The sequence below is a fragment of the Telopea speciosissima genome, chromosome 4, assembly GCF_018873765.1.
Source record: "Telopea speciosissima isolate NSW1024214 ecotype Mountain lineage chromosome 4, Tspe_v1, whole genome shotgun sequence".
Classification (NCBI taxonomy): Eukaryota; Viridiplantae; Streptophyta; class Magnoliopsida; order Proteales; family Proteaceae; genus Telopea; species Telopea speciosissima.
In genome coordinates this window covers 68,213,020-68,319,711 of record NC_057919.1, presented here as the reverse complement: position 1 = coordinate 68,319,711, position 106,692 = coordinate 68,213,020, and the positions used below count along the sequence as shown (strand labels likewise).

Below are 106,692 nucleotides of genomic sequence, written 5' to 3'. Positions count from 1 at the left end.
ATTGGAACCTATGAAACCCTAACTTGTGGTGCCCCTCTTGACCAATAGATCATAAAGAGCCATTGGTATAACCCATTTTGGATTAAGAGATAAAAATCACAAATCTAAGATGGCTTTTGAGACTCAGGTAGACACTGGAAGATGCCATCGGGCACACCGGAAGATGAAGCCCAGGTGACTACCTTCTGGTCTGAAGCCCTCCATCTGCCGGTTCCTCTCGGGAAATTACCGGAAGATGACACCGAAAGATGGGTGCAGGAAGTCCATCTTCCGGTGTCCTATTTTTGGGTTTTTGAAACCTTATCGACCCCCTCCTCTTTTGAACCCCTATGTGCGGGCAATTTATGCATTTTAGTGTAATCTTAGGGCACCCAAGCTCAGAGGCCGTAACACGTTCTAGAATGCCAGACCTCTATACGCATAATCGGCCTGAATCTCAAGGTGAGAAAATCGAATACCCCAACCTACTTGCATTTCATTATATGATTGTCATACACGTACATGTATGTTTACTTATCGAAAAATCTATTGTTTAATGATGGAAACTCTTCCATGTTGAGTGTAGACACTAGGTTGCACTTTACTTTTAATTACTGATATGATGTGATATTTGACTGAGAATATGGTGATGTATATTGTGAATGACAATGTTATACGATTTGACAATTATAGAATCCATATGTTATAGTGTACGTACACCACTAGACAGTAGGTGTTGTGGCTAGGCATTGCGTACCCAGTGTTATGACCCTTGCCAACAGGGGTTTGCGTGTTGGATGATCCCCCACGGAAAAACCAACGATTCTGATTGAGGACTGGGATTAGCGATTCCGATGGAGGACCGGAACCGTGGCAGTGGGGTTAACCTTGGGGGTTTGCTGGGTAAACCAACGATTCTGGTTGAGGTACTGGGACCAGCGAGTCCGATCAAGGACCGGGACCGACAGGCTCCCCACGCAATTCGGGTTTGACATCCCCGGATAGGCCATCCGGGTGAGAATGATGGAGGGCCGGGGATGCTACCTAGGGTGTTGCAGTAGCACTATACTTGGCTTAGAATCAGAGTTAGGTGCACATTGTTTATTGTTTATTTCATCATGAATATTGTCATCTATGCATGTAGTAACCAATTGCATGATTCGATTTGCTCATTAGGCTCAAGGGAGCTCATTCCTCGTGGAAAACCTTTTTTTTAGATTGTGATGCAGGTGTGGAGGAGCCGATTGGCTCAGTGTGCGTGGCCCCTCAGGGTGGCAGTGGCGAGGATTGGTGGCCCCCTGAGGAAGGGGAGCATGGACCTGACTGCTACTGCGAGTCGTGCTACTTGGGAGAGTAATGTTATTTGGTTATTTGGGCTGGTGGCCCCTTTTTGATACATTATAGTTTGCTACATTGATCATGCTACTATATTATTTTGATTCCCGTCATGAGCGATGTATTATCTAACTATTATGTAATACATAAGTCCTGATGGGAATGATCAGTATCAGCCGATGTTTGGATGAATTGAAATATTAAACTTGGATAAACTGCCACAGTTATATATTAAGTTATAACATAGATTCTGCTACTCTGATTTTGGTTAAATATATATATCTCATCTTTATCTTTGAATTATCATGTGTGATTGGGACGAGTTAGCTTAACTACTGCATCTGTGATCTTGACGGAGGTGCGAGAGCGTAGTTGTGCGCTTCAATCACAGATTCCAGTGGTTTAGAAATCAGGGTGTGACAGGTCTAGTTCGATTCAGTTCAAAATATAATACATATAAACCAAGACCAAGTTGAATAGATTTAAAATGCTAACAACGCTATATTTGGAACATAGAACTCCACCCCCAGAGGGTCCTAATTCAATCAAAATTGGTTTACTTGAAATACTTTGTGCTCTGATCATGAAGAAATTTTCCTAAATAAATTCAAACATCTAAAAAGATGATATTGACTCAAAAAATCAAGAACTCCTAATCTTTAAACCTTAATTTTAAAACAAAATACATATTTATTCCTCTAATTGCAAAATAAATTCAAATAAGAGAAGTCTCCTTAACACGCTCTTGGTAGTGGGCCGTGGTTGTCAATGTTGTGTTTGATATATATTTCTTTTAAGGGATTATCTAAATGACACCTCTACAGGTGTATTTAGAAAATTTTCACCTTTTAATTGCTCATAGTCTTATTCTAAAAGTTCTCTAAGTTAGGGTTTAGAAGAGTTTTTTCTTTTATAAATAATTTGAAAGTGACTTACCATTATGCCGCATTAAATATCGAAAATTGTCATTGCCATGCATATCTTTCAAGTGCATATCTGAAATGATAGTGTTTATCCTCATTAGACACTAGGGGGAAAATTAGGGGGAAAAAAATGTGTTACACTAAAATTACAAGAAAGTAAAGGTTACAAATTAATAAGAAAACCTCTTATTCTAAAATCCAAAATGCCTCATATATATTCATCTAGAATGGTGTGCAAGTTCACAATTTGTCACTCCAATTTAAATATTGAGGATATTTTTCTCAGTTCTTAGATGGGAAAAAAAATACAAATCACAAATGTTTAAATCTCTTTCCGCGTTCTTTTATAATCATGAAGGAGAAGATCACAATGAGTGTTACGATCGATACTAAGCTAACATTATTAGGACAAGAAACTTGTGGATAAAGTAGACTCTAAGAGCCTTTGCTAGCATGTGAAGTTCCAATCCAAAGGGAGTTCACTAAGTGTAAAAAAAACAAAACATTGAAAAATCTGAAAGCTGTAATTGCTAAAGTATCAATAGGTGTATATACTAGGGCTGCAACAGGGTTTGGTTGGGCCGGGTCTTTTAAAACCTCAAACCAACCCTGAATCCCCCCAGTTGTGCCCAAGCCAGGCCCGACCCTGACTTAGGGCCAAAAAAATCCAAATGTTGACCCGTCCTTTGGGTTAGGCTGGGTTGACCCTGATTGGCCCTTGCTATGGGGTGGGGGGGGGGGGGGGAAGGGAAATGCATGGTTTGGCCAGGCAAAGAAGGAGAAAAAAAAAAAAAAACAAAAAAGAAAGAAGAAGGAAGAAGTGGAAGAACAAAAAAAAAAAAAAACAGAAGAAGAAGACAGGATTAGGTTGGGCCGGGCCGAGCTCAACCCTAACCCAGCTAGGCCCTGAGTTAGGGCCAGAAATTCCCAACCCTGACTTGCCCTTAGGGTCAAGGTATCTCAACCTAGGCCATGTTCAGGCTCAGGCCGTTAGGGCTAAACATACACACGATTGAATTTGAATATGAAAATTGACAATCGGATCACTCCCTCAATATCTAGTAGTGGAAACTACCAAATCATGTTTCCGCGTGGCAAAAATAGATCGTCTGCTTAAGAAATCTCTCATGGTCGCCAGCCTAGAAAAACTTTTGCCTTTTCTATATTTGAGGAAAACTTTTGTGGGATTAATTATCTTATTTGTTTGTTTGTTTCATTTTGCATGACAGTGAAAAAGTGAAGGAATACAAAACTAATGCAAGCAACATGGAAATGATGAAAATTATGAATCTTATCGGATGATGTTTTGTCACAAAATTTTAAAAGTTTGACAACCATGACAAAAAAAAAAAAAAATTAATGGGAATTCCAAAAAAAATTAAGAATTTTGTTTGATAATATAGCATATAGTTAGACCTATGCTACTTATTCTTCCTCTTCTTTACAAGTACTTAAAAAAAAAAAAAAAAAAATACTTTTTTCTTAAACAACTTTGTTTTGGGCCATCCAACAAAAATGACTATCATATCGCATGATAGAATTCGTTTGTCATGATAGTGTTTGATAAATGATGTTTTCCATAAATATGGTAGATGTCAAATTTGTTGGTATATCTAAATCATATGACTTATGGCCACCCACCATATATGTAGCTTTCCCAATGCCCTTGTTTTTTCAACACTATATGCAAATATAATTTACTCTATTGGGTAAATTACATGTCATCCCCTGGTTTTCAAACGAAACTCAGATCACCCCTTGGTTTAGACCCCAATATGACAAATTAGTCTCTACTGTTAGTTTTATGCTATTAAGTGATGATGTCAATCAGTTAAATAAATTTAAATCCCTAAACTACCCTTGACCAATGTTGAAGATAAAAGAAGGATAGTATTGTAAATTTAATTCTAATGTTTTAGTACAATAGTAAAATAATCCTTTCACACCAATAACGAACTAACAATAGACTAACACCATTACTGTACAGGGGGTGATTTGAGTTTTTTCAAAAACCAGGGGATGATGTGTAATTTACCATACTTTATTTGAACAAATTTCAAAGAAAAATTATGTTTGTAACCAACATCTATTAATCTCTCAATTGCTCTGCCTACACAATTTGTAGTGAAACATCCTCAAATCAGCAGAGAAACACATCTTCACAATTTGTCTAACTTGAACCATAAGTTCCTTCACGAGATTTTGAATGGTAGAATCTTGTATAGAAAACCATAAGTTTCCATAAAATAGGTCGGAAGTCATGAGTTACAAGAACCATGAGTTGTGGAATTGTGAGGTTGAAGAAGATTATTCTTATCGCTGGAATCTAACTTTGCCAAGTCCTTAATGACAAAGGCTTTATATCAAAATTTTCGTAATCATGTTAAGTAATGATTACAAATAATTATTACAACAGTTATTTTTTCAGCTATGAAAATTTTCTCCTCCATTTCTTTTACTTCTCATGCAACCAAATGGAAAGATTTTACTTGTTTAAACTTTCTAATGTTATTATGTGTGAAATTACATCATTTACCCATCTCTTAAAATTGAAATCAATTATATTCAAAGACATTATGTCTTATCATAAATTTTATTTCTTGGTTACAAATAAAAGAGCCTGTTTCTAAATGGGTGCACATTCTCTATCCAGGAGTGAATCTAGGCATAGCAGCCTGCGCCTAAACACATGGGGCGGGACATAGATGGGGCTTGGATCACCAGGGGTCGGATGGTCATTTTGCCCACCCCCATGTGTCCGGGCGCACTCTGTGCCTCCGAAAACTTTATCCCTTTCTAAATTGTCTCCTCGAGATATTTTCATTTTAATATCTTCTTAGAAAGACCATGAAAATCTAAAACTCTGTAAGAATTGCTGCATTGATATACCTCAAAGCATATCAAAAGTTTCCAATTTGATGCAAGCAAATGTAAACGATTAGGATAAAAAATCAAAGTTTTATAACTTCAGATTACCCCCAAACGATTTGATTCTCTTTGTGGCTCCCAATCTCAATTTTGAGATAAATGCTCAAAAAATTCAAATTTGGCCAAAATCCCCCTTTTTTATCTATCTAAACAAAAGCACGATTTAGGAACTCAAAAGTTAAAAACAGAGAATTTGTTTGACTGTCAGGTAGTAGAGATTTCCTTTCCTGGCTATCAATTTGGTCTGTGAGAGACTGGTAGTTGCATTTCCAGACTTCTCAGTTAGAGTGAACTACTACTTAAACTAAAGTGCTAAAGCTAAGAATCCCTGAAAAGACAAAGAAAGAAGGAAAGATCGAGAGAACCCGCTTTGGAGCTCTTATCCTTTTGGACATGGAGGCTTGGAGAAAGAGCACATGGATCAGGACCTTCAAATATTCCAGAGTAACAAGCCATCGAATTCTTGTCTTCATGAAGAATTCACGACCACCTGATCAATCTTTCAATCCTCAGGGTGTGAGGCAGTGAGCAGCAGCAAATCAAGTAAGTAATTTCTCTCTTTGATCCAATCCTGAGCCGCTGAAATCTGAATTAATTTCCCCATTCAAATTCCCATATTAATTGCCTCGATCCCCGGTCCACAACCACAAATTCTAGAACTTTTTTGAAAGATTGCATTTCATTTTTTCGTCAATTCGAGATACGAGTTCTGATTTTGGAATGACGAGCTTTGCAAATATGTTTTTGCCGGTGTTGAGCCTATTTCTGGTATCCATGTTTTCACATTCTTCGATTCATCGATGTGTAGTTGCGCAAAGCAATTCTAGCAGAATCTGGTCCGTTCTGTTCTAAATTCAGAATTTTTATTTTGATTTTATCTACGTATACTAATTCTCTGCCTGACTTCCTGGAGGGAGGGCGGGTGAATTAAATGTATTCAATCATTCTACTTTGATGTGAACTGTATCGTCTTCGTCACCAAAACGAGTTCGTCTGGCGACAGATGTGGATGTTTGTTTGGCCTCCAACCATATCCCATTAAGATAGAGTCAAGGGAATGAATTGTTTATTCCTTCACAGTTTTCATTTACCGGAAATTCGTTGACACTTGGAAATCAACTTTGATTTTGAACAGGTAACAGTGTACTACACTGCACCGCACCTGCAACCCCACCCCCAATTATAGGTGTTCTTGCTCTCTTTCTGTTTCAAACACAACAAGACTCTGTCTTTCCACTTCAAGCTTATTTTTTAATGGCGAGAGAGTGAGAAGCCAGGCTAGCATCGACCACATGATTTATGCGGGCCCCCACCCTATAACCCTGGCAACCACGTGCGTCTCCAAACTCCATTCATACCAGTACACCATCTCGCTATTCCTCATTTCCTCTCCTCTCCTCGCTTTCTTTATTCACTTCAAACTCTCATCTTCTCCTCCTTTATCTCTTTTATTATTCCTTAAACACAATCTTTCCTTTCTCCTCGATTGCAGAGACTGTCACTTCAAATCCAGCCTTGCCTTTCTTTTGTTCCTATTATTTTCAATTGGATCGAAATTAAATTGGAGCCTGTAGATCCGTTTTAACCCACCACCACCACCACCCTCTCTCTCTCTCTCTCTCTGGTCACATTTCACACGAAAGAACAGACAGAGAAGATAGAACAAAGTGTGATTGATCTTGGAGGAGCGATTTACCCGAGTTTACTGTTGGACACGTTTTGGATGACAATTTTATTAACAATTTAATATCTCTGTAGTTAAAACAAATGAAGCAATTAGCGGTAACTATTATTAAAGCAATAATTCTCTTTGTTTTCTTACTAATTTTGATTTTGGCCTAATAGGGTTGTGTCGGGTGTGTGTCTGAATTACAGAGAAACGCTGGCCCGGTTGGCCCCCTTCCTTTTTTTTTCTTCTTTTTTTCTTTCAATCTATCCACCATTATTTTCTTACCTTCATCTTCTTCTTCTTTCCTTCTTTATTTTTAACCTTCTCATTTCACGACAACTTGTCTTATATACCCAAGCTTTTCTCATTCTTTTCTGCTTCTTCTTCTACTTGACTTCTCTTCCCTTCTGAGTTGCTGCTGATTTCATTTGCCTGATGCCCAAGGTGTTTAAGAAGGGCACAAGCTAATGAAGAGGCTAGTAAGTACGTTGTTCTTTTCTTCTTTTTTTTGGGTCTCCCCGAACCTTTTCTTCAATGGGTTTTCGTCGCTGAACTCCTTAAGATTTCATGACTTAGGTATTTGATAATTCTTCATACCGATTTATTTTTTTTCCCTCTTTCGATCTCCTCTCAATTGTTGTGGTTTTGTAGAATTTAATACTGAGAGTGATTCTGAAGATGCTACTCGGTGGCTTAAATAACGAACTTCCATAAATTTATCCTTTTGGTTGTTCAACTGTTTGCGTCTTGATATATTTCTCCACCATTAATATTTGATTTCCAAGGTGGGCAATGGATTTGGATCACTAATGTCGTTTCTCCTTCCGGGGATGGGCTGTTAGTTCCTGAAATCTGGTTTTGTCTTATAATAGTAATTTTGAAGTTCGGTTTTGGATTTTTGTTTTCGTTTTGTAATGGCGTGCTTAGTAGATTCTGTTTACTCACTGTGATCCTTGATTTTGATGCCGTGCTTGTAATCAAGTTTCTGCTTTCTCGTGGGTCAGTTGTGATTTTTGACCTATGACTCGTTTCTCATTCTTCCTGTTGTCATTGTGAGTAAGAATTTTAGACAATCAATTCGTCTTCGTCCTTGCCATTGTCTATATTTTTCTCAGTTTTCAGTCCCTTTTCTTGTTTAAACCGGGGATTACATTCTACTTTATAGAAATAAGCGGATAAATTTTGCAGTTTGGCTTTGATTGCCTGCGAGCTCTGTCAAGCTCTGTCCTGTTCTTGGAGCAAAAAGATGCTTCTGTTACTGAAATTCCTATGGCCACCATTACTTTGCCAATTTTGCTTCAGTTTCCTTAAATTGTGTGTAGCTGTTGTGATGTGAGTCTTTTTTTTTATGGCCTAGCTAATGTTTTTCGTTAGCCAATCTCTGTTTTCTCATCACCAGGAGTTTTACTAAGAATTTTTCATAAATTTTTGCAAATTTTATAGAGTTCACTCTAAACTTTCTATTAGCTCTTTGACAGACCTGAAGGCAGTAAACTTTATTCTGTCTCTGTTGTATCATACTTTTAGAGATAAAAGCTTGTTTACTCTCGTTCTTGATGAACCTAATTTGATGGATAAGCATTGAATATATTTAATCATGACCTTTTTGAATCCCCCTAACCTTTTTTGTTATTGTATTTTTGTCTTGGTGAACTCTTTATTGCACCAATGGACTCTGGTCAGTAGAACAGGAACAGTTATGAGAACTGGAATTGCTTTTGTTTTTCTTCCTTACACCTATTCTTTGCCCTCTTTTCAGGTGGTACTGCTTTTGTTTCTGGCATTGGGAAATGCTGGTGTACTTGATGGAGGATGGAGTGGTGGACAGTGTGATAAAAAGATAACTTTGGACCCTAGACCTCACAGTGTATCCATATTAGAGTTTGGTGCTGTTGGGAACGGGAAAACACTGAACACGATTGCCTTTCAAAATGCGATCTTCTATCTCAAGTCTTTTGCTGACAAGGGAGGTGCTCAGCTCTATGTGCCATCAGGCAGGTGGCTTACTGGAAGCTTCAACCTCACTAGCCACCTCACCCTATTCTTGGAAAGAGGTGCCTTCATTCTTGGATCACAGGTCTTCATTCCATCTAATTCTTCTCTTGTTTTTCCTTTCTTTAAGTGAACCCCCTTCCTCTTTCCTTTTCTCTAGCCAAAAAGAGTAGTATACATGAAGAAGGAGAAGTGGCGAGGAAAGACATGCTTAGCTTACGCCTCGTATCATGTATGACTTCGAATACAGCTGATTGGAGAGCAATTTCGCCAACCTCATTTAGTTGGGATAAGGCTATGTTTCTGATGTTGCTGTTGTTGAAGATGGAATTCCTCGTACTGCACATGAGGAATAGCCTACAAGCTTTTTGACCATTGACTTGGAAATCCCTCTTTAATGAAAGACTGAATTAGCTCCCTGTCTCCTAGGAAGAAAGTAATATTTTGTCTTGCTCTTAGTTGTTTCTTAACCTCCATAGAGGCCTCAACACATCATTGAGTCAAACGATTGACTTTTGGATTTCTTTTTGACGGTTAGACAAGCCAATCATGGTTTGGTGACTCAAAATGCTTCAGTTAGTCTGTTCCTTTCCCTGTACAATTTTTTATGAAATACATTTAATAGCTGTCTTATATCAGCATATGGAGGTGGTACTTGTGTTTCTTGATAGACTCTCAAGTTATTATTATGAAATTCAAGTCTTCAAGGTACTTGGCTTTTTTTTTTAAAAAAATTGTTCTTTGTTTTTCCTCCCTTGCAGGATGCTGCTCACTGGGATATCATTGATCCTTTGCCATCCTATGGTCGAGGAATTGAACACCCAGGTGGAAGATATCACAGCTTGGTAATTGGATATAATTTGACAGATGTGGTGATAACAGGCAAGGCTATTGCTTCATTCCTTGTGCTCCACTGATATATGTGTTTCACTATTAGGCATTTTAATTCTTTCTCCCATATAACATTTTTTTTTTGATTTATTAAATGCACCAGGTGATAATGGAACTTTTGATGGCCAGGGTTCAGTTTGGTGGGAGTTATTCAACTCTCGTTCTTTAAACTATAGCCGTCCTCATCTTGTGGAATGTATTGGCTGCAAGAATGTTGTAATTTCAAATCTCACCTTCTTGAATTCCCCTGCCTGGAACATCCATCCGGTTTATTGCAGGTACACTGGGTAAATTATTCTGATGAGTTCACATTCTCTTCCCATTTTATAAATTTCAATAGTTATTAATGGAGGGAAAGCTGAGTCATATTTATTTTACCTTTATGCAGCAATGTGCAAGTTCAAAATATTACTATATATGCTCCATCAGATTCTCCTTACACTGTTGGTATTGTCCCAGGTTTGTGATGATGAATGCTTCCAGCTTAGTGTATTTTTGTGTATTCCTACTAAAATATTTTCATATGAATGACCCATCTTTCTATGATTGCTACCTACTGTATTAGCTATGTTTTTCTTACACTTTTTCTTCCCCTCCTTGGCCAATAACCCACCGTATATGGAGTTTGCTACTATGAAGGTTGCCTAGTGTTTTAAATTTTTGATTTGGTCCTGAAATTTAAAAAAAAAAAAAAATAGTTAGGCAGATCCTTTTTGCCATGTGAGCGGTTAGAGGTGGTGATTCCATGGAACCTGCTGGTCCTTCCTCATGTAAAGATAGGACAGATGTTCCAACACTTTTGCATTCACCCTGAAATTTATATTTGCATAGTTCCCCTCCAATCTGAATTAATCTATCCATATGGCTATATGTTTTAATTGATATATAAGCAGTTCATAGAAAACAATTCTTAAAGAAGCCACATCTGCTGTGGAATTTTTTGAATTAACGAATAGATAGATAGTCCTTGAAACGAGACAGGAGTATTATATACCTCCTGTATATGCAGATCTCTGCAAAATCTAACCTACTTTTTAGACCCAGGCTTTCTATATTTCCCTAGCATGAGCAAATTTCTCAAATTTGAGTCTTCTTATTTAGTGATACCAGCATACCGTAGTAGTCATAAAGATTTAAGCTTGAGTTTTCAGAAACTTTGATTCCTATCTCTAAACCATCAAATGTCCATTTTATCTATGAAGAGCTAGTTCATTTGTCTCCTTTTAATGTCAGCTATAGATGCATGACACCTGGAACCTAAATATTTTATTTTTGATGAAACTTGTGTAAAATAGGGTCTAATTCCTAACGCATCCATCTGAGTTTTTGTGCTTTCAAGTTATTTGATGTTTACTACTGTTTTGAATAGATAACATGAAAGGTTTATAACATGATATCCTCACTTAAGGTGCTTGAATTTTATATTCAGATTCTTCTGACAATGTATGCATTGAGGACTCCAACATTAGTGTGGGTTATGATGCTATTGCGCTAAAGAGTGGGTGGGATGAGTATGGCATTGCTTTTGGAAGACCGACAAAAAATGTTCATATCAGAGGGGCTCGGCTTCAAGGTTCGATGGGTTCTGCCCTTGCTTTTGGTAGTGAGATGTCTGGTGGCATCTCTGACATCATCGTGGAGGGCATAGACATACAATATTCCTTCACTGGTATCGAAGTCAAGACTACCAAGGGCAGAGGTGGTTTTATGAAAGACATTCTTTTGTCATATTTAGAAATGGAAAATGTCTACATGGCATTAAAAGCCACAGGCCAATTTGGATCCCACCCGGATGATAAGTTTGATCCAAATGCTCTGCCAGTTATTGATCATATCTCCTTGAAAAATATTGTTGGCACAAACATCACTGTTGCTGGAGACCTTGCTGGAATTCAAGAGTCTCCCTTCACCTCAATCTGTCTTTCCAATATCTCCTTATCAATCATTTCTGACCCTGCCACTTCATGGTTCTGTTCAGATGTATTGGGATTTTCTGAGTCTGTTTTCCCAGAACCATGTCCAGATCTCCAGCTCTCGTATTCAAATTTTTCATCAGCTTGCTTTTCCCTTGCTTCTTGTGATGGTTATGCTGCGGTCTTGTGATTTTCACTTTACGCATACTTCCTTCCAGCTCTTCTGTCCATGAGAGAGAAACTACAAGCCCGTTCAGTTCCTTCTTGAATTCGGTCGAATTTTTCCTAATAAAATTCAGGTCCTGAACCCTCAATTCTTCAGTTGTTTCCCTATACTCTCATCATGCACTCAAACTCCATTGCAGCTGGTGTCATGCTCTATCAGCCAGCTTATGTGTACAGCCTCATTTCTTCATTCTTGTGTTAGGGTATTTTTGGTAGGAATGGTATAGCTCAAGTGACAGATTATTAGCACTGCATCTTCTTCTCCCCCCCTCCCCCCTATCTCTCTCTCCCATATCCCTTCAATTTTTAATTTAATCAGTTATTTTTACATTGTAAATGTTACATGATCCCTCATGGGTTTGCCGTGTCTTGAACATTGTGTTTGGAATAAAGCATTGTAGAGAGTTGGTGAGTTATGTCTTCTAGTTTCAAGATACAAGAAATTGAGCTTTTGCTTTCTCTTTTCCTATTTCCCATAACTATTACTGTACATCAGCAACTGAACATCTCAAATACTACCTAATACCTATATATATACTCTTGTTGTTTCTTTTATGGTCTATGTCAGTTTCTTACTGAAATTTCAAGAGATACTCTGTACAAGGATGACTAATCTACACTCTACACTCTAGTGTTCTAGATATCGGATTCATATTGGTATATTGGTATCGATATTGGTAGTGACCGATATGGTATCTGATACCGTATTTATATCCATGATCTACAAGGGAGACAAGGATAGACAAAATAGAGGTTTCAACAAAGACGTTTGAGGTGTTGTCACCATTCACTTTTTGAGACACTGAAAATAATTCAGAAAAGAACAAAAGGTGATAAACGAGTAAAGAATATAACACTCAAATAATATGAAACCAAAGGAATACGTTCTGTTGAATTAAGGACCACTCAGATCTTCTTTGTGGTTTGTGGTCCTCCAATACCGCTGGCTGTCTCACTTGCAGGGTAATGCATGTGTTGATACTCTTTAGCGTTCGTATATCTTCATTTTCTCTTGCAATAATTGACTGAACAACACATGCTAAGGGACCTAAATTTTTTGTATGTTTTTTTTTGTTGTTTTCTCTTTATTTTTTTTCTTTTTCTGGTTCGGTGTTTAACAAGTCTACTCCTAATGATTCATTGATGCTCTGTCTGGTTGCAAATAAAGGGAAAGGGGACATGGTTTAAAAATCGGAATCGGGAATCGGCTGACACTGATCCTGATTCTTGATGCTTTTGAATTGATGGTCACTGGAACAAAATCAGATCGGCCAACTCTTTTTTAGAAAAATTGAGTTAAGACCGATCCTGCGCCGATCTGTCGCTGATTCCAGCTATTCTTTTCCAGGGCCAATCCCTATTCTTGCCCAAAATCACCTGAAATCGGTTGGGTCGGATCGAGTCAGGCCGATTCTTTTGTAATATGATTGTATAACCTAACTAAAACTGTTTTCTTATTTGATAATTATATTTTCTAGATGTAATCTTTATTTTACTTTTTAAACTAAAGAAATTAGTTGTACATTGAAGAAAAATTAAATGAAGATAGACATGGTGCTTGTGTATATTGGCATCTCTTACACGAAGTCAATAAGTGCACTTGAGAGAGTGTTTCACGAGTCATTATACATACACATGAGTCCCACATGGATAGAGAGGAGAGAGAGAGAGTCTCAGAGATTGTGAGAGGGCATGTACAACTAATAGTTATTTCTCTAATTTAATAACTAAATTTGGAATGTTTTTGGATTTAATTGCACAATAATGTAAGGTATTAAATACAAAAATAAAAAAAATAAAAAAAATTCACTTTTGTATTGAATTTTTTTATGAGAATTATTTTTAGCAAACCAAAGATATCTAGTCATTTACATTTATCATGGTCCTCAATTGACTAGCACAGTTAGCAAGATTATAAACTACTGAAATAAGAGTTCTAGATTTTCTACTAATACAATCTCTAGCAACATTTTAATATCCCACAAACTATGGAAAAACTCATGGCAACCTATAAATTGGTTGATCCACTCATTACACCAACTCCTTACAATTAGTACAGATGTCAATGCATACGCCGTCAACATTTTCTATTGCTTGCAACCCTTGAAATAACCCCTTGCTTCGGCCTCTTGTGCATGCGTTGTGTATCCAAAATCCGAAAAAACAAGTAGAAAACTATTTTTACAGATAATAACATGAGCCCAACTTGCTTCTCCAATCACTGGAAAAAAAACTTCCATCATAGATGAGGGTGATATAGTCAAGTTTTGCAAGCTCAAGATAGTCAGACGACAATAAAGGGGGAGAGGGTAAAGAAGGGGGGGACTCAGACTCACACGGAAAGCTAAGAAGATTCTAGTTAGATATCCACCTATTAATATTCCCAAGATGACATTGGTAGAAAGATTTGTCATGCATAATTGATGTTTTGGCAACCAACAACAAAAAGAGAGGATTATAGATAGAGGAGGCTTAGCAGTATTCAAACCATAAACCCAAACACCCTGTGCCCAAATTCATTTTGAAAAAAGACATGATAAAAAATATGCCAATTAGTTTCTTTTTCGGTACCTCAAAACATACAACTATCATCAATGCGGAAAAATCGAAGTAAAGAATCCCTAGTAGCAAGACCCCATGCAAAAGTTTCCACAAGAAAAACTTAAAATTTTGGGTGAATATTTAGCTTCCATAATAAAGTCCATAATGCACTTCTATTTTCAACACCTTGAAGAGAAGACAAATTACACGTCATCTGTGTCTTACTCTATCAAATTACATGGTGGTGCTTATGATTTTTTTGAACTATCATGTGATATTAGGCAAGGGTGTCCCATCAGCCCTTATTTATGTATGTTAGCCATGGAAGGCTTATCTCGATTATTAGCAATTTATCGGGATCTAAATCTCTTTGAAGGAATCAGAATTGTTCGTACAGCCCCTGAAATCACGCATCTCTTGTTTGCAGATGATACCATGATCTTTGTCGTGCTTCCATTGAGGATATTGATGCCATTCAGACTATCTTCCAACTTTTTGAAGACATCTCTAAGCTCTTTATTAATTGGCATAAAAGTGATGTGTTCTTTAGCAAAAACACCCTCTCAGGATTGAGAGCCCAAATCTATAATCATTCACACTTAAAAGAGATGTCCTCCTCCTCTATCTATTAAGGCACCTCAATCATTTCCTCTAGGAAAAGGACCTCTCATCTTAATAACAACATTATTCTCAATGTCCAAAGGAAAATATCCAATTGGAAGTCCTCTCTTTTGTCTCAAGCAGGGCGGTCCATCCTTCTTAAGTCTATTATTAGCTCTATACCAACTTAGATGATATCATGTTTTTTATTTCCTAAATCCATCTGTTCTTTGTTGGATTCTCTAAGTGTTAGATTTTGGCGACAAGACACTTCTCCCAATATGAAGCTTTCTCTTATTTCATAGGCCTCTGTTCTTTGTTGGATTCTCTAAGTGTTAGATTTTGGCGACAAGACACTTCTCCCAATAAGAAGCTTTCTCTTATTTCATAGGCCTCTATATGTCAACATAAGGATGCAGAGGGATTAGGTTTCCAATTGTCCTCTGTTCCTAATGAGGCTCTCCTCCTTTGCCTTCGATGGAGCTTATTAACAAAATTATTCTCTTTGGAGCCACATCCTTAAAGCTCAGTATTTCCCCAATACCTCCCCCTTATGCCTTAACTACAAACCAAAGAAAGGGTCATGTATTTGGGGTAGCATCTCTCATATTTTGGCTTCCTTACAAAAATTCCTTTGTTGGAAAGTAGGTTTAGGGACTTCAATCCCAATTTGGGACTCTTTCTGGATCCCCAATAGTTCTCCCCATACTTTCAACAACATCTGCTACAATAATGCCCACCATACCAATTAGTCTCAGAGCTTATCTGTGGACGAAGATGGAATTTTTCTCTCTCATCCTTTCTATCTTTCCATCCACCCCGACCCTCCAAATTCTTAGAATTCCCTTGGCAATCCATCCTTATGAGGACTTTCTTTTTTGCCCTTTTTACAAAATTAGGAATCCTAACTAATAAAGTGGCAGCTAGATTACTGTCATCCCCCTCCTTCACTTCTCCTTCTACCACACAAACATCGTCTGATAAGACCCTTTGACTGTAATTTGGAAACTCAAATTACATCCAAAATTCAAGATGTTCCTTTGGAAACTTCTTCGTGAAGGCCTTGCCACCCGTAGTGCTTTAAATCGATTCCTAAATATCCTTGATCAGTGTGTCCTACGTGGACTACAGTGTGAAACTCCATGGGGAAAATAAAAAAAATCAAGGATGTATTCCAATACTGTTTATCTACCAATTTAGATACATAACAGAAAGGGGGAATGGGATTCATAGCCTAGAAACTATGGTAACCAACGAGGAATCCATGGTTCTTCCCATATGTTAATAGAAGTACGAGTACCCAATTTCCAACAAACACTCGAACATAATGAAGGAATTATATGAGGGATGGTGTTCTAAATACAAGAACCCCTTTTAGGGATAACATTTTTGTGTAGAATATAAGACCGAGGAAATATTTAGCTCTCAATATCCTACTCCATAAGGAATCTAAACTAGTCACAAGTCTCCACCCAAGTCTCAAAAGAAGAGATTCATTGTGGATGGAACTCATTCTAAACCCTAAGGCCCGAAACTTTTTTGATTTGCACATAGCCTGCCAAGAAATCAAAGAGAGCTTCTTTTTATCCGTATTCACCCCATTCCAAAAACGAGCACTAATAGAATTCAAGGATTGAGAAACCGTTGATTTCATTTATGAGAACTTCATTATTGATTTCATTTCACTTCCGTGACGCACCTACTAGTGGAATGGATCAAGATTTGATTACATCTTAGTTAATTTTAATATGGAGTGTGCAATACAATCAAGGATCAACCAACCCAAAACCCAACTTTATAATTTAAGTGATAAGTCTCTCTCTTTCTCTCTCTCTCTCTCTCTCTCATATAAAAAAAGGCCTATATTCCTGCGTGCGCTATGATTGGTCTCCAAGCTGAGGCAGGGGCCACGCTGCCAACCGGAGAACCCTCTCCCTTATTATTATTTTATACCTATTTTTCAGAATGACAATGTCATAAGTCCATTCAATACACTAGCTGTTATCTAACTAAATGGAATTTTTTTTGTGAGGGAGAGGGAAACAATATTGTTATTAATAATAAAAAAGGGAGAAGGTTCCCTCCAATGCTTGTGTGCAGTTTCGGGCGAAGGAGGAAGGAAGAATAGGAAACTTTGTCAAATAGGGGTATTTAGGACATTTAAAAAGGGGTGCAACAATGTTTTGGGTGGGGGTATGCAGTTTCGGACGAACACTACGGATTTTTTTGCCTAAAAAAATAAAGAACACTACATACTAAAGTATAAAGGTTTAAGGTTTCTATTGCCGTAAAATGGTACCAAAAGGATTCATACTAGTTCAAACAGCTTGTTGATAATCTAATACTAATTGAACAAATAAAATACGGCATGTTGTCCATTCCCATAATCTTCTCATGGTTTCTCCCCTCTCCAGCTCGACTATTCTACCTGTTAATAATATTTTAAGTGAATATTAAAATTCATGTTTGTTGCAAAAAACATAAAACGCGTTTGTTTACTTTCAAATGAGGATGTGGTGTAATATTTTTCCTTTTTTTCATTTATTTTAAACCCTTTATCAAGGTTTGACAAAGTTAAAATGAATTCAAACTTGACACATAAGTCGGGAAGGATGGGCCATGTATAGCTAAAATTAGTTTATCAAGGTTTGACAAAGTTAAAATGAACTCAAACTTGATACATAAGTCGGGAAGGATGGACCATCTATAGCTAAAATTAGATTCTCAACTAGTATATCATGTGACATGTGGCAATGGAGAGATTTGGATACCAAAGATTTTAACTTGACCTATATCCTTTTCCCCCTAATTCTAGGGTTCTAATTTTTAAAATTATTTCAACCAATTAATAGACCTTTATTTCAATGCATTTGGATATTTCAATCCATTGCTGGAGAGATACGGTTGTCCTCCTGAGTGTGGAGACTACATCACGACTTTGCATCTACAAAATCAAAACTCCTATCTACATAAATTCAATATCTTTTAGGGAAAAATAAAAAGATTCCAATTTTATTGGCTATTACTGCTTGAAAAAGCCAAACCCCAGCGGCCCAACCGTTCTTTAATGCTGAGCCATTGGGCCTTAAAAAGCAACCATGAACCATAAAGGATCCTTTTTTTTTTCCGGTATAACATAAAGGAATCTTTTGGAAGGTCGTGCTTGGCACGTTGGTCAAGTGTTCACTTGTTGAACGCTTGGTCACAGGTTCAAGTCCTGGAAACAGGGGTAAGACTGCGTACATTTGACCTTCCCCAGACCCTGCTAAACACATAAGCCTTGTGCACTGGGTACAACCTTTAATATAAAGGATCCTTTGATGCTTTGGTAGCTTTGCTCTTCATTTGATCGTGTTATCGTAATTAGCAAAAACGCGTTTAAAATACCGTCATCGTTTATTAACTTTTTAAACGCAGCCAATGAATATTTTCGTTTTAAACATGTATACATTTTTTAATACGCTCAACGAACGAAATCTCAAATTTTCCCAAATCTAAAACCCCAAAATCCCGTAGAACCCTATCTCTTTCCCTTCGGCCTTCCATGAATTAGTTGATAAATATGTGTATTATACGCTTATCCAAACATTTCAATGAAAAAAGCGTAGTTAAAAGCGTACATATGCACTTATATAGTTAAAAACGTTTTTTCTTTCTTCCGGATATCATATTATATGTGTATAATACCCATATTAAACATATGATACACTCACTTTAAGTTTTTTATATTATTAAAAGGGAAGAAAGAACACTACCTGGGCACGTGCAGTGCACTACCCTTGCGCCTAGAGACAAGGGTGCCCAAAATTACCACCACACCCTCAGGAAATTCCACCTTACAAGCTTTTTATGTTTGATGAAATACTGTTATTGATATTTTGATATGTTAAATAATAATCTTATGAGATGTAATGGGGGATATTATATTGTGTTTGATGAAATACTGTATGCATTTTATTACGATACATTTTTAAAAAATTATTATTGTCGTCTAACCCATTTAATTACGGTACGTATCAGTACCTGTTTTATTGTTGTTCCTTAACTTATTAAGGTTGGGCTGAATTTTTTAAAACCCCAACCCAACCTTGAGTTCCCTTAGCTAGGCCTAGGCCCAACCCTGAAATTCCAACCCTAACCTACCCTCAAGGTTGCACCGAACTGACCCTGATTGGCCCTGATCATGGGGAGGGCAAAAGGTGATACAAGGGCTGGGCTAGGTTGGGGAGAAGAAGAAAAAAGAAGAAAAAATAAGGAAAAAGGAGAAATAAAAATAAAAAGAAATATCAGGAAAAGGTGGAAGAAAAATAAAGAACATAAAGAAGAAGAAGAAAAACATGAAAAATAAATAGGAGAAGACATGGTTGGACTGAGCCGGACTGGACTCAACCTGAGGCCTCAACTCTGATCCGGCTCAACCCTGACATGCCCTCAGGCCTATCTCAGACCAGGTCCTGTTCGGGCTGAGGGCGGGCTTGGGCCGTCAGGGCCAAACTAACACCACTATTATTGGGTAAGCCTTGACCCTGCGCCGTTTCTTGCAAACCCCTCCCCACTTCGTAAGAAGCAAGTCAGAAGGAAAAAAAGATGGAAATCGAAGGGAAAAAATCGTCTGATCATCTGAGGATCGAAGGAAATATCTGAGGATCCCTTCCCCTGAAATTATAGAAATCGTATTTGCAATTCTGCAATTCTGAATAAGGTTGAAGTTCCGTTTAGGGTTACGAGTTCCCAGCAATGGCAAATCGAACGGACCCTGCAGCGAAGAGCATCCGAGGGACAAACCCTCAGAACCTGGTGGAGAAGATACTGAGGTCGAAGATCTACCAGCACACCTACTGGAAGGAACAATGCTTTGGACTCACTGCTGAAACGCTTGTCGATAAGGCCATGGAGCTAGACCACCTTGGCGGTACCTATGGTGGCAACCGCAAGCCAACGCCTTTCATGTGCCTTGTCATGAAGATGCTTCAGATTCAGCCCGAGAAGGACATCGTTGTCGAATTCATCAAGAACGAGGATTACAAGTAAGTTCATCTTGGTGGAAATAAACCATAGGCATTTGGTTTTTCGGTTAAGTCTGGCTTCTCATTTTGTTAGGGTTTCGAGAAGGTTTTGGATTTTAATTTGAACATGCAACTTTTCGATTCAGAGGAACTTCGTTTTTTTCCCTGACTACCAAATGAATATGAAATAATGAATAATTTTCTTTCCGATAATTATCATGTAATCAAAAGTTGTCTATTCACCAGCAATTGCGTCTACTGCTATTTGGAGTAAATTATTTCTGTGTTGAGTATCCTCTCTGAAGTGTGTCACCACTTCATCAAATTGTGTCAGATGATCAGAGGCGCCAATTCACTACCAAGACATAGAGATGGAAACCTACTTCCCCTAAACCTACATGCCCCGGCCAACTAACCCCTCTCTCTAATACTCCAACTGGTTAGCATCTAAGCCACATCTGAAGGAATTTGAGTTCATATAGATAGTGGAAAACTAAAATCTTTCCATCTAAGGTCGGGAAATCTGAAGCTAAAGGTTCACATTTATATTTAGTTCTAATGGATTGTGTTGGACATGGTTTACTGCAAATAATTGTTGCTTTTTTTACATTGTCTATCTCACGCTTTTTCTGTGCCTAATTTTCTTTATTCCTGATGAATTTACTATCTTTTGTGTGGATGTCTGGTTCATTGTTCTTCTTTTTCATTCTTCTCAAAGTTGTCAGAGTGTTTAGGCGATCCTAGGCATTGGAATAGCAAAAATATAAAGGCGTCAAGGTGTTGCCTAGGCACCTGTTGCTGGAAGGGTGCCTTGGTCGCTTAGGCAATACCTAAGCACCTTAACAGCTATGATTCTTTTGTCTCTTAATATTTTATGATTTTTGTCTGATGTACTGTAATTGACTTGCAGATACGTTCGTGTACTTGGTGCATTTTATTTGCGCCTCACTGGAACAGACACTGATGTATACCAGTATCTGGAGCCTCTATACAATGACTATCGCAAACTGAGACAAAAGTTAGTAGATGGACGTAAGTTGAACTGCCAATATAGTTTTTTGGAATTTTTCCATAAATTTTCCTTATTGCAATATTTGCGATCAGATGGTATTTTGTATTCCCCTTTGATTTGTGCATAAACTTTTAGTATTTTATATTGTTGCCATGTATATTTTCTTTTGTTGGCTCAGGTTTTAGTCTGACTCATGTGGATGAGCTTATTGATGAACTCCTGACAAAAGATTATTCCTGTGACATCGCTCTCCCACGAATCAAGAAAAGGTGACCTTTGTTAATCTGATAATTGCTATTTGCTTTAATTATATATTGTTTAACATTCTTCAATATCTGCTTTATCTATTGTTTTCCTTGGAAGTGATTTAAGAATTTGTTTTCTTTCTCAGCCTTAGTTATCTTTTTTGTCATTGAAATTTCACTTCATCATATTTAAAATAATTTTTTGTAGTTGACTCTTCAATTCATGTGTTTGTCTCAAAATGGTCTATCATACTTTTTGTTTTAGCTACAATTGAATTGCTTAATATGGATTGCAATTCTTCCCTAGTCTCGAGTGTAAATGGAACAATGAGAAAGTGGTTGGGTTTTCCAGTAGTTAATGTGCTGTATATCTCCCATCTACTTGGTACCCAAAACTTACATGTAAATTGGGCTCCTGTATCCATGAACGGGCTTGGGTGTTTGAAACGTATTTTTTCAAGCTAAGGTTCTTCTCTCTGTCCAGTGTGCCTAAGCCCCAAGTGGTGTCGTTATTGATGTAAAGTTCATTTCTGGACTGTTGGGAAGAACTTATTGTGATTAACAGATATTTTTCTGGTTTGAAATGAGTGCTCATTTTTAACCGCGTCACCTAGCAGCACGATGCTTGTATTGCTCTCCCCCAACCCCGTTTTCACGGTTTAGGAAGTGCTTCCATTTTGCTCGCTGTTGTGTAATGCTTGGTGTATAGATCTTTTTCGGAAATGGAGTGTATGCAAGTTTATTTCAAGAATAGGCTGGATCCAACCAGCTGCACAATGTTCTTCTTCTTTTTTTTTCCTTCTTTCAAACTAAAAACTAGAACCCGTCACTGCCTGGGCTGTGCTACCGGACGCTCTGGGGAAGTCAGAATAATCACAAGAATTGCAAGACCTTATGGACAACCTAATATTCTTGCAGAATATATAGCTGGACAATTAAAAAATAGAAAAAAGGCTATTGAATTAACTGAACAAGTAGATAGAAAAGGAATTCAAATACAAATTGCAGGGCATATCTGGATTGATCAGAAGATCCTTTCAATTGGCTAGAATCCCTTAATTGAACGAAAATGGATCTTGTGGAATCATATTGAATATTTGAGAATACATTCCATACCTTGCTAAAAATCCGAGCCTTGACACCAACCACACATTGTCTAACCAAATCCAATTCTCTCTGGATACGTTCCTCAAAAAATCCTATTCGTGTGGATTTCCCCCCCTACTAATGAAGAGACGTTGATGGAAATGCCACAAATGAAATTGAGAGTGGCATGGCTAGCTTATTCCTCCAGGGGTCTTACATTGGTGCTTCTTCGTACTTATTCTAAGTAATGTATTGCTTACTAGCAGTTAGCTATAGTATATAGTATATTTATCATTTAAAATGACTGTTTGACAGATGCATTATTGTTGATGAATATCTATTTCATAATTTGGATTATTGACTCCCTTCTATCTATTTTGTTGTTTGATGTTGGAAATTATTTTATATACCTCTTGTTTTGCTTTTATTGAGCTTAGGCCAGCCTCTTGAATTCGTAGTTTAACTGGTGAGTTCTTCTCCAATAGGTGGACTCTGGAATCCAATGGAACATTGGAGCCCAGAAGAAGTGCTTTGGAAGATGATTTTGAAGAAGAGGAGGAAAAAGAAGAGGAAGACCAAATTATGGCTGGATTGGAAAATGGGTCTCATGAAAAGGTTAGAGTTCCTTTGTTTTGTTCCAAAGTCTCAATTCTGTGCAGTTATGGGCCATTTCTTACACTAGGTACTATGTGATAGGACTATTATCGTAGCCGAAGCCCTGGTAGAGAAAGAGACAGGGATAGAAAGCGCGACAGTCACAGACACAGGTAAGCTACCCTCCAAGACCCCCACCTGCACCCCTACTCGCTCTTCCATGTGAAGTCCAGTTTATTTGCACAAGCGAAAGAACACTATTTATAATTTACGATGTGTGCTGTACTTTTTGTCCTTTTTTCATTTTGAACTGCATTTTGTTTACATTTGAAATCTTTTAATAGATATGTCTTACTCACTATTATAAAAATTTAAACTCCAGCATAGTTGTCAAGGCATCCAGGTGCATGACACCCAGGCGCCTTGTTGGTGTCACCTTAGTTTTTTGACTCCCTTGACTGTCTTGGTTTGCCTAGACGCCATGACAACTATGAACCCCATACATTAGCTTATTGCAGTGCTTTGAGTAACGCCGGACCTGGAAGTTTTCTTTCACATTGGGTATTCGGTTATTTGTAAATGGTTGGATATTATGATATTTACTTTCATCAAACCCTAAAATTTGAAATATACTTCCTTGGTTGGGTTAGTCTTTGTCCACATTAGGCTGGAACAGACCTCTACTATCTGAGAGGTTCCTAACAGAACATATTGGAAGCTGATTTTGGTGCTCTTTTTTATTTATATTTTAAAGAGTTCTATATGGCTGCTAGGGCATTTTAAGCCCTTAGTAGATGAAAAGCTTCCTACAATAATTTGCAAAGACTCTGCCAGGTTTCTCTGCACTGGTAGTGTGCAGTGAGAAGTATGATGGGTCACACATCACTGCATTACTGTAGTCATAGTGTTTTGGAATTTGAGGCGATTTTTATGATGCCTTCCATGTACATGAAATTGGGATTTGGGAAAGCCGGGCTTATTGTCGGCATGCTCTGAAACCTAAAATTTGAAATATACTTCCTTGGTTGGGTTAGTCTGTCCACATTAGGCTAGAATGGACCTGTACTCTCTGGGAGGTTCCTAACAGAACGAACATATTGGAAGCTGATTTTGCTGCTCTTTTTTATTTATATTTTAAAGAGTTCTATATGGCTGCTAGGGCATCTTAAGCCCTTAGTAGATGAAAAGCTTCCTACATTAATTTGCAAAGACTCTGCCAGGTTTCTCTGCACTGGTAGTGTGCAGTGAGAAGTATGATGGGTCACATATCACTGCATTACTGTAGTCATAGTGTTTTGGAATTTGAGGCAGTTTTTATGATGCCTTCTCCATGTACATGAAATTGGGATTTGGGAAATTCGGGCTTATTGTCAGCCTGCTCTGAAGCCTATAATTTTAAATACTTCCTTGGTTGAGTTATTCTCTGTCCACATTAGGCTAGAATGGACCTGTACTCTGTGAGAGGTTCCTAACAGAACATATTGGAAGCTGATTTTGCTGCTCTTTTTTATTTATATTTCTATAAAGTTCTATATGGCTGCTGGGGTATTTTAAGCCTTTAGTAGATGAAAAGCTTCCTACAATAATTTGCAATGACTCTGCCAGGTTTCTCTGCACTGGTAGTGTGCAGTGAGAAGTATGATGGGTCACACATTACTGCATTACTGTATTCATATTGTTTTGGAATTTTAGGCAATTGTTATGATGCATTCTCCGTGTACATGAAATTGGGAAAGCCAGGCTTATTGTCAGCATGCTCTGAAGCGTAAATCTTACTGTATTATTATCCTTGGTCATAGATGCCCGTGCCTTGGAACTTATTTTCAGTTTAAACGTTTCTGCACCAAGAATTTTGATTCTGGAACATGATATATTCTCAAAGTCACATTTGATTTGTCAGGGACCGGGACTATGACAGGGATCGTGGAAGGGGACGTGATAGGGATAGAGACAGGGATAGGGAGCGGGACAGGGACCGTTACCGCATCCGAGATGAAAAAGACTATGGACGTGACAGGGAACGAGAAAGGGAAAGGAGGAGGAGGAGGAGTCGCTCAAGGAGTCGGAGCAGGAGTAGGGACCGGAAAGATCGTGGTGACCGTGAAGGTGGAGAGCACCGCAAGAGGCACCGCAGCAGTGTCAGTCCTCGGAGGCGCACAGATGAGGACGGGACTGCCAGAGAGGAGTCAAGGAAGAAAAAGGAGAAGAAGGAAAAGAAGGATGATGGGACTGATCATCCAGATCCGGAGATTGCTGAACAAAACAGGATTCGAGCATCACTTGGGTTGAAGCCATTGAGGCCGTGAGAGCTTTATGCGAAGTTTATGGTTGCCAAAACTGTGGGCCTTTTAACACTACGAAGTTTATGGATTCAAGCATCACTATGGGCCTTTTAACATGCCAGTAGACTACTAGCAGTTGAAGATGGTTAGACCCAAAGCAAATGTGGAAGGCCAATCTTGTCATTCATCTGCTTCCTTCCAAAAGCCACCTGGTCTGCCTCTCTGTTCTCAAATGTAGAATATTTGCTATTTTCCAGGTGTAGAATCATTGACTCTTATCATAGTGTCTAGCTGATGGAGTGTGATTACACTATTGGATGGTAATTGATTTCGGCTCAATGGGGGGAATGAAACGTCGTCTCGGTGTTGCTGTGGATCAAAGATGTATGCTTATTGTTTGGACATTTATAATTGCTTTTCAATTTGTGTTTACAAATTTTTTTCAAGGGAAGTTGTTTTGAGTGTGGCCTACACCAACACTCCCATGTTTCTATCTTTCCTCATATGGAGAGGAGAGAGAAAGACTCAAGGGAGTGTTAGCATAGGTCCATACTCCCGAATTGAGTTCTTTTTCCTAAACAGTTCACCCACCATCCTAGGGTTCACAAATACTTCTTAAAATTTTTGTATGTTCAAAAATACCCTCCTGATGAATAAGAGGGTGCATTATCAAAAAAATGAATTAGAGGGTGGAGGGAAATTTTATCTTTTTTTAAATATTTGAATGGCCTTTCATTTTGGGCAACTAAAATCAAAAGATTCAAACCTTTTTGTAACAAAAAGGGGATGTTTACTTGGGATAAAGAAAGTAGCTGAAATAAATCCCTTGACCTCCTGGCAACCATAAACTAAGGGGAAGGCTAAGATAAACCCACAATCTACAACTTGGGGGGAGAGGGAGAAAGGTGCCTTTTTGTTGGCATAATATGCAATCCAAGAGAATCAATCCCTTGACCTCTAACAGTTGTTTGCGAAACAAAAAGAATTTGGTAGAAGTTGAGCTAACAGTTGTTTGCGAAACAAAAAGAATTTGGGAGAAGTAAAGGCGCTGGTTTCAATCGAACGGCTGTAAATGGTCTAACTGAAAACTTTTAACTCGGGAATTTGTGAGGTTCGCCAGGCCCATGCAGTAGTGCAACGCATTGGCGACGGTCGAGGACCCCGGTAGCAAGCTACCGTTGTGGGCAACTCCCCGTAGAAAAATTAATTTAATATCATGTGGGTCGATGACCCACGTATCAGATATTAAACTGATAAGAACAGATACTACACTTGATCTTAGCCAAAAGGCCGAGAAAGGTATGAATTGTTTGGAGTTTGCATTTCTTTTTTATAGGTTACATCGGGTCACCTTCTCACATCCTCAGGCGATGTGGGACTATTCACCACAGCTGAAGCATATTTAATCAGAACTTCTTTATATTTCTTTGTTTCACTCACTCACATGCTTCCTCACAGAAGGGTTAAACTTATGAAGTTCTTGATATGGAAGATGAACAACTCAAACTCACCTATGGGCTTTGCAATGTGATCCATTTTCTATTGAAGAATGATATCCTTCATGGTCGGATCTCTATCAGTCCAAACTGTGTACTCCAGCTGGGAGATTAGCTAAACAAAAAGACCAGTCAATTATGTACCTTTTGGGTGGCTACAAATGAGAATCTAAGGGAAGAAAAGCAGGATTCGGCTGCTCTCCTTGGTCGGCATCCCAATCAGTCAGTCATCGGGATGTGTTCGGCACAGCCCAATCGTTGGATGTCTCATCGGACACTCATTGGGTGATGCTCTCCAAGGAGAGGAGCCCAATCCAGAAAAGGACCAACTACCTAAGTATAGCACCCATGTGCAGTCTTTGCTTTTCTCCGAGCTCTACATTTACCTTGTATCAGAAACTGGGGTAAAAGGTGAGTTTAGTTTCTTGAGGAAAAGTTGGAGAATCAGTATCAGACTATCAGTACCTTCTACTAACTAGTTGGGAAAGTTTTCATACACGGCTGTGTATGTGAGAGGATGGGAGTTTCAAGGTATTAATTAATGGGTGGGGTTTATGACTTTTGCAACTCTTTGTGAGAGGGGACACAACCGTGCATGCTTACACGGCCGTGGATGAAAACTTCCTCCTTAACTAGTTAAGTATCCTCTTAATTCAATTTCTTGATCAGATAAAAGAGTTTCAGAAAAAAAGTTGATTGTATTCTCCAATAAAAAAAAAAAGAGAGTTTCAAGGAAGGTTTTCATGCAAGCCACATGAGGGAGGGAGTTACGAGGCATAAATAGGAGATTGTCATTTAGATAGCCCCAATTGAGGAGTTCGGTTCCTCTGCACGTCCCAACATGTGAGAGCCAATCACGTTTTAATTTTGTTTTCATAAAACCCCCTCCTCCCCTTGTAATTTTGTAAATGGCAAAAATGGGACAGGTGATTTGCTCTCACATGTACGTTCACTTGTTGGTACATGCAGATGATCCATGTTGCTAAGTGAGAGGGGGACAAGACTGTGCACGGATCCTTTTGCCAAGAATATCCATGGGTTTTTTTTTTGTTGGGGGGGAGGGGCACGCAAACAAAGTCTTTTTAAGAGTTCTTCTCCATTTGAATTTGAACTGAAAATTTACGTCCTCTTAAAAATTCTTCATTTTGGCACACTTGCCAACTTCATTTGAATTGAAAGTTACCAAGTCAATAAAAACCTTGGGTTACATTAAATTAAAAAAAAGGCGAGGGGAGGGGGAGGGGGAGGGGGAGGGGGGGGGGGAAGAACTCTGCCTGGGAGTGTGCGCCCTGTACTGAGACACATAGGGGGCAAAATGACCTCCTCAAACCTCATGAAAAGCGAATGACTGCCCTCCTGCTTCCACATGCTCCGCATTGGTTGTTGCGGGTGGGCAAGCGGCATGCTCCCATGCAAGGAAATTAATAAAATAACAATAAAGACCTTGGACTCTACCAAAGAAAAAAATTGAGAGACGTTGAGGATTACTTGTCCATCAAATTCCAACCCTAGTCAATGTGCCATGTGACATAACTATGTGCACCATCCAGCTAACTACGTGGGTGTCGCATCTAGTGAACCTTTGTCTGAAATAAAACAAGACATTTTTTTCTTCACAGCCAAAAAAAAAAGGGGAGGGGGAGGCGGAGGGGGAGAGGAGGGGAATAATTATTACCTCCAATTCGCGGGCACCTCCAATTCCTCCAATTCCTCTAATAGGGGGGAGTGGATCCCATCTTGGACAATATTTTCGGGCATGGGATAGGGTGGTCATTTCCACCCCCATATGAGGAATTGGAGGGAACAATGAATTGGAGGAATAAACGACTCGGAGGGAGGGTGGGGGAGGGGGCGTAGTGTGAGCTCTATGGAAGGTCATTATGTAACGGGTATGTTATGTAACGGGTATGTTTAGGCAATTTAACCATTTTCTTTATCTATACTTGTACAAAAAATGGGTTGCTCACTACTAAAGCTGCGGCAAAATATTTAGCCAACAGGAATTCTTGTTCCAACAGTGAGAGGGATTCGACTGACTCTAATGCTCAGCGCATATTTTGTAGTCTTTTGTTTGAAAATATAAGTCCCAGCGAAATTCAAAATATTTTTGTGGAAGCTCTTAAACAATGGTTTAGCGATTAAAAGTAAGCTTAATCATTATCTATCCACTGGTGATTTATATATACGTTCCGACATATGTTTCTTTCCTGTCAGTTTTCTAAAAGAATTTTGGGCTGTTGGGATCTTAGGATTGACCGATTGAGAACAGAACTTCGTGGATCCTCACTGGCAGTCCACGAAAACTACCTCTACTAGGTCACCTAATCCCAATTAGATCCTCCCAAATATTAACAATTGGGTAAAAGATCTGAATTACATAGGTAAAGTACCTCAATCTAATTCAGGTGTCTCCTTAATCCATTTTCTCTCATGGGAAGAATAATAAAAAATTTCCAGAAACCTCCAATATCATAATCTACATGACAGTTTCTCCAATTCATCATGAAAAGCAGGTTGGACCAGGTGTACCCAGTGCATAAGGCTCTCGCCACTACAGAGTCTAACGAGGGTCATAATGTGCGCAGCCTTACTCCCGCTTCATGGAAAGGCTGTTTCCAGACCCGAACCAGTGGTCACAATGGGCTCACCCTCCATGAAAAGCAGGTTGAACATCGATAATTAATATTACAGTTTCTCCTAAGTATCTCCAATGCAACACTTAATTTTGAATGAGCAGAAAATACACAGGAATCTGAGACGAGAAGATTGCTCGAAGGCCTTCAAAAAATCAAACAATTAGAACTCACTTGAATTACCATCTGGACTGACTGTGAATCACTTTTAGATATGCTTCATCAAAGAAGGGAGCACTTCTAGTATTGTTTCATATTGTTTTGTATAGGGAAAAAAACCGTAGAAGGTGGTGAAACATTCCTGGGACCTCATAAGCTTTGGAATATCATAGTTTAAAAATCGGACAGGAGGGTAAACCAAAAAGTCGAGCAGTTCTAACTCAAACCGTTTTACACCAGAAGAATCGCAATTAACTAGAGGAAAATAATAAATAAATAAATAATATTCACCGAATCAAACGAAACAGTACGCAAAAAAACTGGACACCAATAAAAAAACCACCCAAATTTTTTTTTTTTGGCTTTTGAAGGGCATTCTTTAGTGGGGACCAGACCAAAGAAGAGGGTGTTCTGGTTTTTCTGAATTGGTCCGGTTTGTTAAGAGACTGCTATTAAGTTTGAAAAGCTTGGTTGGACAAACAGTCGGATCACAAACTCCGCCACATTTGGTAGCAAAGCTACAACTATTACCATAAAGCAGCAAAAACTTTCCACCATGAACCTATTTCAAACAAAGAGAGAACCCATCAGGATATCCCAGCAGAAGGAGAATGTAGCTGAACCCACGCAAATTCCTCTTTGTACCCCATTCTAGCTTCACAAGAGGCTGTACATGTGTAAATAACAATGGTTGCCCAATCAAGAGAGTCTGGATCATTCTTCACTCCAAAGTAGTACAGCAGCTGGGGCAAGATCTGCAAATACCAGCATGGCAGATTGTCATCACCATGACAGAACATGGAAGAGAGATCCAATGGAGCAAGTAAATTTGTGCAGACAGATAAACCAGCTGAACCATTGAGCTCAACTATGAATGCAAAAATAATATAGACATTCATGTAGATTAGATGTGAACCACCAATGCGAGATTGTATCACAAAAATCAAGACAGTGAATGAAGGATCTCTAAACCTGGAATTCAAAATGTCGAGGGCCATCACAGTGGTTGCATTTAGGGATATCTGCCTTTGATGGGCGGCCACTTGACATGGGCCACAATGGTTTAGCATTTGCATCCCTACAATACCTGCAATAATTCGATGATGCAAATCAAAGACCCACTAAGTTTAAATGCTATCAATACATAAGGTGTTATTATTAAGGTTGTACAATTTAATAAAAGAAACAGATCCAGAGTGTAATTGCTGAACAAGGCTGGCAATCAATTATATATGGGAAAATTACGCGTACCATCCCTGTAGTTTGCCTAAAATCGAGAAAAACTTGAAACTTCACACACGACTCATACACCCCTTCCTATTTACTAAAAACTACAAACTTAACAGTCCGTTAGTAGGAGACTATTAAGTGAGTACGTCATAGCTCTATTACATGAGGAAATGACAAATATGTCATTTACTCATAAGAACCACAAGAGGTGTCTTCGTCCTCCCCAAACTCTAATCGTCTTCTCCAAGGACGGCCACCACTGGAACCCTTTTTCTCTGTACGAGCTTCCCCTTGCACTTGTCACCGCTGGTTGAATCAACGGTCATGAGACACCAATGTTGTTGTTATCATTGGTTGCGGTGGTGGTATCTTTGGAGAGGGAAGGAAGGTCCAGGGCAGAAGTTGAGCCACCGTACTTGCTAATCGTAAGCAGTCAATTGCAGGGGGCTTGGCAGTGGGGGTTACAGTTCCTGGTTTGGATGGGGAGGCGGTCACAGGTTCACGTTCGTTGGAGATGTTGCCATCGTTTCAGCAGCACCTTCGCAGCTCAGGACAGGATCCATGCCGTTCGAGAATCAGAGATTGAAACAAGAACTCCCGCCTCATCGAATCCTCCCAACCCACCACCCCACTCTGATATAAACCCCCCCCCCCCCCAACGCATATTATGCTCTACATTTTCAGCAGCTATTCAAATTGTGCATCCAAATTCTGCTGCTCCAATGTTTCAAACGCTTGCTGAGGATTTGAAATACCAAAACTCACCGCTTCAAGGATCTGCTAAATTCTATACTAGAGATTTCTCGGCATTCCAGCTAACAGATTCAGGAACTCTGAGCACAAACGGCAAGAACTAAGAAGAAGAAACCAGTTCCCGAGATTTTTTTTAAATTTTATTCTCCCTTCTTCGTTCTACGCAAGGGTTTCAGATGGGGCTGGGCTCGGGAATTGCAGGGAAGGCGGAAGTGGGAGGAGGGAAGGGGGTGGTGTTGCATGTGTAGGTGGGGGAGATACTGAGGAGGAGGAGGAGGAGGAGGAGGAGATGCGATGGATGAGGGAGTTGTAGTGTTCCTTCGTCAGTAGGTTGAGGGAGTTGCAGAGGATGGAGCTGTGGTATTTTGTGAAGAAGAAGAAGTGGGAGGGTAAGAGTGAAGCTTTTGTATTGAGGGTTGAGGATTTGAATTATTTTGTTTGAAGAGGGTAAAATTGTCTTTTGAATTGCACTTCTAACTGTGTCAGGCTAAAGGGGTACGGAAAAAAACTGAAGGGGTGTACGAGTCATGTGTGCGAAGTTTCGGGTTTTTCTCGAATTTAGGCAAACTTACAGGGATGGTATCCGTAATTTTCCCATTATATATACCACCAAAACTGAGTTGGTTCACCCGAGTATGTTTACCCATAGTTATCAAGACGATGCCATGGCATCCAGGCTCCTTGGGCGCCTAAGCAGGCGCCTTACCACCATGGCGGTGTCGCCTTGATTTTTGACCATCTAAAACGCCGTGGTCGCCTTCCCGCTTGATAACTATTGTTTGCCATACACCATGCGACAAACCCTCGAAACTTATCAAATGAAAGAAGATTTATCAACATCTCATGAAAGTAAAGATCCATTACTTGCACTACAAGAATGATCAAATTCCTGAAAACTAAACCGTTGATGGTGATGAGGATAAAAACAGAAGTGCACAGCAATTTGGAGAAAACCAGAGATGAACATACTCATTTTTCTACAGTTCAGAAGTACTCACCTCATTACTTGCTCGGGAGCTTTCGCGATGCGCTCTTGGAAAGAAGCCCAGCATTTCTGGTCATCATTTCCCTAGCACCCACAAAAAGAAACAACCATGAAGAATCCAACTAGATGGAACCACAAGCAAAGATCAGCTGTGCAATGTAACCCCAAGCATACCTCAAAAGTATCTAACAGTGACTTCATTGATTCATCCGGCCAGTGGAAACCACTGATTTTGAGTAGTCATTGCCTTCAGATGCCTCCGCATTAAATGAGTCTTCATCCTCGCTTATGATTTCGTATTCAGGCCAAAGAGCTTTGTTGGCAACTGTATTGAACAAAATTCACAACTGGTGAACCTATGTACAAATATTGGAAGTACTGGGAATACAGCACAACATATTCAAGGATTCATGATCTATGCATCGTACTTGTGCTGATGAATCGCGTGTTTAAATTTTAGATACCAACTTGATGGGCCACTTAAAACTATTAACTATCATATAGTTGTAAGCACAAAAGGTTGAACCTCATACCTCACCAATCACAACTCTTCTCTCTACAAATCCAAGTACTAAGATCAAGTGCAGATTGAATTATTAGTGTGATACAACCATCATACCTTGGCCCATCCTAACGAAGGTTTGAGGTTTATAAGCATGTGTCACATGCATAGAATGGGGTGCACTAAAATATTTGAGGGCATTTCACCAAATTAACCAGGTTTACTCGTATATTAGCAACCTTTTTCTATCTCTTCCAATTTAGTTCTGCTGCCATAAATGCTAGAGTTAGAGGATTGAGAAGAGATGAATATTCGTTGACAGTCAGCTTTATGACCTGAGCGCCAATGCATCATCTGCAACAAAGGAAGAACATCAAATTTTCATGATGTTGATCCAAGTTACAAGCCAGCATTTGAAAATTATAACTGCTAATTACCTGATGTTTCTCTGAGCAATAACGTGCACTCTTGCAACTGCTACAGACCTTGTCTCCCTTCCATGTACGACACCAACAACAAAGTGCAGCTAAAACAAGACATCACTGAAGAAATGAGATTACTGGCAAAATTTTGAAGGATGCAAACTAGTTTTAGATACGCATATGTATTATGTATTCTTTCATAAACTTCTGCATCTAATATGGCATGAGTCAGACACATGACATGTCACAGTACATCCAACCTAAACCTGCTCCAGGCTATTCAATTATTGCACCCTTAGACATATTAAAGCTAAGTAATCACTAGAAAATTTCAAACTGAATCCATGATTCACAGGCAAGGAAGAAAAAAGGCGAAAACCCATCCAAGATAAACCCCCTTCAGTCTTTCCTTTGAACTTACTTACTTCTTTTTCCCCTTTTTTAATTTTTCTACCAGTAATCATAAAAAAATGTTAAAATGTACCTAAAAATGAAGAATGAGTACCAAATACAAAGGGGCAAGGAGGGTGGAATGCAGAACAGAGCCTATAAGCTATTACTGGTTTCCTTGCCAGCTTGTATAAAACTATTACAGGTGTCATAATCAAGAATCCACCTTAACCTATCGTACTGATTTCTCATGCTCAAGGTACTTTCACTACCAGAAAACAAAACCTCTATGGAGTTTTGGCTGCAAATGGGCGGGATTGCTGGTTCTAGATGACACTGTATAGTTGTGGTATGTGAGTTTGTGATGACCTATGGATGCTCAATGGTGCATACTTAAATACATGCATCTTATTATGTTATTGGCACACAGAAAATGTTTATTATACGCTTGGTCGGTAAAAATAGATATGGAATTAAATGGATAATGATCATTCACTATTGTGAATTTTTAAAATACTTTTGTGTTTTTTTATTAAAAAAAATAGTATACAGAATTAGTTTTATGATTCAATTCAAACAATCACCTTTGAATTTTACAATGTGATTCGATTTTACCAAAGTAAGTTCACCATCAGAAGTTTGAGATTTTGAGCTGCAACGAAAAATTGCAGATCTACATGCAATCGGTAATTCAGGATTAGAAAATTGGCATATGGTTCATGCAGTGGTGTGCTGGATGCTGCAAAGAAAATAATCATTGCATCTCTATGCCAAACAACCAAAGTATAAAGCTACTAAAAGGACCTTTAAACCTTTTTTTCTGTCATTCTACTGCTAGACTCCTAATCATTAGAACTTTGTTATGTTTAGGAAAGATAAAAGAAAAGGATCAAATTATAGATTATACCAGTTCTGGAGGTCCTTCTGAATATTTCTTATAGTTTTAGCTTGCTCTTCATTTGTAATTCTCTTCATATTGGGGTTTCTTGCCACTCTGTGCATTGGGTGATAAATAACTATATAACTATAACTATATATATATATATATATATATTTAATTATCACACACACACACACACACACACACAAGGGTTTTAATTTGAGAGGGGGTGGAGAAGAAGTTTTTTGCAAGAAAATTATACCATTTATCAGAAAGCTAAGGAAAAAGTAAATGCACCCTCCCATCACTATTCCCAAACAACCCACCTATGCCTACTACGCTTACCTTAGTAGCACCTATGAGAGAATAGCTTGTAACTATAAGTCTGTGGCTCTGTGGCTCCATATATGTAGATTCATTTACTTGTCTGCTTCAGGCATACTAACAGCTTGTACAAACTCAAACAGTAGCCAGCAACCAGAATCTATCTAGTACCCACTTTTAAATTATAAACATAATGATTGCCCTTATGGTCTATGGAGAACCCTGAGAATGAAAATGATGATCCTAATTCAATTTTCAGTTCATACTGAGTATTACGAAGTAGTGAAGTACAATTAGAAGTTACGTAAAGGTTCAACAAAAAGCATCAGAGCCTTCTCAAAAAATAAAATAGAAAGAGTACCTCCAACTGTAGATGGTTTGTCAGTCCCATCATGTCTTGGAGGATCACTTGAGTAAATAGGATTTGAGTGATACAACTGGCAACGGAAAACCTTCACACTTTAGAAACCATTTTCAGTGTTAGGAACACCTTGCAATTTAAAGGAAGAATAAACAAATATGCTCCAAAAGAAAACGGTTTTTCAAACAACACCTTCGTGCTGGCTTATCTGGTGCACGTTTCCATTGCTCGTGCTGGTCTTGGAGAAGGCATGCCATTGATGGGCACATGAACACAAATATAGTCCGATGGAATGTCGATTCCTTCTCGACAATTGGAGCATATACCTAGCAGCACAACCATTCAAATTTTGTTGATTCTTTATATTATAATTTTTTTGTAATTCATGGAGAAACATGGACGAATCAAATCCCTAGGAGTTGTAAATCACTCAGCTATGAACATACACAAGAAACTAACCAGAGATAACAATAATTAGCATTCATAAAGTGACAGTTCCTTCAAATATCATAAAGCAGTGGAAGAAAGTATCACTTTTGAAATGATAAAATGATGAAGTGGAAGAAGAAAGCAGATTTTTGCAAGTAGAGAAAATAAATGTCAGATGCAAAACGACACCTGAAGGACAAACTGTAAAGGGTCTCCGCAGATGCCGCAGACATGAGATTTCTCTGATGGCAAATCAAGGGGGTCTAACCAAGCCTGCAGACATGGAAAAGAGGATATTAATCAACACAAAGAGAACCTATCCGTCCATTATCAAAAAGCATTTATAAGTAACAGCAAAAAGAGGAAATCAAGCGTTAAAAACATACGGGCACTCCTCCAGCCTTGCTTGGAAATAGTTGACGGAGAAGGGAATAAGGACCTTTAGGCTTCTCAACGAAACCTAAAGTTACAGGCTCTTGCTCTTCTTCATCTTCATCTTCCTCATCGTCGTCATCTGGTTCCTGTTCTTGATCTTGTTCTTCGATTTGGAGAGAACTGAAGTCATCGAGAGAATCTCCTTCTGCTTCCAAATCCAATATCTGCGGCATTTTCCTTCTACTTCGGTTCCCCTAATCTATCTTTTGAGAAGATAAAGCATCAACAACACTTCAATGTCAAAGATTCAGATTATCGGCCTTCTGACTACCAAGCATTGGCATGCCGCGCGCTTCATACAAAGAGGAACTCAAGACTTTAAATTAAACATTGCCGTGAGAGAGAAAAGGCCTATTCGCCTAGCTGGTGTGTTGTTGAGAACTTGAGTAGGAGAGGCAAGAGTTAGTTTCAGTCGAGTTTTAATGGTTTCTGAACATATGGGTGGGGGAAAGATGAAATGGAAACAACATCATAAACCAAGAAGGTTGGAAATGTAATCGAAAGCTCAAAGCTTCCACTTTTTAGATTCAGAACTACAAACAAATCGTAGAGCTACGACAAATATTAGTAGGCATCAGAGCTAAGTAGATTCCCATGTGACAATCCAATCAATAAGAAAAACCAGAGATGATAGAACACCAACGGTAGAATCTAGTTGAGACCATAGTTAGTTAAAACAGGAACGGCAAAAAAACTTTGTTTGGGACTGCGTGTTTCAAACAGCTTAAAAACAAAACGGAACGGTAAAAAATGGTCAAACATTTTGAGAATGGGAAAGAAAAAAAAAAAAGAAAACGGACGGTACGTGTTTTAGATGTTTAGATATTTCAAGTACGGGACTAAAAAACGGCAATATACACATCAATTGGAGAATTATTTGAGGGTATACTATTCTAATTTTTGGGTGAGGGCATGATGTGGGTGATCATATTGTTTAACCTTATCCTTATTAATCAAATTAAACCAATATGGTTGACGGAGAATTGTAAATCATTGGATTAATAACTGAATGTAGCAAACAAATACGACATGGATAACACTAATTATTCAGATAATGTGGATTACTGTAATATCCAAATCAGAAAAATGACCAACTGAATGCATTTTAGTTTTAAGTTTCATAATCACCATCTAATCCAGTGCCTGAAATCACTACCTTGTTTGTAGTTTAAATTTTATCATAGGTTCACTTTGAAAACTAGACAAAACAAAACTTTGTAAGATCAATAGAAGTTCAACCAAATCAAAGATAAAAGTTTGGTTTTTTGGATTGAAGCAAACAACTACTCCTTACCCTCTTTGTTATTCAACTGTAGTTTAAACAGCATTTCCAAATATTAGGACACCATTTGGATTCACATCCAAAATTCGGATCGTCTTCAATGATCCTAACAATCTAAACAACTTATTTGTTTGGATGGTATTTGATTGATAGATAATGCATGATGGGAGCAACTCTGGTGAGATCATCCCCAAATTCTGTCAATGAGAAGGATGATACTTGTCCTGTGTCTAGTCTGATAGGAAACAATGGGTAATATCTTTCTTACATTGTGAGTTTGTTTGAGCTATTTGGGTTTGCTTCTACCTTGCTTGTCAGAACTCGAAACGAATAGAATGATTCAAGTGTTGATTTCTCATCAATATGCCCAGCCATTTGGGAGGCCCATAACAACTCTTTGTTTAATAAGATTAAATCCATTTGATCCTCCATTCTTGCAAGGGTTGGGGATATGCATTACTCTTCTTGGGGAACCACAATCATGCTGTGCCAATGTTCAGTCTCACACACCACAAAGGATAACTGAACCACAGTAATGCACTAATGCTATGCCAATGTTCAGGGGGATTAGACTTTAGGGCAAAAGTCAAAATGCCAAATACGCAACAATCCATTTAGTGCCCACTCGGCAGCTCCTTGGCACTGTCTTCATTCCAAAAACCAACACATGTACAGACTTCGGAGTTCAGGGTGTCTGGTAGAAATCCTCTACTCCAGAGCTCAAACAAGAGCTGGACAAGGAAGAGTGAAGTGCTAAATGCCGGCCGCTCTTATTCACAAGCAGCAGGGGATGGAAGTTGGAACTTGGACGTGATTAAACCTGTTTCCACAGGCTAGCAGATGGAGATAGAGAGAGTTTACCTCGTAGGTGTTGCTGCTGCAAGGTCTGAGGCCTGGCTGAACATTGTCGAAAGGGAAGAGCGAAGCGGCCCGCGGCTTCGAAGACTCAAACAAACTCTCGCAACTCTGCTCGCTCCAAGCCTCCAACTCGTTCACAGGTTCTCTTCTCAGACTCTAGGGCTATGTTTGGAAGCCAATAGAAAAAAAGAGAAATATACTCTAGGGCTATGTTTGGAAGCCAATAGAAAAAAAGGGAAATATACTCTAGGGCTATGTTTGAAATTCAAAGGTCCGTTTTTGTCCTTTCAAAAAATCGGGAACACTTTTAAAATGATTGAGCCAAACGAATCCGTTTTTTGCCGTTCATTTGAACTCAGTTCGGCAAAACGCATTTTTAAACGTAAAAAAAATGGGATGGCATTTTATACGCTTTTTAACCATCTAGTGTTGAGCTTAGTTAGTAAGTTTGGGAACGGCAATCAAACGGATACGGATACGTACGGGAATTAAACGGATCAGACGGCAATAATACTTTTTAAAAATCCAGCATAATGAAACGCGTACGGCAATGATACGGTAGGTGTTTAATACGGCCGCTCTATAAGCAAAAACACGGGCATATATTTACTATATAACAGACACTCACCACTTAATAAACAAAATAATAGCATATAGACAATGACTTTATAAAAAAGAAACCCTATTATATCTCATAAGATTATCATTTAACATATCCAAATATCATAATATTATCTCATCAAAAAAATAAAAAATAAATAAATTGAAGAAGAAGTTTGCTATACATAGCTGAGAGAATCTGGGGTGAGAAACCATTACAGACAGAGGGAATCTGATTTGAATCGAAGGGTGGTAAACCTGGGATTTTTCTTGCTGTTTATACTCTGTTTTTCTGCGCAAAATAGGTACTGTTACCCCTATCCATCGAGTGTTGTTACTGAATGTTTAATCTCTGGTTTTGAGCTGGTTTGATATCATTGGTTTTGTTCCTGTTATTGATAGATAAACCATGTTTTCTATGATTTAAGACTTGTGGTTCCCTTGTTCCCCTGGTCTGTGTCCTAGTTTCAGCAACAGAGCTTTGCGGGTTTAGGCAAATCTGTTAATCAGATCCTGTCACTATTTTGGGATTCAAAAGGTACCCTATGGACTAACATTCGACCATAACTTGGGCCCTATCCGAGGCCTAAATCCCCCTGCTACTTAAACATCTCTGACTTTTCTCTAATTACAAAATTATAGTTTTTAAAATTAGTTTTTATTCCACCACCTAATTCCAAAATTTAAGTTTTCAAATGGTGACTCCGTGTTTTCTTTCCCTCTCTTCTTACTTCTTTTTTTTCTCTCTGGCTGTGGCAGAATGGCGTTACATCCTCCATTAAGCCCCCAACAAATTACATATATTGTTCTAGGTGTTGAAAATTACGATCACACAGAAATTTCAAATTTTTTTCAGAACGTTCATGATAATTTGGTATGTTCTTTCTTGGATTTGGGGTCGACAAAATGCCCCCTCCCCAGAAAAGCACACTTGGTATATCTGTGAGAGAGAGATGCACATCTGAGAAAAAACTTACAGGAGAGAAGCCCTGATCTTAGTTAGTAAGTTCGGGAACGGATACATACGAAAATTAAATGGACTTGACGGCAATAATACTTTTAAAAAATCCGGCGTAATAAAACGCATACGGCAATAATACGATACGCATTTAATACGACCACTCTATAAGTAAAAATACAGGCATATATTCACTATGTACCAGACATTCACCACTTAATAAACAAAATAATAGCATATACACAATGATTTTAGTGTGTGGTCCTTTTAGAATCTTTAACCAAAATCAGAAACGATCGTCGTATCTCCAAGATAATTGAAGCATTGGGGAACCAGAATTTTTTATCATTCTCTGTTCTCAGCTTGTGTTACTTCCACTAATTACAGCCTTAATCAGAGAGCTACGCTTAAATCTTCAGATTAACATTCAATGTACTTTAAAAAAAAAAAAAAAAAAAGGCAAATCGAACCAATGCAAGTACACCTTTATTCTGGGTTAAAGTGGGTGGTTCTTTTAGAATCTTTGTTCTGTAGCATAGCTTAGCAGGGTTATTTGTTCTATATAAATCTTCAAATCTGCAATTGCCATTTCCAAATCTCTAAAGCAATGGTGCTTGATTTGAGTATAATTGATTAAAAATTAGTCAAAACACTCAGGCCACCACCACCTATTCCCATTACTTAAGCTTCAAATACTTCCAAAACGGAAAGCTGTTTTAAGATTGAAGAACTTATTTGGTTTGAAATGATGATCAGAACTTGGGTTCTTTCATTAATTCACATCTGGGTTTCGAATTGAAAAATACAAAAGATGTTATATTGACTAACACAACAATGGAACCAAGAGAAAAAAGAGGGGGGTTGAGGAGTAAAGAAATAAGAAGCGGCAGAAAGACATGGTCACATGAGACCAAAAAATAAATCACAAAGGGCTTAAAATTCAATAATGCTATTTACATTCACAGCAGATAGTATAACTTACAGGAGCGAGAGGAGGAGAAAGGGGCAAAGAATGGAAGAGGAACAGAGCTTGTCCGCCACTCCACCGCTGCAATTAACCTTGAACGGAGACGGACAATAGGAAGGGAGCAGGGGCTAGGGGGTATTGAACCTTATATGAAGTCTCGCCGGCCTGAATGGAGATGGAGACGAAGCAGGTGATCGAGCAGCACTGCAGCAGACAGCTAGGGTTCGAAGAGTGAAGAGAAGGCTAGAGCTTTCTGCCCTTTTTGCGAACTGAAGGGGTTTTGCGTGTTTTCTCACTTTACCTTTATTATTATTTTTTTTTTTAACATATTATACGCATTTAATACGGGTATAAAACGGCAACACTCAAAAAACGTGTTTTTTTAACAAATATACGGATATATATGGCATAATACATTTTTTTGAAGTAAACGTTCGGATACGTGTTTAATATGTATACAATACGCGAACTTACTAACTAAGCCCCTGATTGACTTGATGGAGACGGAGAAGAAAGCGGGGGCACTGCAGCAAGTGCTCGCCAGAGAAGAGGAGCAGTGAGTCGCCTTCCCGCCATTGCAATCGTCGATGGAGTTCAACAATTTGGAGCGTCAGTCACCGGCCGCCACTGAAATCATCTGGGAATGGAGCCAGAGAAGAAGGGGATAAGGCTAGGGTTCCAAAATCCAACTCCAAGTGATCTGCCTTCAATGCTTGGGTTTGTACTATGAACTAGAAGGGCAAGGTCGATAGGTGGATTAGGGATTTTGGGGGTTAGGGGTTTAGGGCAAAGGGAATCTATCGATTTATATTTTTAGGGTTTTTGACAAATGCCCATTGTCCAAATGCCCTCCATAACTTTTCTAATTGTAAATTCTCCCCTACTTCCAAAACATTGTAGCATTTTGGTCCAATCCATTAGATTGGGACGTTAGACGTTAGTTTCAGAGAATCTAATGATTAAAATATCCTTTTGATAAAAACCCATCAAAATTAAAGACAAAAATGACCAAATTATCCTCATCTTCCCCAAATACTTTAGGGTTTGAAACTGAAACTGAAAATAAAAAAACCCAAAAATCATCTAACAAACCAACTTTTCTTAAGACTGTAATGGGTTGGCCTTTCAAATTACACCCCAAACCCATTAACCATACATAACCAATTCATAACATTTTTTTTTTAAAACGCTCGGACCGTTTCCATGTAAAGTGTAAACTGGTGGAAAATGAATAATTTATTATTATTAAAAACATTGGTAAATTACATGATACCTCCTGATTTTCAATCGAAACTCAGATCACCCCCTGATTTAAAAAAAAACTCAAATCACCTCCTGATTTAGACCCCAAAATGACAAATTAGTCACTAATGTTAGTTTTATGCGGATAAGTGATGATGTCAGCTAGTTAAATAAATTTAAAATTTTAAATTACCTTGACTAGTGTTAATTTACGATTTTACCCTTGCAACTAAAAACCCCAAATGCATACTCTTCCTCACACCTGCAACTCAATCTCAAGCAAAAGTTCACCGGAGACTCAATCTTTGCCAGTCCAGTCGAGCAATGCATTGGAGAACAAGGGAAAGAGGTGCAAGCAATTGCAATTGGAATCCGCTTTGCTTTTGGGCTTCACATCACTCCCGGTGCCGATGCAAGAAAAAACCTGCAACTTAGATTAAACTCTCCTCTCTTCTTCTTCTTCTTCCTCTTCGACTCTTTCAAAACATGTTTTTTTTATGCCTTTCCTCTACAAAACCCCAAAAGCACTCCAGTATGCCTAGACAAATTATTATTATCTATCGATAAATTTGATCTTTATTTTTTATTTATTCCATAATCGAACCATGCCCATCACCGGTGTAATCGAATTGAACTGCAATTTGTGCCAGACTACTACCTGAATTCGAGCTCTCTGTTTCTTTCATGGCAATTCCACCTCAAGCTTTCCCACCAAAAAAAGAGACGACCTTCAACGAGCTCTTTCATCTCCCCTTAATTCACCGACTGAAAACTTCTTCACTCTCTTCTGCTTCTCTCTTGAAAGGTTTCCCTTCTTAAGCCTCTCCAGTCCCTTCTCAAACCCACCTTCTCTTCTATAATCCACAAATTCAAATTCCTCGCTATCGTATTCGAAGAGATTTTTCGCCTACCCATTTCCTTTCGGATTATAGAACATAACTGTGACTCAATCTTCTTTTCTTTTGGTGGTTAGATGTCGAGAGATTCTATAAATTTTTCTTTTTAGCACTTGATCCATTGCATCTGCACTCTGCACTCGAGGAATTGTTCGATAACAGCCGAGATATAGTAGTCACAAGATATTATTCAACTTCCTCACTATAATCCTTTACAAAAATGCCGTTGCAACTCATCTTCCCCAAATCGTTTAGGGTTTGAAAAAAGGGAAGATGAGTTGGGCTTCCCTGTCCGTCTCCTCCAAGTAAGAATGAGCAAATTTTAGGGGTGCCGGAGACGAAGGAGCAACGCAATACAGGGGAAGAGATTCAAGAACAGAGAGCTTACAAAGATGATATTAGGGTGCCTTAGACGAAGGAGCAATGCAACCTCTGAAGTAAATTGCTTCTCTAACAGCACAACCAACTTCTTGTCTTCCTCAGGCTGGCTTATGAGCTTGATGGCCACGTCTCTCTGCCTATATATCCCACGATAGATATGGCTGTGGCGCCCAGAAGCAAATTTACTCCTGATGAACAGCTGAGACAAATCAGCAGTCCACTCTTCTTCACCCTCTCCTTTTATCTCTGCACCAGAGGAGACCAAGTACTTGGACCACGAAACGACTCGTTTGTACTCTCCAAGTGAGAGCCTCCTTTCAGATCTACCATGGTTTGATTCCTGCTTGAACCACTGAAAAATCTTCATCATCTCTATTTCCCAAAATCATCAAAATGGACTATAGGACTAGGGCGAGGCAGAGGTAAGTTCGCATATTATACGCATATTAAATGCGTATCCGAACGTTTACTTTAAAAAAACGTATTATGTCGTGTATATCCGTATATTTGCTAAAAAACACGTTTTTTGAGTATTGCTGTTTTATATCCGTATAAATACGTATTAAACGCGTATAATATGTTTAAAAAAAAAAAAACCTAGAGGTACAGTGAGAAAACACGCAAAACCCCTTCAGTTCGCAAAAAGGGGAAAAAAGCTCTGGTCTTCTCTTCACTCTTTCGAACCCTAGCCGTCTGCTGCAGTGCTGCTCGATCACCTGCTTCGTCTCCGTCTCCACTCAGGCCGGCGAGACTTCATATAAGGTTCAATACCCCCTAGCCCCTGCTCCCTTCCTATTCTCCGTCTCCGTTCAAGGTTAATTGCAGCGGTGGAGTGGCGGACAAGCTCTGTTCCTCTTCCATTCTTTGCCCCTTTCTCCTCCTCTCGCTCCTGTAAGTTATACTATCTGCTGTGAATGTAAATAGCATTATTGAATGTTAAGCCCTGTGTGATTTTTTTTTTGTCTCATGTGACCATGTCTTTCTGCCGCTTCTTATTTCTTTACTCCTCAACCCCCCTCTTTTTTCTCTTGGTTCCATTGTTGTGTTAGTCAATATAACATCTTTTGTATTTTTCAATTCGAAACCCAGATGTGAATTAATGAAAGAACCCAAGTTCTGATCATCATTTCAAACCCAATAAGTTCTTCAATCTTAAAACAGCTTTCCGTTTTGGAAGTATTTGAAGCTTAAGTAATGGGAATAGGTGGTGGTGGCCTGAGTGTTTTGACTAATTTTTAATCAATTATACTCAAATCAAGCACCATTGCTTTAGAGATTTGGAAATGGCAATTGCAGATTTGAAGATTTATATAGAACAAATAACCCTGCTAAGCTATGCTACAGAACAAGGATTCTAAAAGAAGCACCCACTTTAACCCAGAATAAAGGTGTACTTGCATTGGTTCGATTTGTTTTTTTTTTAAAGTACATTGAATGTTAATTTGAAGATTTAAGCTTAGCTCTCTGATTAAGGCTGTAATTAGTGGAAGTAACACAAGTTGAGAACAGAGAATGATAGAAAATTCTGGTTCCCCAATGCTTCAATTATCTTGGAGATACGACGATTGTTTCTGATTTTGGTTAAAGATTCTAAAAGAACCACACACTAAAATTATTGTGTATATGCTATTATTTTGTTTATTAAGTGGTGAATGTCTGTTACATAGTGAATATATGCCCGTATTTTTACTTATAGAGTGGTCGTATTAAACACGTATTAAACGTGTATTGTATTATTGCCGTCTAGTCTGTTTAATTGTCGTATGTATCCGTTCCCGTTCAATTGCCGTTCCCGAACTTACTAACTAAGGGCAGAGGCGGCGGTGGCGGTGTTGCCAGTGGAGTTGCAGGAAAGGGGTGGGGTATTTTAGGTTGAAGATGAAGGAATGGTAGTATTGTAAATTTAATTCTAATGTTTTAGTACAAGGGTAAAATAGTCCCTTCACACCAATAACTAACTGCAGACTAACACCATTACTGTAGAGGGGGTGATTTGAATTTTTTCAAAAACTAGGGGGTGATCTGAGTTTCTATTGAAAACCAAGGGGTGACGTGTAATTTACCCAAAAAAAAATTACAATAAAATAAACATATTCCATTGAATAAAATACAAGGAGATATTAGGGTCTAAATCACCTAACTCTACGCCATTTCATGTGTAGTTAGGTAAATAGGTGAGATGTGTGTCCTTTTGCTTCTATAAATTTCTTTTCAGGGTGTCATTAAGATAATTCTCCTAGGTGAAATAGATAAAAGGAAACTTGTCATCACTTAATTATGAGTGAAACATACACGTATGAATAGATGATCAAGATTCCTATTGGAGATATAGTTGGTTAATGAGGCTGAAACTTTGTGGACATATAGATCTTAAAGTCCCCTACATTCTATGTTCCAGAGTTACTCTGGAGATCATTAAGGGTACCAAACATGGAGTTCATTGGTCCACTTATAGATTGTTTATTGAATGATTTGAAATGGATTTGGGTTCATATTTTAGAAAGCAAGACAACTGGTAAGTGGGCATAAAACCAACCATTGACTTCATGAGTCTCCTACTAGCCATTAACAGTGGATTTTTTGACGGGCTAAAGTAGGTACCAGGTTCCTAGTTCCTAATAGCCCATTGTGGGAACACTTCACATGTAGATTATGATTATCAAGGGGTAATCAAAATAGGGGAGAGGGTTCTCCGAGCAAAGCACAAACCAATGAGGTACAATGAAATGGTATCATATATAAGAAGGTAGTAAGGTCATTTGATACGAAAAAGAGAAAGACACAAAGGGTGTTAGCGTATCCTACCTCATCAGCTCAAAGAACCTTTTTCACTTAAATTAGTGCTCAAATTTAGTGCACATGTCATCATCACCTGGTAATGTGTAGTACGTAAAATCTGAAATTTCTATTATTTGAAATATGATAATTAAAGTTTTCCTCCATCTACAGATTAGGATTTACCCACTCATCTAGGGTCGTTATTATTCTGCCTCTTATTGTACAAAGTCAATAATATCCTTCCACTATTCCTAATACCCATCCCAATACACACGAACCCATAGGTAAGGGTTGAAACTTTGTGGACATATAGATCTTAAAGTCCCCTACATTCCCTGTTCCAGAGTTATCGTGGAGATCATTAAGGGTACCAAACATGGAGTTCATTGGTCCATTTGTAGATTGTTTATTGGATGATTTGAAATGGATTTGGGTTCATATTTGAGAAAGCAAGACAACTGGTAAGTGGTCATAAAACTTACCATTGACTTCATGAGTCTCCTACTAGCCAACAATGGATTTTTTGACGGGCTAAAGTAGGTGTCAGGTTCCTAGTTCCTAATAGCCCATTGTGGCAACACTTCGTATGTAGATTATGATTATCAAGGGATAATCAAAATAGGGGAGAAGGGTTCTCCGAGCAAACGTGTATGGGAGCACAAACCAATGAGGTGCAATGAAATGGTATTATATATAAGAAGTTAGTAAGGTCATTTCATACAAAAAAGAGCAAGACACAAAGGGTGTTAACGTATCCTGCCCCATCGGCTCAAAGAAACTTTTTACCTTAAATTAGTACTAAAATTTAGGGCACATGTCATCATCACATGGTAATGAATAGTATGTAAAATTTGGAATTTTTATTATTTGAGATATGATAAAGTTTTCCTCCACCCACGAAGTAGGATTTACCTACTCATCTAGGGTTGTTATTATTCTGCCCCTTTGTACAAAGTCAATAATGTCCTTTCCACTATTCCTAATACCCATCCCAATACACACGAACCCATAGGTAAGGGATTCTCCATCCACCGTGTGTGTGGGGAAACTGTCCCCTTTGAGATATTCATTTCCTATTGAACACTATTCGAATAATAGGGACAATATGAACAACGTAAAAAAAAATAAAATAACATGCTAGGCCATATGATTGAGATGAACATTGATCAATACAAAAAATTCTGATTCTATTCAATTAGTTAGAAACTTGGAATGCTAGTTTAAGTACCCCTGTTAAACATGTAAAAAAAAATGTTTGCAGACCCTTGGTTTTTTTTTTTGTGGGGGGGGGGGGGGGGAGGGGAGCTTTTTATGGCAGTATGTATGGTGGTTTTTTTAGGACCTAGTTTATCTTCACCTATGGTGATGAGATAATATCTTCAACCATGTGATCTGACCCTTTAATTGAATTCGGGTATACAATAGGTGTGGGAAGTTAATGGTGACATTCACCCTTCAAAGAATGTCCAATAAACCAATCACTGAGTCACGTGAAAGAGAACTCTGTATATTGTTACTTTACATACGCTGTAAATAGATTGTATTTTTTTGGGGACCCAAATTTCTCCTAGGGTTCCATTTGGTTGCACTCCGTATGAGTGATTCTAATGATCTTTTACTCGTTTAGAAGCAGTTTGGGACTAGAGAGGGTACTTTAGACGTTCAACAATAGTGCGCGAGTTGTGAAATTACCATCAACAAAGATAACCATTAAACAATCACTCTCCAAAATAACCCAAGTGAAGCTAAAACCAAGGCTTGATGAACAGCTAGAGCTTTGGCCACATAGACAAACGTGATCCCAAGGAACTTTGAAAACCAATCAGTGAAATTTCCATCAGCATCTTTTACTCTCGAATTTCCACATGGGCTTATAAGGTTGTTCTGTACCACAAGCAATCTATTTTCTTTAGGAAAAAGAAGCATGTGCGGCTCTTGTGCAAATTCCAATATACCCTTATCACATAATAAGTAGTGGTGGCCCACATTGATATTCTCTCTCTTATTTTGACTATGTGAACATCAAGTGAACCTTATATGGATAATACCAATCTCCAAGCCCTCATTGATATAAGAGTTTGATATAGCTTGCAGATCCTTCTTACACTAGCAATGTGGGAAACCTACCCCATTGTTTTTATAGAAAACATCATTTCAGATGGAAAAAAAGGCTTAAAGGTCATGGTATGTACATGAAAATAAGTTTGCAGGTCGTCATGAAATTAATGACCGTTGATTTAAACCCATCGAATCTAAGCTGTTAAACTACTTTATCTCATTTTATATTATACATGCTGTGACGATGATCTCTCTCCTCTTCACTTGGTTTGCACTCCCGCCGCGCCCTCTCTTTCACTTCCACTTCACCCTCTCTCCCTGCATATATCTTGCTCCACCCCCACCTGTCTCTAGTCTCTCCCCATCCCGCCCTCTCCATCCCCTCCCTACTCCACCTCTCTGCAGCTCCCTCCAGCCCTCCCTCGCTCCCACTCTAGTGCTCGCCCCCCCCCCCCCCCCGCCCCTTGCTCCCACTACACTGGTATCAAAACATCCTCCATGTCTATGAGGTCTGCAACTAAAGGCAAACTGACAAACCTTCTTGGAGAAATTGGCATAGAAATTGCATAAGTTGCAGGCTTTAAGGAACCCAGAATTGTTGGTTGTAAGGGAGGAGAGATTTAGATGGGACCTGCCTTCAGATATTGGTGGTGGGTTGTTGAATTTGCTTAATAGCAATCCATGGGGAGATGTTGGTACCTTAATTTTGATTGACGGAAACTTTTAAGTTCAGGAAGAGGGTATTAAAAGATAAAATAAAAGTAGAAGAGGTTCCAAACGTATCTTCTCTAATTCTGCCTTTTTTAAACTTCGTTAAGATTTTTTTGTGAAACTTCTATGTTGCAGAAGACACCACTTTGAAGCTAAAGTTGTTCTTCCCATTTGTTCTCGGCTCCACTCAAAGCAATCAATGTGTAAAAAAACCTTGCTCTCCATGGGCAAACGTAAGAGGGCTAGCACTTGATTAGAATTCCTAACAAACACAACGTAGAACAATGTCATATTGGTTGAATATGACTTGGCTATCTAAAAAACCTATGCACCCCGTAGCACCACATCCTCTGCCCTACCCTCTCCTCTCTCTCTCATCTACCCGCCATCACCCTCCGACACCCAAACAGGGTGAGTTTGCAGGCTTGCGACCAACTTTCTCAACTCAACGAACAGTCCCTCTGCTATCTTTTCGATTTATGGTTTTGATTATCGTAACAGGAAGAAACCGGTTACTAGGTGGGAATTTAATGCACAGTTTAGATTATTTATACCAATTCCACGATTGTAATTGAAAAACGTGAGAATAAGTTGGAGAACATATGTTCCGCTACCACTTACACCCCTCCCCCCCCCAAAAAAAAAAAAAAAAAAAAGAAGTTGTAAGTTGTAGTCTGTAACTTATAAACTAGGGGGATGGAAAGAGAGAAAAAAAGGGAAAATTTCACATACCTCCCCTAAGGTATCACGTAATTACAAAATCATCCCTTAGATTTGGGAAATTTCACAGGCCCCCTACTTTTCTAAAAAGTTAACACATGCCCCCATTCCAGTGTAGGACTAACAACCTTAAAATTAATGGGTAAAGTAACAAAAATGCCCTTGCAAGAAAAAAAAGAAAAAACCTGCAATTCATCTTCCCAAATCGTTTAGGGTTTGAAAAAAGGGAAGATGAGTTGCAGGTATCCCTCCTAAGGAATTGATGACTCAAATTGACCAGAAGAACGGAGCCATACTCTTCCCAGTTCATGGAATCATGGTTCCTTTCCATGTTGCCACCGTCAAAAGTGTGAACAACCAACAATCAGTAATAGATCTTGGTTTATTCGTATAATTTTAATGTTCTAGGAACCCCATTCAGTTCCCATGATGCAAACTCTCTGAAATTCCAAGGGTATATCTATTTGAAGGAGGTCTTGTTCCGCTCCAAGGATTCAAGACATGATGAGATTGTTGACGTCGTATGGTAACATTAAGCATGCATTCTTCCAGCCTGCTGAGAAGGAGATGATCACCTTATTGCACTTCCACCTGCACAACCACATTATAGTAGGGACCAAGAAGACCAAGGATGTCCAGTTCTATGTTGAAGTAATGGATGTGGTCCATACGATGGGCAGTGGGAGGAGATATGCCAATGACCCTGATGAGATTGTGGAGGGGCAACGGGAAAGGGAACGGAAGAATAGGATCAACATTGACTTCCAGAACTTTGTCAACAGGTGAATAAACTATAGGAACAACCCCAGTTCAAGGGATTTGAACTCGAGTTTGACCAGCTTCTCATAGATGTTGGCTTCCATGGTGTTCCCTACAAGGATACCTGCAACTCTTCTTTTTTTTTTCAAACTCTAAACGATTGGGGAAGTTGAGTTGCAGGTTTTTTCTCTTTTTTTCTTGCAAGGGTATTTTTGTAATTTACCCATTGTTTTTAACGTTGTTAATCCTACACTAACGGAATGAGGACATGTGTTAACTTTTTAGAAAAGTAGGGGGTATACGAAATTTCCCAAAACTGACAGATGTTTTTGTAATTATGTGATACCTTCAGAGAGGTACGTGAAAATTTCCCTAAAAAAGAAAAAGTTGTAACTGGGGGTTTAGTGGGGTTTTATACTGGGGCAAGTAGGAATTTGGTGGGACGGGAGCGGGAAGGAGCACGGTAGGAGAGCTTTTGCGACCAGAGTTGATTTGGGAGGAGCGAGCAAGGGGAGAGAGCTTATACCGCCCATCATTTACTTTCGGCTCTTTCTTGGCCGCCACCATCTCATCTTTAAACCTGGCGATTCACTAATTTGCAGGGAGAGCTTCTGGCCACTGTTTCCGTGCTCATAGTTTATTCTTTCTGTTATACACCCTTGTCTCTTGCCGCCCGAAATTTCAAATTTTGTCAGCAGAGTAACAGATAGGAGGCTTAGGTATTGTAAGTAATAAATCCCAGGAAATTTTAACAGATTGCCACCTCGTTTATTTCATTTGTGTAGAACAGTTTATTTACTTTCATACGCAGACACTCATATTAGATCTTTTGTAGCCCTTTCATTGATTGTTCTCGATTGTCATGGCTTGTTTTGAATGACTGATGCTGTTTTTGGTGGTTTTAGTCAGGGTTGATATGAATTTTTTTGGGTGGAGATTTAAATTTAAAGTCTGTGAATGCAGGACTATGAGTTTCCCTAATATCAGAGACCTCTTGACATCATTTAGTCCTTCATTGGATTTTTTCGCTATCAGCTCAGGAGATGGTCGAATTAAGGTATGTTTTTTTTTTCTTGTTTACTTCGACCAAGATTAATCCAAGTCTGGAGCTGTTTGGTATTATGAAAGATCTGGAGGCTGGTAATTTCATAAATTTTGTTGATGTATTTTCATTGTTAAACCCAATAACATTATTGGAAGATTGTTATTATGGTATTTTATGAAGTTGACCCCGAAGTTAATGTATTGATGTGTTAGAGTTTAAGTAATAGGGGTACTTTGGTCAGTGGTTTATTCTATTGTCACCTTAAGTTGTAGTTTTCTCTTTTTTATCTTTTACCTTCCTAGGGAGATGTATGTAATTTTAATCTTTATGTTAGTAAAGAATATAGGGGAGGGAAATCGATTCTCTCTCCCATACGGTTGCACACTTCTTCTTCTTCTCTTCCCAGCTCTTACCTTCTTGCCTCTTCTCTTGAATCGATCCTTGCTTTATTTCTAATGTGGTATCAGAGTTTGGTTTGAGAGTCGACCAAGTTTACACCTCCTTTGTACTTCTATTTGGAACCCTGGAAAAGTAGAGGATCCTAATAGAGGCTGTAAATTAATGAAGAAAAAGAGGAAGAAGAAGGAGAGAAACCGAGAGGGAGAAGAGGAGAAGAGATGTGCAACTTGGGAGTTACACGATATGTGTAACCCTCCCTTTAAACTTCAATATATAGCCACTCAAGGGCAAAATAGGAAAACAGATAAAATAAAAGAAATAAACTGAATTATTAATCTACCCTCCTCACCCCTCTTTTGGTATTAGCTATCGACGCTAATACCAAGCTCATACAATTCACGATAACACTCCCCCTCAAGTTGGAGCATAGATGTTAATCATGCCCAACTTGTTACAAATAGAATCCACTCTTGCACTTCCCAAAGACTTTGTGAACACATCTGCAAGTTGTTCTCCTGTATGGACATGACCAGGAGAAATTAAACCTTGTTGTAACTTTTCTCGAACGAAATGACAGTCAACTTCAATGTTTTTCGTCTTTTCATGAAACACCGGATTTGAAGCAATATGGATAGCAGCTTGATTGTCACACCACAGTTTCATTGGAGAACCATCGACAAAGCCAAGTTCAGCCATTAATTGTTTCACCCACATCAACTCACAGGTAACATGTGCAATAGCCCTGTACTCTGACTCTGCACTGGAACGAGCAACGACTGTCTGTTTCTTACTCTTCTAGGGCACCAAATTTCCACCAACAAACACACAGTAACCTGTAGTAGATCTCCTATCAACCAGAGACCCTGCCCAGTCAGCATCTGAAAAACCTTCTATCCGCCCATGGCCATGATCACTGTAGAGAAGACCACGTTCAAGAGCCTTTTTAAGATAGCGTAAGATATGTATAACAACCTCCCAATGAGATGTCCGAGGAGCAGATAAGAACTGGCTCACCACACTAACATGAAAAGCTATATCAGGCCTAGTCACTGTTAGATAATTCAATTTTCCAACAAGCCTCCGATACTTCTCTGGATCAACTAAGACCTCCCCATCATCTACAACAAGCTTTAAATTAGGATCCATAGGAGTATCTAGAGGTTTAGAACCTAGTATTCCTGTTTCTGATAGAAGATCAAGAACATATTTTCGCTGTGAGAGTGAAATTCCTTTCTTTGACTGAGCAACTTCCACACCCAAAAAATATTTCAACCTTCCTAGGTCCTTGGTCTAAAATTTTTGCTGTAAGTGTGTCTTCAAACCTTCAATATTAAAAACATCATCTCCTGTGATGACTATATCATCAACATAAACCACAAGGAATAATTTTCCAACTTCAGAATGGCGGAAAAATACAGAATGATCACTATCAAATCGTGTCAGCCCAAACTCTAAGTCTTTAACACAACTTCAGTGAATCTGCCGAACCAAGCTCTAGGGGACTGTTTCAGCCCATACAGAGACTTCTTCAGTTTACACTCCAAACCAGACTCCCCCTGAGCAACAAACCCAGGAGGTTGCTCCATATAAACCTCTTCATTCAAATCACCATGCAAGAATGCATTCTTGACATCAAGTTGATATAAGGGCCAATGGTAAGTGGCAGCAAGTGATATCAAAATACGAACAGAAGTAAGCTTTGCCACAGGAGAAAATGTATCTAAGTAATCCACACCATATACTTGGGCATAACCTTTGGCAACCAAGCGGGCTTTCAAGCGAGCCAAGGACCCATCAGGGTTCATTTTCACCACATACACCCATCGACAACCAATAGCTGATTTCCCTGAAGGTAAGGGAACCAGATCCCAAGTCTGATTTTCTTCCAATGCCAACAATTCCTCATTCATAGCAGCCCTCCAACCAGGACTAGACAATGCCTCTGCGATAGACTTAGGAACAGGATGATTTTCAACAGTATGTAAACAAGAATGAAAAGCGGAAGACAAACCATCATAGGAAACAAAGTTAGAAATGGGGTGTTGGGTACAAGCCCTAACCCCCTTACGACGAGCAATAGGAACATCAAGATCAGAATAAGTTCCAAAGGAGGAGGATCATTACCTATTGCAGGATCTGTCGGCAAAGGAGGAGATGGTGTAGAAGTCGATGTAGCGGGGGTCCAAGTACATACTTTCAATTGGTGACGTTGAAACACACTAGGTTGAGGTGCCGGTGATGAGGCAGCCTGTGGAGCATGGTGAACAGCAGATTGAACAATATAAACGGGAAGATCATCATCCAAGTCAGACACATTACTAGAAGAATTATCAAACAGTGTAGACTCAAAGAAAGAGACATCAGCTCTAACAATATATTTTCGCAACTCAAAAGAATAACAACGATAACCCTTTTGAGTACGAGAATAACCAACAAACAGACACTTGAGAGCCTTGGGATCCAACTTAGAAACACCAGGACGATGATCATGAATAAAGTAAACACTACCAAACATACGGGGTGGCAAAACAAACAGTGGCGCAGAAGGAAACAACAAAGAAAAGGGAATACCACCACGTAAAACGGAAGAAGGCATACGATTAATGAGATAACACGAAGTTAAAACAACATTTGCCCAAAAGGATTTAGCTACTTTCATTTCAAACAACAGACAACGAGTAGCCTCCATCAAATGTCTATTTTTCCTCTCAGCTACACCATTTTGCTGGGGGGTGTAAGCACAAGAGGACTGATAAATAATACCATGTTGAGTCATAAATTCAGCAAAAGGAGCAGAAAAATATTCCTTAGCATTATCACTACGAAGAACATGCAAAGGATGCGAAAATTGGTTATTTATTTCATTCACAAATGCACAAAAGATAGAAAATAACTCAGAACGATGTTTCATTAAGAAGATCTAGGTAACCCTGGAATAATCGTCAACAAAAGTTACAAAATAACGAAAACCCAAAGTGGAAACGACAGGACATGGACCCCAGACATCTGAATGAACTAAAGAAAGAGGTTGGTCAGACCGTTTATTGACTCTAGGAGGATAACTCATATGGTGGAGTTTCCCAAACTGACACAATTCACAATTTAAACTAGAAAGTGACCGAAAACGACTATCAAGAAGCTTCAAACTCTCCAACGAAGGATGACCCAAACGATAATGAATCTGGTGGGGTGACGCCACACTGGTACACGCCATAGATGAAGTGTCCTCAAGTATGTAAAGTCCTCCCGATGCACGACCTCTACCAATCATCCTCTTCAACGAAAGATCCTGAAATACACGAATCAGAAGAAAAGGTTACAGAACAATTATGGGTTTTAAAAAACCGGCTAATGATAAAAGGTTAAAAGGAAAATCAGGTACATAAAGAACGGAAGACAAAGAAAGAGAAGGTGTAATATGGGCGTGCATACATCAGCACTTTAGCCAAGGAACCATTAGCTAAAGTGACACTCAAGAAGATTTCTGAAAAGAAGAAAGTATACCTGAAACGCCAGTCATATGTTCGGAGGCCCCTGAATCAGTGATCCAGGGATGGGAGGAGACAGTCGAAAGGCATGCAGTGGCATTACCTGTCTGAACAAAGGTGGCAATTGGAGGCTGGGCTGACTGAGAAATCTGGAACTGTGTATAACGGGCATATTCATCATCAGACATCTTCACAGTCTTACCTTCAGGCTGTGGAGATACAGGGGACTCAGTAGTAGCAGAGTTGGCAAACTGTTGCTGATTTGGTTTGCCATGAAGATTCCAACAGAAACGTTGGATATGTCCCAGACGACCACAATGATGACAAGTTCGCACTGAACCACCAGAACTATCAGAGTTACTTTGAGTACCCGAAGTAGGTGCCTTACTAGAAGAACCAGCCCCACCACCACGACCACGACCACCACCAGAGCTGACATTACCACCACTACCAGCCCCGCTGTTGGGCCCACGGTTGGATGGGAAAGAAGCCAGGGCTGAAGTATCACTATCAGTAGTATGCTCTCGAGAAACACGAAGAACCCTGGAAAAAGTTTCAGACAAAGTGGCTACCTTGTCACCACCAAGAATTTGGGAACGAATAGAGTCAAACTCTTTCCCAAGGCCTCCCAAAAATCCCATTACAGCAAGTTGTTCCCGCTGACTTTGCATCTGTTCCACATTAGCAGTGATAGGAAGTAAGGAATTAAGCTCCTCATACATTCTCTTAAAATCAGCAAAATATTGGGTCAAAGTACGACCCTTTCGATCAACTCGGCAGAACTCTTGGGACAAGTCATAAATGCAGGAAAGGTTGTTTTGTCCAGAATACAAAACATTAAGATACTCCCACAGCTCTTTCACTGTATTAATGTGTGTTACCAAATCCACGATTTGGTTCTCCATGGAATTCAACATCTGTCCCAAGATTCGAGCATCAACTGTGTCCCACGAAGGGTCATTCTCAGGCTTAGTGTTGAAGAGGTGTTGGTGCTGATCACGTCCAGTTAACACTAGCCTAACAATTTTCTTCCACTGTAAAAAATTTGTAATCCCCTCCAACTTCTTCTCGGTAATGCGATTGGAGGAGGAAGAAAAAATTTCTGTAGTTGTTACAGACTTTGAACCTTCACCAGATTTCAATTCATCACCCATTGTGTACTTGATGAAGTGAAGAAAGATAAGATGAAGGATGCTGAAAGCAGGGACAGAAATCGACAAAGGCAGAAACCCTGACAAAAGTTGACAAAGGCAGCAAAGGCAGCAATCGATTCCTACAAAACCCTTTTAAAAATCGATTTTTCTTCCTCTAGCAAAAACGATCTAAGAAACCCTGTGAATATTGTCGATTGATGCTTGAGACTCCAACACAACCTTCACTCCATCAAAACTCCTTCAAATATATCCACAAACCAAAAAGGAGACCTAGTTCTTAATTTATATCATGAACTAGTCTCTAAACAATCCCAAAATACAACATAGGGTGCTGCACCCCTTTTACCAGAAAGTAGGAGAAACCGCAAGGTCTTCAAGTCTTCAAATACTTCTTAAAACTTCAATTGGATGCTGTAGATAAGAGAAGTAGTGATCTACGAAATTTGTAGCAGTCCTTATAGCTCTGATACCATGTAAATTAATAAAGAAAAAAAGGAAGAAGAAGGAGAGAAACTGAGAGGGAGAAGAGGAGAAGAGATGTGCAACTTGGGAGTTACACGATATGTGTAACCCTCCCTCTAAACTTCAATATATAGCCACTTAAGGGCAAAATAGGAAAACATAAAATAAAAGAAATAAAGTGAATTACTAATCTACCCTCCTCACCCCTCTCTCGGTATTAGCTATCGACGCTAATACCAAGCTCATACAATTCACGATGACAGAGGCTATACCATGTAAGATAACACACTTAGAGAAGATCTAATACAGTTTTACCATCAACTGAAACACCTAATGGAGGAAGATTAGAGGTTGTGAAAGTCGACCAAAGAACAAGGGGCTCAACACAGTGTTACTAGCTCTTCCTTCATGTTCTCATTTCTCTCTCTTCGAGCAAGCATTTGGACTGTGTTTGGGCTTGATAGAATCACCTAGGAGGTAGCTTTCAACTCTCTATGGCCTTGGTTGCTGAAGTAATTGCTAGTGCTATGGAAGCACAACTCATTCTCTCAAAGCTTGACAGGTACTGTCATTTTTTCGTTTTCCCTCTCCTTTTCGTCTGAAATGCCTTGTGTTGCGTTGAATAGTTGTTGTTGGTTGGTGAGTTGCATCATGTGAGACGTATTTGTTATGGAATGAAGCTGCATTATGAAAGGTGCATTTGATTTGACTTTCTTCAAGTTTCTATGGTTTGTTTGCTTGCTGATTTTTTTTTGAGTATTGGGAAGAAGAATTTGGATAGAGTCTACTCCCCATTTGATTAAGGTATCAAACTAATGCTCTAAGTGTATTTGCACATTATGTCTGGGTCTGAGGTCAGTGGACCTACGGAAGCTTCGACTAGTGGTTTAGGTGGTACCAACCCTAGTTTGACTATCTTTGAGAACCACAATACCTAGATATCCATTGTGAAGTTGGACAACACCAACTATTTAGACTGGGCTCACTATGTGAAGTTGTCTTTGTGAAGCCGGGGGAAGCTAGGGGTACATTACTGGTACCATTAAGGCTCAAGAGTCAAATGATCCGATGTATCTGGAATAGGAGACCGAGAATTCAATCGTTATGACTTGGTTGATTTTCTCTATGAAACTTGAGATTGGTAGAAGGTTTATGAGAAAGGAGACTACCAAGGATATTTGGGACTGTCTCCAAGACATTTGACTGAGTCAATGACTTGGCAAAAGTCTACCAATTCCTTCAGAAAGTCATCACAACGAAGCAAGGTGACAGGAGTATTTATAAATACTACAACTCTATTATTGGTCTCTAGGAGGAGTATGATCATTATATGGACCTCCAACTGTCCAACCCTGAGGATGAGGCAAAGGTATATAGGACACTTGAGAAGGAACGTGTTCTTATTCTTCTTGGCAGGTCGCACCCAGAATATGAGCCAATTTGGGTGCAAATTTTGGGGCGGTCACCCCTTCCATCTTTAGATGAGGTATGTAGCTACTTACAGAGTGAGGAGACCAGAAGAGTAGCCATGGACACTATACCATTCCTGGAGAGATCTGCACTTGCCTCTAGCTCCCACGGAGACTGGCGAGGTGGGGGAAGAGGTCTAGGGCCACCCCGAGGGGATGACAGAGATAGACTCAGATGTGATCATTGTGGAAAATATGGGCGTGCTAGAGAGAGGTGGTGGGTGCTACATGAATAGCCCCCTAGTATGCTTGGTGGCAAGAGAGGGGGAGCTAGAGCCCACATTGTAACGGCGGAGACTAAGCCTGTGGGGTACCCATCCGGACTAAAGGCATTTCATGATTCCCTATATTGCAGTACTCCGCTGGATGATGTCCCAGCTGGGTAGCTCTTCTACTACACCTACAATGTTAGATGCTTCGGCCTCAGCCTTGCAGGTCTCTACATCTGCACCTTCCACTACCCCTTCTTGGGTTATTGACTTTGGTTCCACCAATCACATGACTGGTATGTCTTATTATTATGATTCCTATTCTATCTGCTCTGGTAGGGATAAGGTTAGGGTTGCTGATGGTTCACTTACTTTTATTTCTTGTAAGGGTAGTGTTTATGTCTATTTCTGGTAAGGGTAGTGTTCATGTCACTTCTTCTATTTTCCTTGACTCTGTTTCACATTCCTACCCTTTCCACTAATCTATTATCTGTGACTGTGAGTCACCTAACCAAATCCTTGAATTGTTGTGTCACCTACTTCCCTTCTCATTGTCTTTTTCAGGATTTGGTGATGAAAAGGATTATTGGCAGTGAACGTGAGGAGAAAGGACTCTACCTTCTTGAACCCCACATACCTGTGTTGCTCTCTGTTCAGTCCTATGTGTGTGGCCGGAGTGACAACAGTACTATGAATTTTGTGATGCTTTGGCATCAACGTTTAGGCCGCCTTTCTTTTGTTATGAAAAAACAATTACTACACTTGTTTACTTCTTTTCCTTCTCATGTTTTTCAGTGTGAACCATGTATTTTTGCTAAACATTGTCGTTCTTCTTAGCTCTATCATGGTAATAGATCCATTGTTCCTTTCCATATTATGCATTCTGATGTTTGGGGACGTACTCCCATTACTTCTTTGTTTGGCTATTGTTATTTTGTTTTATTTGTTGATGATTATTCATAGTCCACTTGGACTTTTTTGATGAAACAAAAGAGTGAGGTCTGCGATGCCTTTAAAAATTTTTATCAGCTGATTTGTACTCAATTTGGTACTCAAATTAAAATTGTTCATTCTGATAAAGAGGGTAGTATATGTATGGTGGACTCTAAATTTTTTTTATTGACAATGGCATTATCCATCAGTTTGCTTATGCTGACACACCCCAACAGAATGGGTTAGTTGAGTGGAAAATTGCCATTTGTTGGAAGTCACTAGGAGTCTCCTATTTGGCATGCATGTCCCCAAGACCTTTTGGTATGATGCTTTTCTTATTGTTGCCTTTTTAATCAACTACATGCCCACTAAACTTCTTGTCTCCAAATCCCCTTTGGAAACCTTGTCTCCTCAGGTTTTTGCTTTCTCTCTTCCTCTTAAGGTGTTTGGGTGTATCTACTATGTCCATGTTAATTAATCTGCTAGGACTGAGCTTGACCCCAAGGCACTCAAATGCCTTTTCGTTGGATATTCCTTCTCTACCAAAGGCGACTTCTCTTCAAAGATGTCACATTCTTTGAATCTATAGATTTTTTTTGACTCCTCATTAGCATCTTCTTCAGAGAGAGAGTGGGAGTAAAAAGACTGCTGATGTCTTCCTTTTTTTACCACCTTTGCCTATTTCTTCATTTTTGCTTGATATTGGGAAACACAAAGAAGTGAATGTTGTTGATATTGGTGATCATTCAGGTGTTGGTTTTGGAAATAAGAAGGAGTTAACTGTGTACAAAAGAAAGGGAAAGAAGACCTGCCAAAAGTTCTCTTTGAATCCACATCCTGAGTTCCATCTTCCTCAGTTGGGTAACATTCCTTCTCTTCCTTTTGAGTTAGATCTTCCCATTGCCATTCGAAAGGGAAAGAGAGTTTGCACTAGCCCCATAGCCAAGTTTGTTTGCTATGATGCTCTCTCTCAAAAAGGTGTTGCCTTTTTTTATTGCTCTTTCCTCCTCTTCCATTCCCAAAAATGTTATTGAGGTCATGTTTGACCCAAAGTGGAAGGAAGCCATGTCTGAGGAAATGATGGCTCTTGAGAAGAACTGTACTTGGAAACTGGTTGATCTTCCCAGGGGAGAGTTCCGGTTGGATGCAGGTGGGTTTACACAATCAAGTACCGATTAGATGATGCTGTTGAGAGATATAAGGCCAAGTTGGTGGCCAAAGGGTACAATCAGGTTTATGGGATTGATTATCAGGAGACATTTGCTCTTGTGGCTAAACACAACTCTGTAGGAGTCCTCTTATCAATGGCGGCCAATAGAGATTGACCATTGTATCAGTTGGATGTGAAGAATGCTTTTCTCCATGGTGACCTAGAAGAGGAAGTATACATGCAACCTCAACCTGGTTTCAAGTTTCCTTTAGCTAAAGGGAAAGTGTATCTCATTAAAAAGACACTTTATGGCTTCCAACAGTTTTCTAAGGCTTGTTTTGAGATGCTTAGGCGGGCCATCTTGAAGAATGGGTATTCCCAGATTCGGGCCGACTACACCTTATTTACCCGATGAGGTAATGGTACTATCAAAGCTCTTATTGTCTATGTTGATGACATTGTTGAGACTGGAAATGACAGGGTTGACATAAGTAGACTGAAGTCCTACTTGGCCCTATAGTTTGAGATTAAAGATCTTGGACCCTTGAAGTACTTCATGGGGATTGAAGTGCCAAGATCAAAGGAAGGAATAAATATTTGCCAAAGAAAGTTTTTACTGGACTTGTTGAAAGAAACATGAACATTGGGTTGTAAACCAACAAATTCTTCAATTGAACAAAATCACAAGCCTGGTGAAGATTAAGGTACATCCATTATTGATGCAGGGTAGTACCAGAGATTAGTGGGGAAGTTGATCTACCTCTCTTCGACTCGCCCATGCATCACCTATGTAGTTGGCGTAGTGAGCCAATTTATGCATGCCCCCCAAGAGTGGGCACTTGGATGCTGTATATCGCATCCTCAGGTACTTGAAGTCCTCTCCAGAGAAGGACTTTTATATGCCAGACACAACATTTGAGGATATAGAGCTACATTGATGTCGATTGGGCTGGTTCAGTTTCTGATTGACGGTCTACATCAGGTTATTGTACATTTGTAGGTTGTAACTTGGTTAGATGGAGGAGCAAAAAACAACCTGTTGTGGTAGGTCCAGTGCAGAGGCAGAATTTAGAACAATGGCTCATGGAGTATGTGAACACATATGGTTGAGACGGTTGATTCAGGAGTTGGGATTTGACACTGAGGGACCTATGCGGCTCTATTGTGATAACAAGGCTGTTATAAGTATTGCTCATAATCCAGTGCAACATGACCGAACAAAGCTCATTGAAGTAGACAGACACTTCATCACAGAGAATATTGACTTTGGTTGCATTTGTACTCCCTTTGTGAAGACAGGTGATCAATTGGCACTCATCTTTACCAAAGGACTCATCCCTCACCAGTTCAGTACCCTTTTGTGCAAGCTAGGAATGTATGACATTTATTCTCCAACTTGAGGGGGAGTGTTAGAGTTTATGTAATATGGGTACTTTACTGGTTTATTGTATTGTCACCTTTAGTTGTATTTTCTCTTTTTTACCTCCCTAGGGAGGTGTATTCTCATATTTATGTTAGTAAAGAATTTAGAGGAGAGAAATCGATTTTCTCTCTCATACGGTTGCACACTTCTTCTCTTCTCAGCTCTTACCTTCTTGCCTCTTCTCTTGAATCAATCCTTGCTTTATTTCCAGACATTCTATACACTGATAGTGATTAAACAATGAAACATGGTCTATATATGCACGGAGACACTGATTTGCATTTGTTTAGTTGGTCTAAATTAGATTTTGTTCCCACCAATAGTTTATTCTTGAGTTGTCGATAATTGAAATTGGATACAAGTGACATTTTGAAATTAATACCTTGGATGCCTATCCAACTGTGGACAGTTTGTAGCACCTACGATGGTGCATTCCAAATTACTACCCATTGTTATTTTCTTTTATTTGCTGTTCGAGTATAGTAGTATTTTTAGGAAGAGCTGTATATTAATTTTCCTTTCTCATTTAGCATCTTATCAGGATGGTCTGTTTTACTGATTGATTTCGTCTTTTCTCAGATTTGGGACACTTTGAAGGGTCAGGTCCAGACCGAGTTTGTGGACATCACATCTACCAATCCTGGAGATTTATACACAAAACCAGAAAGAGGGCACCTTTCAGTTGACTACAAGTGCATGAAATGGTTACCTTTGGAGAAAAAGGTTCATTCTGGCATTAAACATGGCTACAGAGTTTTTGATCTTCAGAAGTCTGAATCTTTGAAATCTAGCTTTATGATTACAACTAACTTGTAGTGTCCATTTTTCCATCATGATTTCAGAGGAAAAAGGAGGTTGGATTATCATTTTTAGTTCTAGGAACTGGTAGTGGTGATGTTTTAGCGTTGGATGTGTCAGCTGGTCAATTAAAGTGGAGAGTCAGTGACTGCCATCCTGGGTAACTTTCTACCCCATATATCTATTTTTTAAAAACGTCATCTAGCACTTTGTTTTCCATCAAATTTTTATATCTCATAAATAGCAATATCACTTGATATTGGTACAAATATAAGGGGTGGGATCTTCCTCCTTATATTTGCTTCTGCTCGTGAGCCCCAACTCACAAAAATATTCTCTAGTACCTATAATTTTGTCCATCTACACTCCCATCTCAACAGACATGAGCACTGCTTACAAATTTATCCTCCAGCTTTGAAAGAGTTGTGCTTCAGCCACACATTTATCTTGATGTTGTGACATTTATAACTAGCCTATATTCTAGAAACTAAAGGCTGGATAACGTATGTACGAATTTTCCATTTTGTTTCAATAATTTTTTGCAGACAGTTTGCTCTATATCTTCGAAGTTTCATGAATTTTCCAGTCTCTTGCTAGGACATGATTGACTAAGTTACAAGGTTCAAAAATTCGATTTCGACCATTGTTGAAACTGAAATATTTCACGAAATGGCGAAATTTCAGTCGAAATATTGCAGATTTCTGGCAAAAAAAACCAAAATATGCATTTTGGTAATAGTTCAGTCTTGCCCTGAAACTTCAGGTCAATCCTTTTTAAGCATGATTGCACTTCCAAACCATTAGATTGAAAACACACACACACACACACACCAATGATAGTTCGTCTTCGGATCCTAGGTTGCTATTGTATGTTGTAGCTTATTGTATCCTTTCTCTTATATAACCCATTCTAAACATAATTTGATACTGGAAACACAACATTCAATAGAAGCAACTAGAATATGTATTAAGAATGAAGAAATTTTCCACTTAATAGTACACCAATGTAAAAAAGTTTCATCATAGGCACTTAATATATGCAATTGTATTATTAAAGTTGTTATTACCCCAATGTCTATGTCAGTACCACATAGAGTTCCAGGGAGGCTCAGAACCACTAGAAGATTGCTGCTACCGATAGTACTGTTCTTCTGGGTCACAAACGATGGCCATGTACTACCTCACCATACGTACAGCCAAAGATTGGAGTTTTTTGGCCAAAAAAACTGGATTCCAAGGGCTCCCCAGTGGTTTCGGTTGAAATGCAGGAGAATTCAAAAATTTGACATTTCAATTGAAATAATGTAAATATATTGGGCAAGAGGTCGCTGCCTGGTTGCGTGGCCCCCTGCACCAATCGGTTGGGGGGGTAATGAGAGCGCGCGCAGGGGCATTAACTTGGATAGGATTTTTGATTTCCTGGGGGTGGGGCAGTAATTTCGCGTGGTCCTGTGTCTGGTCCAAGCTCCACGCCACCTAGCAGCGTTCTTTTTCCCATATATATATAGGGAAAAAGAATGCTCCGTGTTTATCTCCATTCTCCACAGGTACCGTATTGGAGTGGTGATTTTAAGAGACGTTTCATATCGGATCGGAGAGACGCTAGATACGCTAAAGAGACACATGGAAATGGTCAAGTAATGCATGGATGTGCTTATGATACATATAAAATACAGTTTTGAAGCATAAAATACCTTATTATGCAATATGTAACTATATATCAGCTTGATGCAAGGATTTGTGTCGTTTGTACCTAATCTAGTGATGCATAACCCCCCCCCCCCCCGAAGAGAGAAAAAGAAAGAGATCTGCAACTTTACCACTTTTTTCGCCCAAATCTATTTCAATATGTGATTTTAACCCTATAAGTCCCCAAAACTTGTTGAAATGGTGAAGATTATAGTCCTTTTTGTTTAGGTTAGATGATTTCCTCCAACTCATATCGAAGAGAAAAACTAGTTTCCAAGGCCTTCGGTTGCTTTTAGTTTCGTATTTCACTCATGGTTTCTATTTTGCAGGTTTAAAGGATGTGTATATTATCTGTATCGGTCTCGTATTGGTCAATATAAGCTTTTTTTTTTTTTTGTTTGAAAAATAAGTACCATATTGATACTTACCGGCACATATCGGCCGAAACGATATGGCACCTATCGATACTTAAAATCCTGTATATATACAACAACATCTCAGCCTTATCCCAACTAAATGGGGTCGGCTATATGGATCCTTGCCATCAAATTAGTTCTATTCGAGGTCATATTTGATACAAGACCTAAGCTATGCATGTCTTTCCTTACAACTTCTCGTAAGGTCATTTTAGGTCTGCCTTTGGCTCTTTTAGTTCCTTCAATATGAGTCAAATCACTTCTCCGTACTAGAGCATCCAAAGGCCTCCGTTGAACATGACCATGCCACCTCAAACGACTTTCTTGTAGCGTTTTATATATCAAAGCTACTCTCAAACCAGCTCTAATATGATCATTCCTTACTTTATCCTTCCTAGTTTTTCCACTCATCCATCTCAACATCCTCATCTCCGCTACACTGAGTTTATCTATATGATGCTTCTTAATTGCCCAACTTTCCGCACCATACATCATAGCAAGTCGTATGACTGACCTATAAAATTTTCCTGAGTTTTAAAGGAATACATTGATCATAAAACACTCCGGATGCACCTCTCCACTTCATCCATCCTATTTTAATTCTCTGTGAATCATCATCCTCTAGATCACCTTCTTTATTTATGATTGAGGCAAGATACCTAAAATAATCACTTTGCGAAATTTCCTTCTCTTTAATTTTCACCACCTTATTATCCGTCCTAGTGTAACCAAAGTTACACACCTTAAACTCTGTCTTCATTCTACTTATCTTAAAACCTTTTGATTCCAAGGTTGATCTTCATAACTCTAATTTGGCGTTAGTCCCTGCCTTTGTCTCATCCACCAAAACAATATCATCAACAGAAAGCATACACCAAGGAACCCCATCTTGAATGTCTTTGGTTAAATCATCCATGATAAGTATAAACAAGTAAGGGCTTAAAGCTGATCCTTGATGTAACACAATTGTAATTGGGAATTCATTACCTTGGCCCTCCACAGTTCTTATATTTGTTACCGCACCATCATACCTATCTTTAATTATGACCACATATTTACTTGAAACACTTCTCTTCTCTAGTACTTGCTAGATTAATTCTCTAGGGACTCTGTCATAAGCTATTTTTAGGTCAATAAAGACCATATGGAGATCCTTCTTGCAGTCTCTAAATCTTTTCATAAGTCTCCTAATTAGGTAAATAGCTTTCGTCATGGATCTTCCTGCCATAAAACTGAATTGGTTCTCCGTAATGTAATAGTAGTTTCTTGTCTTGAGTGGGTTTCAATAACCCTCTCCTATAATTTCATAGTATGACTCATTAGTTTTATGCCTATATAGTTATTGCAGCTCAGCAGCTCTGAATATCAGCTTTATTTTTGTAAATCGGAACCACAATGCTTCTCCTCCATTCATCTAGCATTTTTCGTAGTTCATAATCTTACTATACAGCTTTGTTAGCCATGATAAACCACAGATTCTTAAGCTCTTCCACGCTTCTATTGGGATCTCATTTGGATCTTGTGCCTTGCCTACTTTCATCTTGCTTAAAGCTTCTTTTACTTCAAACACCCTAATTCTTCGTATATATCTACGACATGTGGTGTCTCAATGGGTAATGCAGTCTTCCGTAACATTGTTACTCGAAGTGTTTTCATTTAGTAGGCTGCAGAAATAACCTTCCCATCTCTTCTTAATGTCCTCATACCTTATTAGTACTTTACCTTCTTCACTTTTAATACATCTAACATGGTCAAGATCTCTACTCTTCCTTTCCCTCACTTTAGCTATCGTATAAATAGTTTTCCCCCTTCCTTTGTGCTCAGATAGTTATAAAGATCTTCATAATTCTTTTCCCTTGCTTTTACCACAATCTTCTTAGCTTCATTTCTAACAAATTTATACCATTGTAGATCCTCTACATCCTTAGTCCTTTGCCATATTTTTAAACTAGCTTTATTAGACTTAATGGCTGTTTGAACCTCATCATCCCACCACCAAGTCTTTCTAGAAGAATGACGTTTTCCTTTTGATTCGCCTAGGACATCTTTAGCAACCATCTTAATACAAGTAGTCATCTCATTCCACATCGTATTAGTGTGTCCCTCAAAGTCCCATTTTCCTTATTTGACCACTTCATTAGTAAATGATTTCAAAGTATCTCCTTTTAAGCTCCACCGCTTTATCCTAGGGAAAATAAGCTCACATTTCTTACGATTTTGTATAGTAAGGCACATATCCATGACCACTTATCTATGTTGTGTGGTTAGGCTCTCCCCTGGTATAATTTTATAGTCCTTACTTAATAATCTATCGGACCTTCTAGTAAGGAAGAAATCTATTTGGCTACTTTAAATTTGAAAATCCAGATTAAAGATCTCAGATGCAAGTAGGCCCAATAATCAGACCTGTAATCAAATCTGGGATAAAGGAAGCAACTGCGTTGTCAAGGGAAGAAATCAGATTGATGGAAGGGGATGGAAGTGAGAAGAGATCGATCTTCTTGGGAGAAAGAAGAAAGAAGAAGAGAACAGAAGAGAAGAGAAGAAATCAGATTTGGGATACCAATTCCGTATGCACTTGCTCAACAGCACCAAAACTCTTTAAAAAAACTCATTCTTTACTCAAATCATCTCTAATTGATGGGGTTGTATTACATACATATAGACCTTTTAAAATTCCTAATTTGACTCGTAAAAGGACTCCTAATCATTCTAATACACTCAATAAAGTAAATAAACTCTAACCAGAATTCTATCTAGCTATTAAGTATCCTAATCAAACTCAAGCACTCAATTAACTACTAATCCCGTGTACTAACATTATCCCCACTTTATAGGCTTATAAATTAGGCCCATTACATCAATAAACCCAAAAATAAGAAGCCTAAGATCTATAGAACCCAACCATGGGCCAAAAAAAAAGTTTTGTGAGGCCCAATTGACCCAATTGGACAATCTTAACTGCACCACCATTCACTACTTTTGAAGGTAACTAAATACTCCTCTCTCTTTTCAAAGTAAGTGTTTACAATGGATAAATCATAAACACAACAAAATCTAAAATTGAGATCCCCTCCTCATTCCTCTCTCCAAAACCATATCCTCCATGTACACCTTCATATCCTCTACGATTGATGCAGTTAACCGTAGGTTTAATTTGAGATACTATGTAAGTTTTTTTTTCAATAATCTTTATCTTGTTAGGGAGTCGTTAGTAGCAAGTAGGGTTGAGTCCAAATTCTGTTTCAGTTGAGTCCAAGATAGAGTCAACTCTATTTTAGTCTTAGGTTCGGATTAGGATTTCTTTTTCTTAATTCTGTAAAAGAGTATGTAACCCACTATGGGGTGTAGTTTTTGGGGAATGATATTTTATTTGGGATTAGTTTGATGGCTGCCATGAGCTGTGCGTATCTTTGTCTCCTCTGATCTTTCATCTCTTCTTCTTCTTCTTCCTCGTCTTTGTCTTTTGCTGGCGGTACCGCAGGCCCTCTCTTGGCCTTCATTACCTCTCCACCCTCTTCTCTTTCTCCCTGAGATTTGTGTTGAAGGTAGCCCTACCTTGGGCGATCCTTATCTGAAAGCTTCATATCCCAAAGCTTTACTTGCTCTGAGATTCGAACTTTGGAAGAAACCTGCAACTATGGAGTTCGCCGGATCTGATTTCAGAGAAGTTTTGCTTGGTGAATCAAGGCTGTATCATCAGGATAACGCCTGAACTTCATAGAGCTTTGTATTGCGATTCTGTTCCCAGAATCTTGGTTGGTTTGGGCTTGCCGTGTGGAAGCTCTTCCAAAATTACTGCTGCTGGCTTGCTGCCATAGCCACATCATATCCAGCATAAGGTTGAAGAAGACAACCCCCCTTCCCACGATTCTTTTGCTCCTTTATTTTAATTTTTGTTTCACTTAATACCCCTTTTTTTTCTCCCATATTCTCCTTTGTCCATATTTTGTTTTTAATTCCTAGCTCACCCCTTTCATTAATATGTGGCATTCCTTTCAATTGACTTCCATTTAATTACGATACTGCTATCCTATTATAGACTTCTGTTTATTTTCAAATCTGCCACTGATCTTATAAATCTTCAAACTATTTACTATTTTGCCACTAGTGATTGTGATTTGGGTTATTTAACACTTGGGCGGGCCCATAGAAAGCCAAAACCCATATAGGGTTTCCAATCCCTGGGATTGTATCAACGATCTTTCCCAACATGTCTATTCAAATCACCCCCTATTATAATCTTTTCTCCTTGACTAAAACCTTGGACTAATCCATCCATGTGTTCCCAAAATTGTAACTTACTACTTCCATCCAATTGTACTTGAGGTGCGTAAGCGTTTATTATATTGACAACCTGTTACTCCAACACAAGCTTGATGGATATAATCCTATCTCCAAATCGTTTAACATCCACCACATCATTCTTTAAAACTTTATCCACTACTATGACCACTCCACTTCTATTACTTTTATCCCTTGTATACCAAAGTTTAAAGTTGTCCAACTCCTTAGCTTTTTTTATTTTCCCATCTAGTCTCTTGAATACAGGTTATGCTAATCCTTCTTCTCCTCATAACATCTATCAATTCTAGACTCTTACCTGTTAAAGATCCTATGTTCCAAGATTCTAATCTAATCCTATGCCTTTGGACTAGGTTCTTTACCAGCACTCATCCACGTCCCAAGAACCCTTGCCTACTTGTCACTGCATCTGGGCGCCGATGCGGCACCTCGCTTAGAGGGGACATGCTTGCCTACAATTGATGAATTATTTGTGTGTGAAAATAATTCATCGAATTTCAGTATTTCAACCGGAAGTCCAAACAATGTTTAGTTAATAACTTGCTATGTATAATTATTTCATATTATGTTTTGGTAGAGATGGACCTTGTTCTGATCAAGATGCAAAATGGCCCTTAGTTTTCAATCCCCAAATACCTTATGTTTCTCAATCAAATGATACATTCAAACTGTAATATACTTGCTTTCTATACACATCATGTACATATTTTGGGCACTAATATCCATTCAGGTCAAGTTCATCTAGAAATTCGATCAATGTAATATTTAAAAGAATAGAAAAATAACAAGTTTAGTTAAAATATCAAGTGATCAATTATATGATAACATTCTATGCACAAAGAGTAAAAACTCTACAATAATGCTGACAAAGACTGAACTTTGTAGATTGCCTCATCTATGGTTTTTGGATTACCCTATCATCTTATGTGAAGTTGTGGATGACAAAGAGGACCACATCATTAACCTATGAGATGTTCTCAAATGCAATTAGAGGATCACAGGGCTTAAAATCAAGCTTGATAAGAGCAGATTGATACCGTATATATAGATGATATTGAAAACCATTTTTAAAGCATTTGTAGCCAAGTTCATAGTTGTCAAGGCATTGCCTAGGTGGGTGCCTTGGTCACCTTGCGTCCAGTCCCCTTCCAACGCCTTGGGTTGCCTAGATGCCGTGACAACTATGGCTAAGCTGAGTACATTAATTTCTTCTGGGTCCTCTAACCATGATAATTTTCTTTCTGTTTTCTTTTTGAAAAATGTGCAGAGGTGTCAATGCCATTGCCTCTTCACACGCTTTGCACATTTATACTGCGGGTGCTGATGGTATGGTTTGCCAAATCGATTCCATGACAGGAAACCTGTTAGGGAAGTTTAGAGCTTCAACAAATGCAATATCCTCCATTTCCGTTGCACCTGGTATATATTTTTTGTGCAAGTTTATACTTCTTAATTAATCATGTTTTATACTTTATTGTTTAAGAGAAGGAAGACATAGTTTATCTATATATTTTGTGATGGACTTATCAGAATTTCAATTATTATCTGTAATAGAATCAGCTGAAATATGAGTTTTTGGTTGGCTTTAGATCCTGGTTTTATCTGGGTAATGGAATGCTGGTCTTATTCATGAAATGTTGAAGTAATGATTGTTAGCTTGGAATATTACATTGGCAATCTTATAAGGAAGGACAAAGTCTAAGGATAAACTGAATTGGAAAATCAAATATCTATTCTGTGTGTAGATTAATGAGATAATCTATGTTGTCTATGCAATTTGTTTGTGGCTAATGACTTCTGTTTTACTTCCTGCATCCAACTAAGCCAGTTGTCCTTCCATTTTGGCTGTCCAAATTATCTGTCCATGACTCCATCTTACAAATTATTGTGATGAACTTTTATGAAATATATGATATTGTCCCTTTGCATGAGTGAGTGAGTGGGCAGCCAGTTCAATGATTGTTTTGAATATCGGGGTGGTGATTAATTCAGTAAGGACTAGGAGTCCTCCTTGGGTGTGGCTGCTGCACCTTCTACGTGCTCAACTTCTCTTTCTCCTACTAAAGACATCCACTAGAACCCTAGTTATTATTGTACGATTTGTGATCACTAATTTCCTTTTTAATGTTGATGTTATGGGTTTTTTATACTTGAAGCAATCACTTGATTTGGAACTCATACATTAATTAAGCATCAATCCATATACTAGTCTTTGACTATCATGGTATGGAGCTCCTTCGTTCTATGCATTCTTGCTTCAAATGACATGTGTGTGTGATTCTCAAATTATTCTATATAGGTAGTACAAAAGGGGTGCAGGTGCACTTCTTTGTTTTCTATATGGATACCACTTTCAAAAGGGTAGGAATGAACTAATCTTGAAAATGCCTCTGCATGCTTGTGTCCAATTGCAACATTATAACATGTATAAGATCTATGCATGTCATTTCTTCTAAGGAACTAAAACTTGGAACTCAACCCTGGGAAAAACCGAGATCTCGGTCTAGTTGGTTCATTTTTTTTTTCAACTTGACACCTCAACTCGGTGGGTTTTAGACCTAGTTTGGGTCTGAAACTTGGTATTCAGCCTATTTTAGGCCATTTAAACACAATGGCATTATCGAATTTTGCAAAAACAAAGTCTAAATGGGAGTTTTACTTCGGACCATAAGTTGGTAGGCGATGACGTACTAAAATACCCTACTCTACACATAATTTAGTAATAGAAAGCAAGCAATACATTCAATTAATAGCTAAACAACTTAAATAAGCATTAGAAATGTTTAAGTGATACATCAAACTGTTTAACAATGTTACAAGTTATATCTATCATCACATAAACTGAGTTTGAATCAAGTAATCAGTCCCCAATAGTGCCACATAGTCTTCCCATGACATAGTGTTGTTGCACTGTTGCATATAGTGCTCCGCAGCAAGCATCTCAAAGTTGTCATCAGCATATGTCAAGTCCCCTATCCCGCAGGTTGCAACTTGAAATCCAGAGGTAAATGAGTCACAGCCTTTAAATGGGGAAGAAAATAGCTTTTGGACAGAACTCAATCGAGAAATATCGAGTTCTGTTGAGTTAGATGACTTTTAAAGTTTTAAAGAAGTAGATAGGTCGAGATCTGGGTCAATCCGAGATCTCGACCGAGAAAATGTAATTTGAGAACTCGTATACCAACTCGACTCGACCTCCCAGAAAAACGAGATCTCGGTCAGATCTCGCGAGTTCTCGAACTATGATTTCTTCACATTTATTTCTCCTTTATTCTCTCATTTTGGGTGCTTTATTCTGTGCTATTTAGTGGTGGCCATACATTAGTGTTTGCAAATCCAAAACCATCCTAATTACTAGCGAGTCAAACCTTGGCATATTTGGGTAATGTCAATCAGGTATTTGGTTACTCATTGAATGCCCCAACAAAATTTTTTTATGATAGCCAACCGTGATTATATCTTGGGCCTGGAAAGATGGATCCCATATCCTACTGAAAGTTGGATATTTTTATGTCAGAAAGCTGGCATTAATTAATGTCTCGATGAATATTTTGTTTGCCTGCTTTAATGGTCGAATGCCTCTGGATATTTTTGTTTGCCTGCTTTAATGGTTGAAGTTGATACCTTTCATGGGGTTCTCTTTTAAATATTTGAGTTTATTATGGGCTTATTTTCTTCGTTAGCAAATAAAATTTCTGCTTGTTGTGTTAAAAATTATTCATTTTTATCAGACGGGAAGACATTAGCAGCTGCAGCTGGTCAGTTGAAGATTTTCGATTCTGCGGATAATAAAAGAGTACAGAAGTTTTCAGGCCATCCTGTGAGTTTAAAGGAGTTAAAATTTGTTCTTTATGACGGTTCATTCTTAATGTTTAATGTGCTGGTTTCTAGGATTAATTGCAACTGGCCTATGGCTGTAAATGGACCACATTCAGGCCAGATATAGCTATATCTGTAATCTGTCTGTTAATTTAATCGGATATCCAATACCCTATTAAAATATCCAACAAATTTGAAAATCCATATCCGTAGTTGTATCTGTTTAAATATCTGGATACGGCTCTCAGTAATTGGATATCCGATTAAAATGCCTATGCTTTTATCCTGTCTTTTAAGTTTTACCTCCTATTTGTACACTTTTTTTTTTTTACTTATTTGTACTTCTTTCTAAAATTTATTTCCACAAATACCCCTCTTGTTATGTTAAATGCCATTTATATAACGCTGTACTGCATATAATTCCATATAGATATATGTCACATATATGATATATTCATTGTATATGTATAAATATATAGTACTTTAAATGGAACGGATATTAGTTGGATCGAATATGCCTTTACCAATATCTGACCGATTATTGATTTGATATACTATAAACGGGTCAGATCTTAATCGAATATGATAAAAGGGTATCTGTATCCGGGATAAATGGGCTGAATCCAGATAATATCCTGTTCGTTTACAGCCCTACCCTGGCCATCTACTTCAACCATCTCTGTCCTGTCAGTTATTTTCTTTTTGCTATGGAATAGGGAGCTGTTCGTTGCATGATTTTCACTGAAGATGGGAAGTATATCCTCTCTTCTGCTGTTGGCGAAAGATATATTGCAGTCTGGAGAGTAGATGGTAGCAAAAAGAAGTCTGCTAGCGCTGTGCTTGCAATGGAGCATCCTGCTGTGTATGTAGACTCTAAGTATGGAGACAATAAGGGAACAGAAGACGTCAGCTTATATGTTTTGGCCATCTCAGAAGTTGGACTTTGTTATTTTTGGTATGGAAGAAGCGTTGAGGAATTACACAATGTCAAGCCCACAAAAATCTCATTATCTATTGACAGTCAGCTCTCAAAGAATCACAGGGGTGTATTACCTACAATATTTGCTGCAAAATTACAATGCATTGTCAAACCATCCTCTGGTCAAGTGCTTGCTGCATATGGTTCATTAGTAAAGCCATCATTTGAGAGAATAACAGTGCAGCATGGTCAGGACGTAACGTTGAATACCTCCCAGAATGGAGTTCTTCTACCATTAGTTCAGTCTAACAAATCTAAGAAAGGGATGGATGTGCAAACTGAAGGTAAGCCCTGTATTATTATTTGATTCTCTCTTTTTTTGTGCCTTTTCTGACAAGGTTTCAATAGTAATGCAGTACTATATCTGATTGAAGTGGTTATAGACTCGGAGTTTCATCCTTATACTGTTTTGAAAGCTTTTTACTGATCACGCTCTTAGAGTCTGTAGATTTACTTTGTAGAAGCCTGGCCACTTGGAAGTCAGATATCCAAACTTCTGTCATGGCAGCATTCTCTAAGATGTATAAAATTGGTTGAACATCTGCAAATTTTCTGTTGCTGTCCGTATTTGTAAGCCCCAGAAATAAGATTTGTATTGTTTGAGAATAAGTTCTCTCTCTCATTAAGCTTAGGTTGGTAGTGCCACTGCTGTTTTATGAAATGGAAAAGTCAGAATATATACCATTGTCCCTCAAAAGAAACTTAGGATGGAAAGCTTAGCGAAGAAAATAGTTTTTTCCTTGTTTCTTGTGTCTCACTTAATCTGAAATTTAATTTCTTTTGAGTTGTACCTGCCTGTCACTTCTTGTTCTTCTACTACTTTGGTAGATATGAGTGCAATTTTTCCCCCTTATCAGATATTAAAAGATCCAGGAATTAGCAAGAAACATAGCCACTTTATTTGAGAGTTTAGTAGCTCCAATGAAAACTTTCACTTAATTTTTTTTTCTCCTTGTTGCTTTGTCTGAAAGTTGGTTAGTTACATACATGACGTTAATCTGATTTGGACATCCTTTCACCAGTGCCTAAAAACCATGGAGGCTTCGCAAAAGAATTCAACAAATTTATGAGAACCAGAGAATTATCCAGTATAGCACCCTTACCACACAAAATTCTATCTGTATCGCAGTCCAAGAGAGCAAGGAACTTCGAAAAGTATTCTATGCATCAGACTGTTAAAATAATGCAACTAGCGTGATCTTGACCTACAACGCCTTGAATGTTGTTTAAGCCAATTGGTGGGTTCAGAAACCACTTGGATGTGAACCACATACATAATAGAGATAATGAAAGATGTACATTGTGTCTTCTAAAGTGTACCGTGGGTTTGTGCTCATACTTTTCCTTAGTTTTATATTTGACGGCCATGTAAAGCCGTCGATAACTTTATTAACAAAAATATGAATCTGTCTATCATTTTGGATACTGATCTTCACAGATGACTGATTACTGGTTAATGATACAACAGTCACTGCTTTAGACCGATCAAATGCTGAAGATGCTTTGCTTCCGGTCCCAAAGGTTTATGAATTTCGTGATAAAAAGAGAAAAGAGAAGCACTCAAGTAGAGATCGTGATCGATTGTTGGCTGATGATTTGGTTGACATACAGAGGGAAGTAAAGCTGGTGGATAGCAAAGGTACGCTCAACATGACTCAGCGTACTTTAAGCTTGTTACTCATTTATGTATGGCATCAACCTTGGGTTCTAGACATGCATGGCAATATTACACTATTATTCATTTACTATAATGAAAGTTGTTTTTCGCTTATATAATGAGTTCTGGCATTGTATTGGTGCTTATTCTCTAGCTTCCTTAACTTCCGCATTAGATTTTCCAGATCCAACATTTCCATGGTGAAGGTGATGTAGTTAAATCACTTAAATGAGCTTATTTTAATAGAAATTAACTTGGGTTGGGTTATGTATGTCTTGGGCCTTTGATCCCTTGTGATTTCGTTAGAATGGCCACTTTAATGGACCTTTACTATGGGTATAGGCTAGGCATACTGGATTAGTTAGTTAAATGTCTTTATTTATTTATTTTAATTGTTATTAAGTGTTTTAATTAGGCTGGATTAGGATTCTGTAAGTCCAATCTTGTTTTGAGTTAGTTTTCTTTATTATTTCAGTTCCCTTGTTACTTTATGTTGCCTTATTAGTTAAGGATTGTGTAACATCCCAAACAAGGTACTAAAACTCGGAACTCGACCCTGGGAAAAATCGAGATCTCGGTCGAGTTGGTCCATTTTTTTTGTTTTCAACTCGAAACCTCAACTTGGTGGGTTTTAGACCTAGTTTAGGTCTAAAACTTGGTATTCAGCCTATTTTAGTCCATTTAAACACAATGACATTATCAGATTTTGCAAAAACATAGTCCAAATAGGAGTTTTACTTCGGACCTTAACGATGTGCTAAAATACCTTTACACATAATTTAGTAATAGAAAGCAAGCAAAAGATTCAATTAATAGCTAAACAACTTAAATAAGCATTAGAAATGTTAAAGTGATACATCAAACTATTTAACAATGTTACAAGTTACAACTATCATCACATAAACTGAGTTTGAATCAAGTATTCAGTCCCTAGTAGTGCCACATAGTCTTCCCATGACATAGTGTTGCTGCACTGTTGCATATAGTGCTCCACAACAAGCATATAAGAGTTGAATCCTTCAAATTTGAGATGATACTTGAAGATGTGTAGCTGAATCCTTCAAATGTGCAGCTGAATCAACTCTCCCCCAGGTTACAACTTCAAATCCAGAGGTAAAATGAGTCACAACCTTCAAATGGGGAATAAAATAGCTTTTGGACAGAACTCGATCGAGTTCTATCGAGTTCTGTCGAGTTAGGTGACTTTTAAAGAAGTAGATGGGTCGAGATCTGGCTCGACCCGAGCTCTCGACCAGTTACCCAAGATCTCGATCGAGAAAGTGTAATTTTTTAACTCGTATACCAACTCGACTCGACTTCTCAAAAAAAGAGATCTCGTGAGATCTCGAACTATGGTCCCAAACCCGTACAGGGTATAAGACAGGAAGCTTGCATTCACATAAATCAAACAAACAAAGCCCCAGATTCACATGTAAACACAGCAGAAACAGTATACTACAGATTATTCACAAGATAAGGTATACACTGGTGGCCATAGTTATCAAGGCAGGAAGGCGAAAGAAAGCAAGGCGACACCACCATGTCGGCAAGGTGCCCGCCATGGCGTCCAAGGCGACCAAGGAGTCTGGATGCCATGGCGATGCCTTGATAACTATGCTGGTGGCTATATATTTATTTACAGTCTTATACATATCAAATCTGATTTACATGACTATTCTTATATATAAAAGTTCTCAAGCTGTTCTGACATCCTAAATACTACATTCAACTCCAAAATAAGCTTTGCCCTAAAAGATAAATTCCAAAGATTCTAAGTCCTACATCAGGTCTCACAACCCTCAAATCCTAGAGCTGTGAATTCTTCTTCTCCTATCTCTTCATCTGACAAACACCAACTCATATAGGGTGAGCTTACGCTCAATGAGGTACTCATGATCATATGCATACAAGCATTCAAAAATACAATAGTTGGAATGGAAGCATAAATGACAAATCATAGAATTTCATTTTTTATTTAGTTAGGTCAGGTCTTGGCCATTTGGTGAACTATCGTAGTGTACAATCAGTTGAGGGTGATAGTTGACCTCGTATCACTAGTCTACTCATGTTCCCAGGAACTGCAGCCTTGGGGAGGATGGTATGGTGAGCATTATAGATGCGCTCTAGTTACATTGTAGGCCACATTTACACCTTATTCCAGGCACTCGAGCCCTGGGGAGGGTAAGCACTAGTTACATTGTAGGCCACATCCACACCTTATTCCAGGCACTCGAGCCCTGGGGAGGGTAAGCACTAGTTACATTGTAGGCCACATCTATACCTTATTCCAGGCACCAGAGCCCTGGGATGAATGTGGTCCTACTCATCAGAAGGCCCTCATCCAATACATAACTCCTTACTAGAAAGGGGCGATAGCCACAGGGATTCATTTACCTTCACCACTTTCATTCTCTTCCTTCATTTTTATTTTACTTCACTTTCTCATTTCCATTTGTCATAACATAATGTGCCATTTCATGAAGTTCATAAATCAGTTCATACCATAATCAAGATGTCAGCATACATTTCATACCATACACTAAGATATCAACATACATTCATATCATAAACTAAGATGTCAACATGCTTTCTATTACTTGGCATTTCAGCATCTCATAAATACATCATTACATACTTGCATGATCAAGCATACATGTGTAGTAATAACAATCATTCAAATCAGTGTACTTAAACATCATTCATTTCATACATAACACAATACTTATCTATGCATATATCTCAACTATTCAGATAACACAAATACACTATAAATAGATACATAGTCATGACCCTTCATCTTTATATCTTCTTGATACGTACACCACTACAGTACTACACTCACAAACACTTGGGTATAACCGGTTCTCCTACATATATAACAGTTAACATCAATATAGCATACTTACAGTAGTTAAACTCATTGTTGGCGAACACTCTAAGGGTCTATTGAGATGGCCCAAGTATGGTAGAGGGTCATTGGTTGGAAATCTGAGTGATAAAGAACCAAAATTGCTGAAACAGAGCAACCAGATCTGGGTTGCTATGAACCGGTGAGCCTGTTTGTGGAATACACTACCCAAAAATAGGCTGTTCTTCCCTTGTTCTGGTAGGGCTGATTGGGGTTATGTATCTTGCTCACTTAGCTTCTCTAATGGGGTTCATAATCCATCTAAGCAAATCTTAAACTATTAAAACAGCATCATTCCAGTTCCAATAATCACCAATTTAATTAAGCAATGTCAAATAAAATTCATCAATTTTACAAATATTCTTTTAAAATATAGATCTTAATTAGTTTCAAACGATTCAGTTATTTTGATTAAAAATATCTGTTTTGCTATAGAAAAAAAGGTTTTCAACCTTCTTTAGACTTATTGATCATCTTTCAAAAACTCTTAACTTAAATAGTGTAGTCCATCTTAGTGATGTATAACTATTGGGGAAAGAAAACCTTTCTAAAATAAAAGAAAAAGTTTTCTTATTCTTATTTTTTATTATATTCAATTTTTTTTCTTTCATATTATTATTCTGTGTTAAAAAAGTAATCTTTCGTGATGAAGTCGGTTGATTAGGACAAAATAGTATCCTTTAGGAACCGTACATGCACCTTTGGATGCATACGGTTCAAAAAAAAAATTGTGAAAAAATCAATGTGTTGATCCTAGATTTCTATATGAAAAATACGAATCGGAGTTTGAAGAAGGGGAAGGGTCCTCCTTTCTCTTCCTATTAGCTCCTATGCAATTTCCCCCTCTTCAAAACAATATTTCAGCAGCTCAACCTCTAATTGCCCATCTTAATTTCACTGTCATTCAAGAAATTGGCAGCTTAATTTAGTTAACAACAAAACTTCAAAAATCTAATTACTACAATAACTAAGGTTCAAAGTGTTTATACCTCAGTATTCTCTGCTACTTTCAATTCCTTTCTTGAATTCTCAAGCTCAACTTTGATTTCCTTTCAATTATAGTTTCAATTCCCACCTCTAGTTGTTGAACAACCTTTCACTATATATGACTGCCAAGTTATACACTTAACAAGTTCCCAGTAATTTGAACACTACACTAACCCAGAAATTCTGGCTTTACGTACCGTAGAAGCATGGTTCAATTCTTGATTCCAGACTTCGACCCACCAATTTTCTTCTCTAATTCCTTCTCTACTTCTCTTTCTAATCCAATACCCAATAACCTCCTTCAGATTCCCATTGATTTAGCAATCAAGGTACTAAAACTCGGGTCTCGGTACCAACTCGGCCCTTGGAAAAACCAAGTCGAGTCGAGATCTCGCCAAGATCAAGCCGAGTTGGTGCATTTTTTTTTTTCCGACTCGAAGCCTCAACTCGGTGGGTTTTAGACCTAGTTTGGGTTTGAAACTTGGTATTCAACCTATTTTAGGCCATTTAAACACAATGGCACTATCAGATTTTACAAAAACAAAGTCCAGATATGAGTTTCAATTCGGACCATAGGTGAGTAGGCGATGACGTACTAAAATACCCTACTTTACACATAATTTAGTAATAGAAAGCAAGCAAAACATTCAATTAATAGTTAAACGACTTAAATAAGAATTAGAAATGTTAACGTGATACATCAAACTGTTTAACAGTGCTACAACTATCATCACATAAAATGACTTTGAATCAAGTATTCAGTCCCCGCTAGTGTCACATAGTCCTTCCATGACATAGTGTTGCTATAATGTTGCATATAGTGCTCCACAGCAAGCATATAAGAGTTCTGTCGAGTTAGGTAAGTAAATACATAGTAGATGGGTCATTTCCATGGGTCAACTCGAGATCTCGACCCGAGATCCGAGATCTCGACGAGATATGTCGAGTTAGGTAAGTAAAAACATGGTAGAAGGGTCATTTCCATAGATCAACCCGAGATCTCGACCCGAGATCCATAATCTCGCGAGATATTGCACTTTTATGTACCGTAGGCCATCTTGTTTCGGTTTCTCAGAAAACCGAGAAACTCGCCGAGATCTCGCCGAGTCGAGATGTGTTTTCGACCTATGTCAGCAATTTAACTTCATCCCAAACCATGGATTGAGTCCTCAATTCAGCCAACAGCAGATTACCAGTTGTTCCTTCCCTTCTCTTCTTCTTTTCTTCAAAATCTGAACCGGTTTTGCTTGCTGAGTATGGATACTAATCTGTTTTCTAATCACCCATTAACCTATTTATATCACCATAGTAAAATACTAATTAACCCTAATGTAATTGATTTTTAACTACTAACTAAACTGTACTTAATTTATATTGATTCGAAGTATCAACCTATCACTAATCCCATTACAAGATGATAATGTTTGGTCAAATCCACATTAAACCTTAGTTACCTAGTCTTTGGATACCTCACAAGACAGGCTGGGTGGCTGTCCATCTTATTACCACTTCAACAAGGTAAGCACAAGGTGCTGCCACCTCACAACCCACTAAAACTATGCTAATAATGCTGATGATATAAGCCCACTAAGGATCATTTAGCCTTTATAAATACAGATAGGGAAAGAGAACGCTACCTAGATGCGTGTGGTGCGCTGCCCTTGACCCCAGACACAGTGGCGCCCGAAATGAGCGCCACGCCCCGGGGGTTTTCCCCCTTTACATGGGGGTGCGGCGGTCATTTCGCACACCGGTGTCTGGGCACAGGGGCAGCGCACCACACACCTAGGTAGCGTTCTTTCTCCCATGCATATATATTACCATATCTCATATATTATGTATACCATTTATATATCCTATAGAATAGTGCATGTATATTATATCAACCATATGATATATATTCCATGTACTTTATTATATATATATACCTTAGTGTATAATAAATACTAAAGTAAATTCTTATAATATTAATATCTTATATGAAATTTATTTAAATAATACACTTTATATTATGACATTATAAAATAGTACATCTTACATTATAATATTATAAAAATAAGTAAAACAGAAAATGTAATGCATTATATAATTCAAGAAGTCAATGGAAGACCACAGCCATATTTACAGTTATGCCACTTTACCTCAAATACTACTTAAATATAACCAAATTTATATAAAATATATAAATAGCAGTAGTGCACTTTAATCATAACATAAATAATAATAAAATATTCACAGATACATAATTTTATTCAAGGACATCTAAAATAATCATGACATGCATGCGGGGTGTTACAGGTTGGGTTAGGCCTTTCCTTTTTAGTGGAGTCTATTTTGTGTCTTCTATATAAGTTTGTAAGGGAGGCCAACATGGTACACGGATTTTGGTTAATGAAAAGCAATTGCTGCTCTTCTTCGCCAATGCATAGATCAAGGACTCGTCTCGAGTACAGGTTCGAGCTGGCCAAATAGTGAGTTGGATCAAGATCTCGGCAAGATCTCGACGAGTTGGGGTATTTTTTTTTGAATTTGATGGCTGGTTTCGGTGGGTTTTAGACATAGTTTGGTCATGAAAGTTGGTATACAACCTATTTTGGGCCATTTAAACACAATGACGCTATCGGATTTTGAAAAATCAAAATCCATATAGGAGTTCACTTAGTGGGAAACCAGGACAGACACTTATGCCAAAAACCATGACAAATACTTATTTATGCCTAATTTCATTTAAGTAAATGTAATACTTTATTTACTTACGATATTATTGATAAATAAGCAAATACCCCCTATTTGAATCCAATAAAAATAGTTAAAAAATAAAATTTCAAAAGGAAAAAAAAGTCAACCCCCAGTTCAAGAACAAAATTGAATTTTCGGCGGTAGGTGCAATTTTCAAATTTCTAATGCTGGGGTTTTTCTCAAATCTAAAAATTCCATAAATCTTAATATGATAAAAAATTGCTAAAAACCAAAAGTGGGGTAAAATATTCATCTGTTTTGATGCCAAAAAAATATTTTCATTCAGAGCGATTTTGACACCATTCACGGACACCAAATTAAGTTTCACCAGTACATAACTCCTTCAATATAAATCAGATTTAAGCAATCTTGGATTTGTTGTAGTCCAAGATTGCTTAAATCTGATTTATATTGAAGGAGTTATGTACTGGTCAAACTTAATTTGGTGTGCACGAATGCTGTCCAAATTGCTCTGAATCAAAATATTTTTTTGGACATCAAAACAAATGAATATTTTACCGCACTTTTGGTTTTTAGCAATGTTTTACCATATTAAGATTTATGGAATTTTTAGATTTGAGAAAAACCCCAACATTAAAAAGTTGAAAATTGCACCTACTGTTGAAAATCCAGTTTTTGTTCCTGAACTGGGGGGTTGACCTTTTTTTCTTTTTGGAATTTGATTTTTAACTATTTTTATTGGATTCAAATAGGGTGGTATTTGCTTATTTATGAATAATATCTTAAATAAATAAAATACAAATTTCATTTACTTAAATGATATTAGGTATAAAAAAGTGTCTATATACCAAGATTTGCATAAATAAGTGTCTGTATATCAAGATTTCCCACCGAGATGACCAAAACCACCGAGATCTCGCCTCTCGGTCGAGATCTGGCACTCATATACATGTGTTTGGGTCGAGATCTCGACCGAGATGAGGTAAAAAGATGTTTCGCCCTTCATCTCGTCTCGAGGTCTTGAAAATAGTTTTAGTTCCATGCTCCAATGGTGAAGAAACCTTGTTTGTGATCAAGGCTGGTTGGTGTTTTATCCTTCTAACCACTTTGCGGTGTGAACCTTGATTTTATGGGTAAGCACCAAGCAGCAAGGGCTTAAAGAAGCGACCAGCTCGAGTGATTGAGAGACCACAAATGAGGATGAGCAGAGGCTGATGTGACCTGAAACAAAAATAATAAGAAGAAAAAATTTAGAAGTTGTTTCATGTGTTGTTATGTGTTCCATACTTCTAGGTTATTTTGATGATGAGTAATATTAGAGTGGGCAATTGGTTATGCTGTTGCCTGATCTTATTTGTTTATGACTTCCATACGCAGATGACCAGGTAATGGTTGAAGTGGATACTACTACAATATGCATGGAGGATCGCCTTAGATCATTAGGAGTTCTCACTAGTGAGGAAGATCTTACTAGAGATAGTTACCCACTGAATGCCGACTCAACCATGAATTCTACTACATTTAGTGATGCTCACTTTGAAGCTCAAATCTCACAAAAGAAGGTGTGTCTTCTAGTAATAGAAAAAGGAATTGTTCTAAAAGTGTAGCCTACATGATTTTGGCATTTATTAATATTAGTTGATTCAATGCACATTGCTTTGATTTAGGTATCTATTGCTAACTGTCTTTGTCTTCCCTTCAGATTAAGGCATCTGTTTTGTCTATGACTTCAGCTGATGCATACAAATTGCTGACGTTTTTGGTCTCCATGTGGAAATCAAGGTTCAATATTCTTTCTTTTTCTGATAGGGTATTTCTGTATATCGGGTATTGTTTACTAATTTATATCTTGCATTCAATGTTGTTTATTTACCAGAAAAAAAAAATTGAAAAAATAAACGAGGATTTTGACTGATCATGAGACCCACCTCCACACTCAAAAGGGGGCAAAAAGAAAAAAGAAAGACTTTGATGTAGCCTCATAGGCTCATACAATGCATTAATATACTTTCTGATATGAAGAATGCAGTCCCACATTATCATGGCCAACCTACTTCTCACTCTCTTTATAGAAAGTGGTCAGACAGCCATACCATTGGGTACATACTATTTTAAACACCAATGTTTGGGTATTATGAGTAAAACACTGGTTATCTTCAACAGGTCAGGCAGTGGAAAGTATGTTCTTCCATGGATTTGTAGTATATTGGTGAATCACAGTCGCTATGTCATATCACAGGAACCAGCCAACCAAATGCTTAATTCCTTATACAAGGTAAAACACTGTAAGGGCAAGACTATTCTCCACCAATTAATCTACACTTCAAATTGTTATTCCTATGTAAGCATTTTATTTCTATTTGATCTGGCATATGTGGAACTAGATCCTGTTTAAGGAATAAATGGTCTGGAAACCAGACATTCGCAATTCCTCTTTTTTTTTTTTTTTTTTTAAAAGGCTTTTAAAGCTATGTGGTATCCTTTTTTGGTTAAATGGAAGCATTGTGTTTGTTAAGCAAAGCCAATCGGAAATGTAGACTGTTACTAAAAATGCTGACTGCCGCATACAAGCTGTACATGAAAGTCTTTTTTACTAATTATTTCTCCCCATTTATTAGTGATAATGGAGAAAGAAATGTCCTTAAAACAATCAGACCCAAAAACAGAAATAATTCAGCGGGTATGAGATCAACAGCAACCCTATAATGATTGACTTAGTTCAGCCTAGGTTTTCAAATTTAGGGCTCAAGGACGAGGAATCAGTGGTGGGAAAAGGTTTAGGCTTGTTTAAGGAAATTGACGGTATTAAAGAAGTCTAAAAAAAGAAAATGTTGGGGGGTTAGTGAACAGTGCCTGTGAACAAAGAAGAATGAGCAGATAAAGCGGGAGAAAAAGAGAATCAGTGAGGAAGATAGCAAAGAGTTAATATGCAGCCTTCACTTGGCCTATTATTTTTTCTCCATTAGTTTCTGAATAACTGGAGGTATTGAATGTAAAAAGACCAGGGGTTTAGGGATTGGGATTGTGTTGGCCGAGCTAACTTGGGATTGCCGGAGCTGATCCCAAGTTGACTAGGTGATCTCCCCCCTCCCCCCTGGGAAACTCGGTTTTATTAGCCCTAGTTAGCCTCTTGTTGTGCCCAAACTTGGCCAGTCCAGGTGACCATGGGCCGAGTTCACTTGTGATTAGATCAGGGCTGGTTGATCCAGTCCCCAAGTAAAATTCTATAAACCCTTGATAGACTCTTGTGAGAAGGGATGGGTGGGAGGGAAGAAATTCCTTACTACTGTGAGTTGTTTAACACTCACTTAGTTATTGTTTTTGGGGGTTTAATTGGGAAAAAGGGGGGGAGGGGATGGAGAGACGTCAAGGAGGGTAATGTAGTCCTAGATAGGTAGGAGACCCACTAGGAGCCAGTTCAACCAGGATCTGATCTGAACAGGTCATCCGAATGGGTGAAACTTGAGTTTTAGGTCAAAATTAGGGTTAAAGTTAGGTTTAGGTTAGGGTTGTCTTATATAGTAATGATGGGCAGGAGTAGGGAAGTCTAATGGTATAGGTTTTATGATGTTTGAGTGAATGGAAGTAGGTTAGGTGAGTTGGGCAGCAAGATAAGGTTATTTGAGACAATTCCTAATGGAGGTAGGAGAAGGGAATTCCAGGGTTTAGAGATATGATTAGGTTACTAATTTCAGAATTAACATGTCATGAAATCAACTACTTATTCTGAGCATGAAATCAGATTCGAGTATGGTTGAAGGTCTGAAACTGTACTTTAATGGAGGTAGGGGCAGAATGGGAAATATGAGAATATATTCAAATCAGGCCACAGGAATTAGGTCAAATTTGAATCACTTCTCAAATTAGGGTTAATAGAGGTATGGTGAAAATCTGAATTCAATCGGATGGTTGGTTTGGTAGATCTCAAAAATCACCTTGTATGTGACCTTCTAGAAGGAAGAAGAATAGTTGCAGAATTTCTTACTTGTTGCGGGTCTTCAATGGCAGCAGCTTTGAAGATGAACAATGGGGTCTCTCGATTTTCACGATGCAAGGAGATAAGTAGCAGCCCTCCCGATCTTCACGATGCAAGGAGTCGATTGGAGATCCACCAATCCCTTCACCTTGATATTACTCACAAGGCACACTCACGATGGAGCAAAGGCAGTAAGCATAAAGCTGAGTTTTTATTAATCAAAATTCGTATTCAATGCTGGCCTCCCTTACAAACTTATATAGAAGACTCAAAAATAGACTTAGACAATAAAAAGGAATGGCCTAGCCCAATCCTTAACCTATTAGCTAACTTAAACTGACTAGGAAACTGAAATAGACTCAAAATGGAGTCCTAATCCAGCCCAACTAAACAACTAAAAGAAAAACTAATAAAATCACTTAAATTGAGCCATTGGTTGAACCGGTTCAATTTAAAACACCAAATAAAAAGCTAAGTATGGAAATAAAACTAAGTATGGGAGCTAATCCCGTATGCAACCTATTTACCCATATTTTAGGCCCATAAAAGTGGCCTATTACATTAGAAACCTATGGGATCAAAGGCCCAACATGTATGTAACCCAACCCTAGACTTATTCCTAATAAAAGAAACCCAGTTTGGTGATAAATCTGCATCAACTCTCCCCAGCTCGAAAAAATTTGTCCTTGAATTTTGTAGTGATGAGGGGGAATCAACATGTGATCAGCAGCTTTGACCATCCCCAAATAGAATTCCGGTGAAGCAGGAACATTAGGAATATAGTCTTCAAGGCGTGGAGCTTTCTCTTGGAAGAACCATGGTGGCATAACAAACTCTATGTGCTCTACCTCTGAATCAACACTAACTGTGAATGCCCTATCCATAGAGTCTTCAGTGTTAGCAACCTTCTCATCTAATACTTGAGATACAAGCTCCACCTCTTCAAGAACAACATCTTGAATATCATTGATCTCCTGTGGAATATTCTCAACCACCTCTTCATCTTTTGCTGTTTCAGCTTTGTCTACTTTGACTTCTTCAACGTAGACCTCTTCAGTAGAATCTTCCACATGTTGACTTTCCATCTTTGAAGCTCCAAGCATTGTCCCTTTCTTTTCATCACAATTCACTGTGATCACTTTAGCTTTGTCTTCAACTTGTGCTCTCTCAATTTTCATTGGCAATGTACATTTGTATTCCGTCAGATTTCCAACACTCTTCAACTTGCAAACGGAATCTCATTGATGGAGGCTTCAAGTTGTCTTCTGATTTGAAGGCCTTTTGGTGGTGATGTTGTCGATGGGAATTTAAGTTACTTTGTTGTAGAGCTCTGAACGTCCGTGGGAAATATTTCTTACTCAGATCTTCTTTCATCTCTGCCCATGTAACAGGTTCTCTACCACGGTAGTCAGGATAATCCATCTGGGTTCTCCACCAATTATGTGCTGGTCCCACTAGCTTGGTATGTGCTAGTCTCATTTTCCTATGCTCAGGCAAATCATACCAATTAAAATAAACATCTAAAGCAGCTAACCAATTACAAAATACCTGTGGATCTGGTCTGCCATCAAATTCTCTCAACTTATACGCCTCTGGAGGTCTATGGCGTCTCCTGTAGTCTCTGTATCCTCTGTTCCTATCTTTACTATGAAGATTAGGGTTCGAAATTGATGGTCAGATCTGTAGTTATAGGGAGAAGTGTGGTTCGAAATAGGGAGAAGTGTTATGAGCTAGGTTTAGGATCGAGTATAGGGAGAAGTGTGGTTCGAAATTGATGGTCAGATCTGTAGTTATGAGGGAGTCCTAGTTAAGGTAGGAGTTGCAGGTTTAATGGAGATTAGGGTTTGATGGATGGAAGGGGGGTGTGGATTAGGTCTAATGAAAGAGGAATGGCTGGGCAGATTAAAAGAAGAATCAAAGTTTAGATTCAAACTTACTGGATTTGAAGAGATCTTCAATGGCAGCAGCTTTGAAAATGAACAATGGGGTCTCCCGATCTACAAGATGCAAGGAGATAAGTAGCAGCCCTCCCGATCTTCACGATGCAAGGAGTCGATTGGAGATCCACCAATCCCTTCACCTTGATATTACTCACAAGGCAACCTTGATATTACTCACAAGGCACACTCACGATGGAGCAAAGGCAGCAACAAAGGCAGCAAACATAAAGCTGAGTTTTTATTAATCAAAATTCGTATTCAATGCTGGCCTCCCTTACAAACTTATATAGAAGACTCAAAAATAGACTTAGACAATAAAAAGGAATGGCCTAACCCAATCCTTAACCTATTAGCTAATTTAAACTGACTAGGAAACTGAAATAGACTCAAAATAGAGTCCTAATCCAGCCCGACTAAACAACTAAAAGAAAAACTAATAAAATCACTTAAATTGAACCATTGGTTGAACCGGTTCAATTTAAAACACCAAATAAAAAAGCTAAGTATGGAAATAAAACTAAGTATGGGAGCTAATCCCGTATGCAACCTATTTACCCATATTTTAGGCCCATAAAAGTGGCCTATTACATTAGAAACCCATGGGATCAAAGGCCCAACATGTATGTAACCCAACCCTAGACTTATTCCTAATAAAAGAAACCCAGTTTGGTGATAAATCTGCATCAATCTTCTATCGCAGTTCATACACTTGAGCATCATTTCCAACTTGGGAGTAAGTCTCCTTGGCAGCTTTCCATATATGGGCAGCAGTGTCCAATTTCAGATATCCCGGTGCCACAATAGGATGCATGGAGTTAAGAAGATAAGATATCACCAAGGAGTCATGGGAGGGCCAACGATCCTGAGCAAGACCTTCTCGATCAGGTTTAATAGTGGTACCTGTAAGATGTCCTGTCAAACCGCGCCGGCAGCTGTTAGGTAAGTAGATCGATACCACATCAGGTAATTGGTCCCATCTAACTTGATGGTAGTTGCAGCAAAAGGAAGGTACTCATTATGGCTAGATCCATCTGATCCAGACGAAGCTTTAGTAAGATCAGAGATCGTGACAAGAGAGCGAGTCAATTGAACTGCTCAACCAGTGAAGAAATCGAGCCTAGAGATGGGTTTATGAATTCCCACAAATTTGACCATCAGAATAAGCCAAAGTGGATTGAGTCTCCCTCTAGTAGTGGCAAATATGTCCTCCAAAAAACAGCACTTTCTGATGAGCCAATAAAAAAACCCTAGTTTTTGTCAAAAATTAGGTAAAAAAAACCTGAGGCTGAATCTGAATTCTTCTTGATTCAAATCTGCAGTCTTCGAACAGGAGCAGATGTTGACCAATAGCAGCAGAAAATAATCTCCAAAAAGGCAAAAATTGATCTTCAAGAGATAGGAGAACCGAATGCAGAATCTGGTTAGCACCTGTAATCTTCATTCAAATCATAATCTGGAATGAGGTAGGATGGAGGGCAGCAACTTGGTCTTAAAGAGATCACCTCATAGTGCTGCCCTTAAGTTGGGGGTGGGGGTGGGGGGGGGGGGGAGAGAGAGATCATTTTAGCAGTCAATAGAAGAACTGAATGCTTGAGTGATCAATAGGATCACCAAGCCCCTTTATTTATAATAAAAGAGGAGAAAAATAATTACAATAATGCCCCCCCTCATAGCCGACTCTAACTAATGAGTCGTTTATGGGAGCAAAAGTCCCATAATGCCCTTGCGGGTACATAACTCAACACTGATTAATGTGCTATGTGATCATGTGATGTCTCACTAATTTCAGTTCTTCACTTTAGTTTGCTTTGAAGATTGCTTAGTTGTATGCACTGGATGAGTTGTCTTCTTGAGATTTTTGATCCAAAAACACGGAATCTGGATCAGTCATTCAGTCCCAGCAAATTCCGATACGGATCGGATCAGAATCGGCCTGGATCAACCCCGAAATCGGTGTTTTAATGCCCTAACCCTAGTTTCCGTACAAGGATCGTCTGGAATTGGAATCGGAATCAGGATTGGCTGGAGCCGATTCCGATCCAGCCAATCTGATCCCAATTCTTGAAACCCTGCTCTGATCCTATGAAGACTTATAAGTTTTTAAATTTGTACATTATACTGCATGTAGCTTGGCCTTCATTTTTGCACGTTTTCATTCCATGCTTTATCTTGTTCCAGATGGCGGAGTTCAGAAGTATTGCTGTTCAACCTTTGTTACAGTTGTGTGGTCGTTTGCAACTTATAACTGCACAGGTCAACAACTTATATCCGTTAAATTAATTAGCAGTTCTGAGGGGATTTTGTTGAGTCACTCTTTCATTCTGCAGATTGACAAGGCTGTGGAGACCAGGAGTCAAACAGTATCAAATGACAAGCAGTTGGATGAAAGTGAAGATGAAGATGAAGATGTCGATGAATTTGTCTATGGGGAAGAAGATGAAGAATCTCAAAGTGGTAGTGATGGTGATAATTAGAAGTATCCATTGTTTGAGGTAATTATTCTGTGCAAGTTAATTTGTTCCTTTCAGCCCAGGCTGAATTGTAATATGAAATGAATGTTCATACAAAATAATGGTGGCCGCTTAGATTTTTATTTTAATTTTTAATAATAATAATTTGTAATATATTTGTTTATTTCTCTAGAATAAAATTTTTTTTTTTAATTCTGGAGGTTAAAAAAATTAAAAAAGGAAAAAGCATCAACCAATAAATTTGGCTTGAGCACTTACACATAAAAATCAGAAGTCCAAACATTTTTCATAAAAAAATCTCAGAAAAATGGATTTTGCCCCTGCTAATGTAGGTCTAGATAGGGTAAAGCCCACCTGCATTTCCCCTCTCATCATCATAATCAGCGGTAAAACCATGACCCTTGTGCAGTCAATTTTAGCATCAAACTTCTAGGGGGTTAAAAAAGAAAAAGGATAAATACCATACATACCTAAAAGTGGTTTTTACTTGAAGAACGGGAATTTTCCTCCCCCCTCCCCCCAACCGAAAAAAGGCCTCATTCTTTATTTTGATGCAAGAAATCTAATGCTGTGGTCCATTTCCTTTCTAGAATTATTGTTTTTTTTTTCATTTTTTTGCCCCTTTTTTGCAGTTTTTTTTTTTTTTTGGGGGGGGGGGGGGGGTGGTGAGGGGGAGGGGGAGTGTTGGTATTTCTATGCATTTGCATTAGAATGCTTTTTTCTGTCTGGAAAGTTTTCTTCATATTGATCAAAATTGTGCAATATATATATATATAAGAATTAATTAAGATCACTGGGGGGTATTTGTTGAGAAGTTTGATTGGAATCTTGCTTTATAAATACCTGTCACATTTTGTTTCAATTTATTATGTCAAAACCGACAAAATCTGTGAAGTTTAAAATTGTGTTACTTGATAGTTAGTATTGGCTCCCATAGGATGCATCCAAACTTGTGTACAAAGGCAGGCTCTTCAAAAGTAACTCTGCATTTTCTTGTTCTCTTGTTGTGCTGTATCAGTTGCTATGTTTCCTTGTAAAATATTTTCCCTTGTCATTACTTTTGGCCCATCCTGCATATGATTGTATCAGTTGGATTCTGTTTGTGGTTTATTTTGTGCTTTGCAGTTCAAAAATTGTGCTGCTCAGGCAAAGTAAATCCACTATAAAGACCAGCTTCAATCAGTTCACAGTACCCAGTGACAGATCTTGGCAGTGCAAATCTGGTAACCCCAATTTCATTTTCTTTTGGCCGCTGTCCTACACATCACAGCCCCACAGTTATTCATGCTTTGTTTCTGTGAATGTAGTTGCATGCTTTGAGTAGATTTTTTTAGGGGTACAGTGATAAATGATGGTTAAAAAAAGTTTATAGTATATGAGTTTCACTCTATAAACTATCTATATGTTGTTATTATTGTTTAAGGAAAGCACTGTTCTGTAAGTTCAGATGTTAAATGCCGAGCTAGCTGATTAGTAATTTTGTATCTCTTTCTGGGTAGACCTATCTGAAATGCACATCTCTTTCAGGATTTGTTAGAAAAATTCATTTGATTGCTCTAGTGTAGGAGCAGTCTCACCTATGAGAAGAAAATGAGATTCTCCCAATCGATGTTTTAAGTACTGATCCCTTAATTATAATCAGCAACTGTTACATACATAAATCCACCTGGATCAACTATCTCAGGCATATATATTAGTAATTGTTTCATTTTGGACGTAAAATATTTGGTATCAATGGGGCATATTTGGTTGTCATATGCATTCTTCCAGGAGATATATGATTGTACTTGACCTCATTTTGATTCAGACAACCTGATTTGTGAAGTATTTTACCCCCCAACCATTTCTCATGTTCTTTCAGATGGTCAAAAGAATCCAGTAATTCATTGGGGTGTTTTATGGTCAGTTAGATCTCTTAGATGGTCCCTTGGGATGTAAAATCAGATCAACTGTGTTCTAGACCATTTAATACTCTTTAGGAAACTGATGTTTCTGAGTCATATCTGCTGTTTTATTTAGAAGATGCATGTGGAAGCAGGTGTGGACAATTTGAAATTTGATGGGTTTGATAGAGTGTCCTAATGATAGTGGGTCAAGGCCTTAGAACTAAGATATTCCTGACATGCTTTGGCCTGCTTACTGTGTCTAAATTGTTGAATCATTCTCATTGCAGGATCCTCTCTGTTGGACAGTCTATGGTCTAATTTGGTCAATAGCTATCGGAAAGTTAACCATGCAATGCACTGTATTGGATTATGCTTGGGTTCATGAAGGTGGCACATGGAAGCCATGGGGAATCAAATCATTTATTTATTAGATTTTTCTTAAAAGCACCTGAACACCATATGATATGTTGGTAAACGATATGTCTTTTATGTTTTGTATGCTTTTGTGTCAGAGCAGTTGTTGTAAACATGCGATGTTCCCAATTTTGTATGGTAATGAAATTATTCCATTTCCTGTGGTTTACAATCTCAATACCAGATTCCATTTTTTCTGTTTAGTTGCAACTCCAATAAGTCATGTAACTGCCCTGAAAGGCAAAAGTGTTTTTTTTGTTTTTGGGGGAGGGGGGTTGGATAGTGTGAGTTCCCAATTACAATTGGGTCCAAGGATCAGCTGTAAGCCTTTATTTGTTTCTGCTTATCATGGATGATCTAACCATGGACATTCAAGATGAGGTTCCTTGGTGTATGTTATTTGCTGAAAACATTGTTTTGGTGGTGAGACAAAGGCAGGGATTAACGCTAGGGATGTAAACGGATCGGATTCAGATCGGATTCGGATCGGATGTGATCGGAGCCGGATATTCCTTGGTCGAATACGGATACCTCTAAACGGATTCGGATGCGGATCGGATTCGGATTTTCGACCATCCATTTACATCTCTGTCTTGTGTAGCACAGACCTTCCTCCCCCTAACAGATATAATTCACTCTCAATCCACATCTCTTAGATCATGATTCTCTTTTTATCATATTCTAGAACTTGTTTAATCTTCAAAAACCCTCAAAATCATTATTTACTTAATTTTTTATTATTAAGTATTCGGATTTTTTTTCGGACGGATTTTAATCGGAGTATTCGGATTATTTTCCGGATATCTCTAAACGAATACGGATGCCCCTAAACGAATACGGATGCGGATTCGGATTCGGATTTCGGTTATCCATTTACATCCTTAATTAACGCCAAGTTGGAGCTATGGAGATCAACCTTAGAATCAAAAGGTTTTAAGATAGGTAGAACAAAGACATGGTATATGTTTTTATAACTTTAGTTCCAATAGGACGGATAATGAGGTGGTGAAAATTGATGAAAGGAAGATTTCGCAAAGTGATTATATTAGGTGTTTGGACCTGATAAAAAATAAAGAAGTGATATAGAGGATGTTGTTTCACAAATAAATTGAAATTGGTTGGATGAAGTGGAGAGGCGTGTTCGAGTGTTGTGTGATCGACGTATTCCTTTAAAGTTTAAAGGAAAATTTTTTAGGATAATCATACAACCGGCTATGATTTATGGCATAGAATGTTGGCAGTTAAGAAGCATCATATAGATAAACCAAGTGCATCGGAGATGAGGATGTTGAGATGGATGTGTGGCAAAACTAGGAAGTATTTAAAGTAAGGAATGACCATATCAAAGCTGATTTGGGAGTAGCCTCGATTCATGATAAGCTACGAGAAAGTCATTTGAGATGGCATGACCATGTTCAATGGAGGCCTTGTGATGCTCCAGTACGGAGGAGTGATCTGATTCAGATTGAAGGAACTAAAAGAGTTAGGGGCAGGCCTACAATGACCTTAGGAGAAGTGGTGGGGAAAGAAATGCATAGTTTAGGCCTTGTACCAAGTCTGACTTGAAATGGAGCTGATTGGAGGGCGAGGATCCATGTAGTCAACCCCATTGAGTTGGGATAAGGCTGAGTTTTTGTGGTGGCGAAAAACCTTTGATAATTACTGATTGCTGATTGTAACATCATGTCTCTAGGTTCTTGAATATAAGTTAGGGAAAAATAGCAAGCATTAAAAAAAGATTTAATAGAATGGTTTGGATCATTGAATAATGATCTTGACCTTTAAAGCTGAGTATAATTTAAGTAGTTCCCAAGAAATTATAGTACTTGACCAGGAGCATAGGTACTGTTAGTTCCTGATATTCTGCTTGGTAGTTCATGCAAGGAACTGATATATGGGACCTCTGATTGTGAGGACAGTTTCAACAAAATAATTTATAAAAACAAAAACTCTTCCATGATGATAACAATAAATTAAGGACATCATCAGAAAATGGAAGACGGTGGTAATGTAGTTATATATTGTTGTAGCTTTATAGGATTCTCTTGGAATAAATGAGCACCAGTTATGATATTAGTCAAGTCTCATAGTGGAATGCAGGATCAGTTCTCCCTTCATTTACAATCTAAGAATCTCATTCTTCTTTCAACTTTAATACATGCTTATTTAATTAGTTACTATTCGAAATTAACACCACCTATACTATGAATAACTTCTCTAATTATCCTCCATCAACTTTCTAGCAAGAACTCTCTTTAGAAGGGAAAAGGAAGAGAGCCTTTTTCGTACAAACCTCTCTTTCTCTCTCTAGACTATTCTACAAGCATTTGGATTCTCATCGCTAAACATCGAGGTGATGTTTCCGTCACTGTTACTGCGGTTATGGTAATCTTCAGTGTAGTGCTCCGGACGAGTGTAACGGGTGTGTCGAGGTGGTGACCGAACGTACTCATGTGCAGAGATGGAAGGAGATGGTTTATAGTTGTTGTAGCTGTGAGTGACATAAACAGGTGGCTCAGGTCGGAAACCACGTCCACTAGGATAGTTGTTCCAATGCCCACCATAGCTGTACCCATGGCCATACTCAGGTGGATGGTGATGTATTATGTGGATCTCTTCGATGTCTTTGGGGCCATTGTGGTGGTGGTGAGCTTGCTGTGGTGCAGCAGCCTCAGCAGCCACAGGTGATGGTGTCACTTCAGGAGCCGGATTTTCAGGCGGTGGTGGGTCTTTGGGAGGTTCTGTAGGTGGAGCAGCTTCTGCTGGTGGGGATTCAGTAGGTGGAGGGTTTGCGGCATCAGGGGCTGGTTGTCCACCTTCAACTGGTGCTGGTGCTGCAGGTTGAGTAGGGGGATCACTTGGTTCTATGTGGGAGCAGATGGTGGCTATCTTTCTCGTCTTCTTGATAGCCTTGACGATCTTTTCAGGGTCAGCCCATCCAACTATTGTTAGTTTCTGCTGTGGGAAATCGATATAGAGATCATATATCCCTGTGGAGAAATCAGATGAGTCATAGACATTAATTTGAACAATAGGGAAGCAGACCAAATAGATTATGTAGATATGTATTGTTCAGTTACTTACCATTGATGCCATACAATGCCTTTTTGATCTTCTGTACGCATCCATTACAGTCCATCCGGACTTGTATCTCTGTGATTCGAGGCTTCTGCATTTTCAGAACCCAAATGAATTGAGTTAGTGCCTTAAAAAAAAGTAATGAACCACAATGGCTCAGAGAACCAGGTTTGCTTTCAGTCTATAGGTAGAATCTTAGCTAGCAGTATTGAGATAGAATTATAAGTTTATTTTTAGTGTTATAGTATTTTAGGAAGAGAGAGTTGTCGATCAAAAGATCTCATACCTCCAACTCAGGAACCATTTTGGTGAGGGAGAGATGGGAGGGCCAAAGAAGAGAATAAGATGGTGGTTTCTTGTATGGAATTGGGAATGTTGGATTGTGCGAATTAAGGATCAGCTACTGGGTTTTCATTTGTATATGAAGAGGGAATATATGTAAGGTGAAAGGTGTGGGTCATGCAAGGAATCTTAATCAAACACAAAAATACAAAGGCACGCACACACTACAGAAAGAGAGAAAAAGAGAGAAAGTGGTAACTGTCACATATAAAGACTAAAGAAAGGGAGAGATGAGCTAAGGGGGGGGGGGGTGGGGGTGGGGGTGGGGGTGGGTGTCTTTAGTTGGATGAGCCAAAGAGGAATTTGCTTTGGGAATGGATGGCTATCTATAATTGAGATGTGTGTGTGTGTGTGTTTGGGTGTTGTGTGAGACAGATTAGGTCATCAGGATATCCAGAGCCGACCAGAAAAAAATAAAGAAGGGTAGGGAAATACATTGACAATCACTATCATGGGTGAATGCTGATAGATAAGTAGTCAACAAAACAACCAAAGTAGCTTTTCCTGGTGAAGGATATCCACTCTCAGGGTATCCTTTCTTTACAAGAAACAGATTAACTTGAAAAAGTGAATAATTTCCTATTGTGGCTTAGCAATATAGCACAGATATGTTTAATTGGAAGTTGCTTTTGGTCAATGTTTTTGTCAATATAAAAAGGAAAGGTTGGTGCAGCCTGGATTCCATTGCCTAGCCTGATGCGACTGCACCCACTGGATATAGACTAATGAACCCTTGTTGTCGTGGTTTGGCTTCTTTGCTTCCCAAGCTTTCTAAACTTGCATTTAGACCATTAAACAGAAAAAAAATCTATGTAGTAATTCTCCATGCATATAACTAGGTGTGTCAATTGGTCTGGTTTCGGCCGGATTGAATCGGTTTTAGGCATTTATTCGGCCAAAATCTAAACCGTTACGTTGAAGTTTGGGTTCATTACGGTTGGTTCTGCTTTTCTATTGATTTTTTTAATTACTTATTATCGGTCCGCTATTGCTTTTAGTTTGGTTTGGTTTGGTTTCATTTATATTTACCACTCCTTAAGGGGTCAAATAATTTGCAATCTTATCTTTTGCCTTTTTGTGTATAACATTTTTTTCTCCAGCAAGGATAAATCGTATTATTTTGCATATTTTTTTGAAAATTGTGCAAGAAAAATTACAAAATTTCATAATGACTAGATTAATTATTTTTGAAAACCTTTTTTTAGCCCTTAAATTAAAGAATTTTTGGGAATAAGACAATGGTAATTAAAAGAAGATTTTCAAGTTTTAAATATACCTATTGAGGAGTCATTTAGACAATCCTATATGTATATAGGGCAAGAGATTGTTGCCTGGTCTTGTAGCCTTTGCACCAGCCCGAGGGCTAATGAGAGCATTCGTAGGGGCATATATAAGGATAGGATTTTTTATTTCATAGGGGATGGTGTGGTAATTTTGGGTGTTACCTGTAGCGCGTAGGGGCTACCCAAGTTTTCCGATTTTTTATCAGTTTCTGTTTGGTTTTTTAGGTTTCGGTTGTTTTTGTTTGCTAATGGTTTCTAAAAATTTCAGACCGAAATTATGCCATTAAGAATTCGGTTCAAATCAATTCCGGTAGGTCTGACCAATTCAGGCTGGAATTTGATAAGCCTACATACAATGTCATTTGTTTTTGAAATCTTTGCAAAGAGATGCTATACAAAAGAATCACTTCCAAAAAATCACCTAATTCGGCATGTTCTTTGTTGAATGGCCCAAATCCCATAAAATAATTGAAGCATAAACTGGTCCCCTTTTTTTAGGCCATGTTTGTTTCGTTGTTAAAATGATATTTTATATGATATTTTTCTTCATGTAAAAAGTTCTACTTTTTGGTGTTTTTTTTTTTTTTTGGGTTTTATGTAGAACAAAAACTCCCAAAAAAAAAAAAAAAACTTATTTTACAAGAAATTTTTTTTTTCCTACCTTTTACATAAAAACAAATGGAACTTAAAACAAATAATATGAAATGTTACACTAGCAATACATGAGTATTAATAGACCTGGTCTGCCTTGCTTGCAAGTTGCTACCAACCTAAGCAGCTTCAACAACCAAAAAAAAAACAAAAAACATGCAGCTCTCAAAGGTTCAAATCCGTTGGCAGTGTGGAATGAGGAAGCTTCGTTCTCAAATCGGTCCAAATCGGGTCTTTGTCCTCTCCAGTTCCCTGTCCGGTTCAGTTCCTCTAGTGACTGTAATAAGGGGGAGGGGGTGCAATGACCACCTCACCCTTGCCCGAACACTCTGCTCAGGTGGGGTCCACCCCCTTATTACAGACATTGGGGAACTGGGCCGGGCAACGAACTGGATGAGATAATTTTTCGAGAATTCATTTTTTGAACTCAAACTGGATTTTTTTTCCCACAGTAATGTGAATGCGATATATACCACCATTGCTGGCTGATTGGTTCTCATAGTCATTTTTGTGGAGGGACGCAAGCAGCAGTGAATACGGATTGAATCGCTCAGAGCCAATACCGATATGGATCGGAACGGATTGGTTCATATTGGACAAGTTTACCCCTGATTTTTCTAGAAATCCTTTTTTTTTTTTTTTTTTGAACTTTTTTATCCCTGATTGCTGCCATTTCAGGTCCAATTCGGATTCTTGAAACCATGGTTGGACTGGAGGGGGTGAATTTGGAGAACAGGAGAGGGAGAAGTGAAGAAAAACAAAAAATTAGGTCGGTCTTATAGTAGAGTTGGACGTACAGTAGAGTTCATCATTTACGTAGAAGCAACCAGTGGATGACAAACAAAGAACTAACACGCAATTCTGATCGACCCTTTTTATTCTCCTTTGCTTCCTTCCACTCTTTAATTAGCCTGTACCGCACCATTTGCTTATGCGTGTCACTTTGCCAACCGGAGAGGGAGGAGGAGTGACAACGAGATCGAGATCGAGATCGAGATCGAGGTGACATTGTGTCCAGAAGGCTTTCTTTTGCTTTTCTTGGATTTAATGGCTCTCTACTTTCCCTCCTAAAGGCTAAAAACCTAATGGTGACGATAAGATTCCAAAACCCAAAGGTGACGAGAAGATTGAAAAAACTTCCCCCATGCTCTCTGTTTGTTTTGCATAAAAAAATCAAGGGAACGAGAGGGGTCCTTATTTTTTAATAATAATAGAGAAAAAGAATGCTACCCGATCCTGTAGGCGTGTAGCCCCACCCCGTCAAGAAGGTGGGTCCTTATTTCTCGAACGCAAGATATTCAATGCAAATTCGTACTTGTACATCTCTCTATGTACTATATCACGAAATTGAATATATATTCATGATTTTAAGAATCAATATTGATCATGATCGATATCGATATTGATATTTGACTGATACGAATCAATCGATATGGTACAAATATGGTTTTTTTTTTATTTTTTTCTCTCTAAAAAAAAAAATTCGTTTTGATCTGGATTTGGGCCAATAGGAATTGTATACCATTACCAATACTGTGAACTAAATCCATGACTATATAGATCTTGGTGTAGTACCATGCATGCATCATGCATAAATGGCGAGGATCTCACAATTGAAGAATAAGGACTAGGGACATACTCATCATTACAATCAAAAGGCAAGGCTATTTTCGTCAAGGGAAAGAAGATATTCTCCCTCTCTCATTCGACTGTCAAAGTCCATTGTGTCATTACTTTAGGAGAAAGTTGGTGAAAAGAATCACACATGAGATCTCATAATCGTTCCCCTTAGTGCATGAAGGTCTGAAATTTATACTTGACACTGTTTCAGGAATCCCATTCAACCACCAAAAGTGTTGTATGAAGAGATTCTTTCTTCACCATGGATCCATGAAGAAAAACTCGATCCTAATCTATAAGTGTTAAAGAAGACATCATTCTTTGCTGAAAAAATTTCAGCTCATTCAATCTTAAAAGCTTCTCTAACGTTTCGACAACTTCTCTCTCGCTCTCTCTCCCTATAGTTTTGTTTACTTTGAATCTACTACTGAATGTCATGAAATATGAGTTGGGGGGAGTTGAGGAGTGGTTTGCGAAGTGATTAGGGCTTTGATTTGGTGGTGAATTACTGAGAGAGAGAGTGATTTTGTGTTTTAGAAATGTAGAGAGAGAGAGAGAGAGAGCCTAGATCGAGTTGCTAGAGTGCTGGAAGCTTGTAGTGGATCCCTCATCTGTCACAAATAGTCTGATGTGAAGATTTATAAGTATTTGTGCACCATTTCCTTAACAATTAGCTTAAGGATCGATGAGTTCCACCCGAATCCCAACAAGTGGTATAAAAAAATAGAAAGTTTGTTTAATTTGGCATCTAAGTGAAAGTTTTATCTAAGCATGAATAAATGTAAAGTATCGCCTAACTAAATAAGCTCATCTACTAGATGTGGCCCAACATTATGCCATTTGATGGAATTAGATGGATAATAAACTTACGAATATTTGACAATTTCCCTAGTGGGGGAATTGAACTTCTAACTATTTTTGGTTTCAAATGAGGCAATCTCTCGCTCACAAGAGATTGAGCTGTCCCTAGAATTAGCACCAACTTAATTATTTATTTATTTATTATTATTTTAATTTAATCTTGAATGCTTCATTTAATTACAGGTTCTTCTCAATGTAATGTAAAATGGCTAGAATGGCTTTTGCCATGATGATGTTAAGTACTTATCAATACACCAAAAGTTACAAATCTACGGAATACGTTATATCAAGTCATTTTATTTATCTCATACTAAGCTGACCAAAGTTCTAATAGTTGAGATTGGATTGATCAAATTAGCCGCCTACTCAAATCAGAATAGGCTAACCAAAGTTTAAAAAATCGAGATTGAATTGGCCAATCCCAATTATCCTATCCTAAAATCTAGGATTAAGACAACTTTGGGTCAATTTTGACCAATTCATCATCGATCCTGACCAATTCTGGATTTTTAAATTATTAGGCTGACCCAATCTAGTACTTCCATCCCAAATTAAGTCCCACCAGACACATAAAACTTCCATAGGATAACTGGCTGGCTCTTAAACTTATTAAATGTGATCGATAGTTTCGAAGGGAGAAGAGAGAAGTATGTGAAAATGAAATTTGATCCATTACCAACTCAATACTCATTACTGACCCATCTATTGCTTCCTCTTTCCCTGTCAAATGAAGCATGAAAGGTTATCACTCACCGTGTGCTTAAGAAATCAGATGGAACAAAACAAAACTCAGTATGAATCTATAAAGAATTGGTACTTTGGGAATATAGAATTCAGCTTAGCATGTTTTGGACCTTTTTTTAAAAAAAAAAACATTAATGTGTTTGGACTTTGGACTAAGAAGAAACATTAAAAAGTCCAAGGAGCAATTCTTTACTAAAATGAGATTGTTAAGAATAATTTTTAGGGGAGGGGGATCATTCCTAGGCTGCGTGGCATCTGCCCTAGCACGGGGGCCAATGAGAGCTCGTGCGAAACATCCCACAAGGGTGGGGTTTTTCATTTCATGGGAGGTGGGGCAGTCATTTCGCCTTTCCTGTGTCTAAGCACAAGCTCCACGTAACATTTCTTTTCCCTAATTTTTATTAGGGGTGGGGGGGGAGGGATTGTTGCTAGGTCATGTGGTTCTTGTACCCAGACACATGGAGGGTGAAATGACCACCCCGCCCCTATGTGCCCAATCCTATTGAATGCTTATGCACACACTCCCATTGGCCCCCACGTTGGCGCATGGGCCACACTACCTGACAATCTTCGTTTTCCCTTTTTATTAATTGTCCTGTTTGCCACAAAACAAAACTTTATATTCTGCTCTCTTTCTCTGGAGTTTGGAGCCTGAACTCAGGACTCTAGACTCTGGACTCTGGAACAGTCAAAAGTGTAAGTCTCTAGTGTTGGTGATGCAATGAGTGCACTCCATGGCCAGGAATGGGAGGAGTTTTAATCTCATATTGGTCAAATAATGTGCGGCTACTGGGCATATGACCTTTGGAATGATCTCTCCACAAAAAGTTCAGGCTTTTGGGTTGAACGTCATTAAGTGGTATCAGAGCGAGTTGTCTATGCACCCACCATATGGGGTCCACAACCCAAAATTTAAGGAGTTGATGTAGTGATTGTTGGTGCATATGTGTCTATCAAAGTGGGCCAGCCTCATTGACTAGGTATGGACCTGAGAGTTTGAATTTTAAGTTCAAACTCCCACATCCCATATTGAAGAGATTTGATTCTTAAGCACTTTTGCATGGTTAAATGAACCTAATCGTGACTCGTGATATGGGAAGGGAAGAGTTGGTGCAGTTTGGGAAACTGCCATCTCTCTCCTTTATTGTTGGGATAAAAATTTTTTTTGTGGAATTAGGAAAGTGACTCTCTTGTTAGATGAGAGAATTCATTTTCATTCTCTCTCACACCTAAAAAGAAAAGTTCTACTTCGTCTTCTCCATTGAAACCTTAAGTGGGAAATGTGATTTCATCACTGTTAGAATAGATGGAGAGCCATCTTGCTGTCGTGAAGGGAGAACTATTCACAGAAGGGCTAAATCCACATGGAGGCATTGTGATAGTGAGATTAAAAATAACTGTCTTCTCCCTCCATTAATTATTTTTGAATTGCTGACCCTAACGGTAGGACGATCCAAATCGTTTTTGCCTTTCAGTGAGTGCACTCCATGATGAATGGAAGTTGTAGAGTTGTTTCTTTTTTATCTCTGAAATGTCAGATTTGCATTTATATAAACTCATCTGTTGGAGGGTTGGCAACGGACGGACCATCAACATATGGAAAGACCCTTAATTGCCCAATATCAAGGGTTTCGTATGCCTCCTATTACAATACACCCTGATGAACCATGGTTGGAATCAACCAATCAACAAGCGACACATAGCAGATCAGACGAATGCCGAACCGACCCTTGAACTGAAACCGAACCACGAGAAGTATGAACAAGTCAAATAACTTAAAATCAAACACTCTGACCTGGTGACAGAGACCAACCCGGCTAAAAGAACAACCAACGAGTCAAGTTGGAGATCGCCTCAGTCTACTCAGATCAGACTCAGGACTCAGGTAGCAAATACCTAAAACCCACGAAGTTAATTAATCGAACTTTAACCAAAGCTAGTTAAGGTCACACTTTCCTCATGACTCCCAACCCGACAGGTGTCACATCTTAGAGATGACACCGAGGCCTACAGGAGACTCTATTTAGTGTCCCCAATCGAGTAATTCACGTATCTCTTTTTTTTTTTTTGGTTAATTATTCACGTATCTCTTTAGTATCTCAAACCTATAAATAGCAATGCAGATCCCAGGTAAGGGCTGGGGATTCTCTCTCATTGACCTATTCTTTGGATTTGAAAATTTTATTTATTCCAGGGATTTGACTTAGGCATCGGAGTGTTTTAACCGGCTCAAGCCGGCACTCTCTGCCTCGTGTTGTTTACCTGTGCAGATCAGCTTGGCCAGGTGAACACCCGCTCGAATTTCACCGCAACACACCCTCTCTTTGAAATCAAAATATGATTTTCAACATCTTTCCTAACCATAACCACATTGCAGAAGGTATTGCTAGGATTCCTCTTAGCAATACTCCCAATCTTGACCAGCTTTTCTCACCCGTCACTAAATCTAGTATTCTCTCAATTAAAGTTAGAACTTCTTTTTTTAAATTGTTACCCCACTTCTTAGATGTTGACAATTTGGTTTGGAGAACTCTTTGGAATCTAAAGTCACATCCTAAATTTAAACTCTTCCTATGGAAGATTCTTAAAGACAAACTCCCATTTCTATCGAGGATTAAGAAATTCATAAATATGAATGACAGATGTAGATTCTACAATGTTGAAGTAGAAACTGATGTGACATCTTCCTTTTATGCAATTTCTCTTAAAGAACATGGGGCTAATGTTCTCTGTGCCGCAGCGCGACTTTGTCTAGACACATGGACTTACCATTTAGTTGGCAGGGTAGTCATTTCGCTCACCCCATATATCTGGGTGCAACCTGTACCCCTAATACAGAGAACATTTGGCCAAGAATATGAGTTGTCGACACTCTTGGCTTTCGAATTGAATTTTTTCATGGTCCCAATTTATTGGGTTTAATTATAAACTTAATCACCAACTCAAGGATCACCAAACATAATGCACAAGGCTTCTGCCACTGCGGGATCTGAAGAGGTTCATACTGTAGGCAGTCTTACCCTGCTTTCTCAAAGGGACTGTTTCAGAATAAATCAATCAATTAGTATAACCCATAATTTAGCTGACAAAGTCAGGATTAGGAAAATGTAAGATCATTGGATGAATAATGCTGTAGATTTTCTCTTTCTTAAAAAAGTCGGAGATTAACCTCAAGGGATTAGCGCAGCTAGCTTGGAGGGGACATGAGACTCCGCCTCAGGAAGCGAAGTCTCATGATCAAACCTTCGCCGCTGCATAATTTCTTGGAGGCTCACTAGGACCCAGAAGCGCCGGGAGGGGGGGGATTTAGTCGGCCTAAAGTCGGATACCCCTCCTGTCTCAAAAAACAAACAAAAAAAAAAAAAGTCGGGGATTTTCGTTTATGTATTTGCTTCTTATTGTGTCATCGTCGCGGACTTGACTCTTTCCGTCACTGTGTGAGTCGTCTCTCCCCTTTCCATTTATTCGTCTGCAATCAAAACCCTAGCTTTTGATCTGCAGATAAAAAGGGGGCTAAAACCCTACCCTAACTACGGTAGAGTGGATTCCGTGCTTAGGTATGGAGAAAGATCAATGGGTCCTGGAGAATAGTCGAGCGGAACGAAGCGAAAAAGTTCCAGACTGGGGAATCAATGGTGAACATAGCTCAGATTGGGAATCTCAAGTTCATCAGGAGTCCGTGCCAACCCCGAACTGGAACTCTTGGTCTGCGAGTCCGAGTCGGGCGGAGAAAACAGCGACAAAGAGCACGGCGGACATCAGTATTGAAGATGTGGAGGAGGAGTTCCCCTCTGACGACCGCCAAATTTACTGTGTCACATTCTTCAGCAATCAAATTCGAACAACTCTCACCCGCGCTGCCTCCGTCGTCGACGACTGGATCGCTGACATCCGTCGCGTTCACCAGGAGAGACTCGACCAGAAGCAGCTCGTCGTGGGGCTGGACATCGAATGGCGCCCAAGCTTCAGCCGCAGCGTCGAGCACAATGTCGCCGTCTTGCAGCTATGCGTTGAAGGCAATTGTTTGATATTTCAACTCCTTTACGCCGATCAGATCCCAACTTCACTCATCAATTTCCTCAAGAATCCGAGTTTGACATTCGTTGGAGTTGGAATCCAGGGGGACGTCGAGAAACTATTGGAGGATCATGAACTGAACGTGGTAAACACTGTCGACCTTCGTTCCTTGGCTGCGAGGAGATTGAGTAACCCGGAACTTCGAAATTCAGGGTTGAAAGAACTGACAAGAGAGATCCTTGGGAAAGAAATAGGGAAGCCCAGGAAGGTGACGATGAGTAGATGGGATGCAGAGTGGCTCACCTACGATCAAGTTCAGTATGCTTCCCTTGATGCTTTCCTTTCTTTCCAGATCGGAAAGAGTTTGATTCTTGGTGGGTCTGGCTGAGCCATCTGAGACTCTGGATTCTGCATTGGGTTGTTATTCGCCATAAGCATATGCCCTCCTCTTGTTTGCCTTTATGTCTCTGTGACCTTTCCATTTCCTTTTAAAGTTTCATGCAGATAGATCTTCTGCTCTCATTTCGGATTTAGTTGTTTCTTCCAAAGGATTATTAGAAATGGATAAAATTTCGTCTGTGATTAGTACCTAAAGTCTTTGTCTGTAATCAGTGGGTTGGAAGCATATTCACTTGTGTGAAGTGAATGATTGGGCTGTTTAGATTTTGAAACAATACATGGTGAGAGACACTAGAATGACAGGGGAATGGGAATCCCTATAAAATTGGATTTCATTTGTTGTTGCGAGTCTTTTAAGTTTCGACTCACCCAAGAAGAACCTTTACCCATCACCCAGTCCTAGATGGGCTTTCCTACCCGGTCTGCGGACCCGGCCAGCTCAGTGTCTACTCGTTTACCTCAGCCCTACCAATCAAGGTTTCAAGAATCCAAATCAGATTGATCGAATCGACCGATTCAGACTGGAATTGGCTGAGTCAAATTCTGATTCCTGTTTATCTGGACTCTGGAGTTGTTGATCCGTGTTGGGT

The 106,692-nt window shown here is 38.6% G+C and overlaps 5 protein-coding genes, 1 non-coding gene and 1 pseudogene across 13 annotated transcripts; 4 read left to right on the top strand and 3 right to left on the bottom strand.

The window, feature by feature from the left end:
- The first annotated feature begins 6,917 nt into the window (after positions 1-6,917).
- Positions 6,918-11,902, top strand: LOC122658044 (probable polygalacturonase). 3 transcript variants are annotated; one of them, XM_043852902.1, is made up of 6 exons: positions 6,918-6,947; positions 8,594-8,911; positions 9,588-9,708; positions 9,821-9,995; positions 10,106-10,176; positions 11,147-11,902. In XM_043852902.1, the coding sequence occupies exons 1-6, from the start codon at positions 6,933-6,935 to the stop codon at positions 11,818-11,820; spliced, it is 1,374 nt and encodes a 457-aa protein (XP_043708837.1). In that variant the 5' UTR covers positions 6,918-6,932; the 3' UTR covers positions 11,821-11,902. The 3 variants fall into 3 exon arrangements, with proteins under 3 accessions (XP_043708837.1, XP_043708839.1, XP_043708836.1); XM_043852904.1 differs by lacking the exon at positions 6,918-6,947 and adding an exon at positions 7,246-7,313; XM_043852901.1 differs by lacking the exon at positions 6,918-6,947 and having other exon boundaries at positions 8,402-8,911.
- Positions 11,903-19,676: 7,774 nt separating this feature from the next.
- Positions 19,677-42,426, top strand: LOC122658047 (pre-mRNA-splicing factor 38-like). 5 transcript variants are annotated; one of them, XM_043852913.1, is made up of 7 exons: positions 19,677-20,023; positions 20,913-21,034; positions 21,193-21,283; positions 22,831-22,960; positions 23,042-23,112; positions 24,840-25,266; positions 42,414-42,426. In XM_043852913.1, the coding sequence occupies exons 1-6, from the start codon at positions 19,734-19,736 to the stop codon at positions 25,243-25,245; spliced, it is 1,110 nt and encodes a 369-aa protein (XP_043708848.1). In that variant the 5' UTR covers positions 19,677-19,733; the 3' UTR covers positions 25,246-25,266; positions 42,414-42,426. The 5 variants fall into 5 exon arrangements, with proteins under 5 accessions (XP_043708848.1, XP_043708847.1, XP_043708844.1 ...); XM_043852912.1 differs by lacking the exon at positions 42,414-42,426 and adding an exon at positions 34,593-34,603; XM_043852909.1 differs by lacking the exon at positions 42,414-42,426 and adding an exon at positions 25,322-25,524 and having other exon boundaries at positions 24,840-25,251.
- On the bottom strand, positions 26,328-26,524 carry LOC122660632. Its single transcript, XR_006332740.1, has one exon. It is a non-coding gene; the product is annotated as a U2 spliceosomal RNA (small nuclear RNA).
- LOC122658046 lies at positions 29,888-36,468 on the bottom strand (annotated as a pseudogene).
- An 8,967-nt stretch (positions 42,427-51,393) lies between the features above and the next one.
- On the top strand, positions 51,394-90,828 carry LOC122658802 (WD repeat-containing protein 43). Its single transcript, XM_043853924.1, has 12 exons — positions 51,394-51,487; positions 62,742-62,885; positions 63,005-63,120; positions 70,638-70,789; positions 73,102-73,190; positions 73,906-74,452; positions 75,637-75,807; positions 83,798-83,982; positions 84,123-84,202; positions 84,584-84,695; positions 90,515-90,589; positions 90,664-90,828. Exons 1-12 carry the CDS (start codon positions 51,398-51,400, stop codon positions 90,808-90,810), a joined length of 1,908 nt encoding a protein of 635 aa, XP_043709859.1. The 5' UTR covers positions 51,394-51,397; the 3' UTR covers positions 90,811-90,828.
- Positions 90,829-95,197: 4,369 nt separating this feature from the next.
- Positions 95,198-96,668, bottom strand: LOC122657594 (proline-rich receptor-like protein kinase PERK10). 2 transcript variants are annotated; one of them, XM_043852343.1, is made up of 3 exons: positions 96,472-96,668; positions 96,192-96,285; positions 95,198-96,097 (listed from the first exon to the last, which is right to left on the bottom strand). In XM_043852343.1, the coding sequence occupies exons 1-3, from the start codon at positions 96,487-96,489 to the stop codon at positions 95,415-95,417; spliced, it is 795 nt and encodes a 264-aa protein (XP_043708278.1). In that variant the 5' UTR covers positions 96,490-96,668; the 3' UTR covers positions 95,198-95,414. The 2 variants fall into 2 exon arrangements, with proteins under 2 accessions (XP_043708278.1, XP_043708279.1); XM_043852344.1 differs by having other exon boundaries at positions 96,192-96,276.
- An 8,576-nt stretch (positions 96,669-105,244) lies between these two features.
- On the top strand, positions 105,245-106,113 carry LOC122657498 (Werner Syndrome-like exonuclease). Its single transcript, XM_043852214.1, has one exon. It carries the CDS (start codon positions 105,246-105,248, stop codon positions 106,089-106,091), a length of 846 nt encoding a protein of 281 aa, XP_043708149.1. The 5' UTR covers position 105,245; the 3' UTR covers positions 106,092-106,113.
- Positions 106,114-106,692: the final 579 nt, after the last annotated feature.

Coding starts and splice junctions, on each gene's coding strand:
- LOC122658044 (XM_043852901.1), top strand. CDS start 8,432: ATGACCTTTTTGAATCCCCCTAACCTTTTTTGTTATTGTATTTTTGTC. Junction 8,912..9,587: donor CCTTCATTCTTGGATCACAG/GTCTTCATTCCA, acceptor CCTCCCTTGCAG/GATGCTGCTCACTGGGATAT. Junction 9,996..10,105: donor ATCCATCCGGTTTATTGCAG/GTACACTGGGTA, acceptor ACCTTTATGCAG/CAATGTGCAAGTTCAAAATA.
- LOC122658047 (XM_043852913.1), top strand. CDS start 19,734: ATGGCAAATCGAACGGACCCTGCAGCGAAGAGCATCCGAGGGACAAAC. Junction 20,024..20,912: donor ATCAAGAACGAGGATTACAA/GTAAGTTCATCT, acceptor ATTGACTTGCAG/ATACGTTCGTGTACTTGGTG. Junction 21,284..22,830: donor CTCCCACGAATCAAGAAAAG/GTGACCTTTGTT, acceptor CTTCTCCAATAG/GTGGACTCTGGAATCCAATG.
- LOC122658802 (XM_043853924.1), top strand. CDS start 51,398: ATGAGTTTCCCTAATATCAGAGACCTCTTGACATCATTTAGTCCTTCA. Junction 63,121..70,637: donor GTCAGTGACTGCCATCCTGG/GTAACTTTCTAC, acceptor AAAAATGTGCAG/AGGTGTCAATGCCATTGCCT. Junction 83,983..84,122: donor CTCAAATCTCACAAAAGAAG/GTGTGTCTTCTA, acceptor TCTTCCCTTCAG/ATTAAGGCATCTGTTTTGTC.
- LOC122657594 (XM_043852343.1), bottom strand. Junction 96,098..96,191: donor GGCATTGTATGGCATCAATG/GTAAGTAACTGA, acceptor ATTTCTCCACAG/GGATATATGATCTCTATATC.
- LOC122657498 (XM_043852214.1), top strand. CDS start 105,246: ATGGAGAAAGATCAATGGGTCCTGGAGAATAGTCGAGCGGAACGAAGC.